Below are 144179 nucleotides of genomic sequence, written 5' to 3' on the forward strand. Positions count from 1 at the left end.
TCTTCAACCTAATTACTAATTAACTAATAATTATTTATGATTATTGTCATTTACAGTATTTCCTATATATTTATTCATAACAGCTTCCAGGACTAGTAACTCAACCCACCAAGGGCTTCGAGAATGTTTGTTCAACCAAGGTTTCCAGGACTAGTAACTCAACCCAAGTTGTTACATGGCTTCCAAAGTGTTTGTCTAAACAAGGCTTTAGGACTAATAACTCAACCCAAGCTATTACAGGGCTTCTAGAGCATTTGTCCAACCAAGGCTCCAAGAACTAATAACTCAACCTAAGCTAAAGGAAACACGAGAAACCAACCAAAATACAAAGAAATGAACCCACAACACCATGGCTATCCATGAAATGTCAAGGCTAGGCAAATCCACTATCAATATAGGCAATCCTCCATGCCAATGATAGATCATAACCAAGAAACCACATGCATGCCAAAACTAGGAAGGATACCATACATGCAAGTGCCATGCATGCCAAAACTAGCAAGGATACCATACATGCAGCTCAATACCTACAAAAATCCAAATGTAGATGTTGATCCTGCTCTTCCTTGCTAAATCTTTGCTTCCCTTTGCCTTCTTGCTCCAAATCCCAAGTATGCCACACTCCTCCAAGAGTGATCCAAGAAACTCTAGTGTCTAAGAGTATGAGAGAGAGAGAGAATCAAAGAGAGCTCCACCAAAATACTATCAAAAGCTTACCAACTCATCCTCATAAGCCTTTTTATTAATGAGACCTCTATTTTCTTCATTTTCCTCCTCACATGCAACTTGTGACCTTTCACCTTCCTTTTCTCCTACTTTCCATTATTTCATAAATCAAATACCAATTAATGCTTCTTTGCCTTTTCCAAAGCCTTTGCCATTGCTTTTGCCAATTTCCTTTAGCCATAATAAATCAAATGAACACCCACTAGGATGTTTTGCCCACCATTCAGCGTGGAATACGTGTCCCATGACTGTGGTCTTACATATTTTTACATGAATTTTTAACGAGGGTTGTTACATTTTGAAGGGAAGAAAGAAGAAAGTGCAAGTGATGTGTTCATAGTTGAAGACACTTATGCCACCTATGCACATGTTGAAGTACACGAATGAGTATGGATGATTGAATCTTACAACTCCTATCACTTATACATTTAACAACACCCCACTTTAATGATACAACTACGTCTACACATTTTTAAATATTAAAATATACAAAAATGGTTGAGTTTGACACCTACAATCACTTATACATTTAACAATATATATATATCACAACCTCCTCTACTACATCTTCCCACCATATATCCATTATCACTTAACCCAATAAACAATTCTTTTAATATATTATCCTCCCTTCACTATTCAAAAACCATCCCACAGAAAACTCCCCTATGTTTATCTTTAGGTTACAAAACCATCTTGATGCACTTAACCATCCTCTCTCCCACTTTAGGGATATTGCTAATTGTACTTAAAGTTAATTAACTCTTTGTCCTGAAAAAATACGAAATAATTAGGCTCCAATTCAATTGAATAGTTTATGAATATATTTAAGAAAAAATACAAAATAATTGGACTCCAAATCAATTGACTGAAAGATTAAAGCAATATTTTTGAAAAAACTAAATCATTTAATTGTTGGCTAGATTTCAAAATAAATTATTCAACTGTTATTCGTCTAACGGAGACCCTGCGGCAGATTGTATGCATAAGTCTTTTGCCGGGATTTGAATTTTGGGAATTTTGCGAGGATTTGGTTCTGCAATTGGTTTTCGTTTATTTGGATTTGCTTAATTTTACGAGGGTTTGATTCTGTGATCGGTTTTCTTTTGCAAAGGAGGATTCGGACTAGAGCGGGATCTTGTTATGTGCTCCCTGCTGTTGGTGGTGTGCGGGAGAATTGTAAGCAGAAACGACATATGATGAACAGAGATAAAATGAATGGAGAACGGCTTCGACGAGAACCCGCTGGAGTTAATCATTTTGATGACCTTCCCGACGATGTACTGATTTCTGTCCTCGCCAAGTTCAGCACTAGTGCAAAATACGCAGCAGAATATGTGAATGTTTTATTAACGTAAGTTGAAATTAAATTCTACAGTTTTTGAAGTATGGGTTTTTTCTCATTAAAAGAATTGTGTTCCAAATTTTGGGCTTCTGTAGATTAGGATGCCTAACTACCGGTGCTTCACCAATTTTCGTTTTGATAGTTAAATGCTATCTGCTGACTCTTATCCCAGACAAACTCAATTCTACTTTTAGTCAAAGCACGCAATGGTGGTGCACTACTGGAAAAATGAGGAATACGTTTTCCAAATTTAGAACTTAATTAAACTAAAAAAGAGTACATCAAAGCTTCTCCCTGGTGGGCTAGCCCGCCCAGTGGGAAACCAGGCTTGTCATGGAGTGGCAGTGTCCAAAACTGCAGCTGAAAAGACTTATTCAGACCCCTGCCCAGTGGGAAATCAGGCCCTGCTTAGCCCAAAAAGGATAAACTTGGTGCAATGCTGCGTATAAACTTGAAAATCAAAGAGTTCTGGCTATGCAGAGCTCTGTCTCTGGCTGTCAAAAAGAGACAATAGAAGGGATAAAAACATAACTGAACTTCATCATCAGTGACCTGGAGAAGATGTACTTTCCTCATTTTCCGAGGCTGGAATTGGAGCGTCATCCCTCACTGCTGAGGCTGGAGCCATCTCGACACCTATGTGTTGAGGCCCGAGGGCTTGGCCATATCCTGATCAGATCTGTAACCTTGAAGGTGAATGAGTACTGGATGTACTGTGCGAGATTTCACCTCTCTTCTTGCTTGCAATCTCATGGTGCTCTAGACTATTTTGATCTAAGAGCGGTTGAGGAGGTCTGGTTTCTTGCTCGCAAATGCAAGAAACCAATTCACTTTCCAACTCATCAGTGCAATTAGCTGAAGTGGCGAACTAGAATTTGCATTTGCGAGCATCTTGCAATTCTATGCCCTTCTACAACGATGCCAATGGGTAAGGCACGGGATGCGCATAAGTTTGCAGCCCCTTTTTCTTAACCAAAACCTTAGAAATTAGGTTCTTTTGACTTCCTAGATCAGTAGTGGCATTCACCACAGACTTCTTTATCTGAATTTTCACATACAAGAGCTTTTTCTTTCCTCCATGTTCTGTATCAATGGGGAAGTAAAAAAATCCCAATGGAACTCACAGCAGATTTAAATTAAAAAAATTAAGACCTTTAAACTGTCTTTGTGCTTGTATATTATGGGTTGTTTGTTTGTTTAATTTGTGAACATCATCAACAACAATATATATATGCAATAACACAACCTAGGCATTTTTAATTGGAGAAGAAACTCTAGAATGGCATTAAGAACGCTACGTCCATTTACAATGCTACTAGTTTGTCCTATATTCATGATCGAATCTCATACAAAGTTCTTCAACAATCTCAGTATTGATTTGGATGGCTTAGAGATAGTTTGAGTTCATACAACCAAGATCTCTCTCACTAATTCCTTTATAGACTTTAATATTGAACTCATTACTATCCTTTTACGAGGTTCTAGTGTGCCTAACACATTGTTGCTATTGTCTTTGGGCTTTCAATCAATGCACCTTTTATCCACTAAACCAATTAAATTTTCCAACAATCTCCTCTTTGTCTAAGCACTAGTTCTTCTTAACAACCCCACTTCACCAACTCATACAAGTTGAGAGAGAACTTAAGTTCCCATTCTTTGACTGGTTGATTCCCATCAACTTATCCATCATTTATTTTTTCCTATATCATGTGGCTTCTTAAAGAATTAGTTGCTGATTAGTTTGTCTTCTCAACTGCTTCTAGGTTGTGCACTAACTTGCTACATGCCTCCCACACACCAATGTCCCATTGTCTTCCCAAGTTTCGAGGATAGGGTCTTAATTTTTGGCAACTAGGGAGAAATTCCCTAGCACTCTCTTGTCTTCGAAATATTATTTCTATATGAATTTAATTGTGATCATCATGTCGGCTTTGGAGGGAAATTCTTTTCTTTTGAAAAATTCAAAATCCAAAGTCTAAGGTCGGCTTCAAGGTCGTCTCATCCAAGGGTCATGACCCTTCACTCTTGAAAACAACTATATACATCCATTATGATGTCCGTAAAGGGTAATTCGCAAGGAATGTTTTTCTTTGAGATCCTTGCATTGATTTGAGGTACTTCGCATGGCCCTAATGATTGAAATTTTCCAATGGCATGTCGTGGCTTTGAGATTTTCAACTATACCTTTCTCTCTGCAATTTTCGCTTGGAATAGATCTCATATGCACAGAGGTCTCGCTATTCTTACATGACAGAGGTCTTGCTTTCACATTGCACCTCTGTCTCGGCATAGTAACCATGCTCTATATGGATTGCACCTTGTTCTATGGAATTGCATCACGAGCACAGCCACTGTAATTGCATAGCATTATATGGAGTTTCGCTGCTTTATAATATGGTTTTGTTATGGCTTAGTCTCTTGTTTGATACAACGATATATGATGGCTTTGTCTCTCTCTTGGTTGAATAATATACGATGACACCATCTCTTTGCTCTAATTGCACAATAATATAGTCTTGGCTCCAAGAATATGGTATGTGTATGTGAACGATTTCGCACAAATAGTATGGTTGGTTATTTTCAGTGCATCTATGTATGATCCCGACATCGCACTATGGTATGGTCATCCCTTATGCAATGTATGTATGTATGGTTCTTCTTCGAATATGTATAGTTCCTTTGTAGTTCTTATGACATCACAGAGATATGACATTATATATATATATATATATCTTTTGTTTTTTTTTATTCTTTGAACTATGAGTTTCCTATATAGGAAAAATCCTCCAACTGATAGTACATTGTCCCTTCCTCTGATCTCAACTGGGTCTCTGACTGAACTGACATGCATGAGTTATTTATGAGAGAATATTCAATTATCTGAAGTACAGCAATTACATGCATGCATGCATTAACTAACTGAACTCACAATTAGTTCAACAAATTATTTGAACTAATCTAACTGGACTTAACTCAGTTAACTGAGCTAACTAATTACAACTCATCCTTATCTCTTTAACTAAGGGATAAATTCCTCAATCAATGGGATAACTGTTGCATGTCTTCACATAGACTTCATGTTTGATTTTCTCCAACTAATTAACTCAAGATGAATTAATTAATTATTTTACAAACAACTGCTAAGATCAAATTCGAATTTTACTTCTCAATTTTAGTTCAGGGACTAACTAAAATTAGAATCTATCCCGAAATACTATTTATAGCAATGCTATTTTTAGCATTTTCTTTTTTCATTCCTTGTTGCTATGTCCAACACTAGTACTTGGAATGCTATTTATAGAATTTCTATTTTTAGCATTTATTGTTGCCATTTTCAACACACCCATACACTTCTCACGACACATCCCATAACAATACCATCAACCTTCACATGGCGAAATCACTAAAACCATGATCAACACCATGCAAATGCAACAAGCACATGGACTACAAGCATAAGGAACACATATGGAACCGACATGAATGCATGACCAACACACCGCCCATCTAGTGTAAGGGGTGAATCTGGCTCTGATACCACTCTGTAAAACCCTCCTCCCACATCTACCCAAGTAACCGGCCAACAGGAGTAAACATGTGATGACAAGTTACTATGATATGATTCGACCTCCTAAGTCACGTTAAGGAAGTGGAACCGATGGAAACACACCATACATACCTTCTACATTAACGACATGACTCCCATGAACCATCCCAACCTCTCAAGTAACCAACCCCTGGTTTCCACTGAGTTTTTAGACCAATTATCCCCCGGACGCTCCCATGATATGGGCATGCCTAGGTCCAGAAGGCGTTGGACGCTCCCATAGCATGGTATGCCAGCGTCCATGGACTATTTTGCTTAGTGTTGTGCCAACGTCCCCGGGATTTGGGCTACTTTTTCAAGCCTAGAGCCCAGGTCACTACCCAGAATTCAAAGATACCTTCAGAACAGAAAGATAACAATGGAATGATGATACAAATGCAATTACTTGAACAAGGGCTTGCTTAGAACCCTACTAGCCATGACAAGCATTTCATCAAACATATCACAATTATGTAATCTACAGGTTTAAACAACATATCTGAGCATAGTGGTCTCATACTTATCTGAGAATCAGTAAGAAGCATTAATGCCTCAACACATTAGCTGTAGTTTCATCCATTAGGGCATAGATACATTGTTCTTTCATATTCAAGTAAAAACATGATGGGAGCCATACATAACCATTGTCATAATACATATTCATAACTAGCATAATAACAACAAAAATAACAAGGAAACAACAACCATATAATCCACATATAAGAAAAGTATAATACTCATGAGATAACAAGGAGAAATAACCTCATATTAATGATGCAAAAGCCAACCCGGTATGAGACTACCATGTTCCACCCGACCATAGACATGGCTGAGCCAAATATATCTTCAGCTAGTCACCCCCGTGCCATATTTCAAGCATGAATGCGGGATCTCATAAAACACATCAATCAAAACCATCAAGGGCTTCCAGAGGCTAAACCACCTCAACCCATTAAACAGTGATTCCACCTCATGGTCGAACATCAAAAAACCATCACCAGATTGGTCTCTACCCAAGCCTTCGAAGGTTCCAGAGCATTTGTTCCAACCCGGATTCTAGGGCTTGTAACTCAACCCACGATTGTTGTCGGGCTTTAGAGCATTTGTCCAACCAAGGTTCCAGGACTAGTAACTCAACCCACAACTTTTCCGGGCTTCTAGAGTGTTTGTCCAACCATGGCTTCTAAAGCGAACAAAGTTCCTTCTATAGATTAATTACTCTAGAAGACTTGGAATATAAAGATATCCATGAGGATACAAATATTATATATTAAATGTGTGAATAAGATGATGATACAATGAGAACGAGAGGCTTGCTTATATACCACGCAAGTGTCTCTTCACGGAGAGCCATGTCTCATTTAGACATGCCTCTTCAACCTAATTACTAATTAACTAATAATTATTTATGATTATTGTCATTTACATTATTTCCTATATATTTATTCATAACATTGCCTTCCTCCTTAGAAAGCTTTGTCCTCAAAGCTTGTTAATGAAAATGTTTGATCTCTTTTTTGGCTTCGAATGTGTTTTTGTCTCGGAACTGTCATCTTTGTCGATACATGTTGATATGATCTTCTAAGTGACAAACAAAACTGTCTCACCAAGAAGGGATCAGACCATCCTAGATTAATCTTCTATGTAATATTTTGATCACTGGAATTTTGCAACGACTTGTCATCATAGGATTGGATTGAGGTTACATCACTATTCTCTGGAACATTAGTTTGTTGTTTCTGGTCTGAATGGTCCTGATACGTAGCTTGGTTGGGTTGTCTACTCTTATGATTCGAATGTCAATAGAGAACTTTTATGGTTTGATATTCCTTTATTAAGTGTGTGGAATTTTTTTTATTTACTTCAGGTGATGATGTTGTTGAGTTGGTTACAAAACCTTCACTTGGGATGTTAATCATTTGAACTGCAACATCTAAGTGTGTCGTTTCTTCCACTGGCTTGTCTTCTTGAGTTGTCATATTCACTATATTGGTATTCGTTGTTTTTTCGTCAACTTGAATTCCTACATTTGATGCTTCCTTCTTGATAAATTGTTGTACCTTGTTTTCTAATGACTTCTTATCCTTCTTAAGTTTCTTAATTTGAGTGAGTATACTTTGATTATGGTTTCTCATATGTAAAAGTTCTTTGATTTTTGATTTATCAACCTTATTTTCAGTGTTTTGAATTTTAAGCTTTTCATCTTTTAGATCTTTGATTTGTTCTAATAAATTTTTATTAAGGTTCTTTGAACGCAAGGTTTCCTCTTCTTGTTCTGATAGGTGCTTCTTGAGTTCTTTCTTTGTGACCTTAGTTTTCTTCACTTGTGCCAGTAATTTTTTGACGTGGTCCTTGAAACGAGATATTTCTTTGTCTTTTTCCGTTCTTTCTTTGTAATGTATATCCACAAGATTTTTATGTTCGTGTTCTAACGCTTTCTTATTTCGTTGAAGTTTGGCTATTTTGCCATTCTCTTGATCTTTTAGCTGCACTTTCTCGGTACACTGGCTTACATCATTTTGTGGGAGTGATGATGGATGTTCAATTTGAAATATGGATTCCATTTTCTCTCTCCTCTTTAAAATGAGCATGTTGTCACTCAAGCATTGTCATCAATTGTTCTATATCTCTTGAGAATGATTGTTTTTGTTCATTACTTAGAGATTCCATATTTTTATTTTTATTTTTCTTAACTTCTTTTAACTTTGTATGGTTTTTATTTTTTATTTTTTAAGATTTACCCTATTTGTAATAGTTAATAATTTTGTCAATGATGCTTAACCAAAAAGCTTACATATTCTTTGTATGAGAGGCTCACTTCTCCAATATGTAACTGTTTTCCTACTTTACTTTATAAAATATAACTATATATATATATATAACTATCTATCTATATATATATATATATATATATATATTGTTGTTGTTTTTTGTTTTTGTTTTTATTTTGTTTGTTTGTTTGTTTTTTAATGTAACTTTCAAAAATTACGAATGACCCCACAGAGTGGGGAAGGTGTTGACTAGCAGTGATGTTTGACGAATGGATGCAAACGAAACGGCGAGGTTTACTGCGAACGAGACGATGATTGGTTGGGCGACAGATAAGGGTGTTGAGGCGTGAGTGGACAGGGACAACATGTAACGGACAGTGACAAGTTGACGGCGTGGCACGTTGTAGTGCAAAGATGGTCGGGATGAACAGGGTATGACGGTGGCAACAGGGTCATGGGATGGCTACGGTGTTTAAGCAAGTGGCAGAGGACAAATAGTGGCGGGGAGATAAACAGGCAAAGATTTTTGTGTATTGGTTCGTCAGAACCGCGGGAAAAGGGTGTCGGGAAGTTGTTGGAATGATGACTTCTCTAACTCGGCATGGAATAATGACGGTATGAGTTTATAAAACTCCTCGAGATTTGGATGTCGCGTTAGCCCGTTAACACTATCGGTGGTGTAAAAACCTTGCGTTCCTTTGAGATTTACAATTGGTAGCAGCTTGACATCCTATGCCAGTGCAGTCGTGGTGGAGGTAAGTTTATATATATATATATTTTTTTTTGAATAATTCCTCTATATATATATTTTTTAAATCTTTTAAATGGCCAAAGGTCTGACAATGAATCTGGTGGAATGGAGAATCTCCAAGATTGGCAAAATGCCTAGATCATGACGACAACAAGGTTGATGATAGGTTGACGGCCAAAGACCTGGTGATCAGCCAAATGTGTGAATATAAAGATATCCATGAGCATACAAATATTATATATTAAATGTGTGAATAAGATGATGATACAATGAGAACGAGAGACTTGCTTATATACCAAGCATGTGTCTCTTCATGGAGAGCCATGTCTCATTTAGACATGCCTCTTCAACCTAATTACTAATTAACTAATAATTATTTATGATTATTGTCATTTACAGTATTTCCTATATATTTATTCATAACAGCTTCTAGGACTAGTAACTCAACCCACCAAGGGCTTCGAGAGTGTTTGTTCAACTAAGGTTTCCAGGACTAGTAACTCAACCCAAGCTGTTACATGGCTTCCAAAGTGTTTGCCTAAACAAGGCTTTAGGACTAATAACTCAACCCAAGCTATTACAGGGCTTCTAGAGCATTTGTCCAACCAAGGCTCCAAGAACTAATAACTCAACCTAAGCTAAAGGAAACACGAGAAACCAACCAAAAAACAAAGAAATGAACCCACAACACCATGGCTATCCATAAAATGGCAAGGCTAGGCAAATCCACTATCAATATAGGCAATCCTCCATGCCAATGATAGATCATAACCAAGAAACCACATGCATGCCAAAACTAGGAAGGATACCATACATGCAAGTGCCATGCATGCCAAAACTAGCAAGGATACCATACATGCAAGTGCCATGCATGCCAAAACTAGCAAGGATACCATACATGCACCTCAATACCTACAAAAATCCAAATGTAGATGTCGATCCTTGTTAAAATTGGACAAATAGGTCCAAACTCCATGTTCTGATGCTTAGATTAAGAGGCTAATATTTTTGTTGGATTCCTCTTTCTGAGAGGTGTAAAATCCATATAAAAATAGTCTTAATCCGATGAGCAGAACTTATATTTTGAATTTATTATTCTTAATAAATTATATGTGCAAGGTCAGCCAGTTTTGTAATGTAGGCTCACATGCCCAACAGATGTGTCACACACCCTCATTGATGTATATATATACAGGAAAAGTTGGAGAGAATTTGAACACAACACAACTCACATCTTCCTCTCTCATCCTAAAAGTACGAGCTACCTGGAGGACGAATTTCAGCCACACGTAGGAAGGACGAAGAGGATCTTTCTGCTGCTAGGGTTTCGCAGAAGTTTGACTTGGGTTGACTCATCTACTGGTTGGAGGGTTGTTGTGACACATGCTGGGCTGGCTGACCAAAGGAGACTTTGCTGGTTGAAGCATCCTGTTGACCGCCGAAACGAACACATACATTTTTCTTGTTTCTGATTTGTCTTCTGTAAGATCTGCTTATATGTTCTATCTGCATTTTGCTTATCTACTTGTATGATTGCTGTGAGAAAAAGTGAAATTGCTCTTAGCATAGAACATCTACAAAACTTTACATGGTATCAGAGCTGAGGTGAAGACAAACTCACTTCAAGTGATCTCCTCTCCACGTCTTGGGTTTTGGAGAAGGAGATACACTATGGATTAAGCTGGTCTAGTATGATGATGCCCTAATGGAGAACGCAGTCATGGATCCGCAGGCAATGGAGATGTATTCATTTATGAATTAAGAAGCGGGTATATGAAGCCGCAGGGATAAAAGTAGCCACAACAAAGTATATGGAACCACAGTCAATCAATACGCTGTTCATGAAGAAATATAATACGCTGTTCATGGAGACCTAGCCGCAGTCATAACCACAGTCTAGTATGGAAGAAACCATGGTTATCTAAAGTCCTAGCCACAGTCTTAATAATACTCTAGACGCAGTCAATGGATGCCCTAATTTGCTGTCAAAGTGAGGCCTCAATATGCTGTCCAGGAAACCTTATATGCTGATGACTGATGCACAGGTCCTGGAGATACTTACATGCAGATAATGGAGACACATTTATATGGTGTTCATGGTTACGTTCATATTCTGGGTATACATGATATTTATACGGTCAACGTGATGCCCTAACACAGGGCAGAGTTCTACACGCAGTTAGACTATACATGAACGCAGCATAATCTATGTATTGGGTCAACATATGAAGCTGCAGTCAAACGCAACATTATCATATGTTCTGGGCTCTCGGCATACTTGAAGGGATGTAGCTGCAGTGGAAGAGACGTATTATACGCATTCATGGATGTACGCAGTCATGGAAAGGTCCCAGGATCTAGCTGCTGTCATAATAGTGTCTAGCCACAGTCGAAGAGTTCTGGCCGCAAAGGAAACCTGTAGCTGCCAAGAGGATGGCACCTTAAGAATACGCTGGCCCAAGGGTGATGCCCTAGCCGCAGTGAAAAACGCAGCAAAGGAAAAGTACGCAGCCACTATACGCAAAATGAAAAGATACGTTGTCATCTATACACACAGCAATCTCTAATCCGTTGGCAATGGAGACCTATACGCACATAAAATACTCTATACGTTGTCATGCATATACGTAAGATCAGGAAGATTTATACGCTGGAGACTTACACGCTAAAGAATTACACGCTAGAGACTTACATGCTGTAAAGGTAAACTCAGTCATGGTTGCATATACGCTGGGCATTATATATACGTTGTTCAATACGTTGTGTATGAGTTCATATGTATACGCAGCAAATAGTAATACAGTCATACGCATAGCATCTGAACACATCAAATGACAATACAGTCATACGTTTTCATGTCATTTGAACACAGTCGTATACATGGAACGCAGTCACTGGAATGCATACATGTAAACGCAGTCATATAAGAACATGTTCATATATACACGCAGTCATATGAGGGATATGGAACCAAGTTCATATATGGAATATGGAACCACGTTCATATGATCTATATAGTATAAGGAACACAGCGTAATGAATGCAGTCAAGGCAGCTAGGTAAGGAACACGCTGTAGTGAACACATAACATAAAGGGTCTATACACACCTTGAAGAATCATACACGTTGTTCACATGCTGAGAAACCCTATAGACCTGTCAACACTGTAATAGAAGAGACCTGTTAACACAAAAAAAAAAGTAGAGAAAAGCTCGGATGAGGGTACAATATTGTCTTGGTATATAAATCTCGGTGGCATACCTATAGCAGCCCAATCACAATGAACAGCAGTGATAGAACTGTAACTCTCGGCATACTATCTCAGCAGAACCGTGTTGATGGAATGAGTTTCCATGATGCATAGTATTTAGATATATGATCTTAATTTGAATATATACATGCAGGTGGACTTCATGTATATTTATACGCAGGTAGGTGACTTCATGAATATATATATACACAGGTGGACTTCATGACTGTATATACGTTGAGCAGTCACGCTGGGCAATCATGGGTATATATTCGCTGAGCAGTGTTGATATGATGCATGGGCAACATGAAGCTTGATATGATGCATGGGCAACATAAAGCTTGATTTGATGCATGGGTAACATGAAGCAATAAGATCATGGACATGGGCAGCATGAGATTATGGAAATGAAGGGCAGCATGATGATGGATAAGATCATGGACATGAGCAACGTGATTAGTGAAGTATGGTGCAGTACTGCTGTGTACATTCAAAACCGATGCCCTCATTCCGCTTTGGACTCCAAAACTCCCGAAGAGGTTTTCTCTGGTAAGAAACCTGATGTCTCACATTTTAGAATTTTTGGATGTCCTGTCTATTTTCATGTGCCGAAAGAAAAGAGAAGTAAGCTGGATGCTACTGGGAAGAAAGGAATGTTTGTGGGCTACAGTGAGACTTCTAAGGCATATAGAGTCTATGTACCTGGTCAAAGGGAAGTAGAGATAAGCCATGATGTCACTTTTGACGAAGATGCTTCCCTGAAGAAAGTAGTAGATCTTCCTAGATCTGAAGAAAATCATGAAGAAAGACCTGGAAATCTGGAAGAACCCCAGGATGAGACTATGCCTGATGTTGAAGGGCCAATGGACCCTATTGATCCTTCCCCTTCTCTAGGAAAGAGGCCATCATGGCTCAGGGACACCCTCGAAGATGCTGAGGGTCATGCTGCCCCAAGGGGAACATTCCGAGAAAGCAAGGAGCCGTGTAGATACCAAGGGTATCTAGCTGCCATAAGTACTATTATACAATCTGAACCTGGATCTTTTGAGGAAGCCATCAAGCATCAAGTCTGGAAGGATGCTATGCATGAAGAATATGAGGCTCTTATGAAGAATGATGTTTGGGATGTGGTCCCGAGACCGAAGGACAAATCTGTTGTCACCGCTAAATGGCTCTACAAGATTAAACATGGATCTGATGGGAGTGCTGAAAAGTTTAAGGCAAGATTTGTTGCCCGTGGCTTCTCTCAAAAGGAAGGAATTGACTATGACGATATATTTGCACCTGTGGCTCGATATACCACCATCCGATCCATCATAGCCCTTGCTGCTACGCAAGGATGGAGTCTTCATCAGATGGATGTCAAGACCGCTTTTTTGCATGGTGCAATAAAGGAAGAGGTGTATGTAGAACAACCTCTGGGATTTGAAGTTCAAGATCGAGACACTTATGTCTGCAGGTTGAAGAAAGCCCTCTATGGGTTAAAGCAAGCACCCAGAGCTTGGTATGAGAGGATGGATAGTTACTTGATGAAGCTGGGCTTCACTCGAAGCAATGCTGATCCAAACCTTTACTTTAAGGTTGAGGAAGGAAAGCCTCTCATTCTAGTGCTGTATGTGGACGACCTCTTCCTGACAGGTGATGACCCTCTCATTCATCAATGTAAGAGGGAGCTTGCTGCTGAGTTCGAGATGAAAGACCTAGGACTGATGCACTATTTCCTAGGCCTGGAGGTCTGGCAGAGACCTGGAGAGATTTTCCTTTCTCAAGGAAAGTATATTGTGAAGCTTCTGGAAAGATTTGGGATGGTGGACTGTAAGTCCGTGTTGACACCAATGGAACTTAACTTTAAGAAGTTGAGTGGCAGCGCTGCAGGGCCTATCTTGGCCAATCCTACTGAGTATCGTCAACTCATAGGAGCTTTGATGTTCTTAGTGAACACCCGTCCGGACATATGTTTTGCAGTGAATACTTTGAGTCAACAGATGGTTGAGCCTCATCATTTTCACTGGGTTGGTGCCAAGAATCTTTTGAGATATCTTCGGGGCACGATAAACCATGGGCTGAGATACACTGCCGGGAGTGTGATACTCCGGGGATATACTGATGCCGATTGGGCTGGCAGTGTGGTGGATCGTAAGAGCACATCTGGATGCTGTTTCAATCTTGGTTCTGCTTCGATCTCATGGATGAGCAGGAAGCAGAAGTCGGTGGCTTTGAGCACCGCGGAGGCCGAATACATTGCTGCTAGTATGGCCTGTTGTGAAGCAGTTTGGTTGAGGAAGCTCTTTAGTGAGTTGTTCCAACATGTGCTAGATACCACTGTAATACTCTGTGATAATCAGAGTGGGATTCGTATGACTGAGAATCCTGTGTTCCACGACCGATCCAAGCATATTGATATCAGGTACCACTTTATCCGGGATATGGTACAGCAAGGCGCCGTAAGGCTCGATCATATAGGAACTGATGAGCAGGTCGCGGATATTCTCACTAAGCCCCTGGGGAAGGTCAAGTTCCTAACCTTCCGTGAGAGTCTTGGTGTCGTGGAAAGACCCTATGATGTGGGTCCTGTTGGACGATGAGCTCTGGGAGCTCTGGGGGGCTTTGGGGATAGCTTCTCGGAGCTATAAGCACTCATAATGCTTCTGCCCCACCCTTGTGATTATTGAGCTGGTTCGCCACTCATTTAATCTGTGCCCCGTTTGCATCCTACCCATTGAGTTCAGGGCTCATGGGAAGTACCTCTCATTTGGCCAATGAGGTGTGGAAAAGCTAGAGACTATTAGCAAAGACTGATGGACGCATCAGAGATTGCCGTACTCTCTATCTAGGTGGCATGGTCCAACCACTTGATCTGGGATCAAGATTTGTGAGGTCTGGGACCTCTGGACTGATTATGTCAGTTGGGGAATGATGTCTTTGTGACTGACCCACTTCTGTTCTAAAATAAAGAAGCCAGCAAAGCAAGTTTCGGCGGGATGACTCACGATGTTAATTGCACTAATAGATGGAGTTCTCCCTAGTTGAGAGGGAGTGTTAAAATTGGACAACTAGGTCCAAACTCCATGTTCTGATGCTCAGATTAAGAGGCTAATATTTTTGTTGGATTCCTCTTTCTGAGAGGTGTAAAATCCATATAAAAATAGTCTTAATCCGATGAGCAGAACTTATATTTTGAATTTATTATTCTTAATAAATTATATGTGCAAGGTCAGCCAGTTTTGTAATGTAGGCTCACATGCCCAACAGATGTGTCACACACCCTCATTGATGTATATATATACAGGAAAAGTTGGAGAGAATTTGAACACAACACAACTCACATCTTCCTCTCTCATCCTAAAAGTACGAGCTACCTGGAGGACGAATTTCAGCCACACGTAGGAAGGACGAAGAGGATCTTTCTGCTGCTAGGGTTTCGCAGAAGTTTGACTTGGGTTGACTCATCTACTGGTTGGAGGGTTGTTGTGACACATGCTGGGCTGGCTGACCAAAGGAGACTTTGCTGGTTGAAGCATCCTGTTGACCGCCGAAACGAACACATACATTTTTCTTGTTTCTGATTTGTCTTCTGTAAGATCTGCTTATATGTTCTATCTGCATTTTGCTTATCTACTTGTATGATTGCTGTGAGAAAAAGTGAAATTGCTCTTAGCATAGAACATCTACAAAACTTTACAATCCTGCTCTTCCTTGCTAAATCTTTGCTTCCCTTTGCCTTCTTGCTCCAAATCCCAAGTATGCCACACTCCTCCAAGAGTGATCCAAGAAACTCTAGTGTCTAAGAGTATGAGAGAGAGAGAGAATCAAAGAGAGCTCCACCAAAATACTATCAAAAGCTTACCAACTCATCCTCATAAGCCTTTTTATTAATGAGACCTCTATTTTCTTCATTTTCCTCCTCACATGCAACTTGTGACCTTTCACCTTCCTTTTCTCCTACTTTCCATTATTTCATAAATCAAATACCAATTAATGCTTCTTTGCCTTTTCCAAAGCCTTTGCCATTGCTTTTGCCAATTTCCTTTAGCCATAATAAATCAAATGAACACCCACTAGGATGTTTTGCCCACCATTCAGTGTGGAATACGTGTCGCATGACTGTGGTCTTACATATTTTTACATGATTTTTTAACGAGGGCTGTTACATTTTGAAGGGAAGAAAGAAGAAAGTGCAAGTGATGTGTTCATAGTTGAAGACACTTATGCCACCTATGCACATGTTGAAGTACGAGAATGAGTATGGATGATTGAATCTTACAACTTCTATCACTTATACATTTAACAACACCCCACTTTAATGATACAACTATGTCTACACATTTTTAAATATTAAAATATACAAAAATGGTTGAGTTTGACACCTACAATCACTTATACATTTAACAATATATATATCACAACCTCCTCTACTACATCTTCCCACCATATATCCATTATCACTTAACCCAATAAACAATTCTTTTAATATATTATCCTCCCTTCACTATTCAAAAACCATCCCACAGAAAACTCCCCTATGTTTATCTTTAGGTTACAAAACCATCTTGATGCACTTAACCATCCTCTCTCCCACTTTAGGGATATTGCTAATTGTACTTAAAGTTAATTAACTCTTTGTCCTGAAAAAATACGAAATAATTAGGCTCCAATTCAATTGAATAGTTTATGAATATATTTAAGAAAAAATACAAAATAATTGGACTCCAAATCAATTGACTGAAAGATTAAAGCAATATTTTTGAAAAAACTAAATCATTTAATTGTTGGCTAGATTTCAAAATAAATTATTCAACTGTTATTCGTCTAACGGAGACCCTGCGGCAGATTGTATGGATAAGTCTTTTGTATAAGGGCCGGGATTTGAATTTTGGGAATTTTGCGAGGATTTGGTTCTGCAATTGGTTTTCGTTTATTTGGATTTGCTTAATTTTACGAGGGTTTGATTCTGTGATCGGTTTTCTTTTGCAAAGGAGGATTCGGACTAGAGCGGGATCTTGTTATGCGCCTCCTGCTGTTGGTGGTGTGCGGGAGAATTGTAAGCAGAAACGACATATGATGAACAGAGATAAAATGAATGGAGAACAGCTTCGACGAGAACCCGCTGGAGTTAATCATTTTGATGACCTTCCCGACGATGTACTGATTTCTGTCCTCGCCAAGTTCAGCACTAGTGCAAAATACGCAGCAGAATATGTGAATGTTTTATTAACGTAAGTTGAAATTAAATTCTACAGTTTTTGAAGTATGGGTTTTTTCTCATTAAAAGAATTGTGTTCCAAATTTTGGGCTTCTGTAGATTAGGATGCCTAACTACCGGAGCTTCACCAATTTTCGTTTTGATAGTTAAATGCTATCTGCTGACTCTTATCCCAGACAAACTCAATTCTACTTTTAGTCAAAGCACGCAATGGTGGTGCACTACTGGAAAAATGAGGAATACGTTTTCCAAATTTAGAACTTAATTAAACTAAAAAAGAGTACATCAAAGCTTCTCCCTGGTGGGCTAGCCCGCCCAGTGGGAAACCAGGCTTGTCATGGAGTGGCAGTGTCCAAAACTGCAGCTGAAAAGACTTATTCAGACCCCTGCCCAGTGGGAAATCAGGCCCTGCTTAGCCCAAAAAGGATAAACTTGGTGCAATGCTGCGTATAAACTTGAAAATCAAAGAGTTCTGGCTATGCAGAGCTCTGTCTCTGGCTGTCAAAAAGAGACAATAGAAGGGATAAAAACATAACTGAACTTCATCATCAGTGACCTGGAGAAGATGTACTTTCCTCATTTTCCGAGGCTGGAATTGGAGCGTCATCCCTCACTGCTGAGGCTGGAGCCATCTCGACACCTATGTGTTGAGGCCCGAGGGCTTGGCCATATCCTGATCAGATCTGTAACCTTGAAGGTGAATGAGTACTGGATGTACTGTGCGAGATTTCACCTCTCTTCTTGCTTGCAATCTCATGGTGCTCTAGACTATTTTGATCTAAGAGCGGTTGAGGAGGTCTGGTTTCTTGCTCGCAAATGCAAGAAACCAATTCACTTTCCAACTCATCAGTGCAATTAGCTGAAGTGGCGAACTAGAATTTGCATTTGCGAGCATCTTGCAATTCTATGCCCTTCTACAATGATGCCAATGGGTAAGGCACGGGATGTGCATAAGTTTGCAGCCCCTTTTTCTTAACCAAAACCTTAGAAATTAGGTTCTTTTGACTTCCTAGATCAGTAGTGGCATTCACCACAGACTTCTTTATCTGAATTTTCACATACAAGAGCTTTTTCTTTCCTCCATGTTCTGTATCAATGGGGAAGTAAAAAAATCCCAATGGAACTCACAGCAGATTTAAATTAAAAAAATTAAGACCTTTAAACTGTCTTTGTGCTTGTATATTATGGGTTGTTTGTTTGTTTAATTTGTGAACATCATCAACAACAATATATATATGCAATAACACAACCTAGGCATTTTTAATTGGAGAAGAAACTCTAGAATGGCATTAAGAACGCTACGTCCATTTACAATGCTACTAGTTTGTCCTATATTCATGATCGAATCTCATACAAAGTTCTTCAACAATCTCAGTATTGATTTGGATGGCTTAGAGATAGTTTGAGTTCATACAACCAAGATCTCTCTCACTAATTCCTTTATAGACTTTAATATTGAACTCATTACTATCCTTTTACGAGGTTCTAGTGTGCCTAACACATTGTTGCTATTGTCTTTGGGCTTTCAATCAATGCACCTTTTATCCACTAAACCAATTAAATTTTCCAACAATCTCCTCTTAGTCTAAGCACTAGTTCTTCTTAACAACCCCACTTCACCAACTCATACAAGTTGAGAGAGAACTTAAGTTCCCATTCTTTGACTGGTTGATTCCCATCAACTTATCCATCATTTATTTTTTCCTATATCATGTGGCTTCTTAAAGAATTAGTTGCTGATTAGTTTGTCTTCTCAACTGCTTCTAGGTTGTGCACTAACTTGCTACATGCCTCCCACACACCAATGTCCCATTGTCTTCCCAAGTTTCGAGGATAGGGTCTTAATTTTTGGCAACTAGGGAGAAATTCCCTAGCACTCTCTTGTCTTCGAAATATTATTTCTATATGAATTTAATTGTGATCATCATGTCGGCTTTGGAGGGAAATTCTTTTCTTTTGAAAAATTCAAAATCCAAAGTCTAAGGTCGGCTTCAAGGTCGTCTCATCCAAGGGTCATGACCCTTCACTCTTGAAAACAACTATATACATCCATTATGATGTCCGTAAAGGGTAATTCGCAAGGAATGTTTTTCTTTGAGATCCTTGCATTGATTTGAGGTACTTCGCATGGCCCTAATGATTGAAATTTTCCAATGGCATGTCTTGGCTTTGAGATTTTCAACTATACCTTTCTCTCTGCAATTTTCGCTTGGAATAGATCTCATATGCACAGAGGTCTCGCTATTCTTACATGACAGAGGTCTTGCTTTCACATTGCACCTCTGTCTCGGCATAGTAACCATGCTCTATATGGATTGCACCTTGTTCTATGGAATTGCATCACGAGCACAGCCACTGTAATTGCATAACATTATATGGAGTTTCGCTTCTTTATAATATGGTTTTGTTATGGCTTAGTCTCTTGTTTGATACAACGATATATGATGGCTTTGTCTCTCTCTTGGTTGAATAATATACGATGACACCATCTCTTTGCTCTAATTGCACAATAATATAGTCTTGGCTCCAAGAATATGGTATGTGTATGTGAACGATTTCGCACAAATAGTATGGTTGGTTATTTTCAGTGCATCTATGTATGATCCCGACATCGCACTGTGGTATGGTCATCCCTTATGCAATGTATGTATGTATGGTTCTTCTTCGAATATGTATAGTTCCTTTGTAGTTCTTATGACATCACAGAGATATGACATTATATATATATATATATATATCTTTTGTTTTTTTTTATTCTTTGAACTATGGTTCACGGTCACTGAGTGGCCGCTACTTCCATAGGTAATAATCCTGGCAAATCCACCCAAAGGGATCTACTTGCCAACTTATCTGGTTGGGCTTAACCCCAAGGGCGTTGAGGAGATTTGACCCTGTGACCTCCCAATTAGCAAGGTACTTAGCAATGGGAACTCGATTAACTCAGCGATCCCTTGGTGCTTATATATATGCGGTTTAGTTATCTATAGCATCACAGCTGTATGGCACTGTTAGTATATTGACATTTGTGTTCTGAGATCCTATCTTCAAGAGAAACCCTAATTATTATATATGCATATTTATGACAGTATGGCATGATAAATCATTAGCACGGTAGGTCTTGGATCTTCAGTAGTATTGGCTGTATGTCATATGTATGAAGCAACAATGATATTTATATGTCGCCACCCTAATATCAAGGATGACAAGATAATTGATGGCAATATTGTGTGACAACATTGGCAATGAGTTTTGTTCATAAATGAAGTTGTGAACAAGACATGTATGGGCCCTAGGCAACCTGTTGATATTTTTACCTTGTACCTCTCTATTGAACTTTCAATGACAATCTAATAGAAGAAGAAGAATTCCAGGTTTTCCCCCTTGTGGAGTTTTGCCTTGATCTCCGACTAATCCTGGTGTCTCTATGTGTGCTTGCTTTTCTTTTATTGTTCCTTTTTTTCTGTTCTGCTGCATTGTTGTTGATATTGTTCTTTCTACATAATTGCATATGATGTAATAATGTTATAATGTTGTGGGGTGAATTCAATATGTAAATGATGTAATGCAATTATCAAAGCAAAGAACAATATAGCCCTAAGAGAAAATTAACAGGATATCAAATGTGGGCTGAAGAAAAGTCATTGAAATCACCTTTATGAAGATCCCTATGTCAGATAGAAGTGAAGATGGCGGAGACCTAAAAGAAAGCCCAGGGTTTGAAGGAAACCCTAGGCAACCTTGAGGAGCTAGGGTTTGGGAAATAATATAAGGTTAGGGTTTGAGAGAAACCATTGATGAATATCATGAGATTAGGGTTTGGAAGAAACCCCTGAATCACACATTGTAGAAGGACTTGGATATGATTAGCTCAATGGGGTCCATGTTAGGATATTCCGACACATAGGATATAGTTAAGTTCAACTTGGTTTAGTGTAGAGTTAGGTATAGAGTTAGGTAAAGTGTGTTTCTTTACCGTTGTACATTTTGTAACTTACAATCCGACGATCATGATATGTAGTGATCCGACGGTTCACTCTCTCCTCGGTATTACCGACACTTGATCCGTGGCTTGACACCCGATTGGTCCATGAGTTCTATTTAAAGCGCATGGAGGGTCATTGTTCGGGTAATCCGTGCATGAGAGAAGCTTATGTAAATTTTCATTCTTTGATTAATAAATTGCCTGTAGTAGCCACGTTGGCGCAGGCCGTGGACTGTTTCCCTCTTTGAGGGTTTTAACCACGTCAAAATACTGGTGTATTGATCTGTGATCTGGTTGTGAGCGGTGTCCTTTTGGTGTTCTTTCTGAGGAACTTACCCTGTAAATTCCTACATGGTATCAGAGCTATTTGAGGGCCGCGTCCGTTGGTGATCCAAATCTGAAGCCGGTAGAACTGCATCCGACTGCCGTTTCCTAGATCTGCTGTTTCTGACTGCTTTCGGGCCGAGAGGACTGCTCTGTTGTGTTCGGAGCATCTGTTCCAGTGAGGAACCCCTTTCGTTTCACGCGAAAAGGTTTCCGGTAGCCCTAGCTGCGTCATTTTTAAGATCTGGAGGTATACAGTCTTTATTCGCAGTTTACTATTATTTTCTCTCTGCTTATTTCGGTTTCGGTTTATTTAGCTTTTTTTTAACCGGATCTATACCTTTCATTTCTGCGTATGCTCTTTGCCCTGCGACTCTGTGCGATCTGGGCAAATCAGAAATAGAAAGGAAGGATTTTTCTCATGCGTATGCTCTTTTCCCTGCACCTTAGTGTGATCTCGGAAAATCAGAAACATTGAGAAAAATATTTAGTTTTTCGGCTAAAGCTAACTTTGAGCTGCAAGGTTCATTTTTGAAAATATCTAGTTTTTTGGCTAAAGCTAACTTTGAGCCATAAGGTTCGTTTTCTTTGCATGTCCGTGTTGGGTTTTGTGTTTTGTGTTTTGTAGGGAAAAAGAGCTTTCTCAAGGCAAGCACGCAAACCAAGGCCCCCCCCCTCTCTCTCTCTCTCAAATTTTTTGTATAGATCAATTGGTTCAAAGCTATTTTAAGAGAGTAGAGGTCTTGGGTTCAAGTCTCCATTTTGTGGGGGCGGATTATTTCATTCCCGCACATTCGCGCACTTTGCCGGCAACTTCAACAATTTTTTTTCAAAAAGCCATAACTTCTTCATCCGGAAGCCTTTTTCAGAGCCGTTTTTTTTTTAAACCGCCTAATTTTTCGAGATCTATCCATTGGAACACTTACTTTCAGCATCTTCAGCTTCAGTTTTTTTTAAAATGGAAAGTCCATGCCATGTCATTCTTGACAGCACTAACTACTTCCAATGGATATCCTACATCGAAGATTTACTTAGAAGTAAAGGTCTCTACAGAATAGCCACAGACCAAGAGAAGAAACCAAAAGATGAAGACAAGGCTGCAAAATGGGAAAATAAACAAGATCAAGCACGTGGTTTGATAGGGATGTCTATTTCTCCTGATCTTAGATTCCATATTGCAGAACTTGAGACTCCTCATGAAGCATTGGAACAACTCACTAAAGTTTTTGGGATTAAAAATGAAATTAGAGCCCATCAACTTGAAAATGAGTTGCTTACATTGGATCCTAATAATTTTTCTTGCATTGAAGATTTCTTGTCCAAATTCAAGACCCTTAGATATCTCTTGGAAGGTGTTAAGGTTAAGAAAGAAGATAGTAACCTTATTTATTTCATCCTTACTAAGTTGGGACCAGCCTACTCTGTATTTGTTTCCACCTTCCATTCTACAAGGGAAGCTTTCATTTGTCAGGGAAAAGACTACAAGGCCCCTTTCTTTGACTCTTTTTGTGATTCTTTAATAAGAGAACAAGAAAAACTCTTACACCTTGGTCTTCTTAATCTTGGAAACTCTTCCAAGAAAGCGTTAGCCGCCCAGCAACAACCAAATTCAAAGAATCCTAAGAAGTCATTTCCTAAAAAGAATGGTCCTAAATCAAACAAGGGTCCTAAGCAAACTCAGCCTCAAAATGAAAGATCATTTCAGCAAAATGATAGGACCAATAAAAACAAATGGAAGAAGACTGATAGACATTGTAACTTTTGTAATCGAGATGGCCACTTAGAATCTAAATGCTTTAAGAAGATGGAAGCCTTGGAAGCCGCAATGAAGAAACATAACATCCATGTGGAGCATTCTTCAACTTCAACTTCAACTTCATCTTCAGGAATGGCACTTTCTGCATGTCGTTGTCAATCATATCAGTCTGGTTATGCATTAAATGTATCTTCTTCTTCTCATTCTCATGAGTGGCTCATTGATTCTGGAGCCTCTTATCACATGGCCAAAAACCAAGCCATGTTTTCTTCTTTAAATGATTGTAACACCAAAAATATATATGTTGGTGATGATAGATCTCTTAATGTTGTAGGGACTGGAACTGTTCATCTAGACAATGGTCAGTTTAATGATGTATTATGTATCCTGCAACCTTCTATCTATATATCAGATAACTCATTCAGGTGAAGGTAAAATTGTTGAATTTTCACCTCATGATGTTGTAATCAAGGATCTGAGAGATCCTAAACAGATTCTAGCTACTGGTATTGCTGATGATTCCACAAGGTTGTATAAGTTTCACAACTTTGGGTCATCAAATCTTCCCTCAGTATTTGTTGCTCATAATGATGAAGTGAGCAAACTTTGGCATGAGCGATTTGGTCACTTAAACTATCGCTCCCTTCAGCATCTATGTAAAGAAAATATGGTGACAGGTCTTCCTATGGTATCTTGCAGAGATGGTGTTTGTTCCGGATGTGTACTCGGAAAACATCATCGGGACAGTTTTGAAAAACGTGCCTCTTGGCACGCCTCAGCCCCTTTACAGCTTGTGCACAGTGATTTATGTGGTCCACTTCCTGTTGCTTCATTCTCTGGCTGCAAGTATTTCTTAACTTTCATTGATGATTTCTCCAGACGCACTTGGGTATACTTCTTAAAACTCAAGAGCGAAGTATTTAACACTTTTTTGGCCTTCAAAGCCTTTGTTGAAAAACAATCTGGACATCAAATTCTTAAGCTAAGAACTGATAATGGTGGAGAATATGTTAAAAACACATTCATCAACTTTTGCACCGAAAATGGAATTCAAATGCAACATACTGTTCCATACACTCCACAACAAAATGGTGTAGCTGAAAGGAAAAATCGCACCTTAAAGGAAATGGCTAATTGTATGCTGCAATCTAAAGGACTCAGTCTTAGTTTTTGGGCCGAAGCAATTAATTGTGCAAATTATATAATAAATCGCACTCCTACTAAGGTTCTAAAGAATATCACTCCAGAAGAAGCTTGGAGTTCCATTAAACCAGATGTAAGTCACTTTCGTGTTTTTGGAAGTGAAGCATGGGCCCATATTCCAGATGAAAAGCATAAAGCTTTAGAACCTAAGAGTGAGAAATGTACTTTTGTTGGATATTCTGAAGATGTAAAAGGTTATAGACTTATTCCATTTAAGTCCAAAAATGTTATCATTAGAAGAGATGTAAAATTTGATGAAAATAAATCGGCCTGCGAGCCTAGTCCGGCGGATGTGCCACCTCTTCCTATCTCTTCTACTTTTGAAAACATTTCTTCTTCAGATGATGAAAGTGAGAATGACAATCCTCCCCCACCTTCTCAGGATCCTCAACTTCCAAGATGGGTCCGTGCTACTCGGGATGCAGCAGGTGATCTTGCCGGTGATCCTACAGATCAGCGACGTACACGTTCTCAGTTTGAAAGAGCCTCTTCTTTACTGGCTCAAGCTCCAGTAAATCATGATCCTGACACTTTTGCAGAAGCTTCAGGCCATCCACATTGGGAAGCAGCTATGAATGAAGAATATCATTCATTGTTAACAAATGATACATGGGATCTTGTTCCTCTACCAAAGGGACGCAAACTTGTTAGATGTAAATGGGTTTACAGAACCAAGTATGGACCAGATGGGAAAGTTGATAAACATAAAGCTCGTCTTGTTGCTAAGGGCTTTTCACAGGTTGAAGGCATTGACTACACTGAAACCTTCTCCCCTGTTGCCAAAATGAACTCTATTTGCCTTGTTCTTTCCCTTGCTGCCTCTTTAAAATGGGAAGTCCATCAGATGGATGTTAAATCTGCCTTCTTGCATGGGGACTTGCATGAAGAAATCTATATGGAACAACCCATTGGCTTCATCCAAACAGACTCCAGCCTTGTATGTCGACTTAAGAAATCTCTTTATGGTCTCAAGCAAGCTCCTCAAGCTTGGTATGCCAAAATGGATAGCTTTCTTTTAGAATCTGGCTTTTCTAGGTGTTATTCTGACAATACTGTCTACACCAAGAAAGTGGGCAGCTCTCTTATCATCCTTGTTCTTTATGTTGATGATCTTATTCTTACTGGTAGTGATCCCAACCTTATAAACCATGTGAAGTCCAGCCTTAAAAAGAAATTTGAAATGACAGACTTAGGACACTTACACTATTTTCTCGGTCTTCAAGTCTTGCAATCCAAGGAGGGTATTTCCCTTTCCCAGTCCAAGTATGCTTGTGATATTCTTCGTCATTTTCACATGGAAGACTGTAAGCCAGCCCCTTCTCCCTTTCAGTCTGGAGTCAAACTTTCAGTCTCTTGTACTTCTCCTGAAGTTGATGCTACCTTATACCGTCAACTTGTAGGAAAACTCTTGTATTTAACCCATACTCGTCCTGACCTTTCCTTTGCTGTTGGCCTTGTTGCTCGTTTTATGCAAAACCCCCGTGAAAGTCATTGGAAAGCAGCTAAAAGAATACTTCGTTATGTTCGAGGTACAGTACAGTTTGGGATTCATTACAGTGCCAAAGCAGCTCCTCTATTAGTTGGTTTCACTGATTCTGATTGGGCTGGTGACCCTGATGATCAGAAGTCTACTGCCGGTTATGTCTTCACTCTTGGTTCAGGACCTATTACATGGGCTTGTAAGAAACAGGCTGCCATTTCTCTTTCGTCAGCAGAAGCAGAGTATCGTGGTGCCGTGGAAGCTAGTAAGGAAGCCTTGTGGCTTCGTCAGATCCTATCAGAGTTTGGCTTTGAGCAGCAGCATCCAACCACACTTTGGTGTGATAATCAAAGTGCCATTCAGCTATGCAAAGATCCAGTCCAGCATCAGCGCAGCAAACACATTGAACTACACATGCACTTCATCAGAAAGCTCATTCATGACCATGTTCTTGAAGTGCAATATTGTTCAACAGATGATCAGGTTGCAGACATCTTCACAAAGGCTCTCACAGAGGCGAAGTTCACTAAACTTCGATATATGCTTGGAGTTCAGGAAGTTGTCACTAAGGGGGGATAGGCTCTAGTGCCTCCTTCCTTCTCCTATTGTGTCATATTTGTAAATCCTTCAATCCTATCCCAAGTTGTTCTTAAGGGGGGATGTTAGGATATTCCGACACATAGGATATAGTTAAGTTCAACTTGGTCTAGTGTAGAGTTAGGTATAGAGTTAGGTAAAGTGTGTTTCTTTACCGTTGTACATTTTGTAACTTACAATCCGACGGTCACGATATGTAGTGATCCGACGGTTCACTCTCTCCTCGGTATTATCGACACTTGATCCGTGGCTTGACACCCGATTGGTCCATGAGTTCTATTTAAAGCGCATGGAGGGTCATTGTTCGGGTAATCCGTGCATGAGAGAAGCTTATGTAAATTTTCATTCTTTGATTAATAAATTGCCTGTAGTAGCCACGTTGGCGCAGGCCGTGGACTGTTTCCCTCTTTGAGGGTTTTAACCACGTCAAAAATACTGGTGTATTGATCTGTGATCTGGTTGTGAGCGGTGTCCTTTTGGTGTTCTTTCTGAGGAACTTACCCTGTAAATTCCTACAGTCCAAACTCATATGAAGAAAATAATTTTGCCTATGGATGCTAGGTTGGAACACAGGTTTTTCGGCTGTCGCTACATGCTCAATAGGATGCTCCGTGCGGCTGGAAAGCTTCAGCTACACGTTAGCTCCGTGCGGCTGTGACCCTAGATGGGTTGAAGATAATATGTTTGGGCGTGGCTGCTGCTAAATTCGATTAATGATGCCAAGTTGAGGCATCTCTTCATTTGCAGATTTATGATTGATGACTTGTGGTACCTCATGACAGGTATTCCGCTGATATATTTCTTCCGAAGGCAACATTAACTCTTGGAGACTGGATCAAGAGGGAGTTGATCATATCCTTCAAATATCGTTAAAGATAAGTACCCTTCTAGACTTATGATGTTTCTCTATGACACTGTTCTTGTTTAGATTTATTGTCTTGATTATTGCTTGTCCTTCTTGCGTGAATATTTGAGTATCTGAATACTACTAACTTCTTGATGAAGATGCAATAAGTTCTTGAGGATCAACTAGATGCTAAATGGTGCAGCTAGTGCAGGAAAGAAAAACTAGTGCAAGAAGTTGGTGCAGGAACATGATGAAAGCTGGTACAAGAAAGAGGAAGCTAAGGCAATATGCAATCTCTACTGCTGCCAATGACAAAGCGTATATGCTACCTGAATGCTATAAGTTGATAAAGGTATCTAAATATTACAAGGTATGTATAGTATATTGTTTCAGTTAAGCCTTGAGGTATGACAAGAATATCACCCTCATAGATGACTTGATTCATGCATGCCAGTCACATGCATATGAAAGTAAGTTTGATTTCCAGTACATGTGATATATTGGTGCATTTTATAGTAACAACTAATATGATCTCTTTGATATTTGGCAAGCCATGTGACCTTGTTGGATATCATGATTTTGTCTAAGATAAAGCAAGGCCAGAAACATTAATTTTTGATATACGATAATTTGATACTATGGTAACCCTAATAGATATAGGTGGTTGTAAGATGGATACTCAAGATCCTCTTCTTGTTGTTCTTGATAAGCTGTAATTGCTATGATGATTTAACAACATTTTGACAATGTATCAAATGGATGCCCTAACTTGATGGTGTTAGTACTCTGATAAAAGATGTTTGTGTAAATGTTGTGATACACTTGTCAGCTACCCTAATTGTATGACACTAACCCTTGATGAATGTTTGATGACATGCTCATATGTGATAGTGAAACAACTGATGGTGACTTGTCATGACTGTGATATATATATGTGTGTGTGTGTGAACCTGATATAGTCTGACTTTGTGATTTGACAATTTTGTTGATACATGAGATATGTTTGATATGTTGATGTCTTGATTGATGATGAGTGAAGAAGCTTCCCATTCAGAGGGAGATATCTTTGTTAAGTTTTATGGTAGGTTGTATGCTTGAAACAATTACTTCAATATCTTATTAGCCCAGTAACAATTTCACTTTAGATTCCAATAGCAATCACATTAAACTTCAACAATAGTTCATTATTGACAGTAATTGTAGATAGAACATCATCAACAATATGCACAGGAAGACAAGCCAAGACAATGAACACAGATATTTAGGCTAATGCCAGGGCAAAACCCCACAAGGGGGAAAACCCAACCAATCCTTCTTAATAATCAATATCAAATGTTCAACAGAGAGAGAAAATCCAATTTAGTACAATAGTCAAAGTCAAAATGTTGACTTGCCAATGAAGTAGACCAACCAATGAGATGAGGCCCAATTTGATCAAAGTAATTTGGTCAACAGTTTTGCAATAGTCAACAACAGTCAACGTGCCCTAGCCAGTCTAATCATCGGTGGTCAAAAAATGGTCAAATGGTCTCTAATTAGCTCGATCAAACCAACAAGGAACTTGGCCTCTGAAGCAGTTCAAAGTCAACCCAAAACTGAGATCAAAATTCAGTCAACCAAAGTCAACGCCATGTGGTCAAATTATGCAATCTGCCTACAGTCAACGCTGGTTAGCTTGCACAAAAAATATCAGAATCTGTGCCAGAGGATGCGGCTTGCCCAAACAGAGTTTCTCCAAGTCAAAACACAGTCGAATGGTCTCCCTAAGTCCTTGGTCAATGTTGGTCAAAGTTTGCTGCAGAAGAAAGTCTACGCAAAAGTCAAAGATGCTTAAGAAGGTCCTCGCATGTGTGAAAAGGAGTTGCTGCCTCATATGTGTATGACTATGAACCAATAAGAAGAGAGAGAATGTGATGTGTGATGATGTTCCAAAATGAGGAGGACATATGTTATATTTATAGTGGTTGATGAGGGGTGAAAAGACATGTCTATTCATCATTGGGTTGACTTGAAGAGGGGCAGCTTGGGGTCGACTTGATTTTGAGGCATTTGTAGGTGTGCAAAAATTCTAATTTTCCAAGTGAAGGGAGATGCCATCAAGGGGAATCCAAATGTGAAAAGAGCCATCAAAGGAGGGGCTTCTAGGATGGGGAATTAGCCCTAGTTGCACTCTTTAACACTCCCTCTCAACTAGGGATTAATTCCAATTGACCACGTCCATCCACGACTATGCCATCATGTACCATCTTTGCAACTTGTCTCGTCTCTGTTGAAGATTGATATTATAGATCAATAAGAAAGGATTGAAAGAGGGTGGGTCACAAGACCCTGCCACCCTCACCAAAATGACAGAGGCATGTCCTCATGACAGAGGAGCTCCCAAAGCTCAATGGCCAACTCAAGTGGGACCCTCACGAGAGGGTCTTTCCATGGCTCCAAGTCGCTCTTTGAAGATTGAGAATTCGACCTTTTCCAAAGGCTTTGTGAGGATGTCAACTACCTATTCATCCGTCTTGATGTGATGGAGCCTTATTGCTCCCCGCTGTACCATATCCCAGATAAAGTGGTACCTGATATCAATATGTTTGGATTGGTTGTGGAACACGAGATTCTTTGAGAGATGAATCCCTCTTTGATTATTGCAACAAATGATGGTGGTATCCAAGACATGCTCAAATAGCTCACTAAAGAGCTTCCTTAACTAAATAACTTCACAACAGGCCATTCTAGTTGCAATATAATCAGCCTCTGCAGTGTTTAGTGCAACAAATTTTTGTTTTCGGCTCATCCATGAAATTGCAATGAATCCCAAAGAAAAACAACATCCAAATGTGCTTTTTCTATCCACCACACTGCCAGCTCAATCAACATTAGAATATACATGTAGCCTCAAATTCCCGACAGTATCTCAGTCCATAGTTGATCGCGGCACAAAGTTATCTTAGAAGGTTCTCATGAAATAGGCTTGTAGAGACCAATGTTGTGAAAAGCGTGAGCGGGATTAAATCGGCGTGGGGAACGAATCGGAAAAAATCGGAAAAATTGGGAAAAAAGCGGAAAAAAGCGGGAAAAAATCGTTTGGTACAAAAATATTCATTTTTTTTTCAATTTTTTTAATATCTAAACCATCTACAACATAAAATAAATACATTGACACATAAATATGATAAAAAAACTAATATATAAGATGTTTAATATCATTTCTAGCGCTAAAATCACATATAACATTGAATCATGTCCTGAATAGTAAGTCTTGACTCCTGAGTCCCAACTCAGCCTCAAAATATCAACAAAAAATATGATAATGTATCTCATCATGTCATAATGTCATATACAATAAAATTAAAGTCTAATCCTATTGATTTCCTCTGCCCCTCTTGCGAGAAAATGTCACAACTTTCCCTTTCCCTCTAGATGTAGATGTTGGTGCCTGTGCTGGTGGAAATGGCAGTGGAGTCTGATGTGCTCTAGAAGCTGAAGAACTAGAAGTAGGAGCTACAGGAGGTAGACCACATCCTCTACTGGTGGCAGTGGTAGCCCGGGTAGGCGGTGTCACCTCCTCCTCCTCCTCCTCCTCCTGCTCCTCCTGCTCCTCCTCCACTACATCCTGCACTAACCAATCATCAGTAGAATCCATGAGAGGCCTCTCGGCCTCAACCCTCCATGCAGTAGTGGTGTCAATCCCATCCAATGAGATGGCATCCACATCAGGTGTCCTCTCAAGTTGCCTCACCCACAATCGAAGATTGTAGTAGACGTAGACCATGTCATTAAGTCGCTGGGACTCCAACCTGTACAAAGATCATGAAATAATAATTAATAATTAATATTATAAAAAAAATATTGTTTAATGAATTCAAAAATTTATTTGGAAATTTGCAATATGTTAAATGTTTAAGTGTTAACCTGTTGCGCTTCTTGTTGTGCATTTTTTCAAATACACTCCAGTTGCGCTCACATCCTGAGGAGATGCATGTTTGGCTGAGGATGCGTATGGCAAGCTTTTGCAAAAGGGGTACCCTGCCACCATACATTTTCCACCATGCATCTACGACAAAATTACAAATAAAATTTTAAATAAACATAAGAAAAAAATGGAATTTGAAGAGACAATGAAATTTGAAACAAAGTTACAAACTAAAAAATATTTGGCATTTTAATCATCCTATCAGTGATAGCCATCTCAAAGCCAAATGTGCCACCTGCCATCTTATATGTCTCAATTTGTTTAGAGATCTCTATACGTTGTTCTGGAGATCGCACCATCTTCTGGACACAGGATAAGAATCCATCCACGATCTCAACATCAAAATCAAACCCACATGCATAAGAAAATGCAGGGTTCAGGAAAAGCCCAACAGCATGAATGGGACGATGGAGTGTGTTGTTCCATCGCTCATCAATCACTCCCCATAGAAGGAGTTGTTTCTGAAACCCATCATCTCCCTTATCATCATAGTAGGCCCGAATGGCTTCTTTGGCCCTGTCCATGGCTTCATACAAATAGCCCATTGCGGGCTTCTCACCATCAACCAACCGGAGAACCTTTACCAAAGGTTCAGTAACGACGCACACCTCGTGCACTCCCGCCCAGAAGTCTTCGTGGTATGAAACTAGTCTGCATACGGCCTCTCCTTCTGGTTTGCGGCTCATTGACAAAGCACGCCACTCCTCTGAAAGAAACATTCTCTTCACATCCCACATAGAATTCAAGAGGGATTGAAGAGATATGAAACTCGTGGCAAATCGTGTAATGGCGGGGCGCACCAACTCTTTGTTGTTGGTGAATCTTCTCATCAAGCTAAGCACAGATGTATGATTATATATAAATTTTGTGATGCTTTTTCATGAGTCAACAATATCTTTGACAAAGGGAATTTTCCCTATGTCCTCTAACATCAAATCAATACAATGGGCAGCACAAGGTGTCCAAAATAAAGTAGGATGCCTGTCCATAAGCATTCTACCAGCAGCAACATAATTTGCAGCATTGTCCGTTATGACTTGGACAACATGTTGTTCACCCACCTCCAAAATAAACACATCCAACAAATCACATAAAGTTCTTGCATCTTTGATTTGATGAGATGCATCAACAGATTTGATAAACATAGTCCCCTTAGGACAACTAACCAAGAAGTTTATAAGGGTTCTCCCCTTTTGGTCAGTCCAACCATCTGACATAACAGTGCATCTTGTTTGTGCCCATGATGCCTTAAAATCCTCCAATCTTTGGGTGCAGTCACGCTTTTCATTTTGAAGAATCCGGCCTTTGAAATCATGATAAGAAGGGATTTTGTACCCCGGGCCAACACTGACAATAGCATCAACAGTAGGTTGGAAAAATGGATTATTCCTTACAATGCTGAAAGGAATATCACTCCAGAGGAGAAATTTTGCCATCAACCTGTCAGCTTGTTCTTTATCAGTTCTTTTTAGCATTGAACCGATAGATGGTTGTGAACCAGGTGTGGTTCGAGGAACAAAAAATGATGATGCAGCTACCGGATTGACTGATGCTGCAGTAGAACCAGTGCCACTTGGCCCACTTCCTTCAGTTGACCTTTTTAGTTGCCTTTTGAGTTCTTCTTTGGCCTCTCTAGTGTGCTCTAATTCTCCCAATGCTCTCATGGCTCTTTGGATAAGTTCAGGATTTGTATTTGTACAGGGCCCCACATCATGTTCAGGGATTTGTGCAAGGTGAAACTTCAACCTGTACACCCCCCCGCGTATCTCCTTTCCACACAACTTGCAATTCAAGTTTTGTCTATCATTCAGAGCTTTAGGTTCACCATATTCCCAGAAAGGATCCAATTTCCTTGGCATGTTTGTTTTTGAACTTTGAATTTGCAAACCTATGGGAAAATAAGGATTAGGAAATAGGAATTTAGGATTACAATTTAGCATTTACAAAATTACAAGTTACAAATTTCCAGAATCCAAAGTTCCAACCCCAAGTTACCCAACCAAATGGCAAATGCCAAAAACAATGAAAAAACATAAACAATGTTTAAAAAAAATGAAAAAAAAAATTTGGTTCCCATAGTCATACCAAGTTACCCATCCCAAATCAATGAAAAAATACAAAAAATTCTTTAAAAACAATGAAAACAAAAGGAAAATGGTGCCCATATGAAGTTTCCCAACGAAAAACAATGAAAAACATAGAAAAACAATGTTTTTAAACAAAGAAAACAAAAAAAAATTAATCAACATACCGTTTCTATGGAGAAATCGGTGGTCTTATCTTGAATTTGTCCTCTAAGCACTTAGATTTGGTCACAAACCCTCTTCAGCTGCTCTCCAACACCTCCTCCTCCTTCCGCGCGCGCCCACTGTCCAAATGACAAACAAAAAACCCAAAAACTCATTATAAATCGCGCTGCCCCGATACCCCGCGTTTTTTTCGGAAAAAATCGCGCTTTTTTTGAAAAAAGCGCGCTTTTTTCAGAAAAAATCGGCAAAAAATAGCCGATTTTTTCGTGTAAAAAGCGCGATTAAATCGGCGAGGGGAAAAAAGCATTATTTTTCAAAAAAGCGCGATTTAATCGCGCTTTTCACAACACTGGTAGGGACTCCCCTTTGTCCATCTTGATATCCTTTAACTAGTTCTTGAGAAAGAGGATTTGATTTGCATTGTTGACTTTGAACATTCCAACCAACTTACATACATTAAATTAGACCAACCAATGATATGAGGCCCAATCTGATTAAAGTAATTTGGTTAACAGTTCTGCAATAGTCAACAACAATCAACGCGCCCTAGCCAGTCCAGTCAACGATGGTCAAACAACGGTCAAAATGGATTCCAATTAGCTCGGTCAAAATAGTAAGGAACTCGACCTCTTTAGCAATTCAAAGTCAACCCAAAACATAGATCAAAATCGGTTAACCAAAGTCAACACCCTGTGGTCAAAGTCTACGGCTTGCTTGCGGTCAACCTCCCCAGAAAACCTTGGAATTTGTGCCAGAAGATGTGGCCTACCCAAACAGAGTTTCTCTAAGTGAAAATGCAATAAAATGGTCTCCCTAAGTCCTTCGGCAATGATGTTCAAAGTTCGCTATCGAAGAAAGTCAATGCATAAGTCAAAGATGCCCAAGAAGGTCCTCGCATGTGTGAAAAGGAGTTGCTGCCTCAGATGTGTACAAACCAATTAGAAGAGGGAGAATGTGATGTGTGACGATGTGCCAAAATGAGGAGGACATATGCTATATTTAAAGTGGTTGATGAGAGGTGAAAAGACATGTCTATTCATCACTGGGCCGACTTGAAGAGGGTCAGCTTGGGGTCGACTTGATTTTGAGGCATTTGTAGGCGAACAAAAATTCTAATTTTCGATTTAGAGGGAGATGCCATCAAAGGGAATCCAAATGCGCCAGCAAAGGAGGGGCTTCTAAGATGGGGCATTAGCCCTAGTTGCACTCTTTAACAATCCTTGATGAGATCCCAACACCTTCTATTTATTTGTGATGGATGATTAGAAGTCCCACGATTGCAGAATGAAATAATGAACATCTGATGTTATTTTTTATTGAACCTACAGTTCTTTGCTAATAGGTATGATTTATCCCATGTAGCACCAGGATCCACCTCTTGTATATAAGTGTTTTTATGGCATGCTAGATTGCATTGATGGATTATTGTTATTGGATTAGATAGATCCTTGTGTGCATTTTGAGTTAGACAGAGTCTGATTGTATATAGCTGGAACAGAGACATCTTCATGGATTGAGAGAATGTTGCTGTATGAGACAAGCTTAAGCTTGTGATTGTTGCCTCCTTGCATGAGAGGGAGAAAAGATGAATATGGTATTCCTTTCTTTATGTTATATATTTGCTTTAACGTTTGATGTCCTATATTTACAAAACGGCCGAATCGACTCCGACTCGGCCGAGTCGAACCGAGTCAAAGGCCTGGGGAGTGACTCGGCCAGCTACCCGGTTTGGTTGACCGAGTCACATATGACTCAGCCGAGTCATCCAATGACTCGGCCGAGTCATATGTGACTCGGTCAACCCGGCTGGGTAGCTGGCCGAGTCACTGTTGGGACGGCTGGGCAACGTAAATGATAAAAAAATTCATAACAGAGACTTATATATTGCAAATTAGACGTATTGGAGCATGCTCTCACCACTGTTAGCTTCAGAATGCTGAGATATTGTAACAACCTTTTGTATTGATCATGATGTTAGAACAGCCCAGAGAAAATGTTCAAACAATGATCATGAACGAATGTCCTTAAGTTAATTAATTGACAACCGCCTGATGTATATAGGAATTGGATGCCTCTTAATGTGTACTGTGTGTAGAAATTTCACTTAGACGTTTTATGATAGCAAGAAGGACAAGTGAAATCACAATATAATGAGATAGATAATTGCTATTGTTAACAGTGATTTTTCAATTTGACAAATTAATGCATCTGAAAGATAACTCACAAAGAGAGAAATAATGCTATCTACTATCGCATAAGTCAACTAACAATGAGCTTCAAAGACAAAAGGAAAACACCAGGCCTAAGATATGGTACAGTGAACATTGAATCAGCCTGGATATGAATGTTGGACTCCAATTTGGCAATGTGACCCCTTCAGAATGCAACGCTGAGCCTGCAATTACAAATTTATTGGCCCTGTACTGTATACATTAAGGAAGAGACCCTGTAGATGCTGGTGGCTGAGGGAGACAAGGCTGAACAAGGCTGCAGAAAAGAGAAATAAGCCTTTTAGACCTGTGATAATGCCCAATAAACCAGTGGCCAGGGTAAGGAAAGATAATCAGGCCTGTAAATCAACAGGGATAGTCACAAATGACAAATTCTCAATGTAAACTCACACCAATCCCTCAAAAATTCATCTCTAGGCCTGTAAATAAAATATCAGTGTATATGATTAACAACAATAAATCTATTAAACCCCCAGCGTCAAGGGTAAATGTCCCCTTTAAAGCTTGTAATAGGGTTTGATACCCTCGGTGCCTGCAGCTAGGTTTCTTTTGGCAAATGTGGGCCAGATGGATACAAAGTTGTCTTCCATCTATATTATAATGCTGTGTGTTTGGAAACATGAATGAAAATCTTTAAAATTATGTTTAAAATATTTAAAATTATGTTTTTTAATAAAAAAAATTAAATATTTAATGTATTTTTTACAACGACCGAGTCATTGAAATCGAGCCGGCCGAGTCATTACCGTTTCGGAGTCGGAGTCGGAGTCGATCCTCGGCCGAGTCGGAGTCGGAGTCGGAGTCGATCCTCGGCCGAGTCGGAGTCGGAGTCGGAGTCGTAAAACATTGATATGAACAGGAAAACATAAAGCTGCTGCTCTTGGTAATGTATGAGATAGTGTGGTTGAACTCTTCAGTAAGCTGTTTGAGTCAGCATCGGATATGAGCACTTTGATATGTTTTTGATCTTCAAGAGCAACATGATTGATGGATGTGATCTGACCCTCCTGGGCATGGGTCTAGGCTGATGAAGGACACTGAGCTAGCTCTTACCCCTGTCTGAGCTCTTAGGGAGAGGAATCGAGCTGAAGGGCTCCTGGGGTTGAGGGAACTCTGGATAATAAGCGTGCGTGATTCCTACTCTTGATGTAGGTCGGTATCTCCCCTATTGTCACCCATAGGGTATGTGTGATCCTAGTCAGTTTTGACAAGTCAGGTATCTCCCCTTATCTTGATCTGGCAGAGTATACCCCAGTTGGCATCATACCCACAAGCGGGGCTTGTTGGGATTGTCCCTCCTCATCTGTTAATCGGGTTGGTAAGTTTGGTATCTCACCCAAGCTCAGATTATGATGCATGTGTTCTGCCACATGACTCTTAAGGGTCATTGCTGGTAAGATCAACAAGCAATATGATGGTTGTGATCCTTACCTCGTATAACAAGTGGTATCTCTCCCATTGATTGCACAATGGGATGGTTGTGCTACTTGCTTGGTGAGAGTGTCCCATAGCACCTTCCTCATTGTCATTGGATTCCAGGTGGTAGCATTGGCTTCTCGATGATGAGTTTCCCAGGTTGTAGCATTTGGCTCCCTGTTGGCAGATGTTCTGGGTTGAGCTAGGCTCCCCAATGTGGTTCTCGGTTGAGGAGGGCTTCTTGATGTTGTTCTGGATTAAGCTAAGCTCTCCGATTTTAGTGTGGGTTGAGTTGGGCTCCCTTATGATGTCATATTCTTCTTCTTTAGATTTGAGATTTTTCAACAGATGGAGATGTGTCGAGTCGAGATATGTCCTGATGATGATAATGATTCACTATATTGATTATTGGATGTAGGGTAGAAGCAAGAAGCTCCCCTATGATGATTCCTCTTCTTGTTCAACTGATGATCGAGTTATGTTGAGGAATGATGAGATGGATGTCTTATTGATATAGTCTTCGAGACTAATAGGGGTTGGAAGGTTGATCTCCCCTTTGGTCATGGATTCCTCTTCTTTCATGATATGATATGAGATGGGTCTTATTCATGATGCAACTATGATGGATATTCTAGATGAGGCTTATGACATTGATGGAAATTCCTCCCTTGCTGAGAGGGAGTGTTAATTTTTGGAAACTAGGGAGAAATTCCCTAGCCCTCTCTTGTCATCGAAATATTATTTCTATATGAATTTAATTGTGATCATCATGTCAGCTTTGGAGGGAAATTCTTTTCATTTGAAATTCAAAATCCAAAGTCTAAGGTCGACTTCAAGGTCAACTCATCCAAGGGTCGTGACCCTTCACTCTTGAAAACAACTATATATATCCGTTATGATCTTCGTCATTCGCAGGGAATGTTTTTCTCTGAGATCCTCGCATTGATCTAAGGCACTTCGCATGGCTCTAATGACTCTGGAATTTTCGGATGGCATGCCTTGGATTTGAGATTGTCAACTATACCTTTCTCTTTGCAATTTTTTCTTGGAATAGATCTCATATGCACAAAGGTCTCGCTTTCACATCTCACCTCTGTGTCGACATAGTAGCCATGCTCTATATGGATCACACCTTGTTCTATGGAATTGCATCACGAGCACAATCACAAGCACAATCACAAGCACAGTCACTGGAATTGCATATCATTGTATTGAGTTTCGTTGCTTTATTATATGGTTTCGTTATGGCTCAGTCTCTCGTTTGATACAATGATATATGATGGCTTTGTTTCTCTCTTGGTTCAATAATATATGATGACACTGTCTCTCTACTCTATTTGCACAGTAGTATAGTCTAGGCTCCAACAATATGGCATGTGTACGTGAACAATTTCTCACAAATAGTATGGTTGGTTATTTTTAGTTCATCTATGTATGATCCCGACATCGCACTGTGGTATGGTTGTTCCCTATGCAATGTATGTATGTATGGTTCTTATTCGAATATATACAGTTCCTCTGCAGTTCTTATGACATCACAAAGGTATGGCATTATATATATATGGCATTACTGTTACATATGGTATCTAGCGTCACTTTTGAATATATGTGGCTCAGTTATCTATAGCATCACGAATGTATGGCACTGCTAGTATATTGACATTTGTGTTCTGAAACCCTATCTTCAAGAGAAACCCTAAATATTATATATGTAGAGTTATGACAGTATGGCATGATAACTAAGTAGCATGGTAGGTCTTGGATATTTAACAGTATTGGTAGTATGCCATATGTATGAAGCAACGGTGATATTTTTATGTTGCCACCCTAATATCAAGGATGACAGGATAATTGATGGCAGTGTTGTGTAATGACATTGATGATGAGTCTTGTTTACAAACAAAGTTGTGAACAAGATATTTATGGGCTTTGGGCAACTCCTTGATATTTTTACCTTGTACCTCTATTGAACTTTCGATGACAATATAATGGAAGAAGAAGAATTCTGGTTGCCCCCCTTGTGGGGTTTTGCCTTAGTCTCCGACCAATCCTGGTGTCTCTATGTGTGCTTGCTTTTCTTTTATTGTTCCTTTTTTCTATTTCGCTGCATTATTGTTGATATTGTTCTTTCTACATAATTGCATATGATGTAATAATGTTGTGGGGTGAATTCAATATGTAAATGATGTAATACAATTATCAAAGTAAAGAACAATATAGCCCTAGGAGAAAATTAACAGGGTGTTCATTTTCCATGGAACATATCTGCCTTGCACGCTCTAGGGGCATTTGATGGGTCTTCCCAGTAATTGCCAACAACTTATTCAAGAATCATTGACAACCTTTGATGTACTGGATCCTTAAATTAACATAATTGACTAGAATACATATAGTGTACTCTGTAAGTCATTTAACATGATGACACGAGACACGTGACATGGAGGGTACATAAATATGAGTGTTCGACATGAGATATAGTGATCCCAACAATATGACACAAAAGGAACATTATATATATGTATGTTAGCATAAAATTTTAAACATTATAGACCCAGGGTTCAACCTTAGGTTGCCAACAAAGATACCATCGTAGTCTAGCTTAATGTTGGCATTTTCACTCCCTTTGGGAAAAGGGGCATCTCACCCGAGGCTTGCCAGAACTGACAAGAGATAAAGAGGGATCTAGATAGGTGACGAAGAAACCTTAACTATCATCACATTGCACATTATCTTAATCATTTCCTCAACCAACACAACAGAGCAACTATGCAGATTAATCATTCATAAATAAAGACAGTAATAGAACATGCACAAATAAAATAATTTTAAAGGGGGCATTTAATCAACAAACATCACACTACAAGTCGTTCCCCCAACACCTTTATTTATAACCCAGATCGTTGCATAAGATCTATGCGCATGCTTGCGAAATCATAATATTGTGAATTGCATTACATTACAAGAAAGAAGGAAACTTCAGAGGGTAAACTCAAACCCAAATCGAGCCATTACACAACAACAACAAAACAACAAAACTATGCCTCTTCTCAGCCCATCAACTCCTATAGTTCTCAACAACCCGATTTGTTCATCTGCGTCCCTTTTTATAGTCTCTCTTGCTTGATTTGGTCCAATCTAGCCAACTTTCAGATTCCTTGATCCCATCCTTGATCGAGTCCACTTTGACATGTTTTGGCATCTTTGCCTTTGATCTTTTCAATTCAGCGTGCGCTTCCTTCTTTCGCAGCCTCATGAGTCCCAATATAACTAACTTTTAATTTTCCTGCCGCTTCTTGCTTTCTGGTGACTGCTTCTGGCCAGTTTAACCATTTCTTCTTTGTGATTGCTTTCTAGTGTTTTCCAAAATTTCTTCAAAAAAATAAAGAAAGACCCAACAGTCCTCGACCACAATCTATTGACTCACCCTCTAGTCAATTTGCTATTGGCGCATTTGATGCTGTCTTCTCTTGTACTTCTTTGTCTACTCCTTCATCTCCCTTTGCAGTTGTTTCTCCTTCAAACGAAGGACCGAACACTGGCACATCACGCAACACATCATTCCTGAAACTAGTATATTGATCAACAACAATTGTCTAGGTATGAAGAATGGCAGTGGCTTTTCCAACGAATTGCTCTGTGGCCTCAGTAGGTTGGGATTGAAGCATGTCTTGGAGTTGGCTATCCGCTGTAGAATGAAGAGCCTGCAAGGTGATAAAATGTTTCTACGCGACAAGGCATAGGTTGCGGAGTGCGTGCTTTGTAGCCTGTGATGCTTCTTCGATTTGATGAATCTGGACTTCAAGGGCATCAGGACCTGAGCGCTGGGAAAAGAACATGGTCAGATGGGTCATGATCAACTAGGGAAGCTTTTTCATTCATTCCTAATAGGTCATCGGTAGGGTGGATAGGAGTGTCAAACAGGAATAAGGGAATTGCAGGCTTTGTAGGGCGATTCATGGAGAACAACTGATGGCTGTAAACAAGGTGAATTGGGGGTTGACAACGAGGGGAAGATGCGGACTCAGGGGACACATGAGCCAGGATGGAAATGCTATGGAAACACAAATACTGTGATATTCAAATGACAAATGGCTTGGTTATATATAGAACACATGGCGGGATTGTGAACTGAGTGGACCGTTACCCAATAAAGCCAACACTCAGCCAATTTAATGCGAATCCAGAAATCCGCCTGAAATCTAATGAAATTTCTCAACTTGCCCAGAAAATTGAAATCATTGATTGACAAGTCTAGAGAACTAACTAAATGTCATACAAAAATACTACTAATTATCACTGACAACTGTTACAGGAAGAGAGGTCTTAATGGCAAAAAAGACGCATATTTATGACTAACGATTTGACAGACTAGACACAATTACACGTCCTTGACCACAATGACTTGCGGTGGGTCACAACTAAAAATGAATACTTTATTGATGCAACTAAACACAAAATAGACTAGCACAACTGACTTAACTCTAGACCTAACTAGTACTTTCCTTGCAGAGCACTCAAAAAATTAAATTTGAATTTACAAGGCATATTAGGGCTTCAGGCGTGCTCCATTCACCCAACCAGGCAAAAGGATGCCATCCAACTGAGAAGGCTTGACAACTCCAAAATCTTTAATGTTCACAACATAAAATGGTCCAAGCCAATGTGTTTGCAACTTACTGGGATGCTTAAGGTATTGCTGTCTTAATGTCCCTGTCATGCCAAGCCTTTTGCTTTTCTTTTTCAACAGTCTTATGGAAGTCTGCGAGGAACGTCTGCTCATCCCGCCACAACTCCTGCAATTGTTCTGTAATGGATTTATCATCAAACATCCTGGTGGCGTGAGCCATGAAGAGATCAGGAACTATGAATTTGGCTGGAACCACTACTTCTCTGCCATAAACAAGCTCGAATGGTGTATACTCGTGCAACTGCTTAATTGTAGTGCGATAAGCCCATCAAGTCGCTGGAACCCGCTCATCCCAATCGTCCCCATTTGCAGAGCAAATATTTATTGAGACCCTTTTCCAAAATTTTATTAAAGGCTTTGACAGTTCCATTCACTTTCGGATGATAAGGGCTACTCTTGTGATGCTGGATCATAAAGTTTCAGAGCAATGAACTAACTGTCTCATTGATAAAATGTGATCCTTGGTCACTAGTAAGGCTTAGAGGACGACCAAACCTAGTAATGATATTTTCAAAGATGAATTGGGCAGTGGTATCAACGGTGCAATCTTTAACAGGAGTAACCTCCGCCCAACGCATCAAATAATCTGTTGCAGTGATGATGTATCTAGCATGGGAGTGTCGTGTGGTGGGTTAATCAGCCTTGCAAAATCAAATGCCCACTTTTCAAATGCTTCAAGTGCTCTAACTGGATGTAAAGGAAGCTCATCTCTTGGTGAGGGTCGACCAACTCTTTGACAAATATCACACTTCTTAGCATAATATTTAGCATCTTTAAATAGAGTTGGCCACTAGAGGCCGACCTGTAAAACATTCCGAGCAGTTGCTTTACCTCCAACATGACCTCCTGCAACTCCTGCGTGACATTCCCATAAAACGTTATCTCTTTCATGATCCAAAACACACTGACGCAAAACTTGATCGAGCCTCATTTTATATAATTGTCCCACAATCAGTTGATAATCGACAACACGAACAACCATATGCTGCTTTTGAGTGGTTGTATAATCATCGGGGCATTTACTTGTTGCGAGGAACAATGCAATATCCTCCAAGTAATCTGGGATTGCTTCGATTCTGAATAAATGTGCATCAAGTAATTGGTCATCAAATGATCCTCCAGATTCTCCTGATTCCAACTGAGACAAATGATTTGGTCCCACATTCGAGTGACCTGGCTTGACAATGACTTCAAATGTAAATTCTTGAAATAACAAAAGCCATCGACATATTCTTCCCTCTAAGACAAGTTTATCAACTAGGTATGTGAGAGCAGAATGATCTATAAAGAACTTATAGGGACCACCCAAAAGATAGTGCCTAAATTTCTTTAAAGAATACACCATAGCAAGGGCCTCCTGTTCAGTAGTGGTGTAGTTCTTCTTCGCAATAGAAAGTTTTCTACTAGTGAAATAAATTGGATGATCTAAATTACCCTCTCCAGGCTGGGTCAGGATAACCCCTAAATCAATCCCTGATGCATCAATGTGGACACGGAATTCCTTATTCCAATTAGGATAAACTAAGATGGGTGCACTTGTGAGTTTCTCCTTTAGTGTATCGAAGGCAACATCACATTCAGTAGACCAAACAAACTGCTCAGATTTTTTCAACAAATTTTCCAATGGTGCGGTAACTAAAGCATAATTATGGAAGAATCTGCGGTAGTATCCTTTGTGTCCTAGAGTTTATCTTAACTGTTTGACACTAGTCAGCGGTGGCATATTCAGTATTATTGCAACCTTGTTAGGATCTACACATACTCCTTCCTTACAAACTATATGACTGAGCAATGTTCCAAAAGGGATAGCAGAAATGCACTTCTTTAAGTTCAAAGAAATTTTAGTTGCTTGCAACGATCAAACATCACCTTGAGTAAGCTGGAATGCTGCTTCAATAAGCTATACACCATCCAATCGTCCATGTATACCTCAAGAAACTTATGAATATAGTCTCGGAATGCAACAATCACAATCCTTGAAAACACAACAGGAGCATTCTTTAAACCAAAAGGCATGACATTATAAGCATAGGAACTCCATTCAATTGTGAAGGTAGTTTTCTTCTTATCTTCTTTTGCAATGCAGACTTGATGGTAACCAAAAAAGTCATCAGTGAAAGAATAAGCCTCATTTCTTGCAACATTATCCAGAACCTCATCACTGAAAGGAATAGGAAACAGATCATGGATACAAGCGTTGTTAAGGCTTCTATAATCAACACACACCTTGATCTCTTGGGAATCCTTATCTTGAATGACAATTGGACTAATCCATTTTGCCTCATCAACTGGAAATATAAGCCTTGTGGTGAACATCTCATTGATTTGCTTCTTCACCTTCTCTTTAACTCTTAGATTTAATCTGTATGGTCGATGCTTGATCGACTTTGCATAAGATTTCAGGACTATCTTCATCTCACTCGAATCTCCTTTAATCCCTTTAAGCTCTGAGACTGAGGCAGGAAGCAAATCCTCATATTCCTTTAACAAGTCAAATACTTCCTTGGTGGTATGATTGTCCCAATAATCACCAATAGAGGCAATTTTGGGCTTATCCTCGGTTCCAATGTTAAGTTTCTTCAACTTTAGTGGCTTCAAATGAGGTGCATTCGTGACAAGATCCTCATTTATCCCTCTCTCCCCCTCAGATTCTTTAAAAGATAGGTGCCTTAACTCCTCTAGATCATCATCTGGTTCCTTATCAATTTTTCCATAGGCTACAACCTCATGAAAATCCGATTCATATTGATGTGCAAAATCTTTGTACTTGCTACATTCCTCAATTGCTTTTCCAAAAGGGAGCATGTTAAAAATGGCAGCTAGCGCCAAATTCCACCTTGGACAACTCATATGATGGAGATGATATTTTTATTGGATTCCTCTTTCCGAGAGGTGTAGGATTGATCTAAAGATCATCTCATTCTGACAAGTATAAATGGAATTATGAATTTATTTCTTCTATGGACAAATTGTCAAGGTTGGCCAGAAGTCTAATGTAGGCTCATGAAGCCCAATAGACGTGTCTCTTCACCCTCAACGTTGTGTATATATAGAGGAGTCATTTTCCTCATTTGGTCACTCATCATCACACATCTTTCTCTCTCTACATCTGATTGGGTCGTACAAAATTACAGGCAGCTTGTTCCTCTCCACACGTGCGAAGGTTTGACTGGGATTTTTGGTCTCTGCATTGACCGGGCAGTGTTTGACTTTGTTTGACTGTGTTTTTTGTGGGAAATTCCTTGTTTGGGCAGGATGCATATTTTGGCACAGAAATCGAGATTTTTTGAGCAGGTTGACCAACGTTGACTGCAACCCTTTGACCGTAGAAAGTTGACTATGCATTGACCAAGTTTGACCAGATTTTTCAGGACTGTTTTGGGCTGATTTGGACTATCTTTGGAGGCTGAGTTGATTGGGTTTGATCAAGCTGAATTGGAGGAGAATTTCTGCTGGTTTGACCAATGTTGACTTTCTGGTTAGGGCATCCTGTTGACTGCAGTTTGACTGGACTGTTTTTGACAGTGTTTGGGCAAGTAAATTTTGTATATTGTACTCTCTCTCTGTTGAACTTTTGAAGAATAATAAGAAGATTTGATCAAAGGGTTTTCCCCACATTGGGGTTTTTCCCTGACATCTGCCAAATACTGTGTCTTGGCTTGTGTTCTCCTTATTGTTTATGTTCTATCTGCATTTACTATCAATGTTAATGTGATTGCTAATCTAGAAATTGATATTGGGCTAATAAGAAAATTTGAAGTAAATTGCTCTTAAGCATAGAACATACCATTGTTATCTAAAATTAACATGGAATCAGAGCTAAAGTGAAGACAAAGCCCAAGCAAGAATGAGGAGAGCAATCATTGAGATTTGTTGGACAAGGACAAGATTCGATGGCCTCATCTTACTTCAAACCAGTGTTTTTAAAATCGGAACCGGTGATCGGACTGGTCCACCTAATGAACTGGTTTACCAACCGGAACTAGTCTAACCGAGACTAGTTTGGTCTAAACGAACCGGTTTTAAAAAAATACATTAAATAATTAATTTTTAATGAAACAAAACTATTTTTAAGATGTAAAACCATGATTCCAAGCCAATAAAGACAAAATATGCAAAGTTTGCTCATTTATATACCATGTAAAGGTGAATATATCAAAATGGCACCGAGTGCAATACATATCATCGACAAAATATCAAAATACATAAGCAATGAGGCTCTAAATGGCCTATAAAGTCCAAAAACAATGCTGCAAGCTATGAGTCAGGCCATTGGCCTACTATAAGTCTACAGTGTACACATGATCAATCATCAAGTTCATCACCACTACTAGCCACAGAATCATTATCAGGAGATATATAGACATCATCTGGTTCAGAGTCTGAGGATGCCTCAGGTGTCAGCCTGATCTGCAACCTCAGTATCAATGCCACCAATGATAATAGAAGTGGACCTAATGGAAGCACGAGTTTGTCGACCTGCACGACTAGTGCCTTCCATTGGTTCTTTGCCTTTCCTTGATGCCGCTACTGATCCTGGTTCTGATGCGGCCACATAATCTGCTTCATCCCTCACTAAAGCCATGTCGAACTCATTTCCCTTGACCTTTTTTACCCTATTAGTAAATTTTCAGGTCATTTCCTCTGTCCCAAGGCTTCCTAAGCACTAGATTTCCCCTGCTTCTTCCTTACTGTCTTACCCTATAACAGATTAGTCTTTTTCCAATAACACTAATATATGGAACATGATCTGAAACATCAAGGATTAAAGAGTGTAGTATCCCAAGGGGATTTTTGCCCTTACGGTTTCTATTTTGGTTAGGGTGTCCATTAAATTAGAAAAGACTATACACAACAGTGCACATTCATCTTTTTAATTTTCATCAAACAATGGGCATTCATCTATGTAATGCATGAATATAAAAGATCTTCAACAGTAATATAATTCTTCAACAAAGCTTCAATAAATTAGGGCTGACTGCCTAATGAACAGTAGATTCCTCCAACCATTAATCCATAGTATAGTTCTGATTACAATGTCAAGATTTAGTAGACCAATGTTCCAACTGTAATTCACACTAGCACTACCCAATACTACTGTTACTCTACTAATTAACTCACTGCCTACTGTGCTGCGACCGATTTGTTTTCTGTTTGTGGCAGACCCTTCCTTAACCGCTTTTTTCCCTGCCGTGAAGTAATGCTTCAACCTCTGGTTATGTTGGCTTACTGTTGTAGGAGAGCTGTTGTGCTACCCTGCTTGCACAATCCGAGCCTGCAGAGGTTTCTCTATTTTCCAAGACGTATGTGGACCAGAATTAGATGTCTGCAGTCTTCAGAGAGATGTTAATTGGTAGACTGTTGCCTTAACAGCCTCGGGATTGAATTAGGGTGATGCTGCAGAAGATTCTTATTCCCCCCAAAACCCCTAAAACACAGTCAGGACTCAGCAATACGCTTTTTTCAGTTGACAGTGGGCATGCCTCTAACCGGCCGGTTCCGTCCTAAACCGGTCGGTTTTCACCGGTTTAGGGCAAAAAAAGGAGAAATGGGCAATCAAACTGGGTTTTTTGGCCGGTTTCGACCAGTGGGCTTGCTAACCAGCCGGTTAGACCGGTAATCAGTTAGCAAGACCGGTTTTTAAAACTATGCTTCAAACCTGATGACAAGCTCCATGATAAGTCTGATTATCATGCATGGAAGATGTCTCTTGATTTGACTTTGGAAGAGCATGATGTTATGGACTATGTGCAGGGAAAGATTACTGAACCTCCTTCAAATGCATCGACTGTCGCTAAGACAAAGTACAAGAAAGGTGAAGTCAAAGCTAAGAAGATCATCAGGGATTCTATTCATAAGCATTTAGTTGCTTACATCTCCGATTTGAACACATCTAAGGAGATATATGACAAGTTGGTTGGCATGTTCAAAGCTAGCAATGCAAACCAAGTCCTCTTTCTCAAGAACAAGTTGAAGGACATAAAGAAGGGAAGAGGAGAAGATATCCAATCCTACTTCATGAGGATTACCGAAATAAAAAATGATCTTCTTTCAATTGGAGAAGTTATTGCTGACAGGGAGCTCACTCTTATTGCCCTTGGAGGTCTCCCTCGTGAATGGCATGTGTTCAACACTACTATCCTCAACAATGACCGGATTCCAGGTTTTGATGAATTGTTGACTAGATGTAATAAAAAAGAAACAAGGATGATAGAGAGAGACATGCCTTCAAATAGGAATGATGCTACTGCATTCTCCGCTCATGCTAAAAGAAAGAACAATGCAGTTTCAAAGAATCAATGTCAAGGAAGACCGATATTCAAAGATGGAAGAAAGGGTTGATGCTTCATTTGTAACAGGTTTGGCTACTATGATAGGGAGTGTCCTAATAGAAGGGATGCACCTCGGGATGAGGACAACAACAACCGCAACAATTTCAGGGGCAACAACAATCAAAGGAATGGTAGGTTCAACAACAAAGGAAAAAAGAATGCTTCCGCTACTCAACTTGGAAATGGTCAACCTCCCAAATGATCAAGAAACTCCAGGTATGATGAATTTGATGTTGTAGATAACAAGCAAAAATAATTCTATCTTATATCTGCCCTTTCTACTGCCTCTCCTCCGGATACTTTGGGAAATTGGTTGATTGATAGTGGTGCCTCAAGGCACTTCACTGGGTATAAGGAGGTTTTTTCAAATCTAATAGAAAAGGATACACATTTGGAAATGATTCTTGGAGACAATGCCACTTATCCTGTGAAAGGGATTGGGAATGTTACTCTTCAATTGAATCAAGGTAACGTCATTCATCTACAAGATCTACTATATGTACCCGATCTAAAGAAGACCCTGGTATCCATCTCGGCAATGGAGGACAAAGGATTCAAGGTGGCATTCATTGATGGAAAGGTACGTGTTTGGAAAAGAAATTTCAAAGAAGCATTTACTCTTAGATTTAGGGTTGATAGCCTATATCAAGTTGGAGGAAATCCATTGGGAGCTATGTCTTGCGACACATCTCTTCAATTCGAATTATGGCATCGGAGGTTTGCTCATCTTCATTATAAGGCTCTACCCGATGCAAGGAAGATGGTGACAGGTATGCCTGAATTTAAAGTAGAACATGAAGATGTTTATCAGGGATGTGTCGAAGGAAAACATACAAGGTGATCATTCCCCTCAAGTGATAGCAAGACTATCGACATTTTGCAATTGGTTCATTCTGATCTATCTGGTATGTTGCCCGTGACATCTTTGGGAGGATATTTATATTATGCTATCTTTGTGGATGACTTCTCTCGCAAAACTTGGATTTATTTCTTGAAGAAGAAGGATGAAGTGTTCACATGGTTCCGCTCTTTCAAAGCCTTGGTTGAAAATCAAATAGGGAAGAAGATCAAAATATTGAGGATCGATAATGGAACCAAATATGAATCAAATGAGTTCAATGACTATTGTAAAGAAGCTAGCATTAAGAGGGAGACTACTACCGCATATACTCCTGAGCAAAATGGTGTTGCTGAAAGGAAGAATCGTTCTATTATAGAAGCCACTCGTGCCATGCTTCATGATCAAGGCCTTCCGAAGTTCCTATGGGGAGAAGCTGCCAACACTGCCGTGTATGTTCAAAATCGATGCCCTCATCAAGCATTGGACTCCAAAACTCTTGAAGAAGTTTTCACCGGTAAGAAACCTGATGTTTCTCACTTTAGAATTTTTGGTAGCCTTGTGTATTTTCATGTGCCGAAAGAAAAGAGAAGCAAATTAGATGCATCTGGGAAGAAAGGAACATTTGTGGGCTACAGTGAAAACTTCAAAGGCACATAGAACCTATGTGCTTGGTCAAAGAGAAGTGGAGATAAGTCATGATGTCATCTTCGATGATGATGCTACCCTTGGGAAGATTAGGAGCCTTCCTATTCCAAGGAAGTACAAAGAAGCAGACAGAGGAAAGTAGGGAGAACCATAGGATGGGCTGATGCCCGATATTGAAGAACCAATGGATCCCATTGATCCACCTCCCCATGAGCCCCCCTCCTAAAAAAGGAGACCCTCATGGCTTAGGGACACCCTCGAAGATGCTGAGAGACATATTGCACCAAGGGGGACATTTCGCGAAAGTAAGAAGCCGAATAGGTACCAAGGGTACTTAGTTGCCATGAGCACCATTGTTCAAACTGAGACTTGCACGAAGAGTATGAGTCGATTACGAAGAATGATGTCTGTGATGTGGTCCCTATACCCAAGGACAAATCTGTTTTCACCTCGAAATGGCTCTACAAGATCAAGCATGGAGCTGATGGAAGTGTTGAAAAGTTCAAGACCAGGTTTGTTTCTCGAGGCTTCTCTCAAAAGGAAGGTGTGGACTATGATGATATATTTGCACCAGTTGCCCGATATACCACCATCCGTTCAATCATTGCCCTTGCTGCCTCTCAAGGATGGAATTTACATCAAATGGATGTCAAGACCGCCTTCTTCCATGGTTCACTTAAGGAGGAAATCTATGTAGAACAACCTGAAGGGTTTCAAGTTCTAGATTGAAAGACACATGTATGCAGGTTGAAGAAAACCCTCTATGGGTTGATGCAAGCTCCCTGGGCATGGTATGAGAGGATTGACTGTTATCTCATGAAGTTGGGAGTTTACAAGAAGTGAAGCTGATTCGAACCTTTACTTTAAAGTTTAAAATGATAGACCTCTCATCTTGGTACTTTATGTGGACGATCTCTTTTTGACAGGTGCAGACCCTCTTATTTATCAATGTAAGAGGGAGTTTTGTCCGAATTCGAGATGAAGGACCTAGGATTGATGCATTACTTCCTAGGCTTGGAGGTCTGGCAAAAGCCAGGTGAGATTTTCCTTTCCCAAGGAAAATACATTGTGAAGCTACTTGAAAGATTTGGGATGGTGGATTGTAAGTTCGTGACTACTCCGATGGAACTTAACTTCAAGAAGTTATGCAGAAGTGTTGTTGGGCTCGAGTTGGGAAATCCTTCTGAGTATTGTCAACTCGTGGGGGCCCTGATGTTCTTGGTGAACTCTCGTCCGGACATATGTTTTGCAATGAATACATTGAGTCTTCATGGTTGAGCCTCATCACATACATTGGATTACTGCCAAGAATCTCTTGAGATATCTCCGGGGTACAATCACCTGTTGACTGAGATACACTGCTAGGAATTTGAGGCCCCATGGTTATTCTGATGCTGATTGGGCTGACAGTGTGGTGGATCGTAAGAGCACATGGGGATGTTGCTTCTCACTAGGTTCTGCTTCGATATCCTCGATGAGTAGGAAGCAGAAATCGATTGCTTTGAGCACCGTCGAGGTCGAATATATTGCTGCTTGTATGGCCTCCTATGACGCTGTTTGGTTGAGGAAGCTCTTTAGTGCGCTGTTTTGGCATGTGCTGGATACCACCATGTTCTACTGTGACAACCAAAGTGGGATTCGTCTTACCACTTTATCCGGGATATGGTACAACGGGGAGCAATAAGGCTCCATCACATTGGGACTGATGAACAGGTCGTAGATATTCTTACGAAGCCCCTGGGGAAGTTCAAATTCTTAACCTTCCGTGAACGACTTGGAGTCGTGGAGAGACCCTCTTATGAGGGTCCCATTTGAGTTGGATATTGAACTTTGGGAGCTCCGGGGGGCTTGGGGGTACTTCTTGGAGCTATGAGCAACCATAGGGTGAGTGGTTCACCCTCCCCTAGTGGTGCACTGTGTATAGGGTGAGTGGTTCACCTTCCCCTGTGATACCCCATGATGGTTGATATATGCATAGGACGAGTGGTTCACCTTTTCTATGGCATATGAGCAAGATGAGTGGTTCACCTTCTCCTGCTGATACATCCTACCCATGCAGTCCGAGACTCATGGCAAGTACCTCTCATCTGGCCAATGAGTAGGGAAATGAGGATAGGGACCCTAGTACTACCGATGGATACATCGTGTACTACCATACTCCTTATGCTAGGATGTTTGATATGTATTTGGGATCAATGGAGACTGACTTCGGGTCAGTGGAGAGTGGTATGATACAATCTCGATCATTTCTTCTTCATTATTTCTTCATGGTTCAGCAGAGCAGAGCAGAGCAGAGCAGGGATGACAGAGATGGTACAAATTGTCAGATGGTTTGGCAAGTGGAGTTCTCCCTAGTTGAGAGGGAGTGTTAAAATTGGCAACTAGGGCCAAACTCCACCTTGGACAACTCATATGATGGAGATGATATTTTTATTGGATTCCTCTTTCCGAGAGGTGCAGGATTGATCTAAAGATCATCTCATTCTGACAAGTATAAATGGAATTATGAATTTATTTCTTCTATGGACAAATTGTCAAGGTCAACCAAAAGTCTAATGTAGGCTCATGAAGCCCAACAGACGTGTCTCTTCACCCTCAACGTTGTGTATATATAGAGGAGTCATTTTCCTCATTTGGTCACTCATCATCACACATATTTCTCTCTCTACATCTGATTGGGTCGTACAAAATTACAGGCAGCCTGTTGCTCTCCACACATGTGAAGGTTTGATTGGGATTTTTGTTCTTTGAGTTGACCGAGTTGCAGCCAGCCTTGACCAACGTTGACCGAGCAATTTTTGACTTCGTTTGACTGTATTTTTTGTGGGAAATTATCTGTTTGGGTAGGCCACATATTTTGGCACAAAAATCGAGATTTTCTGAGCAGGTTGACCAGTGTTGATTGCAACCCTTTGATCACGGAAAGTTGATTGTGAATTGACCAAGTTTGACCAGATTTTTTAGCACTGTTTTGTGCTGATTTGGACTACCTTTGGAGGCTGAGTTGACTGGATTTGACCAAGCTGAATTGGAGGAGAATTTTTGCTGGTTTGACCAGCATTGACTATCTAGTTAGGGCATCCTGTTGACTGCAATTTGACTGGACTGTTTTTGACAGTGTTTGGGCAAGTAAATTTTGTATATTGTACTCTCTCTCTCTTCTGAACTTTTGAAGTTTAATAAGAAGATTTGATCAAAGGGTTTTACCCACATTGGGTTTTTCCTTGGCATCCGCTAAATACTATGTCCTCTTGGCTTGGCTTGTCTTCTGCTTATTGTTTATGTTCTATCTGCATTTACTATCAATGTTAATGTGATTGCTAATCTGTAAATTTATTGGGCTAATAAGAAAAATTGAAGTAAATTGCTCTTAAGCATAGAACATACATTGTTATCTAAAATTAACAGAACAACATCCTTTTAATAGCTTTTAAGGCTTCAACTATCCTTGCATTCGTATTTGAAAATGAGAAATCTCTACAAAACTGAGCAATCATCGAATCCCAATCCATCGCCTGTCTCTTCAGTTCTTCTTTCAAGTACCATTCTTGTGGAATGGTTCCCAATGTATGAATGAACTGGTGTGTCCACATCGCAACTAGTAAGCCAATCTCAGTCCAAACAAAATCACAATTTTGTACATGCTTTTGCAGACTGGTGTGCCCGTCATAAGTAGGAATTTTACTAAAGGGGCTCTTTGGAGTAGAAAATCTACATAACATGACAGATTTAACAGTTTCCCAATCTTGGAGGTGGTTGCGATGGGCTCCCCACCATCTCGAATGGGTCGCTTGCAACGCAACATCCATCAAAGGGAGCTTATGTGCTTCTTCAATCTTGGAATCAACTTCTTTAATAAAATTTTCGATAGACTCAATACCATTAAAAGTAGGATATTCTCGTACTAGAGTACCAATCCATCAAATACATTGAACAATTGCGTAGTGCCGAGAATGCAGCACATGATCTCCTTGTTGCCGATGATCCATCGCGACATTTGACCTGACCTCAGTACTTTGAACACTTCTCCAGCTAATGGAATTGACGTTCGTTGGGTTAATGTAGTCTTCCCTCTTCCCAACGGTGTGCTGATATAACTGATCCAACAAATTAGGCTCCTTTACATCATCGACAGGTTCTGTGAATCTTGGGCCTTGATAGGGATCTAAAGGCTATATCACTCGAACCTCATCTACTTCAAAAGTCATAGTCTCCCTTTTTAAGTCAATGACTGCCTAATTCTCAAACACCTAATCAATCCCTAACAAAGTTGGATAGGGATCTTTATCGCCCATAATGTCTATCACCTCAAAATTTGCATATGTTTTAACACTTGCAATATCAACTTCAACATCCTCCAAACGACCAATAGGCAAAATGCAATATTAATTTGCCATGCGTAGTTCAATAGGAGAAAAAACCAATTTTGGTCTCCCCAATGCCTCCCAGGTTTTCCTTGGTAAAATATTCACATCTGACCCCAAATCTAGCATAGAGTCTTTAATCCGATACCCTGCAATTTGTGCATCCACTCGGACTTCCCTTCCTATTCTCTTCTTATTTCCTCAAACTCTCGTTGAATGTCTTTAAGGTAAATTAGCAGAAATAGTCTCCCCTGAGAATAGGTCATCTTTCACAATCGCCTTCAATTTCTTGCACAACTGACCGATCAACTGTTCATCATTGACAATTTGCAAGAATAACTTGAGCCATTCTAGAATAGTTTGAGATGTTTCTTGTGAAAATCTTGGACCCTTGGCTTGCTCTCGCTCTCGCAGCTCATCACGAGGATTCTGAGAAGAAACCAATTGCCGAAAAAGTTTAGTTGCATCCTTATAATATTCTTTCTGCTGATCAAAATCATAGGACCTTTTAGGGGACATAGTCTTTATAACAGTTGGTTGATCAGGTGTTTCAGAATCAACTCCATTTCTTTTCCCTCCTTGGGTCACAATGTTAATAGTACGCTATACGGGTGGCTCTGGTTCTCGGGGTTCAACATTGATTAAATTCGCCCCTTTTATCCGATTGCGCTCCTTTCGCTGAGCAATGAGTTCTGGACAATCCTCAGTGGCGTGTGTGTTTACCCTGCAGTGTGAACACCAAGGCCTCCATGGCATCGGGCAGTCTCTCGCAACATGACCCTCTTGATCACAATTATAACATTTGATTGGACCTCTTCCTCCAGACCGTCCGCCTCTTGGTGCACCTTTGCCCCGACCACGAAGGATTTCATTGACTCTAAAAGCTATATGATCAAGACGATTAGCTAGAGCATCTAGAGATCAACGTTGATTGAAGCAACAAAACTTACAGCTTGTTGACTTTAAATGTAAAATACACAAATGTATTTGTAAGTAATATTTTATTAATATATATAAATGTACAAGGATCTTTAATGTTACAATGAGGACCCGCATATATACCTAGGCAGGTGTCCTTTCATGACTGGGCATGTCTTTTAGACATACCTTTTCACTTAACTTAATGACTATTTAACATAATCAATATTTGATTATTTACATTATTTATATTCATTTTATTTTATGCAATTTATATTCGTAACATTGTCTTCTTCTTCGAAAAGCTTTATCGTCAAAGCTATTGCTGTTGCCAGGTCATTTTCAGCATGTATAATTTGATGTCACTGATACCTCAGCTTGTATAATTTGTCAGTAATATTATTTTGGAACTATGTTTTTATTTATTTTTCTCTCTTCTTTCTGTAATTAGCTAATTATTTCTCTTTTTTTTAATATATAATAATTAAATTAATTTAAATAATTAAATTAACTTAATTATATAATTAATTTATTATTATTATGTAATTATATAGTAGTATAGTAATATGAACTATATAAATTGTTGTGTTAAGTATATGAAAATCGAACCGGGCCGTTGTTTGTTTGTGGCCTCGAATAACAACGGCGGCTGCGTTTTAACTGTGTCGAACTCGGGATTGAAGTTGACGCAGAAGACCATGCTAGTGTGGCCCTTGAGGGTCTTAACGTAATCGCCCGTGTGGACGTCCCAGATGCAGAGGCTCTTGTCGTCAAAATCTGAGCAAATATAGCGGGCGTTAGACGACCACATGAAGTCGAGAGAAGGGAGACGGTCAAGGAAGATTTTGGCGGGAGGATCTCGACCACGGGTTTCGAATGGTGGCGCACGACTATGATGGCAAAGGGCTTCAAGAATTACATGTTGATTGTGCTCAGAACTCTCACGTAGTAAGAGGCAACCGATGTGGTAGCAACGATTGCGTTCTTCTTGTCCACCATTTCCAAGAATTGCCCGATTGGCAGCGGCACCGACTTGATTTTCTTCACCTCCTCCTGCGCCATGGCTAGTTCTTTTCTCAGATTTTTCTGCTCCTTCACGTACTCTTCTTGAATGTCGAGGAACTCAATCTCTTTCTGCAAATTTTTCCACCTAGTGTGCATATCTATTTCGTCCTCGAACATGTTTGATTGGGAATGGGGCTCATCATCAGCAGGAGTCATGTCAATTTCTTTAACCGAATTTGAATATGTTTTGCTTTGAACAGGTGTGGGTGCGGGACTAATGCCTCCTAGTCCATTACTGGGCGTAAAGGTATCACTGATATGTCTGCTTGTAGCTTCTGCTTCTACTTGTATTCCTTCAATTATAACATCCTGCTGCTTCTCTGCTTGAGTATCATTTTCCATATTCACAGACTCTTTAATCTCCTGCTGCTTCTCCGTCTGAGTTTCAATTTTAGTATTCCCAAACTCGTTGATGGTTTTCCCTTTTTCTAGAACTGGATTCTCGTCTTCTTCATGACGATGGGTTTTGTTAAGTGCAGCAACTGGCTTTCCACCATTTTCATTATTCTCGTCTTGCATTCCACGACAATTTTTCTCTGGTATTTGATTCTTCATCACTGGCAGCCCCGCCGTGTGTGTCTCGCCCATGCTTTGAGTACTTTGTAAAACAATGGGCGACGATTGGCCTCTGTTGCAGTAACTGGGGAGTAGCTGATTTGGATTTTCTGCCGCCATAACCGATGAAACTATTTTTTTTTTTTGCTTTATCGCGCCACTAACCAAAAATTCCACCGTCATTACTGTCGCAACACCCTCTCGAACTCTATCCCGTGCATCCATGATATACTCTATATTATCTAGTTGGTTCTTTTGATTTATGGCCTCTTTCTGAAGTCGAACCTTTTCTTTTTGATATATTTCCACAGATTCTCTTTCACGTTTTAAATCTCGACCAAACTTTTGAATGTCTGCCTCTGCCATATCAACAATCAACTTTACATTGTGTTGCAGCTCTCGCATGGGTGTATCATCTGTGAAATTTTTTGAATCTAACACACCAAAAACCCCTACTGCAATATCTGGTTTACTATCTCCAATTTGTTCTTTACATTAACAAGCTATTTAATAACATAGACATCGAAGTAAACACAATTGTAGCCTTCACAAATATACAGATCAACAATTGAAATAAACTGAGACAACACAAGGGACACCGTTATTTTTGGACAATCATCCCCGGAAAACCCCAATTCGGGAAAACTGGTGCACCATATATCAGGGTTTTATTATTAAACAAATTTCTGAATACAAGTAGGGTGCCAGAAATGGCTCACCCTTCAGAGAATATCCTTGGCAGTGGTACCTCTCTCCGGAGACATATTCCGACAAATCAGCAACCGGATGATCAACCCCATAGTGACTCTGATTGTTCCTTGTGCTGGACAGCGAAGGCTGCTCCAAGTACTCCTCTGGGACTGCATCACCCTTCCTCGGCTCCGCGTTAGCTGATTAGCTTCCAGTCTGCCTCACAGACACTCACAGCGCTGCCTCTGAAGCCCTCTTCGACTTTTGCATCAGCCCCTACGGCTTCTGCATCACCCTCTATGACCCTCTACGTCCTCTGTGCTGGCCTCCTTAGCCTCTCTCGACTTCCCTCCTGGAAATCCTTTGGCCAATTGTTGAATCACTCCTCTCCAATCCTCCTTTGCCACTGCCACTCGGATCTAATTTCTTGGCTAGAAATCTGTCGAGGTAGTGCTTCCCTCTACCTTGGTTCCGTCTCCTTAGACACTGTTTTGCACAGACAGAAACAACGTCCTGCCAACTCCTTAAATCACAATCTGCACAACTCCCTTAGCCTTGGCAACTGAAGAACCTGAGCCCTTCAGGCTCTGCTCAATCACGATGTAGGCTGAATCTGCTCCTCCCGACAAATTGCGTCAATCGTTCCTAGCTGAGAAGGATGACGTGGTTTTGCGTGAACCTATTTTGCCCCTCTCTGCCTCTGCGCTGGACCTTCTTCTGGCTCAAAATGCTGACGCAGGCTCTGCTTGAGCCTCTGCATCACCCACTTTGCACTGCATTACTCCTCCTCTTGCCTCTTCAACTCTGGAACAACACTGTCTCTTGGGACAAATGCTTCTCTGCTGCAAATTCTCAGATTTCTTTGGCTGGTGTCTTCAATCATTCTTTGGTTTGCAACCGCTCTGATACCATGTGAAAATTTCTCAATCTAACACATCAAAAACCCCTACTGCAGTATCTAGATTACTATCTCGTACTTGTTCTTTACATTAACAAGTTATTTAATAACATAAACATTGAAGTAAACACAATTGCAACCTTCACAAATATACAGATCTACAATTGAAATAAATTAAGACAACACAAGGGACACCGTTATTTTTGGACAATCATCCCCAGAAAAACCCAATGCGGGAAAACCGGTGTAGCATATATGAGGGTTTTATTATTAAGCAGATTTCTGAATACAACTAGGGTGCCGGAAATGGCCCACCCTTCGGAGAATATCCTTGGCAGTACTACCTCTCTCTGGAGATAGATATTCCGGCAAATCAGCAACCGGATGATCAACCCCACATTGACTCTGACTGTTCCTTGTGTTGGACAACGAAGGCTGCTCCAAGCACCCTTCCTCGGCTTTGTGTCACCCTTTACGGACTGCGTCACCCTTCATCAGCTCTATGTTAGCTGATCAACTCCCAATCTGCCTCATAAGCACTCCCAACGTTGCCTCTGAAGCCCTCTTCGACCCTCTATGTCCTTTGCACTGGCCTCCATAGCCTCTACGTCAGCCCTCCTAGACTCCGTGCTGCCTCTTCCGACACTTCACTGCCTCTTTGCTATGTATTCTTCAGCCTTGGATTGAAATCCCTTGCTGAACTGCCCCTCACTACAACTGATTTCTAACTCGATTTTCTCAGCAAACCGAGCCCCAGAAAATCAAATTCTTGATCTCTTTTGGTGTATATCCAACTGACCCTCAAGCCTCCTCTTATACTTTTCCTGTTGACTATTCAACAACCGAGATTAAGTCCCTAATCAATCGCTAAGATTAGATCTGTCTTGATCCTCATCACTTAGAACTTTCTCACCCATTTTATATTAATACACATTAATATTTTAATTTTCCTAAGTTTAGACTTAGGAACTCATTTAAAAATGTTAATTATTTTAATGTCTCTTCATCCGGGTGGAATTTCTCCAAACGATTTTTGGGTCTTGTAGATCTCATGTGCCTTAGTCTCTCCACCAAATTTCATGGCTAGAGCACATACGATGCTACCCAAAAATCAACATCATCCTCTATGGCCTTCTGCTCTGCATTCAAGTTTTCCAGATTTGTCAGCACCCTCACTTGAGGACCCCTCATATCAAACACTTTATGCACTACCTCAACTTGGGACCTAGTGGTCTGTGCATAAAATCCATGAAATTGGACCTGCGATTGTTCATCGAAAAATGTCCCATTAAGCTCTTCTTTGTCGTTTACTACTAATGGGGACTTCCAACCTTGTCAAGGTTCATCTCATTCCTCCACTGAGCCAGACACAGGTCTATGTCCATACTCTGCTCTCTGACAGCAGAAACTTCATCGAACTCTTCATGTACATGGGACTGGACCTTGACCTTCAGAATGATGGAGCTTGTGCATGTTTCCTTATCACTGGTGCTCTCAGACACTTCATTACTGGTAGAGATGAATGTTGAGGTTACATGGTCCCGAACTTTTGAGATACCCACATTGTTCTGTATATCTTTATTATTTTCTTCGATGCTTCCTTTGCTAGCGATCTCATCTTTAGCCTTTTCATCTTCAGTTGTCATATGCCCATTTTGATTGTCATTCATGTCACCTTGAGAAGATCCCAATTCAACATGTTCAACATCATTTTGATCTTGGTTTTCTTCCTCCTCTTTCCCATAATCCACTTTTTCTTTTTCAAATATGTCATCTTCCTCATTGTGATATGGTTCATCTTCTTGTTTCTCAAGATAGTCTTCATCCACATCATCTTCATCTGGATCAATATCATTTTCATATTCATCATTATCTATTACATCTTCATTTTCTTTTTTTGCTGAAGCAAGAGTCGTACCTTCTATTCAAATTAAACAAAAAGGATTAATTACATAAAATACAGCCACCAAGAGGAAACCGGGGACAAAGAACTGCCTATCCCTCCCAGGGTACAGGGCAACGAGCCAAAGACTAAAAGTCCTTAAAAAAACAGATGCTATTTGATCTGTAACAACGGAGCGAAAAAACCGGACCCGAAAAGAAATTATCAACCAAACTACTCAGATTTCGGGGAATAAACATTGCATAAGTGGACCACCCGAAAATCATTGATACCCGCCACGTAGCTGAACAAGCACGGACGATAATAATGAAGCATGACTCCGACCTGGACCCACCAACATGCATAATGAACCTGAGCCGTTGATCTGCCTCGCAAGATCCAACGGTTGAAAAACATATCGGATGGACAATAAGCCTGGAGAATACCCGCCCGATAAGGGCGGTATTCTCTCTCCAACTAGAGCCACGTGTTGCATGTTGAGTGGCATCAGGCTCAAATCTATGAAACCACTTCCGGCTTTGAGAGCCTCCGATAAGCCGAAACCACCGTGAGGGCGGTATTGACTTTGACCTGAACCCATCAATCTGCACGGATGATAATAATGAAGCACGACTCCGATCCGGACCCACCAACATGCATATTGAACCTGAGCCGTTGATCCGCCTCGCTAGATCCAACGGTTGATAAACATATCGGATGGACAATAAGCCCGGAGAATACCCACCCGATAAGGGTGGTATTCTCTCTCCAACTAGAGCCACGTGTTGCATGTTGAGTGGCATCGGGCTCAAATCTATGAAACCACTTCCGGCTTTGAGAGCCTCCGATAAGCCGAAACCACCGTGAGGGCGGTATTGACTCTGACCTGAACCCATCAATCTGCAATTTGAATCTCCTCCCTTGATCCTCAGCTTGTTGATCCAACGGATGAGAGTAATCTCCATTTGAAGAAAAGCAGGAGGGATTCCCGCCGTCCGAGCTCCCGAAAACCTGTAGACCAACCATGCCAGTTCACTGTAACCATAGCCAATAGTTCTATAGCTATGGTGGGAATCTGCTGTTCCTTCTAACTGAAGACTCTTCACCCCCTCTTCCCCCCGAGCCAAACTGAGTTGATCTGTGTAAGGAGAAAGTTTTGAAAAAATCCTCAAGCTGCAGATCATCTCCCACCCAAGAACTCTATGTCTGTGCTGTTCTGGACTGATAAAGCTAGGAAAGGCCTGCGTGCCACTTACAAAATTACCTCTGGAAAACCACTTCATGTTGATTGTGTGTCTACAAAACCCAACCTCTGCTACTGCTGACATGCTCTGTTCTGATGTATCTCTCGGTCCTCATTCGCCTGGTTGAGACATTCATCCCTCAATCTACCTTGTGGAACCTCTTGCCATCTGTACTTATTACTGCTTTTAGTGCAGAGAGCACCTTTATTGGCAAGTAAGTCCACCAATTTATTGGCCGTCCTGCGTACATGTGTGAAACTTAAGGTTCTCATATTCTGAAGGTGGAGATGGATTCTTTGATAGACCTGAAGTAACCTCTAGTGTTTCGAGACCTTTTCCGGAGCCGAACCACAACAGATTCTCTTGACCGAATTGATGATCAACTCAGAATCTGCTTCAATTATAATATTCTGAAGATTGTCATTCTTCAGGATTTCTAAACATTGCTCTAGAGCCATTAGCTCCGCCATATTGTTTGTAGCTCTTCCCAAATTGAAATGAAAAATGTATTGTATGCAACCCATCTCATCCCTTATCACACCACCATAACCAGCCATACCCGGATTTCCTTTAGAGGCCCCATCTATGTTACATTTCATAAATCCCTGAGGGGGAGGATGCCAGAAATCTTTATCCGTGACCGGTTGCTTTACCAATCTGTTCTTGCCCTGAGGTATAAGCCCCTGCATTCCCAACTGCAGAAGTATCTGCACATCCGCATTTGAAGGAAGATTTTCAGGGGGAGTTTGCATTAAAGTTCCAACCGTCTCCTTGAGCTGTCTTAAAATTTGTTCCATGATGCTCTAGGAGGAACTTTTTTTTGTTTTTGAAAATTCTATTGTTGCGTTCTTTCCAGACATCCCATATTAGGAAGCTTGGAGTTAAAGCCCAAGCTTTGTTAATCGTTTCATAATCAGAGAAGTTTCTCCTCCAGTTGTTGAGGGTATTGGTAATGCTTCCTCTGTCCCTGTCTGTTTGTCTGAATATTAAGGCAATACCATCCCATAACGTGGAGGTGAATATGCAGGTGTTGAGAAGGTGTTCCATTGTCTCCTCTTGTGATTCACATAGCTGGCATCTGGATGGGCCCAAAACGCCCCTTTTCTGGATATTCTCCCATGTCAGAATTTTCTTATGATGTACTAGCCACATGAACAGTTTGGTTTTCATCCATCCTTGGTTCTTCCATAGATTCCTCCAAACCCAGTCTGGTTTTGTAGAATCAAGCTCAAGGGCTATGTGTTTTGCCTCTTTAAGGTTAAAGGTGCCTTCATTATTATTTCCCCATCTTAGTTGGTCAGGATCATCTGAAATCAGTATCTTTCTTTGATCTAGAATGGCTATTAGAGCATCAGCCTCTGCTTTCAAGGGGCTGTTAGCCCTGTATTCCATTTTCTTCCAGGTTCTCCATTTTCCTTCCCTATTTGTCTGATCCCAAAAATCATTTACCCAGAGTAACCCTTTGGTATCAGTATCATTCTTGAGATCCACAAAGTCCTCTCTTAACAACTTGGGTTCCTGTTGCCATTTATCCTCCCAAAACCATGCCAGGTCTCCCGCTCTGATTTCCCAGAAGCTATTCTTTTGAACTATGCCTCTATTCTCCCAAGCTTTATTCCAGATGTGGGAGCCTTTTATGATGCCAGACATTCTTATGTGGTCCTTGTTTTGCCAATTACTTGCATATTTCTGTTTCCAAATTTGAGCCCAAGGAGCATTTGCATCTTTTATCCATCTCCACCATAATTTTGCCCCCAAAACTTTATTTAGCACTTCAGGATCATCCAGTCCTAAACCTCCATGGTTTTTGGGTTTACAAATTTTTTCCCAGGCTACCAAGGCCCATTTCTTCTTTTCCTCCCCTTTACCCCAAAGAAAATCTCTTTGGATATTTCTGCATTGTTGCATAACTCCTTTTGGAGCTGGAAGGGCTGAAAACATGAAGATGGGGATTGTTTGTAGGACAGCTTTTGTGAGCACTAGTCGGCCCGCCAAGTTTAAAGATCTATTTGTCCATATTCGAGTCTTGTCCTACAGCTTATTAATCACCGGCTCCCAAATAGTCTTGTTCAGAGGTTTGTCTGTGAGTGGTACTCCCAAATATTTGGATGGTAGCATATCTCTTTGAAAGCCTAGAATTCTGGAGATATTTCGTTGAATAGCAATGTTAGTATTGAAAAAGAAAATTTTTGATTTGGAGAGGCTTACCTCTGTACCTGTCGCCATAGCAAAGTCACTCAGGATTTGTTTATAAGCTAGTGCTTCTTTGACCGTGGGAATGCCCTGTAGCATGGTATCATCTACAAATTGCTGATGGGTCAAAGCCTGCCCGTTCCCGGAAGGTTTGAGACCCTGGATCTTACCTGTTTCTTTAGCTGATGTGATGGCTCGTCCTAGTCCTTCCATCATAAGAATAAAGAGAAAGGGGGAGAGAGGATCTCCTTGCCTGAGGCCTCTTGAAGGTTTAAAGGTCTTAGATGGAGAACCATTTACCAGAATTGAAAAACTAGAGGAAGTCACCAGGGCCATTATCCATCTTACCCAGTCGTGGTCAAATCCAAAAGCTAGAAGGACCTTCCTGATGTAGGACCAATTTAACTTATCATAAGCCTTTTCTAGGTCCAATTGCATAATCATTCCTACCTGCCTTGTACTCATCAATGAATGAACCACCTCATGCGCTTGAATGATATTATTGAGAATTTTTCTGCCCTCCACAGAAACCAGAGTAGGAAGAAGGGGTTTAAGTCTGTTGGCAATTATTTTGGATATTATCTTATACACCACATTACATAAAGCTATAGGTCTGAATCTGTCCGGTGTCATAGCATTGTCCTATTTGGGAATCAAGGAGATGAAGGATGTATTGAGCGCCTTCAATACAGTCCTATTATTCCTGGAGTCCTCCACCACATTCAGAATATCTTGCTTGACAATACTCCAGCATGCTTTAAAGAAATCTACATTGAAACCATCCGGGCCTGGCACTTTTCCATTCTGCATTTCTTTGATGACTTCACTAACCTCCTCTTCATTCACCGACCTATTAAGATTATAATTATCTTCTCTTGTTACTAGCTTAGGAATGTGCTTTGTGAAGTCCTTGATAAATTGTGATCTATCCAAGAGAGGTTCCTCTGCTATGCTTTGAAAATGTTGAACCAACACAACTTCTATTTCTTTATGGGTATTGAGATGTTGACCTCTGGAGTCCTTGATCGTTGAGATCCTGTTGTGAGACCTGTGTTCCATTGTAGATCTGTGGAAAAACCTTGTGTTTCTCTCCCCTTCTTTTAGCCATTGTACTCTTGATTTTTGTCTCCAAAATATTTCCTCTTGTTTGCATAAGTCCTCCCAATCCTGTTGATGCTTGTTGGCTTGTTCATTTCTTTCCCTAGATCTGCAGATCTTCTTTCCACCATTTTTCAATGTTGCTAATAAATTTTGGATGGGTAAGCCAGATATTTTCAAACCTAAAAGGTCTGTTCTTTGGGGTTCCAATGCCAGTCACCTCAAATTGAACAGGCCAATGGTCCGAGCCACCAAAGGGGAGAATTCTTGCTGTCATATCAAGGCCTGTGAGCATGAGGTCCTCTGAGATAATGAATCTGTCTAACTTAGAGGCTACTTGATACTCTCCTCCTCTTTTGTTGTTCCAGGTATATAGGCCATTACTTGTATCTGTATCAACTAGCTTCATGTTGTCTATAAAATTTTGAAATGCTGTAGAGTCTCTGCTTAGTGTTCTGGTCCCTCCTTTTTTTTCCGACAGGGATTTGATCATGTTAAAGTCCCTGCCCAGAATCCATGGTATTCCTGAATATCTATCTCTCAGATCCTCTAAAGAAGTGAGAAGTCTGAGTTTGTCGTCAGGTCTCTGAGGGCCATAAACGTTTGTGATTAAATAAATCTCCCTATCTCCCACAGGCTGAATAACCACTGATAAATAATTTCTAGATGCCTCAACATCCACTATGCCAATCTTTTGGGGGTTCCAAAGTGTGAGAATGCCACCTGCTGTTTTGTCTGCCTTGACTTCTAGAAATTCATATTTATTGAGCCATTTGCTGTTCATTTCTCTTATTTTTTGAATTGAACATTTAGTTTCCTGGATGAAAATCATATCTAGAGTTTCTTGTTTCATTCTATTGTTAAGATTCCTTTGCTTCCTTTTACTTCCTAGACCTCTAATATTCCAAGATGTGAGCTTCATTAAGAAAGATTTGTAAAGGAGTAACTGGTTAGATCTTTCATCTTACCTGAATCTATCATTAGTTTTCCACACTCTATCAGTAACTCATTTTGTTTCTTTCTTCCCCTTTTCCTTCCTGGGTTTCTAGGAGCGAGTCTTGATGTGGTTTTCAAGGTTTTCACCCCTTCATTGTCCTGTCTTTCAAGGTTTCTTTTCCCTCCCATCCCTTTAGCCTGAGTTCTCCACAGAAACAGTTGCTGCACTCTGTTAAACTCCTCTTGAGGTAGTGAATCCATGCCTTCCGTGGTCCCCTGTTTCAGGAATCTTTCCAGATCTAGATGTTCTCTTTCGAGAATATCCTGCAGCTCATGATCCTCTGTTTCCACCTCACTCGGGGTCATTTCTTGGTCCATTTCAAGTTCCATGTTGCTCATCATAGTCTCATTTTGCAGGTTAATGTCCTGTGTCTTCCCACTATTTTCTTCCTCTTCCTTCTCCCCTGGGCTGTCCTCCATAGCCTGAGTTGCCTTTGTTACCTCTTCCTCTTCTTCTAGAATCTTGTATCTGTTCTGACTTGTTTGTTTCTCCTCTGTGTGGTTTTTTTTTTTGTAACCTCTTCCCTCCTTTTCCTCTATTTCCCACTTTATGAAAGCTCTCAGTTTCTTTCCCTAGTGGACCTGTACTTCTGCTCTCTGTAATGTTGAGAGGGCAGTCTCTGAATAGATGCCCATGTTCATGGCATTTGCGACATCTAAAGGGAACATGTTCATAATCCACTGTTTGCACCCATTCTTCATCAAAAACTTCCAGGATCACCTCATCCGATAGAGCTCCAGAGAGATCCATCTCCACACATATACGGGCAAAGGAGGTGTACTTTCCCCTTCTAGTTGCCTCAGATATTTTAACAAAACACCCTAATTTATTTCCTATTGCTGATAAAGATTCTGGTTGCCAGTAGTCAAGTGGTAAGGAGTAGAGTCTTACCCAAACCGGGACCGAAGTGAAAGTCTCGCGCTCTGGGACAAAATTCATCATCCAAGGCCACATGTAGAGGCTTGCAGCTGCATAGAAGTAGGGCCCTCCTTCAAACACTCTGTCTTTATCCTCTATGTTGGTAAAGACTACAGTAAAGAAACCCTTTGACCCAAGATGTAGGTCTATATCCCCTTTAGGTTTCTAGTGATATTTAATCCACGCCTGTAGCGCCTTCTCTGTGGGCCATAACCCCATGAATTTACAAATGATAGCATAAGTCCTCATGTGATCCCTATGCGCCTGCAGTGCTGGATCACTCAATACCACTCTGGGTGTGACAACGGTCTTAGGCTTACATGGACCATTTTGTTTTTTGTTTTCTGCTTTCTGTTTCTTGTCCTCTTCTTCTTTTTCCTTTCTTCCGTCTTCCTCCCTCCTATTATTCTGCTTCTGTGTGTCATCGTTGTCTCGCTTCCCTCCTCCTGAAAGACCTTTTTCAGCCTCCAGCGGTTTCTTGCCGCGGCTGGAGACTGCCTGACTGTAGGAGGGAGTGGAGCTCCCCCCTTTATGCCCCTGCATGGCGTTCAACGCCTGATTATTTTCTGTGAACCCTAGCTCTTACCAGTCGTTGCTCCCCTCAACTTCTATTACATCTTCATTTTCACTATCATCATTCTGATCAAAATCTTCTTCTCTTGCTTCACCTTGTTTCGTTTTTTCACCGTCGCTATCATCTTCCTTATTATCGATTTCCTTTAGACATGCTGTAACTTCTGCACATGATTTGTCTAATTGCTAAAGATTTTCTTGAATTTTACTAAATTGCTCAATGAATTCAGGATGTAAACGTAATGGCATATTGTGTAGCGGATAACGTCCAAAGGCTTGCATGGCTCTGATACCACTGAAGCAACAAAACTTATAGCTTGTTGACTTTAAATGTAAAATACACAAATGTATTTGTAAGTAATATTTTATTAATATATATAAATGTACAAGGATCTTGAATGTTACAATGACGACCCACATATATACCTAGGCATGTGTCATTTCATGACTGGGCATGTCTTTTAGACATGCCTTTTCATTTAGACTATTTAACATAATCAATATTTGATTATTTATTATTTACATTATTTATATTCATTTTATTTTATGTAATTTATATTTGTAATATTGATCAATATGATGCGTAGGTGATCCACGAAACTCACAACATAGATTGTTTGGCACATTGGAATATTTCTGCAATATAGGACATAAATGTGGCGAATGACCATAAGATCTGCAAATTTCACAATACTAATTCATAGACATACCTTGGTGATTAGGAAATGCTTGATACTAGGTGTATCCTTGAAAAGACACATTTGAAGAAATTTGCGCAACCCCAATACTATGCGGCGGTGGAGGGGGTCCCATAGACCATGGTTGCGGGGGAGCAACCCCCTTGTCGAATCCGCTCTCGGAGCGTGCTCCCTAAAAATAATTTTGGTCCCTGCCTTTTTAGGAGTGATAGAGGGAGCTATTACAATTTTTTTAAGTGTGGCAGCTTAATGTTTAACCCTATGGCCTTAGTGTTGATATGCAGTTCATGGTAATATTAAATTCTTAAAATAAAAGTGACATTCTCTTTCATCTTTCATTTTCATCCTTTTACTTAAATTTTTAACATTACCATGAAATGACTCAGGATGTTTGAGAGTGATTTCGACCTCATTGGATTTCATATGGAGAAAGTAGAATTTTAGATCTCACTCAAATCCAACAAACTTATCATATTTTCAGGATTTTAGGATTGTGGGGGTTGCAACGTTTCCATTGGATTTTGTCATGTACTAGAGTATGGAGCTTGTAATTAATCAAGAGCACCAAGCTCTCTTTGCGGGGGAGATTCTCAATGATCAAGAGAACCAAGGACGTTTGACTATGTAGGAGGAGACTCCCAATAAAGCATGAGACAAGAATTAAGAAATTTCTCATGGCAAGAGGGTCAAGCAGTAGATAATAGATTTACTTGTCTCTTCTAGTTTCTAGTACTTTTTATAACTTTTGACTCTTTCGTGTTTATTATGGTATTTTTTGTAAACAATATATGACAATTTAAGTTTGAAGTTTGAGGTTGGCATTTATAACTCATTGGTAATGAATTATGAATATGATGCTTCGTGAAAGTTGAAAGTTGAAACGTTCCATTTCATGTTAGATATTCTTTGTTATAGTTTGGTTACTTCATAATGGTAATAGTGACAAGTACAACTTTAGTGATAAATGATGACAAATGTTATATATTTAATTTTGAAAGCTTGAAACTTTAAGATTGATGAATCATGAGACTCGATATGTTGTATGTTACTAACTTGTGGACGTGGTTGATGAAGATTATAACTTCTAGATGATTGATGTTATATGGTTCAATCGATGTTTTTGTTTTTGTTTTTTAATATAATTCATCATTCTACATGCTTTTGTTGACATATATGCATCAAAATATATAAAAATATATATTATATAAAATTTGCTCCCGATTTGCCCTCGAATCGAGAGCTTTTGAAAATGCCCCGCTCCCCGCTTCTGCTCTCGTTCCCAAGTAACCTTGCCATAGACTGGGTTTTCGCAGGTAGTGCGTTTCCCTAGACTAGGTTTTCGCAGGTAGTGCGTTTCCGCAGGTAGTGTGTTTCCACAGACCGGGTTTATGCAGGTAGTGCGTTTCCGCACACTGGGTTTCCACACATAGTGTGTTTCCGCAGGCTAGGTATAGGTCGAGTTTCCGTGTACGGGGCTGCAGTTTGACAACAGATTTGAGGTATGGTGATGTTGATTTTATGTTGAATTTGTTGCTAGTTGGATGGTCCTAGTGTGGACATATTTGTTGCAGCCTATGGGAGCCATGTGTTGGGGTTGTCTTGAGTGTTAAGAAACCTCAACTAGGAGCAGATCTCGTAGTGGAGTAATGGGTGTCCTAGGAGAGGACTATAGTGAAGTCTGTTGGCAGCCAAGAGGAGGGTTTCCTAAGTGTGAGGATTCCCTAGCTAGAGGTAGATGCTACAACAAGTATTGGTCACTCGTGGACTGTTGGAGGGCAACGTGAGAGTGGACCAAGTGTGAACATGATCCGTTAATGAAAAAGGTATTATAGACTATGTGTGAAGTTGCCTATGTTACTTAGTGCAACGGATCGAAAAGATTGCGAATAACATAAACACTTAAACAATTAGGAAACACATTCAAACCATCAACACAACCAAATTTAATAAAGGAGTTCACCAGACTTCCTGGCTACGTCTCCTAGTCCTTTCGCTTCCAATGCTGACCTCTTTATTATGTCTTCAAATTGTTGTTACAGGTGTGAGCTCAAAAATAGAGTCTCAAACACGAAAATAGATCTCACCGTTGTGTTCAACTCGAATTTTCGAGTCAAAACGAGTATAAACTCAACCGTACTTGGCCACTATGACCTCCAGACCCCCTGGAACGGTTCAAAACCACACTCTGTCAACTCTTTTTGTGATATGGCATTAATATACCATGTATAGTTACAAACTGCAATAAACGTGGAATAATATGATTACATTAAAAACAGAGGATAAACCAAAGGACTGATGGACGTGGAGTTGACCCCGACCGTCCGGCCTTTTCCCCGACGCAGATCTCGATACCATGTGATCCAACGGTTATCGCGTCCCGCTCGTCAACTTATCCAGATGATCTACACTGTTGATCTATCATGCTTGATCCGACGGTTGTCGCGCAATTTCGTGCTCCAACTAGCACGTCGGTTAATTCTCCAAAAGCACGTGAGAAAGGCTGTTTTGGTGTGCTACGTGTCGACTGCTGAGTGGAATTGCGTAGATTTCTGAAAAACCATTTCTAGCCTTTAAGGCGCGCAAGAAACCGTTTACCGCTTTCTTGCCGGAACTCAAAGAAGTTTAACTTCTTTTGAATAACCACATCGCATCCGTTTTCAAGGTTAACCTGCTTGCATGTCTCGACGTGATATGCATCGATCTCCTTTGATCGGACAATCCAATGACTGTGGTGTGAACCAATCACAGATTGCCACGTCATCTTCTGCACTTACATCATCCAGAACCTGTGACTCATTTGGTACCGGAGGACAGGTGGTTCCCTTAGGCTTTGATCTTTGGCCTAGGGAAAAGTGTCCAAGAGAATTTAATTTTTCTCCTAAAGTGACTTTATAATTTTATAAAGTTAAATCTAATTTAAAAGTGACTTTAAGTGATAAAGTTATTAAGTCTAATTTTAAAGTGACTTTTATAAAGTCAATGAAAAATTAGAAAGGAAAGTGACTTTGGAAATAAATGACTAAGTGGGTCTTTATTAAAGTGGGGTGAATTAAAAAATAGAAAGTGAGATTTAAATGAACATTTAATCTCAACCATTGATCTAAATCTATTTCAGCCATTGGATTTAGAGATCACCCAAAAGTCACTTGGATCACCCAAAAGTCACTTGGAGTTATATTAAAGGAGGAAAAGGAGGAAAAGGTCATTCATTCTTTCATGAGCAGATTGGGAGAAGGAGAGCAAGAGAGCAAGAGAGATTTCTGAGCAGGAAGGAGAAGGAGACAGCAGCTTGGCACACATTCCAAGGCAGCAGTTGAGCAGATTTGTACAGCTGATTCAACACATAGTGAAAGGCAGATTTTTGCACAAAAATCGAGGAGCAGTTTGCTGATTTTTCTGCACACAAAACGGAGGTCGTACAACATTTATTGCTGTCCTGTTTGCTGTAATTTCCAGATTGCTGTGAGGCACGAGAAAGGAGATAAGTTGTAAATTTGCTTGCTGATTTTTTGCTGAATAATTCTCACTGTAAAAAGACAATTTTCAGAAATAAAGAAGAGCTCTCAAACTGGTTTTCCCCAAGAGTTGTAGGGGGTTTTTCCAGGGTCAAGTTGACCAAAAATATCAGTGTTTTAATGTGTTTTAATGGCTGTTTTTAATTGTTGATTTTTAATTCTGCAATTTCCAGCATTCTGAAAAATTTCCAGAATTTGTGTTTTCAGCAATATTTATTTTTTTCAGTTTGTTAAATGTATGGTTATGGGAATGGGCATTTAACTACATGGGAGAAATAAGGAGAAACTGAAAACCGGGGTGGGAAAACAGAAATTTTTACATGGTATCAGAGCTTGAGTGCTGAAGGGCAGTTTGGGACAGCAAAAGGAAAAATTACAGTTGCTGATTTTTCACTCAGAAAATTCTAGCAAGCTGATTTTTTCATAAACAGCAGTGTTATCTTTACTACAGCAGTGCTATTTTTCAGTTTTAGGACAGCAGGATGTCATTGGGATTGAGGGTGGAGGATAGGCTGGATGGGCATATAAATTACAGCGTTTGGAAGGAGAGAATGCAGAGTATCTTTGAGGAGACAGAAGTCTGGGATATCATGGTGCATACCGCACAGAACCCTGTTGTTGTGCCCACTGATGTTACTCATTTGGCTGAGTATAAAAAGAAGAACAATAAGGGTAAGAGGCTGATTCTAGACGGAATCAAAGACCATTGCATTCCTCATGTGAGAGGAAAGAACAATGCCCATGAGATGTGGACAGCATTGTCCAATCTCTACCAGAGTACCAATGAGAACCGGAAGATGGTCCTGAAGGAGAAGCTGAAGAACATTAAGATGGGTAATGATAGTGCAACTGGATATCTCACAAAGATTACCAATGTGAGAGATGAGTTGGCAGCGATTGGAGAGGCCATTCCATCCACTGAGTTGGTGCGTATTGCAGTGAATGGCCTCCCCCGTTCATGGTTGAACTTTGCTGATGGGGTTTGTGCACGTGAGACCCTTCCCACATGGGAGAGGTTTTGGGATGATTGCATTCAGACAGAGATCAGGAAAGGACAGCTTGGGGCAGCCAAGCCAGTTGAGCAGGATGAGGATGTAGCACTGGTGGCAGGAGGCAAGAAAGGTAAAGGGAAGAAGCAGGCTTCCACAAGCAGTGGTGGGGGCAAAGGCAGAGGTAAAGGTAAACCGGGGAACACACAGAAGGACTATTCCAAGGTGAAGTGTTGGAATTGTCAAAAGATGGGACACTATGCAGTTGTGTGTCCGGAGAAGAAGAAGAAGAAGGGAAAGAACCAGGACGTGGCAGCTTCAGCTGAGATTGAGGACTTTGCAGGTCGTTTTGACCGGGAGTTTGCGTTCACTACATGTGAGTCCTCTAGTGCAGGATCACCCGCCACACAGGTTCAGAGGGAGCATGCTTTTCCCTCGATTAGCGGAGCATCTACAGGTATTTGGTATGTGGACAGTGGGGCTTCACGTCACATGACAGGAGTCCGTGAGTACTTCTCAGAGCTTTCAGAGAGTGGCACTGATATTGAGGTAGTACTCGGTGATGACAGAGTTGTTAGAGCAGTCGGGGTGGGGACAGTGACATTTCAGAGGGAGTCCAAACCTCCCTTGAAGGTGTCAGAGGTTCTTTATGTGCCAGGGATGAGGAAGAACCTCATATCCGTCTCAGCTTTGGAGGACAGAGGATATGAGGTACTATTCAGGGGAGGACAGGTGTTGATGTATCCCAGGGACGCTCCAGCTGATTCAGCTAGAGTGATAGGTGTACGCCATGCAAAGGTGTACAAGTTTGCATTCCAGCCCCTTTTGGCATTGAGCAGTAGTACCGACAGCAGAGCTAGCAGTTCTGAGCTGTGTGAGATTTGGCACCGCAGGATGGGACACATGTATCATGGAGCCTTGAGGACATTGCGGGAGATCACTACAGGTGTGCCAGATTTCAGTACTGATCACTTTGATACTTGCAGAGGTTGTGTGATGGGCAAGTTTGCCAAATCCCCTTTTCCCAGCAGTGACAGCAGAGCGACGGGGATACTTGATTTGATTCATTCCGATGTGAGCGGTCGGATGTCTCATGTTTCCTTGAGTGGATATGAGTACTATGTTTTATTCATTGATGATCACTCCAGGAGGACCTGGATTTATTTCTTGAAGACCAAGAGTGAGGTCTTCAAGCGGTTTCAGGAGTTCAGAGCTCTTGTGGAGACACAAACAGGCCGAAAGATCAAGTCCTTGAGGTCGGACAATGGAGGAGAGTACACCCTTGGAGAGTTTGTTGACTATTGTGTGGAGGCAGGCATTAGGAGGGAGTTCACTGTTCCTTACAACCCCCAGCAGAACGGGGTTGCGGAGAGGAAGAACAGATCCATCATAGAGGCTGCCAAAGCTATGTTACATGATCAGGGGTTGCCATTGTTCTTGTGGGCAGAGGCCTGCAACACAGCTGTTTACTTGCAGAACAGGAGTCCGCATCGTGCCTTGGGGCACATGACTCCGGAGGAGGCTTTCTCTGGGAAGAAGCCTGATCTTGGTCATCTTCATATCTTTGGATGCATTACATACTCCTATATACCCAAGGAGAAGAGGACCAAACTAGAGCCCACCGCAGAGAAGGGTATCTTTGTGGGCTACAATGAGACCTCAAAGGCCTTTCGGATTTACATTCCTGCACAGAGGAGAGTTGTTGTCAGACGGGATGTGAAGTTCGAGGAGGACAGGGCCTTTAGGAGGTCACGGGAGTTAGAGTATCTGGATCAGCCAGACCCTCAGCAGCAGTTGAGTCAGTCGCAGGGATCCAGTGGGCAGGGATCAGGAGGATCCGGAGGTACATCTATGAGGATGTCAGGTCCGTCAGTGAGCAGTGGCTCATCGAGCCAGAGGGGTGGTGCTCCGGGCAGCATGCAGAGCAGTTCACTAGGGAGTCCACTGATGGACAGTTCACACGGTACCTCAGCTTCTACAGGTTCAGGTGCAGGCAGGAGGACAGCAGACAGACAGTCAGGAGTTCAGGCTACTGATGGTGATGAGGAGGAGGAGTTTCATTCTCCTATGGGAGAAGCATGCTCAGGGAAGAGGAAGCCCAAGTGGCTTCAGGACACCTTGAGAGATGCCACATCTGTTGCTGAGCCGAAGAGGCCGGTCAGAGAGAGTAGACCACCTGAGAGGTTCTGTAGCTATATGGCGATGGTTACCAGCATCCTTGACTCTGAGCCTTCTAGCTATGAGGAGGCAGCTAGCCAGCAGGTCTGGAGAGAGGCCATGCAGGAGGAGTATTCTTCTATCATGAAGAATGATGTTTGGGAGGTGGTGCCGAGGCCTGAGGGCAAATCCGTGGTTACTTCCAGATGGCTTTACAAGGTAAAGCATGCTGCAGATGGCAGCATTGAGAAATTCAAAGCGAGGTTTGTGGCTAGAGGGTTCTCCCAGGTAGAGGGAGTTGATTATGAGGAGACCTTCGCTCCCGTGGCTCGATATACTTCGATCCGCTCCATTATATCGATAGCAGCAGAGATGGGTTGGAAGATCCACCAGATGGATGTGAAGACTGCATTTCTCAATGGCTTCATACAGGAGGAGGTGTACATTGAGCAGCCACAGGGCTTTGAGGTGCATGGGAAGGAGTCCCATGTGTGCAGATTGAAGAAGGCCCTTTATGGCCTGAAGCAAGCTCCCAGAGCTTGGTACTCCAGGATAGATGCATACTTGCAGGGGATGGGTTTCACAAAGAGTGAGGCAGATCCGAACCTTTACTTTATTGTGATTGGTGAGGAGCCTCTCATTCTGGTGCTGTATGTGGATGACTTGATCATTACAGGTGCAGAGAGACTCATAGAGCACTGCAAGAGAGATCTTGCGGCGAAGTTTGAGATGAAGGACATCGGCTTGATGCATTACTTTTTGGGTTTGGAGGTGTGGCAGGAGGAGGGGCATTTCTTCCTGGGGCAGGGGAAGTATATTGTGGACATCCTTAGCAGATTCCACATGGAGGATTGTAGACCCATGTCGACACCGATGATCACCAACTGGAAGAAGCTTCATGCTTCGGATTCCGAGTTGGTGGATCCCACATTGTACAGGCAGCTGATTGGTTCCTTGATGTATTTGGTCAACACTAGACCAAATATCTGTTTTGCAGTCAACACGATGAGTCAGTTTATGTGTGAGCCTAGGAAGGTTCACTGGGTGGCTGCAAAACACATTTTGCGGTACTTGCAGGGGACAGTGGATTATGGTCTGGACTACAGGCAGGGAGATGGAGTGAGATTGGCAGGATACACTGATTCTGATTGGGCAGGTTGTGCTTCTGATAGGAAGAGCACTTTAGGGTGTTGTTTTGGGTTGGGTTCAGCAGTAGTGTCATGGTTCAGCCGGAAGCAGCAGTCAGTAGCACTGAGTTCAGCGGAAGCAGAGTATATGGCAGCCAGTCTAGCTAGTTGTGAGGCCATCTGGCTTCGCAAGATGTTGCTTGGCTTATTTGGTCAGCCGTTGAGACCTTCAGTGATTTACTGTGATAATCAGAGTTGCATTAAACTCACGGAGAATCCAGTATTTCATGACAGGTCAAAGCATATCGGGATCAGATATCATTTCATCAGAGACTATGTTCAGAAGGGAGCTGTGAAGCTTGAGTATATTTCCACTGATGAGCAGGTTGCAGATATCCTTACCAAAGCCTTACCACGGGGCAAGCATGTCTACTTCAGAGACAAGATGGGTGTGGTGAGGAACACCTTCCTCGGTAAGAGGGAGTGTTGAAATTTGGTACCGGAGGACAGGTGGTTCCCTTAGGCTTTGATCTTTGGCCTAGGGAAAAGTGTCCAAAAGAATTTAATTTTTCTCCTAAAGTGACTTTATAATTTTATAAAGTTAAATCTAATTTAAAAGTGACTTTAAGTGATAAAGTTATTAAGTCTAATTTTAAAGTGACTTTTATAAAGTCAATGAAAAATTAGAAAGGAAAGTGACTTTGGAAATAAATGACTAAGTGGGTCTTTATTAAAGTGGGGTGAATTAAAAAATAGAAAGTGAGATTTAAATGAACATTTAATCTCAACCATTGATCTAAATCTATTTCAGCCATTGGATTTAGAGATCACCCAAAAGTCACTTGGATCACCCAAAAGTCACTTGGAGTTATATTAAAGGAGGAAAAGGAGGAAAAGGTCATTCATTCTTTCATGAGCAGATTGGGAGAAGGAGAGCAAGAGAGCAAGAGAGATTTCTGAGCAGGAAGGAGAAGGAGACAGCAGCTTGGCACACATTCCAAGGCAGCAGTTGAGCAGATTTGTACAACTGATTCAGCACATAGTGAAAGGCAGATTTTTGCACAAAAATCGAGGAGCAGTTTGCTGATTTTTCTGCACACAAAACGGAGGTCGTACAGCATTTATTGCTGTCCTGTTTGCTGTAATTTCCAGATTGCTGTGAGGCACGGGAAATGAGATAAGTTGTAAATTTGCTTGCTGATTTTTTGCTGAATAATTCTCACTGTAAAAAGACAATTTTCAGAAATAAAGAAGAGCTCTCAAACTGGTTTTCCCCAAGAGTTGTAGGGGGTTTTTCCAGGGTCAAGTTGACCAAAAATATCAGTGTTTTAATGTGTTTTAATGGCTGTTTTTAATTGTTGATTTTTAATTCTGCAATTTCCAGCATTCTGAAAAATTTCCAGAATTTGTGTTTTCAGCAATATTTATTTTTTTCAGTCTGTTAAATGTATGGTTATGGGAATGGGCATTTAACTACATGGGAGAAATAAGGAGAAACTGAAAACCGGGGTGGGAAAACAGAAATTTTTACATCATTCCCGGGTTGTCACGTGTCCTGCTGATGTAGGCATTGACTTTTGACCTAAATCTTTGATTGGCTCTAATTTCTTCATCCGGACTCAGATTTATGCGCTATTTACACCATTGGATTCGTATTAACGAGCACTTCAACTTGAGCCTACTTTCACCTGCATTTGAAGACTTTTGATATGGAGGTAAAACTGAATCCATTTTGGATCACTCCTCCCCACTGGAAGCTTTTGGTCCACCAAAAGTTGGTTTTAGCTGTCGAGTAAGTGAGGATAAAGTTCCCTCACTTTTCTAATCTCTATCCATCGTGCTTTACTTGGATTTGTACCTTTGAGTCCAACTCAAAGATACTCAACATTTCCCCGTCGCGAAGTTCTTATCCTCTTGTCTAGAACTGTGTCCTTCTGTAGCTCATTGAGATACTCAGGCAACAGATCTTCAATGGAAGGTAGCGGACCTTGCTCTTCGGGATCTTCAATCCACGAAGGCTCATACAAACACATGTTTTCAACATTTACGACAGAATAGATTTGCATGTAAGCTGGTAGATCTAGGCGGAAAGCATTTTCACCAATTTTATCAAGTATTTTGAAAGGACCATATCTAATCGATTTCAACTTTTTACCTTCCCCCTTGCAGTCTTTCTTTGCTGATGTACAACTAGACTTGATCACCAACTTGAAAACTATGCTCCACTCGATGCTTGTCATGTCGTGCCTTATACTTTGCTTGGCTTCTTTCCAGCTGTTCCTGTACTGCCTGGTGAATTTCCTGGATTTGTTCAATGAATTTGGTTGCTTTGTCGACATTACTGTGTCCATCAACTGCTATGTGTTTACCAAAGACAAAATCCAAGGGAGACTTTGGTATAAAACCAAAACAAGTCTCAAAAGGAGATATCTGAGTAGAAGAATGTTTTGCATGGTTGTAAGCACGCTGCACATGACACAAATGCTCATCCCAAAGTTTGGGATGCTTGCTGCAATATCCTCGAAGCAATTGTGTCACTGTCCTGTTGACCACTTCTGTCTGACCATTTGTTTGCGGATGAAATGCTGTGCTCTTCTTTAACTTTGTGTCCATTAACTCCCATAGACTTGACCAAAATTTTCCAACAAATCGAGAATCTCGATCAAATACAATAGAAGTGGGTAACCCAAAATGAACCCATACATTTTGAAAGAACAATTTTGCAATTTGTTCAGCTGTGACCTGTTTATTACATGGTGTCAAAATACACATCTTACTGAACCTATCCACAACTACATACAAATAATCATGACCCTTTTTAGACTTTGGCAATCCCCCAACAAAATCCATGGAAACACTTTCCCAAGGATGAGAAAGAATTGGAAGTGGAGTATACAAGCCTAATTTTCTATTACTTGGCTTGCTTGTAGCACACATAGTACATCCTTTGATATATCTAGAAACTATCTCATTCATTTGTGGCAAATAGCAGAATCTTTGTAATTGTGCAACTGTTTTACTTGCACCAAAATGACTTGATATGAGAGAAGTATGTGCTTCTCGAATTATATTAACTCTTTCAGTTTGTGGAATGCATAACTTCCCATATGATACAAGAGTTTGTCCTTATGAAATAATCCAATTCTTCTACTTGCTTGCCATGACTTAAAGTTGCATATACATCCTTAAAATCTGTGTCTTGAGCATATTGTTCAATGTAACATTCATGAATTACCGAATTATGCTTAAGTATTGTGGATGCATTTATAATTGGTCTTGATAACATGTCTGCAACCTTATTATGTATGCCCTTCTTATATCTGATAACAAGATGAAATTCTTGGATAGTTTCATGACGATACATGCAATGGTGGAAGAGATGTATAATGAGTTTAAAAAGGGCAAAGGTGAAGGCACTTCATCACCTAAACCAGACAAAGGAGAAGAGGAACCTTTTTTTTGTTCCTTCAGATAAAGAAGATAAAGGAAAAGGAGGAATGCTTCCTCCATCATCACCATCATCGTCATCATTATTGTCTTCTTCTCAAGGAGCTGCAGATTGGGTGCTGAAGGACCGGGTAGGTACAGGGTACAACTGAGAGGAGCTGAGAGAGCATGCTACATTAGCCAAATGGCCAGTGTTTCTTGTATGGGAAGATTGGTTGTCAATGGATTGACACCAAACCCTAGTTTTGTGTCTTGTATCAGTGGATGTATGAGGGCCATTATCTCTGGTACGGGAAACCTAGACTATTGTATTATATATTGATTAATATAACGAAGTTGGGTTGAAAATTGTAAAAAGTTGTCCATATTTTGTGCACTAGTAGATTTACTGCTGTTTATATTCCGCTGTGCAAAGTAGTATTGTTGTGATTCTTGGTTTGGTAGCGTCAGAGATTTAAGATTCTATCCCAAACACCAAGGTCGTGGAAAAACAACATATTGCCACTCTTCTTCATATCCAGTGGGATAGACTTTTCTCTTCAACAGGTTCTTGAACTTATCCCAGTTCACCTTACCAATTCACACTAAGACATGGTTTGTCATCTTCAATGACCAAAGTAAACCTTTTGTTCATTACTGAAGCCATGAATGCCAAGCTACACATCCAATTGGCTCAACCATTTGTTGCTTCCACTGGTCATCACATGCCTGGATTTCCAGCCTAGCCTCAACTTCAAAAGTTGCAGAATGATTGCCGGACTACCCAAAGGCTGTATAGAACCTGGAAAGTGGATTTCAGGTTGCTTACCTTTTCTTTTGTCCTGTCAGTCTTCAACTTCTTTGGAGTGATTGCTTTTCTCTTCCTCCTTGCCTGGTTTTTTCTGCGCTTGTTCATTGTAGACTCCAAGAATCGGGTGAACAACTCAGTGAAATTGGCTAATGGTCTTCTCCAATTGGTCAAAGTGAATGGCAGGATTTATTTCTTCCACCAAATCTTCCTTTCCAGGCATTCTGATATGTTTTTGGGTTCTGCTATCAGAGTTCAAACCATCCAAGAATGGTTCACCTATTTTGCTGTATTGGCTTCAGTTAAGAGGCATAAACCCAAAGAGAAGTGACAGGTAATTAGGATTTTAGGGCTCTAATACCAACTTTATTTGAAAATTTTGAGCTTGATTTAAATATCCAGATGCTTAAAACAAATGGAAATTCGGATCCAATCTCTATTCTGCATGTCGGTTATGCTGCACCTATGTTGTCTCTGTGTTCGTACTGAAATTCCCTGAATTTCAGACTCCATTGCAGTGCAGAGCTTCTCTTCTACTCCCTTGCCAGTCTCCCCTGTTCCACAAGTGTCTTGCCCTTTTACCAAGTTGCCCTCCTCGAATGGTTGGATTGGGTGGTTTTTTATTATATTTGTTTTTTTGCTTGTGTTTTTTTTTTCTCTCTTCTTTTATCTTCCTGGTAAAAACCATATTTACAGCAGGGCAACAAAACTATTGACAATCTTCAGGGATCATACAGCCAATTGTTTACCTTATTTCTGAGATTCATTATGATGATTTCAGATCTCCAATAATGAAATTTGTGAAGTATTTCCATCAAAATTAACCACTATGTTCAAAGCTCTATTGTGATGTCCAGACGAGATAAAACTTGTATGTTTTGCATTTTGTCATTACTGGCCTAGAAAAGCACAGAATCATTGTAAAATGTTCTTCCAGTCCCTGGAATAGCAGATAATCTGTTAATTTTGCACAATTTTAACAGTCTTTCAATTAGGGAAGCTTCTCGAAATCCAGGGAGATTAATCTCAAATTCAAGAGATGATATCAATGGGTGAGGAAATAGATCGATGCCTGCATTTTCCACTAAAATAAGAAGCAGCATTAAGTTTTCCCAATTGGGAAAAGCAAAATAACTTGTTTTAGAGTGGTTACCTCTGTTTCTCTCAGGAAAATCCTCCTTTCCCAGCTGGTGTGATTGATTAAAGTCAACTTCATTTGGAAGGAAAATGTCTTATTTGATACAATGAATAAATCTGATTTGAAAAAAGGTTCAGTCAACTTTGATACTTGTGTAGCTTCCTTCATCTTTTTATCAGTTTTCAATCAGTTTCAGAACATTTGTAGGGGTTGGCTGCTGCAGCTGGATCTTTATTATTTTGAAGTTCCAATTGCAGCTTTTCTGGAATGGTTTTAAATCGGTGTATCGTTTGCTTATCTTTATGTTTGGTAATTTTCACACATTTTAGTAATGTTTTACAAAGTTATTGAAAAATGAAGTGTTTTAAATCCTATAAGTTCATAAAAAAATGACATTGTTATGACTGTATGCAGATGTAAGACATTCAATACTTTAGGCCTCCATCTGCTCGTTTTACCGCAGGAGAAAGTTTATCAGAAAGTAAGATCTATACATTCTAATTGTTCTTAAAATTTGCAATTTCCTTGGAGGTCCTTTGCATTGTTCTTGATGTGTGGATTCTCATTCTTCACAATGAGATCTGTTTTCTATATGTAAAGCATAGGTGCTTTTTCTATAAGGAATATTGGTTTTGCTTTTGTTCTGGAGATGCTGGTTATCTTTATATTTAGTGTGGAAAGTCGGGAAAAAATCGGGATTAAATCCCCAAAATGCGATTTTTTTGGCTGGCCGATTAAATAAAAAAAGTCGGAATTAAATCGGGACTTTTTCCAAAAAATCATGAATGAGGTAGTTTCTTTAATGATTTTTTAATTTTTTTTGGAAAAGTCGGGATTTTATTGAAAAAAAAAATGAATATTTTTGTATTTTTTTAATTTTGCCGACTTTTTCAAAGAACTCCCGACTTTAACGACTTTTTCAACTTCTGGACCCTTGCCGATCTAATCCCGACTTCGTCTTTTTCCACAATAATTTCTTTATAGCTTAATTTATTCACAACCATGAATGAACGGTGCAATCCTTCCTTGATAGAATTGAAATTCATGTTTTCATCCTCTCTTTCAATCTGCATTCTGAACAGCCTTAAAATGTCTATGTTGCACAGGGACCCATCCTCAAGAAAAACCTGCCTACCCTGCATTCCTGCATTTCAGGGACTTAGGGACCCTTGAGAAACATCTCCAAACTGCTGGGGATTTCATTGGGGACTTGGGGATTTGCTGACCGTCCCCAAAATGTTCTGGGCAGATTTCAGCAACCTTCTGAACAAATTTTATGGATGTTTCTTGCAGATTCAAGGGATTTTTTGGGCAGATTGTTGAAATTCTAGTGTTGCAATGGACTAGAATAGTTTTTCACAATTGGTAACTACTTCTATTGATGCAAATTGTTCCTTCTTTATACTTTAGTCAACAAGTAGCTATACATGAAAAACTTCAACCATTAATTCTTCAACAAGAGCAGTAAATAGAGGGCACAGTAGACAATAAACAATAAGAGACAAGAGACGCCAAGTTTAGGCTCACAGCCAGGGTAAAACCCACAAGGGGAAAACCCAAATTTTTTCCTTATGAGAGAGATTTTGTCCATCAAAATGTTCCAACAAATCCAAATTAATCAACAACAAAATACCAATCAAAGTCTGTTCATAGAAGGAAGGATAATCCAATTTTGTCCAATGAATAAGGTCTGCAAAAGAGGCAGAAATTCTGGTCCGATATTTTCCGTTGACAAGAGGCCGAAAATGGTCCTGAAGTAACCCCAAAAGTGTCAACAAACTGTCCACAAACTTGGCTCAATAATTGCAGTCAAAACCCTTGGTCAGCTTCAGGTCAATATCACTTTAAAGGAGCGAAGTTACAGTCAGCAAAAGTATCCACGTCTCTGAAGTTTTTCAACCTTCTAGTTGACACAAGATAGTAGCCCAAACAGAAGTAAAATGCCCAAGACAAAATTCGGTCAACTTCAGTCCAAAGAAATAGGTCAACGCAGATCAAGAAAACCTTTCTTCTTCCTCGCATGTGTGGTGTCTTCTTCCTGTAATTGCAGATTGAATTGCTTGATGATTGGTTGGTCAAAATGAGAGTTAATGAACTCATATGGCGAGGGTTCGGAAGGATGGCTCACCTGGGAATAAAAGCTAGGCGGAATAACTTACTACTTATCGATGGATGGAGTTCTAATTGCTTGCCTGAATTTGTACAAGGTTAGGGAAGTCAGGTTCAGGTCATCTGGACCTAAGCTTAACAGAAACTGATGGAACACTAGCTAAGGCACAAAGCCTTGATAGGCTCACTCGGGCAATTGCAGAATATAATGCCCTCGCTAGTGGTGTCCCACGTATCATGTGAGGACTCATTAGCCCTAGTAGGGCCAACATGAATACCTTCTAGGAGCTGACTTGAGGTGACCAAAAAAAATAAATTTATTCTCCATGTTTGCAATGAAAAATGCCGACCATAGCTACATTATTTTTCAACACTCCCTCTTAGCCATGGAGGTAGTTTTTAATTCTCTCTCAAGATCAATCTTCCCAACCAATCCATAGGTCTCATGGCCCGCAACCTAAGGAAGAGATCACAATCCAAGTCTCTCTCTTTTAATCTCATCACAAGGAAAGATACATAGCATCCATCTCAAAGCATCTCCTGGACGACAGGTCTCATGTCACACAACCTACAGGAGGAATCATTAATACACCTCCCGGAAAACAACATCTCATGACACACAACCTATAGGAGGAATCATCAATACATCTCCCGGACAACAATTTCTCACGACACATAGCCTACAGGAGGAATCTATCAATACATCTCCTGGTCAACAATGTCTCATGGCACAGTCTATGGGAGAAATCCATCAATACATCTCTCAGACAACAATGTCTCATGGCACACAACCTACAGGAGGAATCCATCTCCCGGACGACAATGTCTCATGACACACAACCTACAGGAGGTGGTCTATCCATGATGCTATGTAATCAATCCTCCCTCTCACTCAAAGAGGGGTTCTTAACAACTCCAAGTTCTCTGAAATAGCCAAACTTCATCGAGGAAAATGGATTTATCAGTACATCAACAACCTGCTCATTAGTAGGAACATATTCGAGCCTCACAACTCCTCTCTACATGATTTTGATGTGCTTTGATTTGTCATGGAACACTGGGTTTCTCAGATAGCTTCACACAACTTTGATTATCACAGTAGATAATAGTTGGCTCTAACATTTGATCAAATAAATCAGAGAACAATTTTCGAAACCATATAGCCTCGCAAAAAGCAGCATTTGCAGCAATATATTCAACTTTGGCTAGCTTTAGCTGTACTTAGAGCGATAAAGGCCTGTTTTCTACTAGACCATGAAACCATAAAGGAGCCCTGGCTAAAACAATATCCAGAGGTGCTCTTTCTATCATTAGAGCTACCAATCCAATCACCATCAGTGAAACCAATCAGTTGCATTTCACCATTAGAAGCATACATCAGACCGTACTCGATGGTACCTCACAAGAACCTCAATATGTGTTTCACTGCAACACAGTGTACAGGACGAGGCTCCACCAAGAATTGACTCAATGTATTAATTGCATAACAAATATCATTGCTAGTATTTACAAGATAGTTCAACGAGCTAATCAATCTCCGATACATAGTAGGATCTGTTATGTCCCTATACTACTAGTGTAACCCCTTATTGTTATTAGTGCAACCCCCTTATTGTATTATTGTGCCCATATAATCCCCATGATGTTATTATTGTGCCCCATAGATGTCCACTATTGTTATTGATGTGCCCCTACAATATTATTGTTATGTAGGCTTTGATTATATTGGGATCCCTTAGACTCCTATATATAGAAAGGAGGTCTTGTCATTTTTATCGTCCAAGAATTGTTCATTTGTGTAATGTAAAGGAGGTTGCCCCCTCGAAGAGGCTGATTTTGAAGTCCTTGATCTATTTTTTCTATCTTTTTGTGCGCTGGTTTCATAACATTTGGTATCAAAGCTTTGGATTCTAGGGTTTCGTTGCTCCAAACAGATCATCGTGGCATTTTCACTATAACTTTTTTTCTACGACATTTCAGAAGTTGAAATTAAAACCCATTTGAGTCGAAATCTCGATGAACCTTGGGTCTGAATTTTAGATCTTTTCTCGCTATATTTTCGGAGATAGTATCCAAGGAAGTTAGGGTTTTTGCAGGCTCCCGAATTATATCTCAAACAGGTGACCTGGGGAAAATCATCATAACTTTCTCTTTGAGCATCAGATTGAAATTTCGTAAAAAGTTACAGAAAGAGGACAGTCTGTAGTTTTTTGTGTATCGGTTTAAGGTCCTAAGGTTGAAACAATGATATGTGGCACTTTGTACAAGTTCGCTCTACTGAACCAGTGTATAATCAGATCATCATGGGAGATTTGTTTTAACTCTTCCTTGGAGAATCCAATCTTGATTAGACTTGCGGGGTTGGAAAGAGGACTTAGAGGGCTATCACAGGACGCAATTTCTGACTTTGGAGATCTGAAATTACAGAGATACAACAGATTTAATATCGAGCTCCTACAAAGTGGAAAAATGTGTGTAGTTTTTTTAAATTTTGCATAAGTTTGGTTTGAAAAATTAGTTTGAAGGAATTCAAAGGGCATAGTGAAGCATAATTATCATTAATTGATGCCCTGAAGAAAGAAAGTGGAAACACCTAGTAAGCAACCTGAAAGCTCTAGCATGACTCGTGAAGAAGAGGAAAAAATGCAACATGATATATCAAAATTACGAGACCAAGTGCAACAAAATTCACTCTCACAAAAAGTAACAAAAGCTAAGATGGTTTAAAGAAAGACGTGGAAGCTAAGATGGATGGCGTGGAAGCTAAGATGGATGGTTTAAAGAAAGACATGGAAGCTAAGATGAATGACATGGAACCTAAGATGAATGGTATAAAAGAAAAACTTAAAGGCAACATGGAAGATTTGAAGATAGATTTGACAAAGTTGCTACAAGAAACGCTTACTAATGGCAAAAGGGTAGTAAGGGAAACTCATGGTGAGAACAAAAGAAATGTTAATCATGATTTCATAGACTCTAACGTTGGTTTGAAGATCCACCATGTTCCAAAGATCGATATGAGGAAGTTTGATGGCAAGGATCCCATAACATGGATACTACAGATGGAGCAATATTTTGATCTCCATAATGTGCAAAACACACAAAAGGTACGCATTGCAACTTTATATTTGGAACCAAATCAGTTTGTATGGTATCAATGGCTTTGCTCTTGTAAACAAATTGTCACTTGGGCAATTTTTACGCTAGAAATGATAGCACATTATGAGGATACAAAAAAACACCTTTTTTAGCCAATTGATAAATCTTAAACAAAAGGGTCCAATGATGGAGCACATTGAGGACTTCCAAAAATTGAATATAAGGGTAAAAGATATTCCAGAGGAGCATATGATTGATGTGTTCATAGGGACTTTAAAGGATAACATCCAACATGAGGTTCGCCTTTGGGAACCTGATTCATTGGAGAAGGCATTCGGGTTGGCAAGAAAAATGGAAAGCAAAATTATGGAAACAAGGAAGCCTAACACTCACAACTACAAAGATGGAAGTGTTGTTGCCCCTAGCCTTCCACAACCTACAAGGTTGACACCACAACAATTGGAAGAAAAAAGAGCAAAATGGCTTTGTTACAGTTGTGGTAACAAATACATTAAAGGTCATAAGTGTGCTGAGAATAAATTATTTTACATAGATTGTGAAAAGCAGGAAGAAAAGGAACAAGAAACGTCAAAAGAAGAGGATATACACCAGGAACAAACCCTAGAGAAAGAAGAAATGAATTCGACCATATCTTGTAATGCATTGGCCGGAATTACCACTCCTCAAACTATCAAGATAGAAGGACATATCAAGAAGAAAAAGGTAATAATGTTGATTGATTCTGGCAATACCCATAATTTTATTCATTATAAGGTAGCCAAGGAATTGAATTGCTTCCTATATCCAGCACTAGAGTGTCAAGTGATGGTTGCAAGTAGAGGAACCATAAATTGCTTTGGAAAGTGCAATAATATCAAGCTATCCATGGGAGAATATGTATTGAATAGCCCAATGCTTTCCATTCCAATGGGTGGTGTTGATGTTGTACTAGGAGTCCATTGGCTACAATCCTTGGGTACAATAGCTTTTAATTTTCAAGAACTTTTCATGAATTTTTTTTTCGGAAGGAAAGGAAGCTGAATTAAGGGGTATTGCAGGGAAACCGGGAAAGATAATCAGCTCTAATAGAATGACAAAGCTTCTAAAGAAAGAACAACGAGGCGTAATTGCACAATTATGTTTGCTAGAGGTTCCCATGTCGAAATCATCTATTTCTCTAGATCTCCAAAAAGTCTTGGACAATCATTCCAAGTTATTTGAGACTCCCAAAGGCCTCCCACCTATTCATGATCATGATCATGCTATTCATTTGATTCCAGGAAGTGTTCCTCCAAACATCAGGCCTTACAGATATCCCTATGCCCAAAAGAGTGAAATTGAACGTATGGTTGCAGAAATGCTAGAGTCTAGTATAATTCAACCTAGTCAAAGTTCTTTCTCTGCTCCAGTAGTATTGGTGCATAAGAAGGATGGATCATGGCGCATGTGTCCAGATTATAGGGAGCTCAACAAGCTCACTATTAAAGATAAATTTCCCATTCTTGTCATTGTTGAATTATTGGATGAATTGCATGGATCAATTTACTTCACCAAGTTGGATATTCGTTTCGGATATCATCAAATCAAAATGAAGACTGAAGACATTCTAAAAACAACATTTAGAACTCATGAGGGTTATTATGAATTTTTAGTCATGCCTTTTGGCCTTACCAATGCACCTTCTACATTTCAAGGTTTGATGAATTCCATTTTCAAACCCTTCCTTAGAAAATTTGTGTTAGTATTTTTTGATGATATACTAATCTATAGCAAGTCTTGGAAGGATCATGTTCAACATGTTGACAGGGTGTTCAAACTATTGGAGGAGAAACAATTATAGGCAAAAAGCTCCAAATGTTTCCTTGGACTACAAGAGGTGGAATATTTGGGTCATATTGTGTCTCATGAAGGTGTTAAGGTAGACCTTAGCAAAATTGGAGCCATTAAGGAATGAAAAATCCCCACATGCATAAAGCATTTGCTAGGAATCCTTTATTGTGGAATGTGATGCCTCAAGAAATGGAATTGGTACTGTTTTAATGCAAGAAGAAAGACCCTTTGCTTTTGAAAGTCGTCCAATCAAAGGAAAGTATTTACACAAAGCTATTTACGAGAAGGAAATGTTACATGCACTTAAGAAATGATGACCTTACCTAATGGGAAGACACTTCAAGGTAAAAAGGGATCATGATAGTCTTAAACACAAATATTATCTTTAGAAAAGCAACAAAAATGGGTCACAAAGATGTTGGGTTATGACTTTGAAATCATCTACAAAAAAGGGAAGCAAAATGTTGTGGTAGATGCACTCTCAAGAAAGGATGAGGATGTGGAAGCATTGCTTTGCACCATTTCTATTATCTAACCAGATTGGATAAACGAAGCAAGGGATGAATGGAAGAATGACGAAGAAGTGTGGCCACTCATTCAAAAGTTGCAGAAGATCCCAGTTCAAATAATATTGCTAGAACTTAACGAGGAAGGAAAAATCATATTGAAGCCTGAAGCAGTGACAGAAACAAGAAATCGACAGCTACGGAATCGATCAATTTCAGAGTATCTAATCAAGTGGAAGAACTTACCTGCTGAAGATTCCACATGGGAGGATGAGAATTTTATAGAGAAGCATCTAGAACTACTCAAGCGTCGTGGACAACACTTTTTGAAGGAGAGGGGCATGTTAGGTCCCTATACTAATAGTGTAACACCTTATTGTTATTAATGTGACCCCCTTATTGTATTATTTTGCCCATATAGTCCCCATGATGTTATTATTGTGCCCCATAGAAGCTCATTATTGCTATTGTTGTGCCCCTACAATATTATTGTTATGTAGGCTCTGATTGTATTGGGACCCCTTAGACTCTTATATATAGAAATGAGGCCTTGTCATTTGTATCATCCAAGAATTGTTCATTTGTGTAATGTAAAGGAGGTTGCCGCCTCAAAGAGGCTGATTTTGAAGTCGGTGATCTATCTTTTCTATCTTTTTGTGAGTCGGTTTCATAACAGGATCAAACAACTCTAAGTCACTGTCTCAGATCCTCTTCAAGTTCATCACCATAGGAGTATCCATCGACTTGCAGTCCATCATGCCAAATCTCTGAAGAATCGAAACAATGTACTTGCCTTGGCCCACAAAGATCCCATCAGATTTTTGCCAAATCTCCAATCCAAAATTCAAAAACTAGCTCCTTCTTGCTTGAACAATCAATACTTTGGCTCTTGTCAGAAACAAATCGTTTACATACAATAGTAGTATCAGGGGTTCACCATCAACAATCTTGAAATATAGGTTTGGATCAACATCGCTCTTTTTGAAGCCAAGACTCAACATATAACCATCAATATAGGAGTACCAAGCATAAGGGGCCTATTTTAGGCCATACACGCCTTCAATTTGCAAACATGTGTTTCTCTATTGTGGACCTAAAAACCTTGAGGTTCAATGTAGACTTCTTCTTCAATAACCCCATTCAGAAAAGTTGTTTTGACATCCATTTGATGCGACTTCCAACCTGCAATAGATATAAGAGCAATAACAGATCTAATAGATGCATACGCGGCAATGGGAACAAAGGTGTCTCCATAATCCTCTCCCTCTTTATGGGAGAATCCACGAGCCGCGAATCTAGCTTTGTATTTGTCCACACTTCCATCAACAACATGTTTTATCTTGTAGATCCGTTTTGAAGACACAACGAAGTTTCCTTCAAGTTTAGGCACGATCTCCCAAACATCGTTCTTCAATTTGGATTGATATTCTTTGACAATATAGTTTCTTTCAACAACTTCCTTGATTGAAAGATCTTCAACTCCTTGAACTGCTCTTATGTCATCATATCATTATTCATGAACTCCACAGGTTGGAGTTTCTATTGAAACACTTGCTTCATCCCTGGATCAGTGAATCTTCTAGTAAAGATTCCATTGAAGAATCTTGAGGATCTTAAAGATCCCTATCCAGTAGATGTTTCCCTTTTGTTGCATGATGAACATTCTTCAAATGTTTGAGTTCTGCAAAGTTGTTGCTTACAACTTGCCTTCTTTCATAGAAACCCTAAGTTGTTGACAGAGGCATCTTAGTTATCCTCGTGATGATGTCAGGAGATCTTGATTCTAATACTTCCATAATGTTAGACCACATCCTATAACATATTGTAGTCTTATTCTATGCAAGATCTAGGAGCCTAGAAAGAGATGTATAGAGAGAGGCTAACTTAAAGAATTCTACTCCCTCTTATCATGGAATCCATTCAGCTCCTTCCATCCTAACTAGTAGCATTACTTTTCTTTTTCTCCTCTATTTGATATTGTCCTTTAAGGACCATCTTTTCTTCTTCCAGCTTCTTTTAAGCCTCCAATATTATCTATCTAAGAGAACTTTAAAAGTTTCTTCTCATGAATTCAAAGGAGACCTATTTCAATGGCTTTACCTATCTATAAGGATTGAGACTATCCTCCTTATGCAAGGACCAACATATCGATTTGTAAAATGAAGTCATTTAAATCAAATATAGATCATAACCATTTGAATTGTCAAGTCTACTAATTTGAAAATGTCGACTCTACTAATAGCTCCAACTCCAACTCCAAGCCTCCAAGATGACTACTCCAGCAAAAACTCAACACTCTCCAAGCTCCCAATCAAACTCACAAAAACTCCAAATGAGATGTGTGAGGCAAATGAGGGGGGTGAGCTCCTTTTAAAGGCTTGGAGAGGGTGTTTTTGGAGGGAAACAACCCTTACTTTCCCTCCAAAACACCTAGGAAGCTTCCTAAATGACGTAGTGTGGGTCCGCCGTGGCCTTAGCAATGAACCAACTGGTTTGACCATAAAGCCTACATATGGGACAGAACCGACTGGTTTGGGCTGGTTTTTATGGTTTTTTTGGTGAAGTAGGCCCATAAACCAAGTTTTTTTGTCTGGTTTGACCTGGTCGCCCAACGAACCAACTGGTTTGACCTGTTTCTGGTTCAAGCCGATTGATTTTTAAAACTATGACCTTTATCTGCCAGATGTGAGACTATATGGTCTCGGACTCCATCCAAGATCAACCCTTCCCCCTTGCCATCTCCTTCCTGTATTCTTTGAGTTGATCTGCATCCTGGGGAACTGCCACCACATTATATATGTTGGCTTTTAGGCCATATTCATCTAGAAGGAAGGACGTCCAGAAAAACCCAACTTGGGAAAACTAGTGCAATAGATGAGGGTTTTATTATTATGCAGCAGTGAAATTTGAGTACAATCTATGGATGCCCAACTGACAATCCAAACAACAAGAAAATTTGGCCAAAATTATGTAAGGGAATTACCCTTCTTCCACAAGCAACCTTGACACAACTTTCCTTCAGAAAACTCGTCCTCTTGGACCCTCTGTGTCAGCCTCTGCGCAGTGCTTGCGTAGGCCCTATGACGTTTAGCCTCTGAACTTCCTTTGATGAAGTCGTTCTGCCTGTCTTCGTTGAGGAAATCGCTTCTCTGACACTCTGGAACTGAAAACGATTTTTCCTCCAACTAAATCAAGTTGCTCTTCAAAAGCAATGGCGCAATCCTCCGCACTACCTCATTGGGAATAACTTGACCTCCTTGCTGCTGCCTCTCCAATTTGGAAAACTTCCTCCGGATCCCTGTCTCTACTTCGATCTTTGGCTCCCCAACAATTGCACTAGTGTATTCTCCTTCACCACATCGATCCCTTCTTATATCTTCTTGTTGGGACTCCAACAATGAAGATTAAATCTTAGTCGATGGCTCAGATCATTTATGGATCGATCCGTGTGAGTTTCTAGACTATTCTCACCTTGACTTAATTAATTTCGATTAATTAACCATTTTTTCTAAGTTTAGACTTAGGAAACATTAAAAACTAGGTTAATAATTTAATTAAGTCATCTCTAGGTGGAATTTTCAAAAATGATTTCTGGATTTTGGAGATCTCATGCATTCTAGCCTCTCCACCAAATTTCGTGGCTAGAACACCTTCGATGCTACATAAACTAACAAAAAACTAGACAACCAAAGATTCTTAAATGTTCAACATTTGGTCTCTCACTTGTAAAGACTTCTTCGGGAGTTTCATAATCCAAGATTCGATGTGGGCATCTGTTTTGAACGTAGATAACAATCTTTGCAGTTTCACCCAAAGAAACATCGACAACTCTTGATCATGAAACATCGCTTTGATAGCTTCCATTATAGTTCCATTCTTTCTTTTTACAGTTCTATTTTGTTTGGGGTTGTAGGGAACTAATAAACCCCTCTTAATTCCAACATCCTTGCAGAAATCAATCAATTCATTTGATACATACTCCCCACCATTGTCAGACCTTAGAGTCTTGATTTTTCTTCCTGTAGCATTTTCAACCTACGCTTTGAATTCACAAAACTTTTCAAACACTTGATCCTTGGTCTTGAGAAGATAAATCCAAGTTTTGCAAGAATAATCATCAATAAAAGATACATAGTATAAGCATCCACCCAAGGTTTTATCAAGCATGGGTCCACAAACATCAGAATGTATAAGATCCAATATTCCTTTGGATCTACTATCATTGTTAGTATATCTCCCTTTAACATTTTGCCAAGGGCACATCCTTTGCATACTCCATCATGATCTGACTTAATTTCAAGTACTCCTTTAACAAATTTTTTCAATCTTCCCAAAGCTTTATAGTGCATATGAGCATACCTTCTATGCCAAATCTCACTAAGTTACTACGTTGTGAAAAAGAGCTTGGAATGAACGACCAAGGAGATGATATAGTCCTCCAATTCGTACCCCAATGACTTTAGCAAATCCAAAGGATGCATTTTTCTTCATACCAAGACTTGTCCATCAACAAATGCAACTCTATATCCTTTGTCTTCAAGAGATGATATAGATGACAAATTCTTCTTTAAACCAGGAACATATAAAATATTGTTATTGGATACATTACCTACAGATTCCAATTGGAAGGATGGCGTACCAATGCCCTTTACTTCATATTTTCCATTGTCTCCAGGCTCGATGTTTTGAGAGAACATCTTTTCAAGTAATTCAAATAGATAATCACAATTTCTAGTCATGTGCCTAGAAGCACCACTGTCCACAAGCCAAATTTCATCATGATTTTCAATGGAACCTGTAAGAGCACAAATAAATTGATGTTTAGATTCAGAATCATTTCTCCTATTCCTCCTCTTTGATGATGGTGCATTTAGATCAGCAACAGATGCATGGTGTCTTTTTCTTCTTTTACGATCATCATCCCTTTCATAGTCATCTCTTCGATTCCTTTGAGGACATTGAGCTTGATAGTGACCATAAGCTTGACAATGAAAGCATTGAACATTTGTTAGATCATTTCTATCTCTTCTATCTCTTCTATCTTTTCTACTTGGAGAGGGAGGAGGAGAGCTTCTTTGAGAGGTAGAATCCTTCCTTGAAGCAGATCTTGGACCTTCTTTTTTACCTGCACTTTTTTGGATTTTGCCAAAATTTGGTTTCTTCTTCTTGTTTCCCTTTGCATGAGTTTCAAATGCTTCTATACTTTCTCCTCTAGAATAGAGTCTTGACTCTTCTTGAGTGCATGCTGCCCATAACTTGTCAAAGGTTGGAGCATTCTCTCTTGCACTAATACCTGATGCAAATGAGTCCCAAGATCTAGGGAGACCACCCAAAGCAACAACTACCAATTCCTTATCAGATACTTCTTCATCAATGGCTTTGAGTTGGTCTCTAATTTGAGATATCTTGACAAAATATGATGCCACCGTGTCATTCTTTGTCATCTTGATATTACGAAGTTGACCTCTTAGATTGATGGATTGATTCACATTATTAATGGTATACAACCCAATGATAGTGTCATACACAGCCTTAGCAGTCTTATGTTCAACAATATAGGTAATCAAATGATCCCAAACAGAATCCAACATTGCCAAAATATCATCTTCATGATACTTCTCCTTTCCTGCTTGATCAGATGGTTCAGTGACTTTACCTGTGACAATTCCCAAGACTTTGTTCCTTTCAAGAATGATCTCAACCCTTGCCTTCCAAGCCCTGTAGTTAGTGGCTCCTTCAAGCTTGCTTTCAGTCTTCATGAAGGAAGAATTCATGATGAAGATTGCTGGTCAAAATAGAGGACAGAACCCAAAAACCTTTCAAATGCTCTTCAAGTGTTCTTCAAGTGCTCTTCAAGATGATCTCTCTGCTCTTTTTCTTCACCAAAGCTCTGAAACCATGTTGAAATTCTAGTTTTGCAATGGACTAGAATAGTTTTTCACAATTGGTAACTACTATTGATGCAAATTGTTCTTTCTTTAAACTTTATTCAACAAGTAGCTATACATGAAACACTTCAACCATTAATTCTTCAACAAGAACAGTTAATAGAGAGCACAATAGAGTCAATAGACAATAAACAATAAGAGACAAGAGACACCAAGATTAGGCTCACAGCCAGGGCAAAACCCACAAGGGGAAAGCCCAATATTTTTTCCTTATGAGAGAAAGATTCTGTCCATCAATAGAAGTACATCAGAATTTTCCAACAAATCCAAATTAGTCAATAATGAAATACCAATCAAAGTCTGCTCATAGAAGGAGAGAGAATTCAATTTTGTCCAATGAATAAGGTCTGCAAAAGAGGCTGAAATTCTGGCTTGAGATCCCTGTGACAAGAGGCCAAAAATGTTCTTGAAGTAATCAACGAACTGTCCACAAACTCAACCCAATAATTTCAGTCAAAACTCTTGGTCAACTTCAGGTCAACATCACCTTAAAGGAGCGAAGCTACAGTCAGCAGAAGTATCTACATCTCTAAAGTTTTTCGGCCTTCTAGTTGACACAAGATAGTATTCCAAACATAAGTGAAATGCCCAAGACAAAATTTGGTCAACTTCGTCCAAAGAAATAGGTCAATGCAGATCGAGGAAACCTTTCTTCTTCCTTGCACGTGTGGTTTCTTCTTCCTGTAATTGCAGATTGAATTGCTTGATGATTGTTTGGTCGAAATGAGAGTTGATGAGCTCATATATATAGGCATCATATGAGGGCTAATTAGCCCTAGTAGGGCTGACATGAAGACCTTCTAGGAGCCAACTTGAGGGGCTAGATGAGCTGACTTGAGGTGACCAAAACAAATAAATTTCTTCTCCATGTTTGTAGTGAAAAATGCTGACCATAGCTACATTATTTTTCGACACAGATTTCAGGGTTTTTTGGGCATGTATCTTCCATTTTGACAATCAATAGATATTGATGATTGGACAATATGATCATTTTTCCCATCCATTATTTTTGTATTGCAGTGAATCTAATTTGTTGTACAAGTTGTAGCTCAAAACATGAGTTTTGTGTGATGGATTTCAATTTGAGTTTTTGGTGATTTAAATATTATATTTTAAGCAACAACATTACAACAAGCAAAACCGCTATTTTAAGAAAAATGGAAATCCAACATTTCAAAGGGCTGCTCCTTGAGGTTATTGCCCTTTTCTTCACATTTTTTGGGTCATCTCAGCTTTTACATGTTGTACATGGGTTTCTAGGAGTCATTTAAAGTCTAGTGCTTCCACCATCCCAACCTCAAGCATTGTGAAAACAATCAGATAGTAGTGACTTGGATTGGGTACTAAACATTTGAATAAATTTCTATTCAACTGCCTTCTTAATCTGATGTATGAATTTAATCTCTTTACAAAACCGAAAGTGTTTTATAGTGGTTTTCAACACAATTGTAACACTACTAAACCTATTTAGCAAAGAATTTATTTTATGTTTTAACACAGTCATCAATAAGAAATATGAGAAGAACAACTGCTATAGAGACAATTCTTTGTCTTGTAGATCATTCATGGACCTTACTGCAAATTGAAAATAGTTACACTTAAGTTTCCTAAAGCTTAGCGTCATTTGCTCGTTTCTAACGACCAATATAGAATGTCACTCAACCCTTTTTTGAATTGCTCAAACTTTCTCAGAATTGGCAAGTGTAAGGGTTGTGCATAATACTATATAATATATAGCTTGTTATTGTTGGGTGTGTTATATATTTTTTGCATGACTTATATGCATGACAAACAAAGGGGGGTTCGAGGGGGAGCTTCAAAGCACCTCGAAATAATTTTTTTGGGCGGTTCTTTTCCGCCCATCTTTTGGTGTTTTTTGGGCCCACAGTTTTGTGGTGGATGGTGCTTTTTCCCATGGTTTTGTAGTTTTGGTTATGAAACTACAGTTCAATTCGCGGTTCATATTCTGCAAGATGTATATTGTATTGTAATATACTGTACAAAAATATAATGAAAAAAAGCTCGCTGGCTTTCTTGGTTTGGTTTCTAGGATAGAATCTATGTATAAATTTGTGTGTTCCATTGCATCTTTTTTGTTTTTATTAAGAATCTATTTGCAATAATTAGTTGTACATGTTTACAACTTACATTTGGTATCAGAGTAGTTTTGGCTTCAAGGGGACACCTTTGTGGCTAAGGAGTTTTGCTCGGGCTTGTGGTAGATCCTATTATAGTGGGAGATTTGTAGGACTGTGATTTATGCGGTGAAAATAAATGGCAAGTAGTTCAAAAATAGAGATAAAGAAATTTAATTGGAAAAGTTTTGAACTGTGGAAGTTCAAAATGGAAGACTTGTTGGTGGACAAAGATTAGTGGATTGTTGTGGATCCAAGTCTGACACTGATAGGGATGTCAACAGAATACTGGATGAAGTTGGATTGGAAGGCAAAGAGCACAATACGATTGTGTCTCTTAGATTCAGTATTATTGAATGTATCAGGGGAAGTTACGACAAAGGCTTTGTGGGACAAGTTAGAGACTTTGTATCAGTCTAAGTCCCTAGTGAAGAAACTGTTCCTTTGGAAAAAGATGTATAACTTGAGGACAAAGGATGGAGACTTAGTGACAAAACATCTAAATGCCTTCAATACTGTGGTGATTCAACTGTTATCTATTGATATTAAGATTTCAGATGAGGATAAGTGCATTAGTCTATTATGTTCTCTACCAGACTTGTGGGGTAGTCTTTTTTGTTGCTATAGTTAGTAATGCAACTACCTTAAAATTGGATGAAATAGTCTCATCCTTGTTGTCAGAGGAGATTAAAAAGAAAAAATGGAGAGCTTGAACGAAGATGCTTTGTCTGTAAGAGGACGCTTGAAGTGTTAGACATCTATGGCTTTGTTGATGCACATTGGGTTGGTGATTTGCATTGTAGGAGATTTACAAGTGGGTATATGTTTAACCTATTTAAAGCAACGATCAGTTGGATGAGCAAGACACAGTGTGTAGTGGCACTTTGAACTATAGAAGCTGAATACATGGTAGCCACTCATGCAAGCAAGGAAGTAGTTTGGTTACAAAGATTGTATTTAGATTTGGGGTTGGTACAACAAGCTATTAGAATATATTGTGACAACCAAGATGCAATTTTCTTTGAAATGAACCTTGCTTATCATTCTAAGACAAAGCATATTTATGTTCATTATCACTTTGTGAGACATATGATTGAAGACTAGGTGGTGTTGCTAGAAAAGGTGGACACTTTGAAGAATGTTCTAGATGCGTTGACAAAATCTATGAGCTTAGAAATTAGGCTTTTGTGATCCATATCATGATTGCAAGAATTTTTTTTCGGAAAATATCACATCAAGATTCATCTATCGACGCATTTCGAACCATGTAGCATGGGTCATCATTAGGGCAATATGAAAAATCAAATCATGGCATCATTTTAAATAGGGATAGCAATGTAGAGAATTAACATTAAATTTTTTATTATTAATAAATAATAATTTCTAGTCAAAACTAAATGTTAGATTCTAACGTCCATAAATTAATTCTCTACATCGCTATCCCTATTTAATCTGATGCCATGATATGATTTTCCATCTTGTCCTAATGATGAACCACACTAGATGGTTTGAAACACGTCAATAGATGAATTTTGATGTGATCTTTGTCCAAAAAAAATTCTTGCAATCAAAATCTATGAGCACTAAAAACTTCTCTTGGTGCAGAGAAACAATGGGCATTATTGCCCTGAACAGTTGATTGTGTACCCCTCTACCCCACTGTGTGCAAAGAAAACAACAAGTGGGAGAATGTTGAGTGTGTGTTATATTTTTTGCACGACAAACAAAGAAGGGGTATTGGCAGCCCCTATTGCATGGGGTTCGAGGCAGCGCTCAGAAATAATTTTTTTATGCAATTATTTTGTGTCCGTTTTTTGGGCTTTTTTGCATCCACGATTTTCTTGAAAATGGTTTTGTAGTTTTGGATATGGAACTATAGTTTGATTGGAAGTTCATATTCAGTAGGATGTATATTATATTGTAATATCCTGTACAAAAATATAATGAGAAAAAAAGCTTGTTGGTTTTCCCAGTTTTCGGTTTCTAGGATATACTCTGTGTAAATTTGTGTGTGCGATTGTATCTTTTTTAACTTTATTAAGAATCTATTTGTAGCAATTAATTGTATAAAGTTAAAACTTACAATTATGTTTACAAATTTTAAGCAACTGAAATTGTTGATGGTGAATTTCTGAATTTTTAAATATTTTTTTCATATATATTATTGCTATCCCCAACCTGTCGTCCTAGAAAAATTTGGGGGTGCACTCTAGCTGTCTTGGGGATGCATCCCCTTCTTCTCGTCATCCCCCCAACCCAAAAACTAGTGCAAGTTGCAACATAATAAAATTTTAATTTTATGTCGGAAAATGCTTCGTATATTCCATTGCTAAATTATACATCAAGAATCAATATGTATTTAACTAAGCTGTGATAATATGGATTACCATTGGAGGAGTGCTATCATATTTGCTGGGATGCAATCTCAAGAGAGGCTACACTTGTAAACTCTCTTGAGATTGGATTCCTCAACAAATATTTCGTGTCTTGTGAATAGAAAAGGTCGTATATTTTCTTTTTGCAGCTATAAAATATAAAAGGGATGCATTATCTAGAGATAAAAGAATTCTATTCGAAGTGTTGGACTACCAACCATAATTTGAGAGTTAAGCATGTATTGCATTACCATAAAAATGATACATGTATAAATACTTTTTATGACCATTGGATTCATATTCCAAGGTCTTATGGACTCCCAATGATCGTTCACATTGTTCACGATAAGCCTTATGGATTAGGTGTCTTACACAAAGGTTTCAATAAAATGTCAATAGGTGCATTTCCTTTTATCCTTTTCTGACTACTTTGACTTTTCTCTAATTGAAAAGATGGCATGGTTATGAAAATATTTCAAGTTAGATGTGAAAAGCGTAGAGTCATGTAAGGTAATGAGATAAGTGAACCTTAGAGATACAGTAGATATGCGAGTACTTGTGTGTAATATAATGAGCCATACAATATTCTTATATGTTCATTCGATGGTGGAAGTGACCCTTCAATAGTGGAGCCGACCCAGGGTTTAGGAGGGAAGTACTTGAATTTGAATTTGTTCAATAAGATTTAAATATATATTTCTTTAATGATTGCTTGCCACATTAATAATAATAAGAGGAGTGTCCAAATATTACTTTTATCCATTTGGGATTTTCCTTAGGGGCACAATGGACTTTCCTTTGGGGCAGGAGGGATTCTCATGGGAAATTCGTTCCATAGCTGCCCAAATTTCAACAGAGAGATGCCAGTCACTTTCATTGCTTAATTGTTCATAGTCATGAATTAAATTGTCCATAAGAGATTCCTTGATATAATTGAAATCCCATTTCTAATTAATTTTAAAATTTGCAGTTTCCATGGAGGTCCTTTGCATTGGTCTTGGTGTATGGATCCTCATTCTTCCAAATGAGATCTATCTTCTAAATGTTCGTTTAGGTGTTTTTTTCTGTATTTTGATTTTTCTTCTGTTCTGGAGAGATGCCAGTCACTCTCATTGCTTAATTGTTCATGGCCATGAACTAATGCTGCAACCCATGAGAGGTTTGTTGATAGAATTGAAATCCCATTTTTCTCCTCTTTCAATCTGAATTTCTTGATATATTTAGAATTTATTTTCCTTTATTGAAAATGCATCTTATATTTTATTAAATCTTACATAAGAATCATGTACAATATTGAGCCAAGCTGTAATTATATGGACCACCCTTCGTTACATTAATGAGGAGGGCTAACATATCAGCTTGGCTTCGAGGCTACATCTGTTGTAAACTCTCTTGAGATCGCATACCTTGACAAATCTTTGGTGTTTCATGAACAGAGGAAGTAATATAAATTGTTATATTTTTTTTTGCAGCTACAAAATATGAAGGAAATGTATTATCCAGAGATAGAAGAATTATATCAAAAACTTTTAAAGAAATGTCAGCAGGTGTGTTTCCTCTTTTCCTTTCATGACTACTTTGACCATTGTCTAGTTGATCAATTGGCATGGTGGCATTACGAAAATATTACAAATTAATGTTAAAAGCATGGAGTGAAGTAAGCGAATGAGATTGCAAGAGTGGGCTGGAGTTCTATTGACAATGCAACCCAAGTAACCAACATTAATGGTGACAGGTCACTGTTTTTCATGTATGTCTCCAGACTGTTTTCAACATGAATGTTCATAGCTATGACAGTTCGGTGCTTTTGTTTAGTTTGACTTGAATATTCATATAATTGTTGTTTTAGCAGCCCGTGGGTCCTGATCGGAACGAAAAGCTCAAATTTTACACAACTATATTTCAACGTATAATTGCATATTTTCATGTTCAGAAGAACAGTATTCCACGAAGGTTTAAAGAAGACCAGGTTGATGCTTTTGAGAAGAATATTCAAGCCATCCTGAACGCGGTTAAGCAGAAACGATCTGCTGGTCAACAACGGGGGCAGGAAGAACTTCCAAATCAGACTGACACCCAAGTGCAATCTGTGCAGCAGCAATCACAAACTCAATTATATCAGATGTAGCAACAAGAGAAGCATGTTAATCCATTCCCAAAGATGAATTTACAGCCTTCAGTGACATTAACGCAACCAAACACTGAAATCTATTTAGCACAGTTCCATGGCCGTTATAATCTAATTTAGGTAATCTCTAAATATTGAGTATCGTTTGTTCTTTCAGTTTTCTGTTAAATTTCTTTGAGTAGCATATAGAAATGTTCAATCATAAAAGGGCAAAATGCTTAGAGTATGGCATATACCTATTACATATAAACACCAGGTCAATTAAAGTAATTCAACGGATACACGAAATTCTCTTGATGCCGTCTTAAGTGAACAGCAAGGTTTTGAAGACAAGGTTGTCTAAAGACGGTTAATAATCAATAATGGATAATCGAGTCATCGACTCCCATGGGATTAATTATATAGTTTATTATTGATCTAACCTCCCATGAGATTAATTATATGGTTTAATATTGATGTAAATTTGATGGTGGTACTTTCATTTTGATATGATAATAGCTAGATTTTGCCTCGACTTGTACCTATGGCTTTCTTGAGCACACTTACCCTGTGGTTTTCTACCGTGGTTCTATCCCCAAAACCAAGCTATTATTTTAAGGTATGCATTTGATCTTCAATTGTAACTTTCCTACTACAAGTGCATGTGAAACTTTCCTACTACAAGTGCATGTGATCTTCATAAAGTGTGAAATTCTGATTTATGGCATGTACAAATTTTCATAGAATTAACATCAAATTAAATTCATATAAACCAATGTAGATTTATTTAGTGTTTCCTAAAGTGTGAAATTCTGATATATGTAGATTTATTTAGTGTTTCATAAAGTGTGAAATTCTGATATATGGCATATGGCATGTACAAATTTTCATAGAATTAACATCAAATTAAATGCATATAAATCAATGTAGATTTATTTATTAAATAGTAAAAGGATCAAATTTTTTGAAAGGTATTTTTTTTGAAATAGTCTAAGTTGGTTGTAGTTCTAGTCAACTCCATAGAACTCAGAACTCACTATTTATGCAAATAGAGATATGTAAATATACATTATTGATTATTTGAGATATTTTATATTTGCAATGTAATAATATTTTACATCTGGTGTTTTATTTTTTATTTTTGTTTAGCAGTTTACATTATAAGTTTAGATATCAAATCTCTCTTTTTCATATATACAGATATTTTTGTTTCTGTTTGAAGTTTTATTAGGTTAAAATAACACATATATTTCTTTAAATATAAAATGGGCATATGGATATGTAAATATATAAATTTGATTATTGTTAAGATATTTATATTTGTAATATGATATTTCTATGTAAATAACATGTTTATTGTATTTTTTTTGGTAATCTAAACGAACCCAATAGCCCGCGTGACACATAACTATTAGTAAACGACTCAGGGTTTATGCGTTGTCCTCTTTCACGTAAATCGGTTTCACTACAATGGGGTATTTGAACCTGAGTTTGCCTTGTATCAATTATTTCATGAACTTTGAATTAACCAATTGAGTTGCCTCCAAGACAGCATGTATATAGTATTTATATTTATGTGTAAATCTAGTATTTCTATTTTTATTTTTATGTAACCGTGTTTATATTAAGCTTACATATCAAATCTCTCTTTTTTTATATATAGAGACATTTTTGTCGCTATTTGTATTTTTAAGAGGTTAAAATACGATATTTTTATTTTTATTGTAATTTTCATAGTTGTTTTTTTGTTTGTTTTTAGATCAACATATGACGATGGAAACATTATCCACGTGATGATGTCTATATCATGCTATATTGTAGATGCACCTTACTGCTTTTGGTTCAATCACAACAACATCAGGTACATTGTGAAAATATTATTTGAGAATCTTTGTAGAAGATTACCTTAAACTTTGTGTCACAACATACCATAGCAAATCTCATTTTGAAGATTAAAACAAATTAGAAGCATGGTATAGTTGCGTTATGAGATTGAGTTGTATCATATTTACTGGTTATTAATGCATTGCAGAGGTTGTGGACTATATGAAGAAGTGTTGTCATGTTGCTTGCATTACCTTCTAAGATTATTTTTGTGTTTGAAGTTAAGTTGCTTAGTACTGCCAAGGTTATACCTTTTCCTTTGAAATTAAGTTGTCTTGAATTGCTATTATTTAGTGCACAAATATAAATTTTCGTGATGTTTTATGAAAAAAATTAGTGACTAAATTCTCTTTAACTCTTTTCTCAAATTGTTAATGTAAAATAATAATTAAAAGCAATACATATTAAAGGTGACCACTTGTTTTTGGATGCCAGATTTCGATTCAGAGCTTGATATTCCTAATGCGGTTCCTGTTTGGGTTCGCCTCCCCCATCTCCCATTACACTGCTGGGGAGATGAATCTGTGCGCGCCATCGGAAATGCAGTCGGCAAATATATTGACAGGAGCGAGCCAAGAGACAACATGCAGGCATGTGCCCGAATCTGTGTCGAGGTTGACTTGGGCAAAGGACTTCCAGAAGCCATCAAGATCAAAGTTGATGAATGGTCGCACATACAACAGCTCGATTACGAACAGATCCCCTTCAAGTGTAAGGTATGTCACGAGTATGGTCATTTTGCTAATCGCTGTACTAAGATCATTAATGTGGATAACAATACTCAAGAACAGCAATGGGAAGTGGTAAAAAGAAAAAAATCAGTCCCTAGCCCCATTTTACCCAATGAACCTGGTCCTTCCTCTCTTAATCCCTCCACCCAAATCCCATCTCCTCCGCCTTCCCCTCCTCATCGATCTCAATCCCCTAGATTGGAAAAATCCCTTCAATCTCCTCCATCCTCCAACCCCTTCCATGTTCTTTCCCTCCCTGAAGATGACCCTACTCCTTCGAACCCTCCTGATCAACCCTCTTCCCCTCATTCTATGACTGCCCTTCCTCCCCTCTTAACTGACCCCCTCCCTCCTAGAATCACTCACAGTAACTCCAAGGACCAGGGTTCTTCCTTTGATGGCCAAAAGAAGCCGGGTAGAAAGACTTCAAAACAGCATAGGGATGAGAACGCGCAGAAAGACATAGCCCTAGGTCTGCAGAATCCAATAGAATCTTACATTCAGGGCACAAAAGAACAAGAAGTAGCAAGCAGAGACAAGGGAGGCAGAGCACCTCCTCGAACCACAGGTCTGAAATGATCAAAATTTTTTCATGGAACAGCAGGGGACTTGGGCACCCCTCCAAAACCAATGCTCTAAAAGATCTTATAGCGCAGGAGAAACCATCCATCATATTACTACAGGAAACAAAACAAAGAGAATCAGAAATCAACAAGATCATTGGAAAGTATAAATATTATAAAGGAAGCATATGCGAAGCCAGAGGGGCTTCTGGAGGAATTACCACCATCTGGAACCAAAATGATTGGCATAATGAAGCTGAGCTAATTGATCAGCATTGGATAAAAACAGTTATGAGAAATAGTATTAACAATCAGCAGATTAATGTTTATGTACCCAATCATTACAGGGATAAATAAATCTGTTGGGAAGCTCTTAGCAAACACATTATGGAAGAAGATAACAACAACATCATAGTTGGCGGCGACTTCAACTTAATTCTGCATGCTAATGAAAAGCGTGGGGGGAACTTTCTGCCAGATCCTTTCAGGAACCAAATGGAAAATATAATGCACACTGGTGACTTGATAGATATAGCTCCAGAAAATCGCAAGTTCACATGGAGCAATCGTAGGCTGCGCAACCATAATATCATGGAGAGGCTGGATCGATTCTTGGTCAATATCTCCCTCCTATCAACCTTCTCAACTGTCAACTCCTCCATCTTACCCTTTGCCGTTTCAGACCACTATCCAATCACTCTTGCATTGGATACTCACTGCGCCCTTGGTCCGCTTCCATTCAAATATAATCATATTTGGAGTGATTATCAAGCTGCCCGAAACATCATCCAGCTCACCTGGGGACAACATATTGAAGGTTCCCCAGGTTACATATGGGAGAATAAATTAAGGAATGTGCAAAAAGCGCTTAGAAATTGGGCCAAATCGCACTATAAGGAGCCAGAAAAGGAAAAACGTGAGCTAAAACTCCAAATTGCTGAACTTCAATGTGCAATAGAACAAAAGGAATATCGCCAAAATGAAAAGATCCAAGAAGAAGAGTTGTACAATAAATTGAGCAGAATTAAAAGACAGGAGGAAGAAAAGTGGCGCATCAAATCAAGGCAAATATGGCTGGAAAGTGGGGACAAGAATACCTCCTTCTTTCACAAACAAGCCACTGCAAGACAAGTTAGAAACACCATAACTGCCATTGTGGACAGCGCAGGGACTCAACATGTGGAACAAACAGATATCAAAGGAGCAGCCACAGAACATTTTAAGGACCTTTTAACTGAAACAAAGGAGGAAGAATCTTATGATGATTTGCTACAACATTTGCCTTCTAAAGTCACAGATGATTTGAACAAAACCTGACAGCAGAAATAAAAGAGGAAGAAATAGTTGAAGCAATCTGGAGTCTCCAGCCCAGCAAGGCACGTGGACCAGATGGATTCCCAATTTGTTTTTACAGGGACTACTGGGAGATGATAAAGAAGGACCTCATCAAATACCTCAAGTGGATCCAAAAAAAAGGCAAAATAGGTGGATATACAAATTCTACCCATTTGGCCCTCATTCCTAAGGAGAACTGCCCTTCCATCTTATCTCGCTTCAGGCCTATATCTTTATGCAATTCATCATACAAAATCTTCTCTAAAATTATAGCCTCTCGGCTCAAGCCTCTTCTACCAATGCTAATCTCAGAAAATCAAGGAGGCTTTATGGCTAACAGACAAATTTCAGGCTCTCCTTTTGGTTCAAGAAGCCATCCATTCAAGTCAAGCAAGGAATGAGAAAGGTTTCATTATGAAACTAGACTTAGCCAATGCCTTTGACAGGGTAAGGCACTCTTTCTTATTCGCAGTTCTTCAAAGGATGGGCTTCTCACCTCTCCTTATTAATGTCATAAGAGCCTGCATCTCTGGGCCTTGGATCGCTCCCCTCATCAATGGAAGACCCAAACCCTCCTTTCAATCCTCAAGAGGACTAAGGCAAGGCTGCCCCTTATCCCCATATCTCTTCATCCTCATGGCAGAATCATTCAGCTGTGCCCTTGATCAAAAGAGGCAGTCAGGCCTCATTATGGGCATCAAGTTTGAAGATGGCATTAAAAATATAAATCACTCTCAATTCGCTGATGACACCCTTCTGCTGGGGGGGCGACCACCATTATAGCAAGAAGATTCAAATCCCTGCTTGACAAGTTTATGAGATATTCAGGAGGTCAAATAAATCACCTCAAAAGCTGCATTTACGGATGGAATGCTTCACCCCAAATGATACACAGCATTGCCAACATTTTTGGTGTCCCCTGCAAGTTAAATTGGGACTGTTTCAGTTACTTAGGAATGCCGGTAACCATAGGGAAAGCAAAGACTGGAGTCTGGGACTTAACGCTAGACAAAATGAAAAGGAAAGTTCAGAAATGGGGAACTCTGTGGCTCAATCCAGCTGGGCGACAGGTTCTTCTAAAATCAGGGCTCTCCTCCCTCCCCCTATATCAATTCTCCCTGGCCCAAGCCCCAGCTTCATTCCACCGAAAAATGGATAGCATCCTCAGATTTTTTCTATGGCAAGGGGGTAAGAATGAAAAGAAAAAATACAACCTAGTAAAATGGAAACAGGTCATTCAAAGCCCAGAGAACGGAGGTCTTGGCATCAGGTCCCCATCTCTTATGAATTTAGCGTTCAGTGGGAAATTGATTTGGAGACTTCTGGACAACCAAACAGCATGGTGGAAAAAATTCCTAGAAACAAAATACCTTAATCAGTCAAGGCGGCATATTCTCACCTCTGAGATCCCCAACAGAAACTGTACAAAGATATGGAAACTTTGTAAAAAAGCCATTGCATTCATGGCGCAAAATGTCTCCAAAGTGCCAAAAGGAGGTGAAACGGTGAACTTTGGTTCGGATAAAATCATGGGGAACCCTCCCATAAACAGTCTTCCAGGTATGGATCCTATAATTCATTATCTACAAAGCAAAGGCATATCTAATCTGAGTCAAATCTCTCAATGGAATGTATCATCTAATGTCTGGATTCGATGGGAATTTCCACCCATCCCCCACCACCTTAAAGGTAGCTTTGATTCTCTTTGCAACTGCCTACACAGTATTGCTCCCACCATTAAAGGTGAAAAGGATGAGTTCCGATGGGATCCTTCAGGAACAAATTATTCAATCAAAGTAGGTTACAACTATCTGAGTAGCAAGGAATACCCCACTGTTGTTTGGACTCACGCGAAGACTTTAAAAAGAGCTGAAGCGATTCCAAAAATCAAATTTTTCATGTGGACACTTCTGCACGGTAAACTTCTAACTGCAGAGAACCTCAGGAGAAGAGGCATTGTCGGACCCTCCAGGTGTTCCAACTGTCAATTTGCTGAGGAATCCATACAACACTTATTTATTTCTTGTCCCTTTGCAGCCTCATGCTGGAACAACATCATCCCCTCTGCACCCCCTATTTGGAATCCTCAACATTCTATTGATGAAGCCTTAAATAACTAGAGGAGAAATTATCCTTGGCAATCAGTGAAGCAAAATCCAGCTAAAAGAGTTTGGAACGCCATTCCTTTTGCTCTTCTGTGGCTTATATGGATTGCTCGAAACAGTATGATCTTCCGAGATAAAACAACTACAATCAGGCACATTCTCATTAAAGCATCAAACCTTGCTTCAGAAACTATTGCATCTAAGATAACAAAGAAAATCGATTAAGCCAGCCTATGGGCAGAGGAACAAAATTTTATCTGGAATCTTCTTGACAGGACCAGCAATACTCCAACAACAAAGATCAGCAAGCTCAGAGGCAAAGTCGACAATCTTGAATGGAAAATCCGCCTCACAAAAGACGAGTTCAGTAAATGGCTCCTGTCAGAGAAATCTCATTCCTTATTCTTTGATGGAGCTTCTAAATCTAATCTGGAAGCAACCGGAGCAGGGGGCATCATTCTTGATCCTTTAGGCGTACCTGTGTCCTCTTTTGAATGGGGTTTGGGAAATCTAACCAACAACAGAGCTGAAGCTCTGGGTCTTTACCAAGGTATCTTACAGCTTCAGAACCAAGGGATCAACAAAGCCCTCATTTTTGGCGATTCTGCTATAATAATCAGCTTAATGAATAGCAATAGACAAGCATCCAATCTTTTTCTCCATCAAGTCATCAGTCGTTGTAAAAATCTGTTGTCTCAGGACTTGGAGTACCATTTCCTTCATGTCCTGCGCTCCAACAACCAAGACGCAGATAAGAGAGCTAGTCAAGCCTGCTCTCGGGAAAAAGGAAGCCTCCTTTGTAACCACGCGAACCTGCATCAATTCATCCCCTGATTCTCATGATTGCCCCAAATCGTCTCCCACCAATGAACTGCGTCTCTGCCATCAAGAACTCTGACCAAATCCAACCCATATCTGATTTCCTCTGCAGTAAATCTCTGTCTATGCAGTCGAATCTCATCCTTGAAGATATTGACACAGCAAATCGGATCTTGATCAGCAGAACTCGTGATCGCCCCTGCTCCCTCCTTGTGATCTGGTCCTCTTTGTGGGTCTGTTTACACGCTATTTATTCCAGCACTTATCCTCCTCATTTCCTCGGCGCTCCACCCCTTTGCTCTTTTGCCCTCGCTTCCTTCGTTGTGGTTCACTGTAAGCCGAGCCCCGCCTCTATTTCCAGGTCTCCCCTAGACCGTTTCCCTCTCTTCGACTCAGCCTCTCCAGCTTCTTGGCCCCTCTATCCTTCTGTTCTGCTCTGTTGTGGTATATACTGCACAACTTCAGTGCCCGACTCTCAGACAGTTAGCTCTCTCAGAACTGTCTTCAGACATATAACTGCAGTAAGTGCGTGCCTCTCTTTTAAGTCGCCTCAAGCAAGAGCTGAAGCCCTCCTCATGGATCGAAGCGAAGATTGCTTGCATTGCCGGGACCTCCAAGCCGAGATCGAACAAGTCAGAACTCATCAACGTCTACTAGATGAAAAAATCGACGCTGCCACAAGGATCCTCACAGCTAAATACGAGGCTGATCTTAATCTGTTTCTGCACCGTATTTCTTCTCTGCAGGAGCAATTCAACGCCCTCTCAAACACCTGTGCACACATTCAAGAGTCAGTTGAGATCCTCAAGTTCATGATGGACAAGATCAACAGCTCAAACGGACCAAGCACCAGCTCCTCCAACGCCAGAGTTGCAGCAGTAGACAGCCATCCTGAGGCCTCCAATGCCCGACAGATCAGCCATATCAGCATTGACTAGATGTACTGCAAAACCAGCCTGCTGCTATCCCAATTTATAAGAATCTATACTTGTATTAGGAACTTACAAACGAACAGTAAAGGCATTTTTGTGAACTGCCATAATGAAACACAGTCACAAGCTATTCCTGTGATCTCATCTTTTGTAAAGAGCTTAGTCTCCTCCAATTTTTTTGAATATATCAAGCAAACGATTTTGTAAAAAAAAAAAAAGGTGACCACTTGTTTTTATTTATGTACTTCATTTATTCTTGTACACATCCTTCAAACTCATATTTATTTATATGAATTTCATGTATTCCTCGTCTAGTGGCATCTTGGGCTCATCCTCCCAACAATAATCAATAAAGAGGTATTCATGTTCAAAAACAAATTCCAAGAAGCAAATATGTTACTTGGTAATGGACACTTTTAGGCCATTAATACCATCTATTCCTTTAACATTAATAATTTACAAGAGCAAAATCAGTGGAGGTTGCAAATACATATGGATTGAATATAGTTATAACAATGATTTATTTATAGTGTGCTTGGTTTTGTTTATTGTCCATCTACTTGGGACTAATCTAATGATTATTTTTCTCTCTTGTTTTTTAGTTCTTGTTTTGTGTATGCATTCTTGTCGATTGGAATCGACTGCAACCAATTGCGTCACCACTGACAAACCAAAATGGGGTTTGTTGCCGCTCATATTAACAATCTTGGCAAGGCTCAGTGAAGGTGTCAAACAATAAAGACACAAAACATGCACCAATTGTCACCATAGTGCACTTCCCTCTCACTTTTGGCCAACTCCAAGAATGCCATAGGGTGTATCCCAAACTATGACTCTTCACCAATGATCTTAGAATGACCAATGCTTATAAGCATTCAAATGATGAAGGTCAAGAGTTAAAGAAGACTAAATATCATGTATGATGTAAGATATGTTAGTGCATAAGTTTTAGACCAACAAACAACACACTCAATAAATGAAAGAATAAGCCTTGAAAAAGCATAAGAATTGAGTGTGAAGAGCCCTTACCAATCTCAGGATGAAATATCTGGATATTACCATTCGTATGTGGTTGGAAATAAGCCTTTGAACACTTAAAAATACTGAATAATAAAAAAAATATTCAAATTTGGAATTTACTTTGGGGTCAAATTTCCAAGAGACCAAAATTGAAGTTGTTCCAAAATAAAGTAAAACTTGTTGTAGCACTTGGAACAACTAAAAACACTTTTTAGTTTAAATAATATTTAATTAAAATGCTTTCGAAATGTATCTAGGGTTTGGTAGGATTAGAAGTGACATTTCATAAAAAAAACCTAGGCAAGGAATATTTAACTCAGAATTGTTGAAGATAAAAGCCAATTGATGAAACCACATTCAAAACCCTCAAAACCATGTTAGATAACCTTTACTAGCAAAAATAAGAGTGATGTAGGAGCATCCAACTCAGGGAGGTCATGGCTGGGAGTTTGTCTCTTCTAACAGCTTGAGTTTCGTTAGTTTTCATTTTCATTTACGTTTTTAGGAATGGATGTCTCAGCCACTGTTAGTGTTTTTGCTTACGTGTTCTTTTTACTTTTTAGTTTTATTTAAAATTTGCTTTTAGTTTATAAAACAAGAAAAGACAATTATTCATAAACCACTCAGTGTAACCACTTAATGTAACTACTGGCAGTTTACTAACTGTCCAATGTTCTCTACAAAACGAAAAAAGGAAACAACTATTGTAATCTTTTTTGATCATCATAGAACTGAATGAAGAAAATGCACAGAAACATTCTGAAGAACAAACACATCTGAATCCATTCATATTACAGCTTTAACATCTTTTCTTCGAAATACAATTAAATTCATTTTCTTTTCTATAAGCACAATGATGACAGACAGTGAACAGTAAGCACCGAAGTGAGGAGAGCACCCAAACAAGTCAGTAGCGTAACAGAGCAAGCCTACGGGGGAAACAAAAGAGCCACAGTCGGAGGAATACCAAGAAAACAAGCTACAGGTATAGAAACGAACGCATAACCATTTTCCTTGCAAATTTTTAACAATCGAAACTACTGTATATATATATATATATATATATATATTTGTCAAAGCCGAGCCTCCATAGTTCACTGTTCAGAGACCAGCAAATAAAACAGAGTTGACAAAACTATAAACCACCGCGAGGCCATCACAAGATCATATCAATACAACCATGGTTACAACAACAGAGCCATAAAAATATACAGTAAAGCTACAGGCACATTGAGGCCAGGGTGTAGCAAGGTCAAAGCCAAAACTCAACTAACGACCCATAAAACCCTATGAACAACGAAATCCTTAAACAATCAAACAGGAAAAACACCGAGGAGCGACCCTACCCAGTTCAAGCGTAGGAGACAAGGCGTGAGGACGATGAACGAAGCCCGTCACTCACCTGCATTGGTCAACAAGCAGGCCATTAGAATCAAAGAACGAAACCACAGTGACAAAAACAAAACAAAAAGCAGAGGAAAGGGTTATTAAGAAACTCGTCGAGGGAGAGCCGAGCCTGTGCACACTAGAAGAGAAGCCACGAAATTAAGGTTACAGTCGCAAAGGTGCTCGCTGCCCACAAGGAGCCAAGACTTTTAGTGACGAAGGAAAACAAAGCAGAAAAGACCAGCATGGAGAGAGAACTCACCTTTTGGATGACCGCCGAGTGAGAGCCGAAATCCGAGCCACTCCATAACTGCAACCTGTGTCAAAAAAACAAGCAAAAGATCAGACTGCGAAGCAAGTGCATTGAAGACAATCGTATACAACCAAAGTCTGCGACTAGAAACATAACCAGAACTGAGTGAAACTAATAACAGAGATCGAAACCAAGGGTTCCAGACCCAGAGCCTCAAAACCAAGCACGGAACCGGAAGCACTGAGAGCATATGCAGGTGGAAACCCTCGCAGAGTTGCACGCCCAGGCACATTGAAACGAAACACATAAAAATAACAGAGCAGACCCTCATTTCGTGAAACTGCAGACCTCACAAGCAGCATAGAGAAACAACAATGGAATGAATAGTTTAGGGTTTCAGAGGATAGTAAGAGCAGGAAGGAACGAGGCCCAAGGCCAGGACACATGTCCTCGTCACAATTAAACTGTAGTACAATACCATAAAGGTCAACCAACCACATCATTAATATCATTCAATCAACAGTTAAATATTAACCCGCAGATATAAAGGGCTAGTCCCATCAATTTTGGTATCAGAGCAGGTTCACTGAACTGTTTTTCTCTATAAAATGGAAGTTGGAAGAAGAGGTCGTGGCAAAGCTATTCGAAGAGTAGTAGATGAAGGATTGAGGGAAGAGATTAGGATCCTGAATGCCTGTTTGGCGGCAGTAGAAGCAGGAAGGAGAAGGGATCCAGAAGTAGGGGATGATAGTGAAGAAGAAGTTGTAGTTATGACAGATGGATCAGATGAAGAAGGACCTGAAATCAAATTGTTAAGGTCAGTTTTGTTGGCTAGCAGTAAGCCAAAGCCTGAAATTCTGAACTATGATGGTAGTTTGTCCACAGAAGTGCTGTTGGACTGGATTAGTGAGTTAGACAAATATTTTGAATGTGAGGAGGTCAACGAAGATAGGAGAGTTAAATTCGCTGCCACCAAGCTGAAAGGACACGCAGCCTTATGGTGGGACAGTGTCCAAGCAGAGAGGAGAAGATTGAATAAGTTACCCATTAAAAAGTGGACCAGAATGGTCGCCAAGATGAAGGGTAAGTTTTTGCCCAAAGATTACCAGATTTCTCTGTATCGGCAGGTGCAAAATTTGAAGTAGAGGGGAATGACGGTGAAAGAATATACTGAAGAATTCTATCGGGTGAATTTGAGAGCTGGTTATACTGAAGACACCCCAGAAAAGACAACAAGGTTTGTGAATGGCCTAAGGCTGGAGATATTGGACGAGATAAGTATTCTTTCTCCAAAAACCATAGAGGAAGCATACCAGAGTGCCTTAAAGGCAGAAGAAAAGATCGCAAGAAAGCAGAATGCCAGGAGAGGACGAGGAACTGGCAGAGGGAAAGGACAATCCTTTGGCAGAGGAAGAATTTCCAACAACAGTGAAGAGGGCAGCAGTTCAAAGACCTCAGGGACAACAGAAAAAGAAGGTAGCACTAGGGGAGGAAGGCCATACCAGAGAGGAAGGGGAAATGGCAGGGGTAGAGGAGTTTCCTACCAGTGTTACAAGTGCCACAAGTGGGGGCACAGGTCCTTTGAGTGTCCTGAAGGAGAATAGGCTGGTCAAAGAGGAGCATATGTTGCTCAGACAGAGGAAGTAGAGGCACCGCCTCAGGAGATAGAGAATGTACCGGAGACAGGAGAGGCCTTAGTCTTGAATAAGGTACTATTGAAACTGACAAAGGAAACAACAGAACAAACCCAAAGAAAGGCATTATTTCTGACTGTGTACAAGTCACATGGCAAATGCTGCAAGCTGATTATAGACAGTGGAAGCACTGATAATCTGGTTGCAACAGAGATGGTGGAGAAATTGGGTTTAAAAAGATTGAAGCACCCAACTCCCTATAAGGTGTCGTGGTTACAGAAGGGTCACCAACTGCTAGTTGATGAGCAGTGTGAGGTGGAGTTCCATATTGGCAAGTATAGGGACAAAGTGATTTGTGACGTCATGCCCATGGATGTGTGTCATATTTTGCTAGGTAGACCATGGCAGTATGACCGAAAAGTTGTTCATGACGGGAAAACAAACTGTTACAAGTTTGTCAAGGATGGGATTAAGCATACGCTAGTACCCATCAAGGAAGAAGAAACAACAGAAACTAGTGGGACAAAAGTACTGCTGGTGGGTGGAAAAGAATTTCTAAAACAGATTGAAGATGACGAGGTAAAGTATGTTGTTGTAAGGAGACCGAGAGCAGTGCTGTTGCACACTGAAATTTCTGACTTACCTGAAGAAATCCAGGAAATGTTGCAGGAATTCAGCGACATTGTGGTGGATGATTTACCGGATAAATTACCACCAAAGCGGAGCATCAGTCATCACATAGATTTCATCCCTGAAGCTAGTTTACCAAATAAAGCTGCTTACTAGATGAGTCCCAAGGAAAACGAAGAGATTAGGAAGCAGGTATAAGAATTGTTGGACAAAGGCTTGACATGAGAAAGTTTAAGTCCCTGTGCAGTTCCGACAGTTCTAGCTCCCAAGAAAGGAGGCGAGTGGTGGATGTGTACAAATTCACGAGCAGCAAACAATATTACGATCAGATACAGGTTTCCATTGCCACGAATGGATGACATGATGGACTGCTTGAGTGGGGTAGCATATTTTTTGAAGATAGATTTGAAGAGCAGATACCACCAGATTAGAATCAGAGAACTGGACGAATGGAAAATAACTTTCAAAACTAATGAAGGGCTGTATGAGTGGCTGGTGATGCCATTTGGGTTGAGTAACGCCCCTAGTACTTTCATGTGCCTGATGAACGAGATGTTAAAGGAGTTCATTGGGAAATTTGTGATTGTGTATCTTGATGATACACTGATTTTCAGCAAGACCAAGGAATAACATTTTCGACATGTTCGATATGTTCTAGAGAAGTTGCAGCAAAACATTTGCTGATAAATTTGAAAAAATGTACTTTCTTTCAGAAGGAGTTAGTCTATTTGGGTTTTGTGATTGCAGAAAATGCGCTGAAAATGGACCCAGAAAAAGTTGCAGCTATACTTAGCTGGCCATAACCTAAGAGTGTGTTTGAAGTTCGAAGTTTTGATGGGTTGGCAAGTTTCTATCGCAAGTTTATGAAGAATTTTAGTGGAATCTGTGCACCTATGTTGGATACAATAAAAAAGGCAAGTCAACCTTTTCAGAGGACTGAAGCTGCAGAGAAGAGCTTCCAGATATTGAAGAAGATCACTAAGAGGCCAATTTTGAGATTCCCTGATTTCAACAAACTTTTTCAAGTTCGTTGTGATGTCAGTGGTACAACCATTGGAGCCGTACTCAGCCAGGGAGACAAACCAGTAGCCTATTTCAGCGAAAAATTAAATGAAAGCAGGCAAAAGTATACGTCTTATGACAAGGAGTTTTATGCTGTCGTCCAAGCCTTGAAGCATTGGAGACATTATCTATTGGGTAATGAGTTTGTCTTGTTTTCTGATAATTTTGCATTACAGTATGTTATGCAGCAACATAAGCTGAATCATAAATATGCAAAATGGGTGGAGTACTTGCAGAGTTTTACATTCGTATTGAAGCATATCAATGGTCAAGCGAACAATGTAGCAGATGCACTAAGCAGAAGAGTTTTACTTTTGCAGGAGAGCACCATACAAGTGTTGGGATTTGAACACCTGAAGGACTTATATCAAACAGATGCAGATTTCAAGGAGGCTTATGAAGCCTACCAGAATATTTTGTTGAGGAACAATAGTCCATGGCTGGACTATAACTTGCAGGAGGCGCTGTTATTCAAGGGAGGACAACTGTGTGTCCCAGAATGTTCGTTGAGGGAGAACATCATCTAGGAAAACATAGTGGAGGTCTAGCTAGACATTTCAGCATTGATAAGACCTTGGATCAGCTTAGTCATTTCTATTACTAGCTGAAGAGACGTGTAGCGGTATGTGACCAGGTGTAAGATATGTCAGTTGGCGAAAGGGCACAGTTAAAACATAGTGGAGGTCTAGCTAGACATTTCAGCATTGATAAGACCTTGGATCAGCTCAGTCATTTCTATTACTAGCTGAAGATGCGAAGAGACGTGTAGCGGTATGTGACCAGGTGTAAGATATGTCAGTTGGCGAAAGGGCACAGTTAGAACACGGGGTTGTATACACCCTTGCCTATTCCAAACAGACCGTGGGATTCAGTCAGTCTGGACTTTGTCTTGGGTCTGCCCAAAACACAACGGGGTTTTGATTCCATCATGGTGGTGGTGGACTGATTTTCGAAGATGGCACACTTTATCCCTTGTAGAAAAACCAGTGACACTACCCATGTAGCACACTTGTTTTTCACTGAAGTCGTCAGACTGCATGGCTTACCCAAGTCCATTATTTCCGACAGGGATGTGAAATTCACAGGGCATTTCTGGCGCACCTTGTGGAAAAAGCTGGACACGAAGTTAAATTTCAGCTCCGCTTATCACCCACAGACTGATGGGCAGACGGAGGTAGTGAACAGAAGCTTAGGAAACCTGCTGCAGAGTCTAGTTGGAGAAAATTCATGAATGTGGGATCGTGTACTTGCTCAAGCGGAATTTTCTTACAACGATTCACCGAATCGAAGCACAGGAAATAGTCCTTTTCAGATCTTGTATGGAATGCATCCCCGAGGAGTGCATGAGCTACGAGATTTGGGACAGTTAGAAAGAAGAAGTGCTGACGGGGAAGACTTTGCAAGAGCAATTAATGACCTACATGAGCAGGTGAAGACAAAATTACAGGACAACAGTCAAAGGTACAAACAAAAAGCAGATCTGAAACGACGGGAGGTACAATTTAATGTAGGGGATTAGGTTCTAGCGCATTTGCACAAAGAAAGATTTCCTAAGGGCGAATACAATAAACTGAAATTCAAAAAAATTGGACTCTGTAAAATTCTGCATAAATTTTCTGCAAATGCATATGAGCTGCAATTGCCTTCTGGTATAGGAATATCGCTCATCTTTAATGTGGCAAATTTATTCCCATACACTGCCAGTCTGGAAGAGGACAATTTGGCACAGCCAAAGCGAGATACCCAGTGAGAGAGTAGTTCGTGGATGAGACAAATGCCTTCAACTCAACCACTTGAAATCGAAGGAATCCTCGATACTATGTAATCCTTTTTGACCATCATAGAACTGAATGAAGAAAATGCATAGAAGCATTATGAAGAACAAACACATCTGAATCCATTCATATTACAACTTTAATATCTTTTCTTCGAAATACAATTAAATTCATTTTCTTTTCTATAAGCACAATGATGACAGGCAGTGAACAGTAAGCACCGAAGCGAGGAGAGCACCCAAACAAGTCAGCAGCGTAACAGAGCAAGCCTACGGGAGAAACAAGAGAGCCACAGTCGGAGGAATACCAAGAAAACAAGCTACAGGTACAGAAACGAACGCATAACCATTTTCCTTGCAAATTTTTAACAATCGAAACTACTGTATATATATATATATATATATATATATATATATATATATATTTGTCAAAGCCGAGCCTCCACAGTTCATTGTTTAGAGACCAGCAAATAAAACAGAGTTGACAAAACTATAAACCACCGCGAGGCCATCACAGGACCATATCAATACAACCATGGTTACAATAGCAGAGCCATAAAAATATACAGTAAAGCTACAGGCACAGTGAGGCCAGGGTGCAGCAAGGTCGAAGCCAAAACTCAACTAACGACCCATAAAACCCTATGAACAGCGAAACCCTCAAACAATCAAACAAGAAAAACACTGAGGAGCGACCCTACCCGGTTCAGGCGTAGGAGACAAGGCGTGAGGACAATGAATGAAGCCCGTCGCTCACCTGCATTGGTCAACAAGCAGGCCATTAGAACCGAAGAACGAAACCACAGTTACAAAAACAAAACAAAAAGCAGAGGAAAGGGTTATTAAGAAACTCACCGAGGGAGAGCCGAGCCCGTGCACACCAGAAGAGAAGCCACGGAATTAAGGTTACAGTCACAGAGGTGCTCGCTGCCCACAAGGAGCCAAGACTGTCAGTGACAGAGGAAAACAAAGCAGAAAAGACCAACATGGAGAGAGAACTCACCTTTTGGATGACTGCCGAGTGAGAGCCGAAAGCCAAGCCACTCCACAACCACAACTTGTGTCAAAAAACCAAGCAAACAATCAGACTGCGAAGCAAGTGCATTGAAGACAATCGTATACAACCAAAGCCTGCAACTGGAAACATAACTAGAACTGAGTGAAACTGATAACAGAGACCGAGACCAAGGGTTCCAAACCTAGAGCCTCAAAACCAAGCATGGAACAGGAAGCATTGAGAGCATACGCAGGTGGAAACCCTTGCAGAGTTGCATGCCCAGGCACAGTGAAACGAAACACTGTCAAACTAACAGAGCAGACCCTCATTTCGTGAAACCGCAGACCTCGCAAGCAGCATAGAGAAACAACAATGGAATGAACAGTTTAGGGTTTCAGAGGATAGTAAGAGCGGGAAGGAACGAGGCCCAAGGCCAGGACACATGTCCTCGTCACAATTAAACTGTAGTACAATACCATAAAGGTCAACCAACCACATCATTAATATCATTCAATCAACAGTTAAATATTTACCCATAGATATAAAGGGCTGGAACCATCAAAGAGGGTCGATAGGTTTGGAGATATTTAATGTAGCATGTTTTCCAAGAAAATGAATCTCTAATCAAAATGTAACTAGATTTTATCTAGACATAAAAATGGAGAAATTATCTAATTTATTTTTTAAATTTTTGGTGGTTAGATTTTTTTAACCTTTAATTTTTTAATTTGATATTTTTAGTTCTTTTTTTTAATAATATAAATAAAAGACAATTACAAAAATTTATAATTTCTTTTTTGGTGGTTGTTGGATTAGGACTTGAGTGACTTATCTCCAGTAGGGTGATGGGGTCAAATTGGTGCCCCTCTTAAGTTGGTTGATCAATGTTTCTGGATTTAGTGCAAGAGATGGAGGAGCCCTAGAAGATTAATCACTTCCTTGTATAATGGAAATGAGTTATGAAACCAATTCCTACAAGAAGGGATTCAACAAGGAAAAGTGATCAACCATAAGATCGATTATAACATGAAATGAAATGAAGCCTTTGCTGAGGAACCTTAGGTATAGTTCAACAAAGTGAATTGAAGCTTACCTCACACCAACAAGAAGTGAGCATAAACCTTACATTCACTCTCCAAGTGACAAAGTTTCCCTTCAAATTGATCGATCTTGATAGTTTTTGTAATAGTCTTGAGTTATTCACAATTTTCCTTGGAAAAACAGTTAAAATCAACCAAGAAAGAGAAACTCCAAGATGAACACCAAAGCTTTCATGAAAATAGTCACATTATGGCATAATGATCTCAACAATTCACAATGGTTTGAAAGGAGGGAGAGCTCTCTATTTATATATGATTCTCTCAACATTTATCTTCCATTTGATCCCAAAAAAGAGTGACTTGTCATCCACAAAATGCTTGGAAACTATGTCAATTTACAAAATGTGCCTTCACATTTCTTAAAACATTCAAAAAGAGAGGTGACAAGAGGTTCGATTTACAACTTAGGGCCAATTTGGCCTTTAGAATCACAACATTCCCTTGGATCTTGGCTTTATTTTACTTGAAGAATTATCTGGGAGGCGTAGGGGGCCAAATGTCTCCATAACTTGCTCAACATTCCTCAATTTTCACTTTGACTTCCTCCAATAGGTAGGAAAGGTGGACAACATCTCTTCTTTGGTCCATTTGCTTGCTTAGAAGCATGGTTTTAAGGCTCCAACTTGCTTGCTTTTCAATTGGTTTTGGTCCAATTGAGTATTTTTGACTTGATTTGACATTTACTTATTCAACACATATGCCACATTGCTTATTTTTACCTAATTGCTGCCCCAAAGAAGAAAATGAGCCCTTGAGAAGGTACCTTAAAGTTGGAAAAGATAGTTCTACAAGGGAATTTTGATCCATGTGGGGAATAAATAGGTGCATCGAGATAAAGGGAAGGAGGGAAAAGTACAAGAGATAAAGGGAAGGAGGGAAAAACCTCTGGCTCCGACCGACAATCCTCTGACCGCGACGCTGATGCGACACCCTCATCCCAGCTACTATGACATACTCTAGCATGATACATTGACATATCGACTTCGGCATGGTCACGATACCCTGCATCCAAATACGGACCATGCGGCATGGATGGGCATCACAGTACGAACGAGAAATTCCCTACCGCCTCTGCCTCTACCACCATGAGACAGTCTGAACGCTACGGTATACCATACAAGATATATAACATACACATTTGAATTTGAATGTTGGGTTTGAATTTGAAAACCCGCCCAAATGAAATTTAAATTTTTATAGCGATTACGCTCAACCGATGTGTGATGGGAAGATACGCCATTCTTCAATTGCTACGGCCATGCCCCGAGGGTGCAACGAAAGGGTTCGACCTCCTGCTGTTTGAATTCTTTCCATTTTCAGAAACTTAGTTGCTTGCCCTGCATCATCGACATTTACTCAACCTGCACAACACCAAGCCATGAACAAATCGCTGGGAATTGGCAGAGCTACAGGTAAACAAATAGGGTTTAGTTTTCACCACTTTTTTCCATTATTGTTTTGACTTCATGGGTTCCCATTTCTGAACGTTTTTTTGGTTTGTTTTCCAACGCAGGATGTTATTCGAGTCATGTGAATGGCATAAACGAATCAATTTACAGGAAACGTGAGGAGGTTGGACATGAAGGGTTTGTTACAAATCTCGTGATAGTCTCTTTTGTTTAATTTCACAAGCATTTGAGGAATTCTCTTGCTCTTTGAATTCAGAATGCGAAAACAATGGCTACATCCACCAACATTTCTTTTGTTTCATACAAATCGGACATAATGTTCCTCGAAGTTACAGTGCCCAGTTTTGTATCTGTAATAGCCTGCATAGGCAGTGGTCTGGTCCAATCATGCAATGAGTTCGTGTACTTTAGTTTTGTAGCGTGTATTCAATCTATAAATTAATTTACAAAGCATGACTCAATTGTTGGTCCATTTAGAGGTGGTGGGTCGGGGTCATAGTGTTCATATGCGGTAGTATTAGTAATAGTGTTCTAAATTTCGCTGTGTATGGACTATTAGGAAAGATTTCAGATAGCACATAATGCATAGTTTTGCACCTAAAAAAGGATATTATAGGTAGGGAGAAACAAAATCTCTTTGTCTTTACAAATATAAAGAGCGCCTTAACAAAAAGGAACCGAAAGAACAATGTTTTACAGGCATGCAATATTTTTGTTATTATATATAGTGTTTTACTTGGTTTTAGTAAAAACATTAATATTTAAAGGTAAACGAACAATGTTTTACAAGAATGCAATATTTTTTTCTATTAAATATAGTGTTTTTATTCACTTTAGTGCAAACATATTTAAAAATTAATGTAACATTTTCTCTTTGGAAAAGTCGTAATGTTCAAATGAATTATTCTTTGACTAGTTTATCCAAAATAAAAGGAACTGAACGAAAAATGTTTTACAAAAATGCAATATTTTTTTATATTAAATATAATATTTTTCTTCACCTTAGTGCAAACATATTTAAAAATTAATGAGAAAACCCTAGCCCTCGGCAGGAGAACATGCCAACCACAAGTATAGTTGCCGCAGCACTCGGCTGCAGCGCATTGACAACAAGGCCACAAGCCAAGCCCTTGATGCCCGTCTTCGTTCTTGCAACCCGCCCTGCAATCAGAACCGGAACGAGTTTCGCCTCCCCTCACGGATGGCTCCTATGCAACGCTACCACGCCACTGCTAGAGGTCAAACCCGGATCCGATTTGGGCGCCACATACAGTCTGTCTGCCTCTGAGGACTTCCCCGTTCTCATTGTTGCATCGTAGATCGATGATCAAGGGAGGGGCTGTCAGGGGAGCAGCTCCAGGATGCTGGATCTGGGAATCTTCAAAGGGATCAGACATAGCACCCCAGATTTGATAAACCTCGCTACTGTAAGGGAAGCGGCAATGGGCAGCAGAGACAGAAATCTGAACGACCTAACAAACAAAGGGCGTAGAACTGGAACGTACACGAGCCTACAAGTCACAAACCCACGGGTAAGGGACAACACGCCTTTCATAAACCTTTTCTATAATCCCGAGCTCGGTATTGCAGTTTTTGTATGGACATTGAATAGATCAGGGGCGATAATGCATGCCATGGAAGGCAGCAATATTCTCAGTCTTGGTAAAGATCTAATAGACCAGGATTTTAGAAGACTGAAAAGCCCACAAAAGGTTCAGATCTGGGGGCAACGTAGATAGATTCCAAAGCTCTGTGGTGCTCTTGGGCTTACGGAGAAAAAGCCTGATCCAACAGATCGAGACCTTACAAAGGTTGTTCCATTAAGTGTGGAGGAAGATCTGATACAAATCTTCATCAAATCAATAGGGGGCAGACATTATTGCATGCAGCTCAGCAAGGGGACGAGTATCCAAGAATTAAAGAAGGAAATCCAGATACAGCTTGGAACCCCAATAAAATACCAAAATTTGATATATACAGGACATAGTCTGCAGGACAACCGTACACTTCAGGACTATGGCATCAGCAAAGATTCAACTATCTTTCTTAATCTGAGACTGCGAGGCGGATGCAATGGAGCCAGCTCTAAAAATACAGGTTCCTTTCGTGACGCAGTCAAAGGAAAGGGAAAAATGAAAAACAATCTAGCACCAAAATCAGAGTTACCAGGCCCCTACATCGTGGAACAAAAATCGGAATCGCCAATGCTGACAGTATCTTTGCCGGAGGTAACTCATCTATACACAGATCTAGCCCAAAATGCTGTTATTTGTAGATTTAATGGTTTCTGGCCAAAATCTGATGCATTGCATCAATGGATCTTCTCCGCATGGTCACCAAAGTGTGAAATTTATATATGCCCGAAAGGGTTTTTTATAGTTAGATTCAACACAGAACAAAAACGAGATAACATTATTAATCAACGGCCTTGGTTTTGGGGCAATGTTGGCCTCTTCATCACCCCCTGGTTCCCTGATTTTGATGCCAATACCATGATAGTCTCAACAATGCCAGTGTGGGTCAGGTTACATAACCTCCCTCTACATTTTTGGCATCACAAAGTTTTAATAGCCATTGGGAATTCCTTGGGGAAATTCCTAAAAATGGATGAAGACAGAGCTATTCGGGGAATTTTCACATTTGCCAGAATATGTGTAGAAGTGGACCTAAGTTAGGGGCTACCTGATCACATCACATTGAATTTTAATAATTCTCTGTGGACACAACCGCTTGACTACGAGAACACAACATTCAAATGATGCGGATGCTCGCAAATAGGGAACCTCCAATATGCCTGTCCATTGGCTAGGAAGGAGCCTAAAGGGAATAAGAAGCAACAAAAAAAACCCAAAGGCTGGCAACAAACAAAACCACTGAAGAAGAGGAATTGAAGACAAAACCTACATGCACGCAAATGGGATACGAAAATACACAGGAAGAGAATACCCATGCGATTAACTTGGGGCCATACAATATGAAACAACAACAAGAATCTCAACTGGAAGTAAGTGGCATCAAACGAACTCATGGATCCGAAGGATCGAAATCTGACAAAGAGCATCCAATGAACACAATGGAAAACCAACTTGCCATTATTGCACCCACTCCCAACACTGGAGGTTGGCGTAGAGTGGAGAAGAAGAAGGGCAGAAAAGTATAGGCTAGCTGGATCTTTTTTTCTTTCTTTTTTGTATTCTTTTGTTTCCTGTTTTCAGGAACAACTCATCTGCATATGCTTTAAGCATCTACAAAATGTAATTTTTTTTCATATGAATAAAATTACGACTTTTTCTACGGGAAAAAAAATATTTAAAAGTTAATGTGGTCACACTTTTTTATGATGTAACATTTGCTCTTTGGAAAAGTCGTTGGAGGAAATGAATAGAGAATAATGTGTATTTATAATGTTCAAATTCAATTAGGACTATGATGTCGAGAGAGATGGTGATGATAAATATTTATTTATTTTTAGTATTTAATTAATATTATGTTATTTTTCAATATATTATTAATGTTTGAATACGATAACTATTTATTTCTTAGTTTTTTTGGGGTTAAAAAATAACAAAAATATTATATATTTATCCTATTAAAATAGTAAATTAAATTATATATATATATATATATATATATAGTACAATAATGAATAAGTTTAAAAGATGAAATTTATCTTTAACTTATTTGATTGTATGATCTTTGCAAATTTGTTATTATTATTTTTTAATTTTTTCTCTAAGGAAAAATAGTAATTTCTATTAATAAAAAATGAAAATTACATGTTATAAGTGTCTGATAAGCATAAAAAATAGACTACAATCTCCTGACAAGCTTGTGTTCATAATATACAAAAAAAAGAGTCCATTTTATAAAACTAGGTATATAAACATTCCCCTAGAAGAAATAAATCAACATAGTATGTTACCTTCCAAGATAAAAACATGTGGCTATCTCATGCATAGAAAGGATTAGTGAACTACATCCACAAATGGCTTATGATAATAGTCATAATGCTCATTTTCATCTGTTATATAATTTCCACACCCTCTGAGCCTAAAGACGATTGGAAAAAATGTTCCTTTCCATGTAGATGTGATGAAAAGAGATAAAATCAAATAGTCCTTTGATCCTCAAAATTTCCTCCACAATGGGGATAAGTGTGCATGTGAAAAATATCAATCTAATTAAACAAATAAACTACCATGAGAGAGTCCCCAAAAGCCAGCAAGTCTCTGTACCCTTTTTGTAAGGCAAAAATGAAGAGAAGCTTTAAGCTAAAAAGTTCTACGAAATTGTTTCTTCCATGACCGAAACCAAGAATGATTTTCATTGAGATAGAGTATGGCCCCTCCTCTACATATTCCCCCTCTTGAGATGAGCCATCAAAAAAATCCCAAGCCTTGACCAATTTATTTCTTCTTATCTCATGATTTGAGGTTTGACTATGGGCTCATTTGTAGGTATTAGATCAACAATAATAATAACTTGAGCTACGACAATGATTAAATTAGTGTATGGAGATGAAATTTCATCAATTGTGCATTTTGTTTAAGTGATTTAAAATATTATTATAATATTTAATGAAGGTGGTTATTAATTTTTATTCGTTAATGTTCGATTTTTTTACTACTAATTAATTTGTGTTAAAAGTTTATTTTTGAAATTTAAATTGAATATAAATACATTTTATTTTTTTAATTTAAATTAAACGTAAATATATACAAGGTAAATTTTGTTTTATTTTTAATATGAAAGTATAGATAATACAAGGTTTTTTTATTTTGTGTTTTTATAAATTGTTCATGATTTAATAACATATTGACATGTCCTGGGTCCACGTTGGAAACAGTTCTATAATACTTTGTCAATTTAAAGAAACTGCAACATATTAATTTGTGTAGTTTTGTATAAGCTTCCAAATGTTTTTGGAAACTTAACAAACCTTCAACATATTGATTTGTCAAAGTGTCCAAATTTAAAAGAGTATCCAATTTCTTTACAAAATTTAATACCAACACACTTACAAATTTGATAGTTGTATCTCCATTTGTGTCAGTGATATCATATTTCTTGCGATATATGCAATTATTAGTCCAATTAAAAATGAGATGGATTGTAAGTATGTACATAAGTATACAATAAAATAAATATCAGTAGGTTATGTTTCATTATATTATTTATTAGAACTATTTATTAAATATATTTTCTATGTTTAATTTTACCATAAAATATGAAAATATTTTATGTCTAAAATATTGAATTAAAATAACTTAAATAAATAAATAATAAAATATGATTTTTTTCTATATTTAAAATTTACATGAAAAGATTTAAAATTCTAATATAAAATTTCATATGGTTTTGAAATTATTTATAATTTTCAGGATTTGGTATTTGAATATTAATAAATTTGTTTTATTCATATGAGGTTATAGATGAATCATTGTAAAATCGACTAGCCTTTAAGTGTGACTTTTTGGAATGTTTTCCGATTTATTTTTTGATCTAATTTGTCTAGAATCTGGCAAGACTTCATTGAAATCACATGTTTGAGAGGTGAACTCTTTACAATCGAAGCGCCCGATGGGTTTTTGAGGGTGTTGAAGCCATAAATGCAGTAAAAAAATCATTGTAAACAACACAAGTCAAGATTTGTCCACAAATTGTTTGGTAGAAAGTCAAAAGAGTTACACTTAAAGATTGCTACCTGTAAAATTACATTAATAATGAAATTGGGATTAAGACAATGGTGTAGGATTTGAAGATTAATAAGTAGATATGAGTATTAATAAATTTGCTATTGTTATATTATATTATTTGAAAATCAACCATTATTGATCTGAAAATGGGGCTCTTAGGCTTCTTGTCTAACTTACAAGAACCTCTCCCACTTCCAAAGCTTCTAATTTTCCCAAGTCTTAATGATTAACCAATGCGAAAATAGGAAATGCTTGAAAATATGGGTGTATGCTTGTATTTGTTTTCAGCTGATTATTTACTTTAAAATCTGTCGTTTGTGCTGATATGGGGAGGTACTTAAACTGATATCTAAATGCATATAACAGTAGTGAAAGCAACAGTAAAAACAAACACATGAGACAACAATATAATATGGAGTTCACCCTGATATCTTGGGCTACGTCTCCTTGAGCTCTAATCAACTTGATTAGGCTCTCTGGGATTATGGCAATAGTTCTTTTACAAGTGCTACACTTAACTCCAATGTTTTATACAAGAACATTGGGCTCAGAACACCATCTTATCCAATGTTTTATACAAGAACATTGGGCTCAGAACACCATCTTATCCGTTGGCTCTTGGAGCTCTTCGGCTTTCTAGCTCTGGCTCTTGCTCTGGCTGTGGCTCTGACTCTAGCTCTGGTTCTGTGGCTCGGGATCTGGTTCTGGCTCTCAGCTCTAGTTGTCGCTGTGGCTGTGGCTCTGACTCTAGCTCTGGCTCTGGTTCTGGCTCTCAGCTCTGGCTTCTGTCGCTCACTTTGACTCTTGGCTCTAGTTCTTTCTACTGGCCTTTGCATGCCTCTGTGAGTCGCTCGACCTCCAAGCAACCCCAACAACAATACACTGCTGTCAATTGAGCTCTCTGGCTTTTCACTTGACCTCCGAGTGGCTCCAAATATTCTCTGCGCATTCAGAGTTTTCTTCGCTGTTCGCCCTCCAATCTCTGGTGGCTCTGCCTATTACAGTGAGCTTGGCTCTGGTTTTTCTGCTTCCAGGTCTGCTCTCTTTTTCTCCCCTTTTACTCTCTGTCTGTTCGTGGCTTAATGCCAATCCGTCTCATGACTGTTTGCGTCCTCTCCTGGCTCTTCGGATTGCCTGCCTCTGTCCGCTGGAATTCCCTGCTCTGCGCCATCATCACTGTAACGCTTCACAGAGAGGTGGCCACTTGTCTCCTCATGTGCTGAGCCAGCTCTTCCTCAAGCGGTTCGTTACTTTGGTTACTCTGTGAAATGATTCATCCGCCAACTTAGTGGTCCAATCAGACTTCAACCTTTATGTGCCAAAGCTTATTTTCTCCGTCGAATCCGATTTCTCATCGGGTGCAATCTCTGCCGTTAGATCTAGGGCCTCCAGATCCGATGGTTATCGCTCTTATTGCACGGTTGACTTGCTCATACGCTAGCCCGCGATGAGAGCGGTTTTCTCTCTCATCCTCCGGACACGCGTCAATCAACATATGGAATCGCTGGTTCCTCTGACAAACCCGCTTACCGCCCGAAACGCCTCTGATATTCCGCCGGTTTTGGAGTGCGGGACCCACCGTCTGTTTTCAGTACTTTTCCCACGGTTCTCTGGCTTCCCTTGTGACCGAGCGCTCGGGGCCTTTCCATTTCGAGGGGTTTTGCCCAGCGATGCGCTAATCGCGCATTAGAAACAACGTCTGTTTTCTGGTCTGAGCCTCCTAACTGCCATTTTTGCACCATGCACAGTCCCCATGGGCCAACGGTCAATGCGCTTTGACCGAAGGTCCTTGTTGCTCTGTGCTGGCTGCAAATTGTCATTGTTCAGAGGTTATTTCTGATAGGCTTCGACATCCATAAGAATTTAAACTCCAATATGAGTTTTTTTACAGAGTTCGGATAGCTTTAAGAGAGTTTAAGGATCCAATTCGGATCAATTATAAAATTATATTAATAAAAGTTGGGAGTAACATAATGCAGATTTCAACATTAATGAATTTGTTTTATCATGTGATTTTAAAAATGAGATTAATGTTTGGCATAACATAACCTCGTGGGTTTTATGATTAATGAGTTTATTTTGTTAGATAATTTTAAAATTGAAATTAATGAATTTGATTTATTATAAGACTTTAAAATATTTTTTCCAAAAATAAAATAAAATTATAAAAATATAAGTATTTTAAATTGTATAGCAAAATAATAATATGAATTATAAAATTTGAATGAATTTGTTTTATAATATGATTTTAAAATAAATCCAATTAGAAATATAAAATTACATTAACATAGGATTTTAAAATATAAAAATTTAAACATTTTGGAATAATGTGAAATGTTAAAACTTATTAAGATATTCAATTTAATTATTTATTAAACATTTATAAAAATATAAAAAATAATAATTGTAAATAAAGTAAATTAAAAAAGCAAAACATATATATATCCTCATTCCCATTAATTATAAATATTTTTTTTCTCTAATTTAGATTCTTTTATAGTTGGGAGCTCAATTTCTCTTCTTTTCACTTTATGCTATTTTATGAATTTGTTGTTGCCTTTTTTGTTTATATGGAAGGATTTCTTTGCTTTAATAAAATGAAAAATTATGTGAAACCACAATTTTGATCGTATTGTTGGTGTAATTTTTTTAAAATAATATTATTGATGTATTTTTTTAAATAATATTTTTGGTGTGATTTAGTGATGCCACTAAAAGGCTTTATAAAATGTAATTTAATAACATGATGGCGAGGGAGATCTAATGAAATTGTTAGGGCCAAGACCAAAGAAATTGACATTATATTGGCATTGTATTCCTTTAGACAATTCCAATTTTTGTTTGATCTTGTTATCAATCATCTATTAGTTTTTAAATTAAATTATTTATTTAAACCTACAATTTTACATTGCAAGGATAATATCATGTTTAATTGGGGAAACCATTTGTTTAATGTTTTTTTTGTTATAGATTTTTAGTTCAAAATTTAAAAGTTTTTCGAGTTATTAAGGGTTCACTATTTGAATGTTCAATGTGGATCAAACAATTGGATTTTGTTTTCAAATATATAATATAGAGTGTGTTTATTTTTCCAAAAATTTCCACAAGAATGCCCTTTGAATATATCAAATGTAAATTATATATGGTTGTGACATATAACATCCCTTCAAATGTTCGCTTGCATTGACATATTGCATTGTACCAATGTTTCTTTCCATCAGAGACATCCCATCCCTTCAAATGTTCGCTTGCATTGACATATTGCATTGTACCAACATTTCTTTCCATCAGAGACATCCCATCCCTTCAAATTTTCACTTGCATTGACATATTGCATATAACATCCCTTCAAATGTTCGCTTGCATTGACATATTGCATTGTACCAACGTTTCTTTCAAAAAGTAGTGTAATATGATTCTTCGTTACTTGATAACAATTTGTGGAGTCTTTTTACTTTTCTTGTTAGATTAATATTCTTTTTACTATTATTAATGCATGTGTGCACTTCATCAAACTGCTACCAAAAACATAAGAACAAGAACACAATATCTTGGCTCTCTGCCAAGGCGAAAACCTCTCTTCTCTTGAGGGGAAAACCCTTTAGTGAATTTCTCTTTTTGAAGCTTCTATTGACCAATGCCAAACCCTAGACACCTAACGAGAGTATCCTCCAAGCATAAGTCAAGTCCTTCCTTCTTTTTGCACCTTATTCCTCGGCACTTCTTCCGACACTTTATTCTCCTGCACTTCGTCCTCCTTCTTCCAACACTTCGTTCTTCTTATTATGATTCTTTTCTAGGGATAGACCTTTAGTGAGTGAATCTTGTTCCTCCTCTATCACTTGCTTAAGTAGACTTCCACGTTGACCAACCAAGATCCTTATTGAGATATGAGTGTATGACAGTGTTGTTGTTCCACTGCCCTAGTTTCTCACACGTGTGGGAGGGTTACTAGGTTTATATGCCCTTCTCTCCTTTGCTTGAGTGTCTTTCTTCCACGCTGGAGTAGGAGGCATTTGTAAGCCTAGTTACTAGCCCAAACAATGAAGAATATACAACTGTGATTTCACTGCTGATATAGCCGCAAACTTTCCTTCACTTTCTCGCACGTGTGACTGTGTATACCTTGGAAAAGAGTCCTTTAGACTTCATTGTTCTTCCTCCTTATCTTGCTTCCCTAGTAGACCTTTTTTCTTGGCTTTCTTCGTTCTTCTAGTCCTCTTTATCTTGTGGATTTCAGAGCTCAATTGATGTGTTGTCTTTGGAGTGGACAACCTCTATAAATAGAGGGTTGTCCCACCAATTAGGCTGACTAGAAGGCCGAATAGAAGGTCGACATGTAGGCCGACTAGTTAACTATTTGCAGGTTGAATTTGAGCGCAGTTTGGTGGCTAACTTGTTGAGCAAACTTCGGATAGTTTCCATGGTGGTGTAGCATGCTTGAAGGGGCTTCTTGAAGGTGCCATTGCATAAGAGTAGAATTGAATTTTCTTGTAGGTTGTCCCTTTTACTTTAATATATATTTATACATGGTGTAACATGCCCTTAAGGCCTTCAATATTTTCTCTTGACTATTTGACTCACCTATAGCACTTTGACATGTGTTAGACCTACTTCATTGAGCAAGAAACTCATTGACATATATTATAAAAATAATATTTCTTTTCTTAAATAAGTACAAATATCAAAAGTACATTTATGAAGACTGAACCTAGTTACACTTCCTTCAACAAAAGAAAACTCCAAAATTAACTAAACATGAGATCAGTGGAATAAATAAGAGAGCAAAAAAATTCATAACATGTCTTGAACATGATCTCACACGCATACACAATTAAAAATATGAAAAGAAGATGCACAATACCCAATACCAACATATATACAATTAAATGACAATAAAGTGACACTTATCTCCAAGTGCGACAGTTAGGATGTAAGCCTTTATGACACAAGTGTCGACTACGATAAAAAAATTGCACTATGTTATGGAAGAGTGTCCAACACATATTCTTATGATAGATAGAATCAACTAGTGCAAGAGATTGCACTGGAGCTACCTATAAAAATTGTACCAAGGTGCTCTTAGGATATGTAAAAACAAGTGAAAACGAAGCATGCAAGAGTGAAAGAGACACATGCGAAAACAAAAGCGACACATGCAAGAGTGAAAGTAGGCAAAAGAGTCACTTGCAAAATATATAGCAAGCAAAAATAACACATGTAAGAGCAAAGAAAGAAAAAAAGACACTTGCAAAATAAAAAAATGACAGTTGAGAAACTCACCTGGAAGATGGGGCATTTACAACCAAGAATGCTCGTTGTTCTATAAGAATGCACAAATATCCAAAGAAAATAATGAGTGTGAAAATGAGCACTAGACTGGACTCTTTATGTAGAGAGAGAAGACATGCAATTAGGATTAAGGTTTGTGAGTGTGCTTAGTGCATGCCGACAAAGTAGGAGTCAAGAGTGAATTGACTGCCACTAAGAGGTATGAAAATACTGAATTGAAGAAGTACACTTTCATTTTCAATCAAAGAGAGCGCAATCACTATCTACCGAGGATGCCCTAACACTATCACTGGGAATTGTGCAATCACTGTCAGTGGGACTTGTGCAACCACTGTTGATAAGGATTGCACAATCATTGTGAACAAGAATTGCGTAGTCACTGTGAACAAGGTTGCACAACATTGTCACTATGAAGTGCACTTAGCCTATCTTGAAAATGTGCTTGTGAAGGCATCAAGAGCTTGGCATGTGAAAGCAAGTAGTCTGACACTTATAATTCCTAAAGGAAGACTTAAACACTTAAAACAACATGAATGAGCATGACCTTAATAGCTTAAAATGAAAGATGACATGATCACAAGGAGGCTCCAAAATTTGAAGGTAGGAAATTTTTTGGAGGGGGATTGTAGCAACTACAACATAAATGAAAAAAATGTTATTTTTTTTGATATTAACATTTGATTTTTTGAGAATTTAATGTTCCAACCTACAACGAGTCAATTTTAATATGTTGTTAATGTTTTAATTCGTAAAAAAAAATTGAATCATATGTTTTCTACTATTAAGAAATTGTTTAGAAAAAAATATTTATATTTAATGAGAAAAAATACTTGCTAATATAATAATATGTTTTTCTTTTTAATTTACTTTATTTACCATTATTGCTTTTTTATATTTTCATAAATGTTTAATAAATAATTAAATTAAATATCTTAATAAGTTTTAATATTTCACATTATTTCAAAATCTTTATATTTTAAAAAATGTTTAAACTTTTATATTTTAAAATCCTACGTCAATGTAATTTTATATTTCTAACTTATATTTTTTTCCTTTTTAAATATTATTTTAATTAGTTTTATAATAAATCAAATTCATTAATTTCAATTTTAAAATTATCTAACAAAACAAACTCATTAATCATAAAGCCCACTACATTATGTCATGCCAAATATTAATCTCAATTTTAAAATCACATGATAAAACAAATTCATTAATGTTGAAATCCGAACATTATGTTACTCCCAACTTTTATTAATATAATTTTATAATGGATGTTTTTCAAATAATATATTATAACAATATGAAATTTGTTAATACTCATATCTACTTATCAATTTTCAAATCCTACACCATTGTCTTAATCTCAATTTTTATTCTTAATGTAATTTTACATGTAGTCTTTAAGTGTGAGTTTTTTGACTTTTTGACCAAACAATTTGTGGTCAAATCTGGATTTTTGTTGTTTAAATTGATTTTTTTACTGCATATATGGCTTCAATACCCTCAAAAACTCGTGGGGCGCTTCGATTGTGAAGAGTTCACCTCTCAAACTTGTGATTTCAATGAAGCCCTACCAAATTATAGACAAATTAGATTGAAAAACAATTGTGAAGAGTTCACCTCTCAAACTTGTGATTTCAATGAAGCCCTACCAGATTCTAGACAAATTAAATCGAAAAAATAAATCTGAAAACATTTCAAAAAGTCACACTTAAAGACTAGCCAATTTTACAATGATTCATCTACAACCTCATATGAATAAAATAAATTGATTAATATTCAAATACCAAATCCTGAAAATTATAAATAATTTCAAAATCATATGAAATTTTATATTAAAATTTTAAATCTTTTTATGTAAAAATTTTAAATATAGAAAAAAATCATATTTTATTGTGATAATTTTTTATTTAAGTTATTTTAATTCAATATTTTAGACATAAATATTTTCATATTTTATGGTAAAATTAAACATAGAAAATATATTTAATAATTAATTATTATAAATAATATAATGAAAAATACCCTAACGATATTTATTTTATTGTATACGTATATACATACTTACAATCCATCTCATTTTTAATTGGACTAATAATTATATATATTGCAAGAAATATGATATTACTCATATTTAATTCCCAACACAAATGGAGATCCAATTATCAAATTTTTAAGTGTGTTTGTATTATGTTTTGTAAAGAAATGGGATACTCTTTTAAATTTGGGCACTTTGACAAATCAATATGTCGAAGGTTTGTTAAGCTTCCAAAAACATTTGGAAACTTATACAAAATTGCGCAAATTAATATGTTGCAGTTTCTTAAAATAAATAACGCATTGTGACACTGTTTCCAACGTGGAGCCAAGACATTGGGTCAATATGTTATTAAATCATAAAACACAAAATAAAAAAACCTTGTATTATCTATACTTTCATATTAAAAATAAAACAAAATTTACCTTATCTACATTTACATTTAATTTAAATTTTAAAAATAAAATTTTAACACAAATTAATTAATAGTAAAAAGATAAAACATTAACTCCAATAAAAATTAATAACCACCTTCGTTATTAAATATTATAATAATACAAAAGTGGCACTGTAACTTCGAGAAACATTATGCCCGATTTTTATGAAACAAAAGAAAATAATCATGGTCTTGTATGTGTCGCTGAAAAATCAAGATTATACAAAACTAGGCACTATAACTTCGAGGGACATTATGTCAGATTTATATGAAACAAAAGAAACATTGGTGGATGTAGCTACTGTTTTCACATTCTGAATTCAAAGAGCCAGAGAATTGCAAGCCTAAATGCTTGTGAAATTAAAAAAAAGAGACTGTCACGAGGTTTGTAACAAACTCTTCATGTCCAACCTCCTCACCTTTCCTGTAAATTGATTCATTTATGCCATTCACATGACTAGAATAACAACCTGCACTGGAAAACAAACCAAAAGAATGTTTAGAAATGGGAACCCATGAAATCAAAACAATAATGGAAAAAAGCCGTGAAAAATAAACCCTATTTGTTTACCTGTAGCTCCTCCAATTCCTAGCGATTTGTTCGTGGCTTCATCCTGTGCAGATTGAGTAAATGCTGATGATGCAGGGCAAGCAACTAAGTTTTCGAAAATGGCAAGAATTCAAACAACAGGAGGTCGAACCCTTTCGCTGCACCCTCAGGGCATGGTCATAGCAATTGAAGAATGGCCCATCTTCCCATCACACATCGGTTGAGCGTAATCGCTATAAAAATTTAAATTTCATTTGGGCGGGTTTTCAAATTCAAGACCAACATTCAAATTCAAATGAGTGTGTTATTAAATGCGTATGTTGTATGGTATACCGTAGCGTTCAGACAATCTCATGGTGGTAGAGGCAGAGGCGGTAGGGGATTCTTGGTCTCTATTGTGATGCCCATCCATGCCGCATGGTCCATATTTGGATGCAGGGTATCGTGACCATCTGAAGTCGATATGTCAATGTATCATGCTAGAGTATGTCATAGTAGTTGGGATGAGGGTGTCCTATCAATATCGAGGTGGGAGGATTGCCGGCCGGAGTGGGAGGTTTTTCCAAGCGAAAACGGAAACCAGGCAATTCCTCTGCCTGGTTAGACTACTCCTTTTTATAAGGATTAAACAATAAGTGTTTCCATAAATAATGTGTTCTAATAGGCCCATCTCCATAATGCACGCATACCAACCCAAGGCATAAGAATGCACATCAAGGTGGTGAGTTATCACCCACTAGGGGTTGTCAGCAGTGCCATAAAATTAGACATTGTAAAGATGAATTTAAGAAGATTGGTCGTGATTGTCCACCATTGGGGATCTAGGATACACTTTCACATCATCATCCCACATGGCCTTATAGAGTTATAAAATTCACACAAAACAAGTATAAGAGAGACTTAATATGGTACAATGATGCCCGATAGGTATCATATATTACTTTTAAAATATACTTTTAAGGCTTTCCCATTCACGGGAAAGGGCAATCTTTCTCCGTCTAGATGACTTAGATGGAAATAATTATTAGCTTCAACTTCATTAATCATGTAAGAACCTAATCATAAGCTTTCAAACTTACCATTGTTGGACATGTGTGTTTCGCGACATGGACTAATCGCCTCTCTTGGATCCTTGTCTCTAACGATGCGATTGTTGAGTAACACTTGCAGTTTTTGGTCTAATGACAATCGTGATTCCCAACAAGTGGTATCAGAGTGTAGGTCACGAGTTCGATACACATTCGACTCGCATTGGGGGGGAGATTGTTGGACATTGGATAAACCAATGCTACCTGTGTGTTTCGTGACATGGACTAATCACCTCTCGTGGATCCTTATCTCTGGCGATGCGATCATTGACTAACACCTACGGGTTTTGGTCTAGCGATAATTGTGATTTCCAACAACCATGATTACCTAATTTTTCACCTCTCTTGTTCCAAAGTAGAAGAAGATCACCTTTCTAGAAGATATGTTGGTGAGCTTTATTGTCAAAGTTCTTTTTTATTTTCTCTTGAATCTGTCACATGCGATCATAGGAAGATCTTCTACTCTTGTCAAGCTCTACTAAGTGGTTATTTTGTTTTGCAAGGCATCTGAATATGAAAATATTGCTGCATAGTTTTTTAAATTGGTATCTTCAAGTGAATTGGCAATGTTACTCCCATTCTGTGCGCCAACTCAAATTGGTTTTTACCTACAAAAACCTTCTTGGTTATTCTATAAGCCCAAAGAGCATATTTAATCTTTCTATCACAACTCCTTTTGTCATCTCCAATTATCTTCTTGATGATGCTTATGAGATTTTTGTTGCTAGACTCAACCAAACCATTCCCTTGGGGTTAATAGTTTGAGGAATGGGCTAGTACAATGCCATACTCGAAGCAAAATGTTGAAAAGTTAATTGAAGTGAACGCTTCAGTATTGTCAGTTATAATCTTCGTTGGCACCCCAAACCTTGTGATATTTGCCTTCCAAGAAAATCCATGAAAACTCTATAAGTGGTCCTTTTTGTTGGAATCAATTCAACCCAACAAGTGAAGCAATATGTTGCTGTGAGGATCCATCGGTGACCATTGCTTGAATTTTATTTAAATTCTTTGATGAAATCCAAGTGCCATTGTTGGAAGGGCACTTCTACCATGACTGCTTAAAGAGGGAGTGTTGTTAATTTCTTCTTTCCTACGAAAAGTTGACAGAGTTAGCACTGTTGAGTTGAATTTCAGAGTATCCATAGTAATAATCATACAATGTCGACGTTTCGAATACCAAAAGGGATCCATCATCAGGACTTTTGAATGACGATAGAAGAGTTTGAGTGGGCAATAAATAGTTCTATGAAAATTTTCTTTAGGATGGAATAAAAGATCAACTAATAATGAATTAAAAACCTAAATTAAAAATTAATAATAATAATAATTATTAATATTATTTTTTAAATTTATAAATAATAAATAATTATTATAATTATAAATTTATAATAATTTAAATTACTATTATAAACAAATAATTAACTATTTAATTATTATTAATAAAACTTAATACCTAAATTAAAAATTAATAATAATAATAATAATTATCATTATTTTTTTTTTAAATATATAAATAATAAGTAATTATTATAATTATAAATTTATAATAATTTAAATTACTATTATAAACAAATAATTAACTATTTAATTAATAATAATAAATAATAATAATAAAACTCCCCTGATTGGGGTGACGAAGTGGACTCGTACATGCATTATGACTGACAGAAGGAGAGGACGGCGAGGACCGCCGACCACTGCCCACATGCTTGTACGGCAGGGCGTGTTAGCGTCTTGCATGACCGGTGGACAACCTAACGGGAGAAATGGCATAAGGCGGGCGATAATGAGGAGAGAGGATGGCGAGAGCAGCGACGGTAGAAGGATGGGACGTCAGGTAGGTGTGAAGGGGTATGTGAGGGTGGTTAGCGTAGGGAGAATGAACAGACCACAGAGAAGGGAAGACGAGAGCAGGGCAACGCATGCGTCTGAGATTTCTTTGGCTAAGCGTACTGTATCCGAGGTTCTGACAACGACGATATGGCTCGCCTAGGTAGAGGCAGGGGCCGCGGGGGTCGAGGGCTATCGAGCCCGGCAACAAAAGAACCTAGCACCTTGGAGACCTCAGATCCTAAAAATGGTAGGAGACCCATCGATGTGGCGGTCAACGAGGCAGCCAAAGCCTACAAAGCAGGGATGGATGCCGGCATCCGTAAGTTGATTGAGGAGATGGAAGGTAGCATAATGGAGGAAGACTCAGAACCAGAAATGGAAGAATGGAGGGACTTTGTCCTCGACCCAGGGAACACTCAGGGCAGGATGTCACAATTTAAACAGACCTTGCACTTGTACTGGGTCATGAAGCGACTACTAGCCAGGGCTTTGGAACAGGTGGTGGGGGAGATGGCGGAAATTACCTGAGGCATGCCCGACCTCAAAAAATATCTGAAGAATATGCAAATTCTGTTGTTCAAGCAGGACAACAAGCTGGATAGGATCCAGCACAGAATCATGGGGCTGTCTCTGGCGCCGGGTGACTCTGCTGCAGCACCGGCCATCGTGGACTCTGAGCAGGATGATAACAAGGATTAGTATTTGATAGTCAGGCTCCAGGTTATGCTGGAATTTTTAGCGGATAGCTTTTATTTTTCTTGTCTTAGTATGTCTGTTAAGACCTCAAACTGTATATCTAGCTGTGAAGTGTATCTAGCTTGGGTAGAAAGACTTGTTAAATTTTGCTACTGGATGGCTTACAACAGGTTCAGGTGGCCAACAAACTTGGTTTCCCATTTGGGCAAGTTGAGGCCACCTAGATTTTGTATATGGAACAACTTGTTATTATAAATAGAAAATAGGATCTACCTAAGCTTACAAAAAAAAATAATAATGATAAAACTTAATGAAGAATAATCTAAATAATGAATTAATAAATAAATTAACTAAAAAAATATATTATTAAATAATAATCAATAAATAATTTTTGAAATATAATTTAATTATTAATAATAATATAAATACTATTATAAATAATTAATTGAATAATAATTAATATAATTAATAATTAAAATAATTGTTTTATTTATAAATTTAGAGATTAACTAATTAATATATTTAAAATGAAATAATTAATAGATATTATAAATAAATAAATAATTATTATTATAAATAATTACTTTACTTATAATAATTATTAATAATAATTATTTATTTATTTATAATAAAAGATTTGATGGTTAATCTATATTAATATTGCTCTAATAAGATAGGAAAAGAAAACAGTACATGAGATGTTATACTTGAGAAGAATTGGCGGACCTAATTCGCCTGATTAAAGGAAGCCAATTTCCACTAATCTCGATCCCATTGTCCCTGTTGAGATTATGTAGATGCTTTATAATCTCAAGAGCTTCCCTAATTTTCCTCCTTTGATACTGCTCTTCTCTTGCGATAATTGAGGTGCTCTCCAAACAAACATGGTGCTTAATTTTTAGGAGTGTTCTGCAAGGGCCGAAGTGCGAGATCTTCCATTCTTAATATCAACTTCGTGCTCTTTAAGTATCCTTTGTAGGGAGCGGCCTATTTCTCCAATATAACTCTTGCCACAAGAACAATCAATTCTATATATTCCCTTGAGTTGATGCCTATCAATATTATCCTTGACATACCTCATACCCTACTTAATAGTTGCAGGTGTTGTGAATTGCGTGAATATGTCTTTCTTCATCAGGATCTTGGCAATCTTATCTGTCACCCCTTGAATGTATGGTAGGAACACTCTACCACGATGAGGTTGGGTTTAAGCTTGTGATTCTTAGGATAAGACCCTCCTTTAAGCGCTTTCTATAACTTTTTTAATTTTTTTTTTTCTTTATAGCCTATACTCTTAAATACCGAAGAAAAATGCTTCTTTTCTTCGTCAAGATGCTCAGAGTCAGATATTCTAAGGGCACTAATAACAAGAGTGTTAAGAACACCAAACTTTGTTAGGTAAACTTGACTCAGGATAGAGTCAAAGTTGATCAGGTTAAACAGTCATGGTTTTGGGGCACATGGTATTGTGCACCCATAGTATTATGCCTGTGGTATTATATGTAATGGAGCTTATAAAAGGCTGGAAGGAATTCATTGTAATGCAAGACCTGGAGGTGAGCGGAGAAGGCTCACTTGGTCGGACTGGCCAGGGTTTTGGCCAATGCTAATGAGATCTTATTAGGTTGGGTTTTTCCCCGTATTTGGGGTTTTCCCGGATAAACATTTGTGTTTATGTGTTTATGGTTGTTGCTAGTTATTTTCTTATATATATTCCTCTCAGTAATTATTTATGTTATGTAGTAAATTTCTTAACATTTGGTATCAGAGCCAAATATTGGCTTCAAAGGGATTCTTTGATGCCAGGGGTTTATAGTGCCTGATGAGATCAATGCAGCCTTTTTACAGATCTGGGTCTGGAAAATAATGGTGGAACAATCGTACGCGGAAGAACCTCGAGGAGAATGTGCGGAAGATAGTGCCGTAATTGCTAGGGATCGCAGTGCATTTGCAATATTTACCGGTTTGGAACATGCTGACGAATTGTTTGGGATTCATGCGGCTATTTAAAGAAGGTTAGCAGAAGAAAATTGTTCATGCGGCTTCGAAAATTATTCGTTTTCTGCTACGTGAGGCCACTGGTGCTGGAATCTATGAGGTTCTCGTTGGGCTCGCAGTTGAAGCGGTTTGATAGAAGTTTTTGAGCAAATCAAATTGAGAGAGGATGGGTTAGAATAGCAGCAGCAACAAACAAAAAAATAAAATTAATGAAGTCAAAATTATTGCATGTAAATGGGCATACTATGGTAAGACCTGGTAAGGCATTTGTACCCCTCAGTGATCACCGGTAAAGTCTGGGTTAGACCTAGGTGATAGGGGGGATGTCAGGTTAAAAATACCCCGGGTAAAAACTCTGAGGGGGGTAAGAGCTAGAGTGAGCAAGATTGTCTCACTTAGCAGGTTTGGCTGGAGTTAGTCAAGGAACCCTAAGTCAAGTTTAAGGGGGGAATTGTTAGGTAAACTTGACTCAGGATAGAGTCAAAGTTGACTAGGTTAAACAGTGATGGTTTTGGGGCACATGGTATTGTGCACCCATGGTATTATCCCCGTGGTAATATGTAATGGAGCTTATAAACGGCTGGAAGGACTTCATTGTAATGCAAGACCTGGAGGTGAGCGGTGAAGGCTCACTTGGTCGGGTTGGCCAGGGTTTTGGCCAATGCTAATGAGATCTTATTAGGTTGGGTTTTTCCCCGAATTTGGGGTTTTCCCGGATAAACATTTGTGTTTATGTGTTTATGGTTGTTGCTGGTTATTTTCTTATATATATTCCTCTCAGTAATTATTTATGTTATGCAGTAAATTTCTTAACAAACTTCTATGAAGGATGATGATAAGATTCAGCGTAGAAGTAGATTTTTGTGTGGGTTGACTGCCTGAATACTTTATGTCCTAAAGAACCATCCTCTTTTTTGATAATAAGGACGCCTAAAAAAGGAATTCTCTTGGCACTCTCTTATGAATTTTTGGACATTTGCAAAAAGTGGTAGGCCAGTGATGGCCTCCTCTCAAGATTTTGTGCATTTTGGTCTTAACTAAATTATGTCCACCACATAGTCCCTAATGGAACTCCTTTATCAATCATTTTTCTCCATCCAAGTTGACACATTTGAGAATAAGCCCATCTAGATCCTTCCACCCAAGTCCTTGCTCGATAAAACAAAACCTAGATGATTTTAGTCTCAATGCTATTTTCTTGTGATCTGTGTCTCTAGGAGCTGAGATATTCTTCAAATAATAAATTTGTTGTCTCTAGAACTATCATGCTTTTCCAATTCTTCTTTTACTGCACAAGCTAAGGCACATGACTCGTCTTTTAAACCAAAATCCTCTTCATTTCCCTCTGCCATTAACCAAGTTATGCTTTTCCCTTAGATGAGCTTGGTCGACTTGATCTCAAGGTCATATTCTTGTATCTTTGATAGTCACTTGCCTTTGTAGCAAACATATGTTATGAAGTGTTTGATTGATTTAACTAAGGCACATGCTTGCTTTTCCATGATCACATACTTCAATTTTGTGTCTCTAAGCATCTTGCTCATAAAGGTGATTGGTTACTCTTCACCCTATTCATTCTTTTGAAGAAATATACTTGCAATGGTATCGTTTGAAGAAAAATAAAAAATTAGGGCTTACCAAAACTGGAGATTTTGCAATGACTTTTTTAATGTCTTCGAATATTGCATTACTACTTTCATCACATTCATATTTGACATCCTTCTTTAATAATTTGTTTAATGGTTTGGTGATTTCAACAAAATTTGGGATCAATTTTCTAATCAAATTTATTTTGCCAAACAAGGATGGAAGTGATTTTTGACACATGGGTGGATTAATTTCCTTGATTCCTCTGATCACTTTTTGGGTTCACCATTACTCCCTTTGAATCAATGAACCCTGAAAGCTTTCCCTTTGTGCACCATGGTTGTCTTCTTTGGATTGAGTGAAATAACATATTGCCTGTATCTGTCAAAGATATTCTTGATGTGTGACATGATAAGGTCTCTTTTTTTAATATGTTGTGAGGTCATCCTAGTAGATCTTGATGATCTTTCCCATGAGGTCCCTGAATGCGTAATGCATCACTCTTTGAAATGTAGCAATTGCATTAGTCAACCCAAAAGGCATTCTTTTCTATTTGTAAGAACCCCAAGGCACGGTGAATGTTGTCTTATGCATGCCATTTTATTTAAGCACTAGTTTGGTTGTACCTTGAAAAGCCATTTGGAAAGGACAACATCTCTAAACCTATCTTCCTTTGCAAAAGCATCTTCATGTTGGCAAGTGGATAGTTGTCTTTAAGACCCTACCTTAGATCCAACGCTTGTTCGTAGTAGCCATCCTTCAATCGTTCGAAAGAGTTACTTTTGAGGACCTGCAATCACAAACAAACAAACATTAAATATCACCTGCATAGCAAATATCATAAATCATTTCTATTATGGTGATCAAGGAATCCATAAATAAACCATGAACCAACAGCTTATTGAGAAAAACAAACTTATTTGTATTAACATTGAAGTAGAAGAACCTTACAACCTTTTCAGCCTTGATATTGAACAAGCTCTTCCTAGGGTCCGAAACAGGGATTTTCTTTACTTTGACAAGCCTTGCACTCTTCCAAATGAGATCTTAGAGGTATGTAATCTCTCCTCATAAAAACTCAACTAAAGAAGACTAAGTTCCAACAACATTTCACCTCAAAAATATTTAGCTTCTAGCCTCTCAAGTAATCAGCCCAATGCTTCTTTTTATAGTGCAGGGGAGGAGGTTATAGGTCCACCTATGAAGGGATAGAATCCTCCTTCAAAGGGATAAGCTCCTCACATCAAGGGGTTAGCTCCTTAAGGTATGGGATGCATGAACCTTAAGAGAGCAAACTTGCCACCTCAATATTCCTTCTAGAAGCTTCTAGAAATGACTCAAAGTGAGTTTTTTAGAATATACTCGCGCCTTTTTAACTTTTACAGGGGTCCGCACCCATAACACACAGACAGAGCGGTCAGGTGCATAGGAGACATGACCATTAGGTGCGGGACCGCGGTAATGCAAAGAGAAAGTGCAGAACCAAAGTTTTAGAGACTTTTGAGGGATTTCTCTTATTTTCAAGGCTTGATATGAGGAACTGAGGCTTAAGACTTGCAAAGGAGGAAAGTATGAGTGGTAATGGACTCACATAGATTGCAGAATGTCAAGGTGACAATTTTTAGTGCAACAGATTGCCCCCTAAAGTGCGAAGTCTGTAATAGATGAAGATAGAGCCTGTCATTTATGAAGAGTGAAGTACTTTATCATTTCAAGGATCATCTTGTGAACACCCCAGTCGGAACCTGTAAAAACATTCAATGCAAAATATATA

The 144179-nt window shown here is 39.0% G+C and overlaps 2 protein-coding genes across 3 annotated transcripts; both read left to right on the plus strand.

Moving 5' to 3' along the window:
- The first annotated feature begins 1711 nt into the window (after positions 1-1711).
- On the plus strand, positions 1712-102096 carry LOC149218448 (uncharacterized). 2 transcript variants are annotated; one of them, XM_089384047.1, is made up of 5 exons: positions 1712-2080; positions 17406-17645; positions 81857-81923; positions 100917-100991; positions 101294-102096. In XM_089384047.1, exons 1-5 carry the CDS (start codon positions 1923-1925, stop codon positions 101570-101572), a joined length of 819 nt encoding a protein of 272 aa, XP_089240173.1. In that variant the 5' UTR covers positions 1712-1922; the 3' UTR covers positions 101573-102096. The 2 variants fall into 2 exon arrangements, with proteins under 2 accessions (XP_089240173.1, XP_089240174.1); XM_089384048.1 differs by having other exon boundaries at positions 101378-102096.
- A 3020-nt stretch (positions 102097-105116) lies between these two features.
- Positions 105117-106046, plus strand: LOC149218449 (uncharacterized). The gene has a single exon (XM_089386559.1). It carries the CDS (start codon positions 105117-105119, stop codon positions 106044-106046), a length of 930 nt encoding a protein of 309 aa, XP_089242685.1.
- Positions 106047-144179: the final 38133 nt, after the last annotated feature.

The sequence above is a fragment of the Pinus tabuliformis genome, chromosome Q (assembly GCF_031772625.1).
Source record: "Pinus tabuliformis cultivar Carrire ecotype Pingquan chromosome Q, CPIR1, whole genome shotgun sequence".
Lineage (NCBI taxonomy): Eukaryota > Viridiplantae > Streptophyta > Pinopsida > Pinales > Pinaceae > Pinus > Pinus tabuliformis.

Excerpts from the sequence above, each read along its gene's own strand:
- LOC149218448 (XM_089384047.1), top strand. The coding sequence starts at position 1,923 with ATGATGAACAGAGATAAAATGAATGGAGAACGGCTTCGACGAGAACCC. Across the intron at positions 17,646-81,856 it reads TATGTGAATGTTTTATTAAC|ATGTAAGACATTCAATACTT; the intron begins GTAAGTTGAAAT and ends GACTGTATGCAG. Across the intron at positions 100,992-101,293 it reads TTTTAAAGAAATGTCAGCAG|CAGCCCGTGGGTCCTGATCG; the intron begins GTGTGTTTCCTC and ends TTGTTGTTTTAG.
- LOC149218449 (XM_089386559.1), top strand. The coding sequence starts at position 105,117 with ATGGAAGAAGATAACAACAACATCATAGTTGGCGGCGACTTCAACTTA.